Source organism: Sceloporus occidentalis, unplaced genomic scaffold (assembly GCF_023333645.1).
Source record: "Sceloporus occidentalis isolate IW3139 unplaced genomic scaffold, rSceOcc1.0.p SCAF_48, whole genome shotgun sequence".
Lineage (NCBI taxonomy): Eukaryota > Metazoa > Chordata > Lepidosauria > Squamata > Phrynosomatidae > Sceloporus > Sceloporus occidentalis.
Genome location: NW_028317028.1, coordinates 909,811 through 1,053,989, shown reverse-complemented (window position 1 = coordinate 1,053,989; position 144,179 = coordinate 909,811). Strand labels below are relative to the sequence as shown.

General features: G+C 38.3%; 1 protein-coding gene across 2 annotated transcripts; it reads left to right on the top strand.

Annotated features, from left to right (window-relative positions):
* Positions 1–32,882: 32,882 nt before the first annotated feature.
* Positions 32,883–109,581, top strand: LOC149289057 (sialate:O-sulfotransferase 2-like). Of its 2 annotated transcripts, XM_089491076.1 has the most exons (10): positions 32,883–33,265; positions 36,131–36,137; positions 46,632–46,641; positions 62,246–62,360; positions 63,989–64,173; positions 70,959–71,080; positions 82,529–82,703; positions 85,691–85,855; positions 88,738–88,938; positions 109,229–109,581. In XM_089491076.1, the coding sequence occupies exons 1-10, from the start codon at positions 32,883–32,885 to the stop codon at positions 109,579–109,581; spliced, it is 1,716 nt and encodes a 571-aa protein (XP_089347202.1). The 2 variants fall into 2 exon arrangements, with proteins under 2 accessions (XP_089347202.1, XP_089347203.1); XM_089491077.1 differs by lacking the exons at positions 36,131–36,137; positions 46,632–46,641 and having other exon boundaries at positions 32,883–33,261.
* The last annotated feature ends 34,598 nt before the right edge of the window (positions 109,582–144,179 follow it).

The window sequence follows — 144,179 nt, the reverse complement described above, 5'->3', positions numbered from 1 at the left end:
CCAATCTGAGTTCCTTCTATATCAAGCAATATCTGCCTACTCATTTTATGCATATATCCATCCTACTGTAATGCTCAGCGCCCTTGAGCAGAGATCGATGTTTGCCAAAGATGTCAGATACCCTTACAACCAAAGATAAGTTTTTCACCCTTAACAGGTTTATCCTCAGACTGAGCTCTTGGGTTTGAGCAACTGTGGGACTTATTGATCTTAACCTCAAGTGCCCCCCTTGATCTGGTATTTGGTAGAATAGTTAGTTAGTCTAAGCAAAAGGTCAGGTTAGGAGAATTCAGATAAATAAATGCCCAAGCCAAGTTCAGGATGCCAGAAATCAGGTAATCAAAAGCCAAAGCCAAGGTCAGGATGGCAGAAATTTAGGTAATCCAAAACCAAGGTCAGGATGGCAGAAATGTAGGTAATCCAAAGCCAAGGTCAGGATGCCAGAAATCAGGAGCTATGGAAAACAAGCAGGGTCACAGAAACTAAATCAACAACAATGCACTGGACACAGACATGACTGTCCAAGGGCAAAGGCTTACTGTGTGTACTGCTATTTTAAGGCTACTTAAAACAAAGAGTAGCTAATATTTGGATCCTTCACAAGTTTGAGGTCCCCATGCAGAGTACAGCATGAAGCCTCTTGTTCTGAAAAGAGTGCAAAACCAAAGTCTCTTGAGGCGAGTTAGAGTTCAACTTTGACTAGCAACCATGATGAAGCAGATAACTAGATGGCACACCTGGCCATGATTACCTTTTAAGATGAGACCAACTAGGAGTACAGTATTTCATCCCTGCTGGGTCATTGACCTGTTTTTGATTTGCATCCAATTTCACAACCTATGATTTTGTATATATAACACTTGAAAATAGATTGACATCTGCAAGCCAGTGAATTGCATATTCTGAGGATACAAAATGGCCCAAGTTAATTTTACAGCCTCTCCAAGGTTTGTACAGTATATGGTCTCTCACCTTGTATTGCCAGTGCATAAAAAAATGTGATTCTAATTTAAATATGTATTTATAATTTGTGCCATATGTTCCTCAAATATCTTCTAGTTAGACGTAGACAGATGGTTTAACATTAAAGGCCATTAAACTAATGGTGGCGATGCGTCCTTTTTTTCCAGCTTGAAATGAAAGAAATGGAACAGAGTTAATTTTCACATTCATTATGTTTCTAATGGCAGTTTTGAAGTACTGTACATTTCCACATGAGAACAGGAAAAGTACAGTGATTTTGTGGAGCTTAGCCCCTTCTAAGTACTGTGCTAACCCGCATTAACGAGCCTTTTCATACTTCATCCTAAGAATCCTTCATGAAATAGGAGGTTTTTGTTTGCATTCATATCAATGAGGTATGGTTTGAGGGCTGTTTGAAACACCAGGGATTCTGCTTCATAATAATTTAGTAGGGTAAATTACTAAAATTTTCTTTTCCCTGTTTGCACATGTTTGAGGTTGTTGGCTCCTCATCAGTCTGGTTGCAGCTTGCTGTCCAGGGGTTAAATGGGAGGAGGTTTAATTGCACCTCCCCCAACACATTAATCTGGTTTTGGTAGCAGTATAAACTGCTTTGTGTGCCCACTATGTAGGAGGTGAGAGTAGGTTCTCACCCTATTCAGAGTGTGCCTCGACGTGGTGGGTGAGCTTAATTATGCTTTGGCCAATTCATATAACCAAAACCTCTCATTTATATTATGTTTATATATTTGTTGCCAACTTTATTAGGGTAAGAAGCGCAGACAGTTTTTGTTTTTTGTATACATTGTACAGCCAATACACTGTTTTTGCAGCATGCTTACACCTGTTTGGTAGGCCTCGTATTATACATTTGTATTATTTGAGCCTGTGACTAGCTTAGCGCACCGCCATTTTTTCTTTTCTAAATTACTAAAAGGACATTTTTTACCAACATCAGATGATGATAAAAGATCATAAAAGAAATAAAAAAATAGAAAACATCTTTAATTCAATTTATTTGTATATGTTTAGGAACTCCCTGCTATTACCAGTGTAAACATTTTAATAGAAGTTTTGTGACACTCCAACACACTATTGCATAAAAAATAAGATCCTATGTAGCGTGAAAGAACTAAAGTTGTGTTCAAAATGACACTTATGTCTGTGGTTACCAAGAGTTGAGGGCATACTTGGGAACTTTCTGGGTTAGACATGGAGTCTCCAGGAGAAGTACTGCTTAAGTTTCTTTACTTTCCAGAGACAGGGGGTTTTTGGTCACACCCACTCCCCACCAAAGTTTCTGCCCGCTCCTCGTACACTTACTGTTTAACTGGGTATAGCTCTATCTCTACCAGTGGCTAACCTTCCCCTTGAAGGAAACCACATTCCAGAGTAGGAGGAGCTCTTGGTAGCCAACCATGGAAGGTTGTCAGATATAGTTGATGGACATGCAGAGAGAGATAGAGAGACATATATACAGGCATTCCAAGCAACAACAGACAGTTTATAGCTCAGTGCTATGATTATGGAATGTTCATATGGAGATTCCAAACTAATCTAATGATTATATGATAAATAATTTGTGGTGATATTCAAAGTCTTGAAAAAGGTTACCCAGTTTAATGCAGTTTAATCCTTACTTTTATATGACCAGCTAAAAGTTAGACACCTAGAAAAGGATTGTGTCATGTTCTTTTAAAAGTAACCCAGTTAAATGAGCCTTACTTGAAATTACCCGGCAAGGCAGACACTGGTTGTATATACAGATGGAGCATTTGGGGTTACCACAACATTCTGGAGGAGAGGAAATGTAATCAGATTGCTAAATGATGCCAAAAATCTAAAGATCTTTCTTTTCTGAGAAGGTGGTGGATCAATTAAACAGCTTTCCTCAGAAGTGGTAAAGGGTAACATATTGTGATAGGGTAGACATATGGCAATCCTGGATATAAGACAAGAACAAATACCAGCTAATGTTTGGTGGTTTACAACAAGGAGATGGGCAAAATAGATAGGTCATGCAACTCTTATGTTAACAAGTGTGTTTCTATGTTAGGTTTTTTTATTTGCATTTAGGTTTGCTTTTTTACAAAACAGATCAGAGCATCTCTGCTTTTATGTATGAAACATAATTTCCTAGATGCGTTTTGTGTCTCACTGGCTTTTGTTTGTAATTTAACTGATTCCCTATTGAGCTAGTTATAATTTAGTCAATAAACTAATGGTAGACATGTTATAAATTAACTAATTATTTAGATATAAGCAACCATTTCCTTTGTTAACTTGTATAGGGTATTTGAACAGGGTCAATTGACATCTCTAAAACAAAAGTCCAAAATACTTTGCATTTAGTAATAACTGTCACGACACAGCGTACAGAGGAGACACCGTAGTCAGGTAGGACTGGCAAGGATGGTCCAGAGAGCCGAGGTCAGGATGCCGGAGAGCAGGATAATCGAGGAACAAGCCGAGGTCAGGATACCGGAGATCAAGATAGTCGAGGAGCAAGCCGAGGTCAGGATACCAGAGATCAGGATAGTCAAGGAACAAGCCGAGGTCAATAACAAGAACAAGCAGGAAATAACGCGTACTGGGAAGGCACTACCGAGATAGGCCATCAGAAGGCAAAGTCTCAGAGTTCTGAAGTCTCTTAAATAGGCACAGGAAGTTAGGCACTAATTGGAGATTTCCCGCCATTATTCAAAGTGCCGTTGCGTCACTTCCTGCGCGGCCATCTTGTGGTTGGCGATTCCGTAATCTTCCCATATAGGTTGGGGTAGTACCTGCCGGCGCCACTAGGTGGCGCGCAGAAGAACGAGTCCGGACTCCAGAGGAGGACCCGTCTCCCGGTTGCAGCTGCTGCGAAGACCTCGTGCAGGTAGGCGGTCTCCCTCTTCCTCGCGGCGGCTGCGGCTGCTGTGTAGAAGCGGGGGGTCTCCCCCTTCTTCGCGGTGGCTGTGGCTGCTGAGTAGACGAGGGAGGTCTTCCCCTTCTGCGCGGTGGCTGTGGCTGGAGCTGCCGTGCGGAGGCAGGGGGTCTCCCCCTTCCTCGCGGCAGTTGTCCTGCGGCTGCCGGACCGAAGCGGGGGGTCTCCCCCTACCTCGCGGCTGCTGCGGTTGCTGACCGGGAGGTCTAACCGCTGGGGCCGTAACAGTACCCCTCCTCAAAGGGGGCGACCTCAGGGCGACCCCTGTTAGAGCAACTCCGCCCTCTAGCCAGGAATGCACGCACGAGATGGGGAGCACGAAATCGAGCCTCCGGTACCCAGGAACGATCCTCTGGGCCAAGTCCCCTCCAATGAACCAGATATTGGAGACTCCCTTGTTGCCTGCGAGACTTCAGGATAGCTTGAGGAGTACGTCCAGCAAAATCTGTGGCCGAAGTCTCCGAAACAGAGGATCTGGTCGAAAAACGGTTGCAAACCAGCGGCTTCAATAGGGAGACATGGAAAACTCGAGGAATACGGAGTGTCCTAGGCAGAGAGAGTTCATAGGCGACAGGGTTCACCCGGCGGACAATCGAGAAGGGACCGATAAAACGTGGTGCCAGCTTCATGCTGGGTACTCTGAGTCGCAGGTACCTCGTAGACAGCCATACTCTGTCCCCAGGAGAATAAGCAGGATTCCTAGAACGCCTTTTGTTGGCTTGGAGTTCCTGTCGCCCACCAGCCAACTCCAGAGCCCTCCGCACCGAAGCCCACGTAGACTGGATAGTCACCAACCGCTCCTCCAGTGCTGGATCAGTGGAAGTAGGAAAGGCGCCAGGAAAGGGTTATGGGTGAAGACCGTACACACAGTAGAAGGCGGACTCTCCAGTGGACTCTTGTACCGCATTATTGCGAGCAAATTCAGCCAATGGCAACAGGTCAACCCAATCGTCCTGATGATGGTTAATGAATATGCGCAGGTACTGTTCGAGGTGCTGGTTAGCCCTCTCTGCTGCGCCGTTGGACTGTGGGTGGTATGCGGAAGAAAAAGCCAGGGTGACACCCAAAGCTCTCGTGAACTCGCGCCAAAAACGTGCAATGAACTGGGTACCACGGTCGGAGACAATCTCAGTAGGGACTCCATGGAGGCGAACGATCTCCCGCATGAATAAGTCAGCCAACGCCGAAGCCGTGGGCAGTCTCCTCAAGGGTATCATATGCGCCATCTTAGAAAAGCGATCGACGATCATGAGGATGACAGTGTATACCTTGGAGTCGGGTAAGTCCACGATAAAGTCCATAGCAAGGTGAGTCCAAGGCCGTGAAGGACGAGGTAATGGGTGGAGCAGCCCAGCAGGGTGACTTCTAGAGGACTTGTTGGCAGCGCACTTGAGGCAGGAGCGGACAAACAGGGCAGTATCCCTACTCCATTCTGGCCACCAAAATGTCCTAGACACGAGGTCCTTGGTACGTGCTAGCCCAGGATGGCCTGCAGTTCTGGAGCCATGGGACAGACGAAGCACGCGGGTACGGAGGTTTGCAGGAACAAAAAGTTTCCCAACCGGCAACGAAGCTGGAGCTCGGGCTTGTAAACCAGTGATGCGGTCAAGTAATGGAGTCCGGCAACGAAGGTGTAGAGCAGCGAGGACCTTGGCATTAGGTATAATGGGCTCAGGCGCACGACCCTCCTCCTCGGGAAGCACATGTATCCGGGAGAGGGCGTCAGCCTTGACGTTTTTGGAACCTGGACGATAAGTCAATACAAATGAAAATCGGGAGAGAAACAAAGCCCATCTGGCCTGTCGAGGATTCAGGCACTTGGCATTCTCTATGTACTGTAGGTTCTTGTGGTCAGTTAGAATCAATGTAGGAATCTGAACACCCTCCAGAAGATGACCCACTCCTCCAGTGCAAGGATTACAGCCAGAAGCTCCTTGTTCCCCACATCATAGTTCCTCTCTGCCGGGGAGAATCTCCTGGAGAAGAATCCGCACGGATGGAGAGGACCACTGTAGGAGGCCCTCTGGGACAGGACAGCCCCGACTCCGGCTTCAGATGCATCGACCTCCAGAACAAACGGTAACCGAGGATCAGGATGACGTAACACAGGAGCGGTGGTAAATTTGGTCTTCAGCCGAGAAAAAGCGGAAATGGCCTCAGGAGACCATGCTAGGGTGTTAGCCCCTTTCTTAGTAAGGGACGTTAAAGGAGCCACAACCTTGGAGTAGTCACGGATGAAGCGTCTGTAATAGTTCGCAAACCCCAAAAAACGCTGCAGGGGTTTCAGACCCAGAGGTTGAGGCCAGTCTCTGATGGCTTGTACCTTGGATGGGTCCATCTCGAAACCAGAGGGCGTAATGACGTATCCTAGGAATGTCACTTTCTGGATCTCAAACGCACATTTCTCGAGTTTAGCATACAGTCCATGGAGCCGTAGTCGGGACAAAACGCGAGTAACATGGGTGCGGTGAGACTGCAAATCCGAAGAGTAAATCAGAATGTCATCCAGGTACACTACTACAAACTGTTGGAGAAAGTCCCGGAGGCAATCATTGATGAATTCTTGGAAGACCGCCGGGGCGTTGCACAGCCCAAACGGCATAACGGTATATTCGTAATGTCCCGAACGAGTATTGAAGGCAGTCTTCCATTCGTCGTCCGCACGGATCCGGACGAGATTGTACGCCCCCCGGAGATCCAGCTTGGTGTAAATAGTGGCCCCACGTAGCCTATCGAAGAGTTCAGAGATTAGGGGAATGGGGTAAGTGTTGCGCCTGGTGATCTTGTTTAGACCACGATAATCAATGCAAGGACGAAGCTCCCCGTTTTTCTTTTTCACGAAGAAGAAGCCTGCGCCAGCGGGCGATACAGACGGCGGATAAATCCTCGGCGAAGATTTTCCTCTATATACGATTCCATAGCTTGGGTCTCCGGTATGGAGAGTGGGTAAACCCGCCCCCGGGGTGGCATGGTCCCAGGAAGCAAGTCAATCGGGCAGTCATAAGGCCTGTGTGGAGGTAGCTTCTCAGCCTCCTTCTTATCGAATACGTCCGCGAAGTCCTGGTACTGTTCAGGCAGAGAAGAGATCTCCCTCGAAGAAGCTGTAACCGTGGCATGCTTAAGAGGGGTAAGGCAATGTGCCATACAGGACGCACTCCAGGCCGTGATCTGAGTCGTAGTCCAATCAATAGCAGGATTATGTACCTGTAACCACGGAAATCCCAATATAATGGGAATGGAGGGCGAGCGGATGACGAGTAGTTGTAATCGTTCCTTGTGTACGATCCCGACGGCAAGGTTGAGTGGAGTTGTAGAGCGAGAAATTTGATCAGGGCGAAGCGGTCTGCCATCAATAGCCTCGACAGCTAACGGTACGGGCAGGGATAGGGTGGGAATGCGTTGCTGCTCACAAAACACTGAATCAATAAAGTTGCCAGCAGCGCCGGAATCCAGGAAAGTCTCAGTGTCAACGAGTCCAGAATCCCAGACCAGACGGACTGGAACAGTCATGCGGGTAGTGAACAGGTTAGGGGAATAGTTCACCACACCTATGGTAGGTTCCCCTGGCCTACCAGGGACAGTGTCCGATGAAGTGACCCGAGAGTCCGCAGTAATAGCATAATCCCTCCCGTCTCCGCCTGTTCCTCTCTCGTTCGGAGACCCGAGTGGCTCCCAACTGCATGGGTTCCTCAGATGATTCGTTCGAGGGCTCGGCAGAAAAAAACTGTGGCGAGCAGCGTGTAGTAGGTCTCCCACCCTTGTCACACAACTTCAGACTCTCACGTTGGGCTTGCCTTTGGCGGAGACGCAGATCAATATGGGAAATATACGAAATCACGGAGTCTAGGTCCGTGGGCAAATCTCTGGCAGCAGTCTCGTCCTTGAGGGTCTCAGAAAGTCCATTCAGGAAGGCAGCCACTAATGCCTCATTAGTCCAGTTCACCTCTCCCATCAGGGTCCGGAACTCTATAGCGTACTCCAGAAGCGGACGGGAACCCTGACGGATGGTAAAGAGCGAATTGGAAGCAGTGGCCCTTCTACCCGGAGTATCAAACGCAGCACGTAGACTGGAAACAAATTCCGCATAGGAGCGCACCGTAGAGACGTTCCTCTCCCAAAGCGGTGAAGCCCATGCCAAGGCTTTACCCGTAAGGAGTGAAATGACGTATCCCACCTTGGCACGTTCAGTGGGAAAGGCATAAGGAGACAGTTCAAAGTGTATCTCACACTGATTCAAAAAACCCCGACAGGTTGCTGGATCACCATCGTAGCGTTGGGGTGGAGGCAGGTGAGCAGGAACCGTGGCTACTGGTAACGGCGGTGGAGTAGGAGCCGCCACAGGTTGAGGTGCTTGCTGTGTAGGATCAGTACGCTGAAGCAAGGTCTGAAGAGCTTGAGCAAATTGATCCAGACGATGATCCATCTCGTCAAGTCGAGCCTCAGTGGACCCTTCTCCTACCGAAGCGGGTCTCATGATGGCCTTCTGATTCTGTCACGACACAGCGTACAGAGGAGACACCGTAGTCAGGTAGGACTGGCAAGGATGGTCCAGAGAGCCGAGGTCAGGATGCCGGAGAGCAGGATAATCGAGGAACAAGCCGAGGTCAGGATACCGGAGATCAGGATAGTCGAGTAGCAAGCTTTATGAAACATAATTTCCTAGATGCGTTTTGTGTCTCACTGGCTTTTGTTTGTAATTTAACTGATTCCCTATTGAGCTAGTTATAATGTAGTCAATAAACTAATGGTAGACATGTTATAAATTAACTAATTATTTAGATATAAGCAACCATTTCCTTTGTTAACTTGTATAGGGTATTTGAACAGGGTCAATTGACATCTCTAAAACAAAAGTCCAAAATACTTTGCATTTAGTAATAACTGTCACGACACAGCGTACAGAGGAGACACCGTAGTCAGGTAGGACTGGCAAGGATGGTCCAGAGAGCCGAGGTCAGGATGCCGGAGAGCAGGATAATCGAGGAACAAGCCGAGGTCAGGATACCGGAGATCAGGATAGTCGAGGAGCAAGCCGAGGTCAGGATACCAGAGATCAGGATAGTCAAGCAACAAGCCGAGGTCAATAACAAGAACAAGCAGGAAATAACGCGTACTGGGAAGGCACTACCGAGATAGGCACGACCATCAGAAGGCAAAGTCTCAGAGTTCTGAAGTCTCTTAAATAGGCACAGGAAGTTAGGCACTAATTGGAGATTTCCCGCCAATATTCAAAGTGCCGTTGCGTCACTTCCTGTGCGGCCATCTTGTGGTTGGCGATTCCGTAATCTTCCCATATAGGTTGGGGTAGTACCTGCCGGCGCCACTAGGTGGCGCGCAGAAGAACGAGTCCGGACTCCAGAGGAGGACCCGTCTCCCGGTTGCAGCTGCTGCGAAGACCTCGTGCAGGTAGGCGGTCTCCCTCTTCCTCGCGGCGGCTGTGGCTGCTGAGTAGACGAGGGAGGTCTTCCCCTTCTGCGCGGTGGCTGTGGCTGGAGCTGCCGTGCGGAGGCAGGGGGTCTCCCCCTTCCTCGCGGCAGTTGCGGCTGGAGCTGCCGTGCGGAGGCGGGGGGTCTCCCCCTTCTTCGCGGCGGCTGCTGCTGCTGGTCCGAAGCGGGGGGTCTCCCCCTTCTTCGCGGCAGCTGCGGCTGCCGGACCGAAGCGTGGGGTCTCCCCCTACCTCGCGGCTGCTGCGGTTGCTGACCGGGAGGTCTAACCGCTGGGGCCGTAACAATAACAATATATTTTTGAACCATGGGCTGATACAATCCATACCAGAATGTTAACGTGATTAAAGAAAATCATTGGCCCGCATCTGCTGAAACATTTATTTCCTTATATATTGCTCTGACAAAGTAGCTTACACACACACACATACACACACATATACGTGTGTTACATGTTTTATTCTGTTGTAGCCTTTTCTATATCTGTTAGAATTTTACTATTTTCCACCAATAATATGTATTCCCTTTTGCAAACAATTTACTGACTAAAAATATTAATTTATCAGAAAAACACAAGTATAAACCACATGCTTAACTGATCATGCAGGCTGGTCTTGCATTGCCAAAATTACTAGAACTTGTTAAAGGAACAAGAAAAAAGAGGAACAGAAAATGGATCAATATTATTACATTGAGACATGTACTTGCCACATTCTGTGCATTATGTGCATCCTTATAGTGTGGAGAGGTTTTAGATGCTTCTTGTTTGTAGAATACAAAAAGTATATTCATTGCATCTCAAACCTGGGAGATCAAACAGCAGTGTGTTCTTGCGTTGGTGGAAGTTCTAAAGAAGCAGACGATATACATATCACATGGTATGACATGAAGAACACTTTGTATGTTGAAAATATGCAGCCTCAGAATGTCATTCTCAGACAATGTCATTCTCTCACATAGGAGACTATTTTCTTGCAGCTCCACAAAATGACAATACCAGTTTTGGTGGGTAACACTGTACAATTGGCATTTTCAGGAAGTGGTTTTAAAAACATAGTAACATAATTACAAAATTAAACAAGATTGTATAGGTCAAAGAAAGACACAAGCCTGTTAAGTTCAAAATCACTGTTTATCCAGAAGAAAGACTCTAATCAGTCCACCAGAGAAGGGAATTGTCTTCTATGCTGATGCAGGCAGGTACCAAGGCATACGATTTTACAGTGTTTCATTCAATTCATCAGTAACAGTGATATTAGGCTGTAATAGCATATTTACCTCTACTATTTAGGGGTACCTAATATTTTCCTAGTCTGCTGATTTAGGATATCACTATCATGCTGACTGTTGCTCTGGGTAAATACGTCTCTCGTTACCGTCATGAAGAAAATAAGCTGATGGTTTGATGAGCAATTCAGAAGTTGTATTTAACCAACTGGGCTATCAGCAACCTTTGTTTTAGACAGTGAACAGTTGGTGTGCTTGAATGACTCCGATTGTGTTTTCAGCTGCTTATTGAGGACCTCAGATATATTATTATTACACTTTATTTAGACAGCGCCGACAGATTCCGCAGTGCTGTACAAGATGAAAATTTTACAGATAATGACAGGTACAAGGGGTTAGAAACAGGAGGTGAGGACTGCGTGGTAGTGAGTGATGTTAATGCAGGGTGAGATAAGTGGGTGAGAGAGAAGTTTTGGTGTTTATGTCAGTGGTAGGCGTCCCTCAAGAGAAAAGTTTTTAGGGAGCTTTTGAAGGAGGGTAAAGTTGGTGAGAGTCGGACAGCACGGGGGAGGAGCAGGTCGTTGTTGGATCTTAGAGGGGCGGGCTGGAGTAAATTTGCTGATGAGGGAGGATAGGTAGAGGGGAGTGGCGTAAAATGGAGTTAGTATTTTGAATTTAATTCTGCTATGGATGGGGAGCCAGTGGAGGGACTCGCAGAGAGGTGCGGCAGATGCAGAACGTCGGGTGAGATAGATTAGTCTGGCAGAGGCATTGAGGACAGACTGGAGGGGGGATAGTTGGGAGAGAGGGAGGCCGGTAAGTAGGTTGTTGCAGTAGTCTAGACGGGAGATTACAAGGGAGTGGATTAGTTGTTTTGCAGTGTTGGCAGTCAGCAATGGACACATTTTAGAAATGTTGCGTAGTTGGTTATGGCAGGATTTAGAGAGTGATTTGATGTGAGGGATAAAAGATAGGTTTGAGTCTAGGGAACGGGATTGGTTTATTTTGAGTCTAGGGTCACTCCAAGGCAGCGGACTTGTGGTGATGGAGAGATAATGGTAATGTCGACAGTAATAGAAAGGTCAGAAAGGGGAATAGAGTTAGAGGGAGGGATTAGGAGGAGCTCAGTCTTAGACATATTTATCTTGAGGTGGTGAAAGGCCTTCTAGGAAGAGATGCCAGATGGGCCGCAGCTGATCTGAGAGAGGACAGATGCAGAGAGATTGGGGGTGGAGAGATAGATTTGTGTGTCGTCTGCATAGAGGTGGTATTTAAAGCCAAAGCTGTCGATAAATTTTTCAAGTGAGGAAGTATAGATGGAGAATAGTAGAGGACCCAGGACAGAACCCTGAGGTACTCCAACAGGCAGACGCATTGAAGAGGAGGAGTCTCCAGCAAAAGACACAGAGAAGGATCTGTTGGAAAGATACGAGTTATTCCAGGAGAGAGCAGTGTCACGAAGACCAAGAGAGCTAAGAGTCTGTAGGAGGAGGGGGTGATCGAATGTGTCGAAAGCAGCAGAGAGGTCAAGTAAGATTAGGATAGAGTAGTGGCCATTGTTTCTAGCAGATAGAAGGTAATTTGTGACTTTGGTGAGAGCAGTTGCAGTCGAGTGCTGTGGGTGGAAACCAGATTGCAGGTGGCATATTTAGAGCATATGTGGTGGGATCTGATGGCTTGGCTGTGAATAATACCATGAATAGAGTAGGATGGGTGAAAGCTGGAGCTGTGGTTGAAGCTGCTTTAGCTGCTCTATTAAGGACCTCAAAATAAAAGTACTGAAGGGGAACGTAACCACACAAGCCAGAAAAAACGTTGAAATAAAGATGATTTACCATTTCAACACTAAGGACACTGGATTAACCATGGACATAGGATTCCTGTGACATTACAAGAACATCAAGTGACATTTATGTGATTTTATTCTAATTGATGCATTCTCCTCATTTAACAGGCTTTACTTTATTTATTTAAGCATATTTGTATGAGGTTTTTTTTAACAACTCCATTATTATCCTCATTCCATCAAATTCTTCTCACATTGGCTAAACTAATTTATAGAAACAAAGAAACATAGAAACATAGAAAGTGACGGCAGATAAGAACCAGTAGGCCCATCCAGTCTGCCCAACCTCTGAGTACTTTCCTTTAGTACCGGCCCTTATCCTATATCTAGCTTGGCCTTATGCCTATCCCATGCTTGCTTAAATGCCTTTACTGTATTAACATCTACCACTTCTGCTGGAAGGCTATTATGACCACCTTAACGTGCTGTGACCTGTACCTTATCAGTCCATCATTTCTCCTTAACCCCTGTGTTTTGTGGTTAGCATTCCTTTTGACTTGACAAAGGAAGGTTTATACTATCGAAAGCTCATCCTTAAAATGGAATGTTAGTCCAATATAAAGGCATTATCCTATATTGCAGTACTTATTGTTTTCAATTATAATTTATACACTGCACTGATAAGCTAATAATTATTGGTGTTTTGGTTGGACATGTTTAATGTATTGTGTATGTTTAATGTCTTTCTATTATCTTTGCTAGTATTCAGTTTGAGATTGTTAAGTTTTATATTGGTTGTTGGAATATATATATCCTCCAAAATATGGTGGGCGACTGTAAATCGCTGCTCAGGCGCCATCTTCACATAGAGCTCATAAATGGTCACACTAAAACTAATCTTTTTGCTTTTGGGTCATTGCAAGTGCATTTGGTTCCAGCAGCTCTGCTTGTGTCTTTTGTCTTTAGCGAGTGTAATTGGATTAAGTATTTAGCTCCCAAGCACATGTCCAGTCTCCATATTAAAAAAACAACGCACCAGTTTGAACGGTCAGTGAACTTTAACACCGCTTGATAGGCTTACGTTCCTTCTCTTACTCTCTTTACACACTCCCACATTTAGCTTTAAGTTAAGCTTTTTTGAACATTATTTTTTGCCGGTTTGAGCTTGCCATTTTTTAAACACAGCAGTTATTGTGAAACTTGTTGCATCAATGCTTGCGCAAACAATTTATAATTCATCCAAAAACACAAGTTTCTCCACAACATGCATAGTTAAATCAGGGAGATAAAATTGAAAACCAGCTTGAGTTTCTTAAAGGGCAAACTTGATGGATTCATCCATCACAAAGCATAGTTAAGTTGGTAAGATACAATATTTCAAATTAACCAATAACCACAACTTAGAAACAGAATGAACTCTTTACAATTTACAACCCATGTTCCTCTACCAAGTGCCATTACCCAATCTGCATCTGTCCATTGAATACAATAATCCTGCCATATACACTAATAAAAAAAGGTTTTTAACAACATATGCATGCTGGAGAGAAACAACTTATACACATATATTCTCTATACTCTAATAGGTATTATTATACAGCACCATGAAGGACATATTTTGTTCAACTGTGGTTTCACCTATAAAAAATAATGGAAAACTACAAAGAGTTTCTTTGCAGTTCAGTCGAGTAGTACAGCATTTTCCTTTTCCTGTTATCTAAGTAATTTGTCTTTGATTTTTGTTTTTAAGAGGTAGAGAATGTTGGTTTATATCTATTCCAAAAAGTATCAGATGGGGTTAACACTTTTATTTCTTTCAATAAAACTATGTGAATGTTCTGCTACATTTTTAAAGCTCTGAGATTAAAGTCACCCTTGTTCAATTCTGCATAGGATAGAAATAGTAGCTGTTGAGGTGACTCAAGGCTAAGCGTTTACAGACGTGCTAGATTTAGGAGCTAACTTACAGAACCAAATGATTTTTGTAGAATTGTTTCTAGAGATTCCAAATAATTTATCAAGTCAGAATACGGTGATAAATGGGACGAATAAAGGATTTTCATGGCTGTTTTCCTCTTGGGGTTTTTGCTGTATAGAGCCACATTAATCAATCCACTCATCTTAAATACATATGGCAAGGGGTATGTAAAGGGGTATGTCATGAAACAGGTCACAATGGATATGTATGCTAGCAACATACATATACAGTGCAGTGAAAAAGTATGTGCCCCTTCCCAATTTCTTCTATTTTTGCTTATTTGTCTAATAATAAAAATTAGTTGGATGATCTAAAACACTTAAATGTGAAAGATAATGTGAGTAAACAAAACATACAGCTTTTACATGATCATTTCATTTAAGGTAAAGAGTTCATCAAAAGCTATATCATCCATATAAAAAAGTAATACCCCCCTACACCCAATAACTGGTTATGTGTCAGGGTCTGGCTACCCGTTGCGGTAACCGCCGGGGTCCGGCTACCCGTTGCGGTAACCGCCGGGGTCCGGCGACCCGATGCGGTACCCGCCGGGGTCCGGCTACCCGTTGCGGTACCCGCCGGGGTCCGGCGACCCGACGCGGTCTCTTACCTGGATGCCCGCTACCCGCGGGCATCGGATCCAGCAGGTGTCCTACCGGCCTCTCCACTCGACCGGCTTTTGCTAGGCGCGCGCGCGCGCGCCCTCTATTAACTTTATTGTTCCCCGAACAAGGTTCGCGGGAACTCGCCGCTGTAGCCTCCCACTCGGGGGCGGAGCTTCCCCCGAGCGGCAAGTTTAAAACCAAGCACTGAGCTTTGCTCAGTGCTCAGTTATTGTGCTTCCCTGCTACATCCTGAGTGCGCCTTCCTAGTGATTCTCCGTGTACCTACTTGGCTTTCCTTTGACCTCGCTCCTGCCTGACCCTTATCTACTAAACGGTTCGTGATTCCTGGCTCTCCTTTGACTACGGCTTTGCCTGACCCTTTTGTACCTCGTTGCCCGCTCGTGTACCGTACCTCGGCTTTTCCTGACAGCGTTGTTGGCCTTATCTGCTAAACGCCTCTGCCTGCATATTGAGCTCTGCTCCCTATTGAACTGGTCCTTCCTGATTCCTGCTCCTGACATAATGTCACCCTTGGCAGCAATAACTGTAGTCAAACTTTGCAATAACTGGCAATGAGTCTTAGATATAACTGTTGAGGAAATGTGTCCCACTCTTCTTAGCAAAATTGTTTTTTAAGATTGTGCCACAGCATCTCAACTGGATCCAAGTCAGGATGCCTAAACCTTCATTTTGTTTCTTTTGAGCCATTCAGAGGTGGACTTGCTTGTGTGCTCCAGATCATTGTCCTACTGCATAACCCAACTGTCAGAAGCCTCTGTACCATGTGCTCCTGGAGGCAGTGGCAACTCTAGAAACAATATATAGGGGGGGCACACAAAATACCACAGTCAAACTGGGGGGCATTAATAATTTCCACCATTAAATCATACCACTGAAAACACACACACACATATATATATATATATATATATATATATATTGCCAAAAGTAATGTGCTATGGAATGATACTTTTGTCATTGGACAATACAATACTTGATCATTCAACATGGGAAGCCTGAAGCCACAATTTAGTAAGACTAATCCTTGAAATCCTTTAAACAACACAATACCTTAACTTTTGCACTAAATGATTTCAGGGCCTAATATTAGATCCTGCTGCTGATATATATATATATATATATATATATATATATATATATATATATATATTAGCCCCTGCTGCCCAAATATATTAATATTAGCCCCAGTTGCCAATATATATATTAATATTAGTCCCTGCTGCCGATATATATATAAATATATATATAAATATTAGACCCTGGTGCCGATAGTAGGTGTAGATCAACACATTAACACACAAACCCAGCTTTGCATGTATAGATCAACTGAAATTCACTTGTGATCTCAGCACTGAATGTATATATCAAATAAACAGAATCAGACATACAAATCCTGTATTTGCAGGTATGGTTGAATTCAAGTCGCTATTCAAACTAAATGTCCATTGTAGTGGATCAGGAACATGCAGATTAAAAAACTTCTCAACGCGTTTCGCCGCTCACTGGGCTTCCTCAGGAGAAATAAATATCAATTGATGTCATCTGCTATGATAATCGTGGTGAGTAAAAATAGAATAAAAATTGATTGTAGCCGTCCGCTTTAAATGTCCTCCGGAATGCTTTTAGTCACAGTGCATGTTGGGAAAAAACGTCATCACTTCCTTGCGTCGTATCCTAGCAACGGATCAAGCTCCTCACAGTGTCACGATGCATGTTGGGAAAAACGTCATCACTTCCTTGCGTCGTATCCTAGCAACGGATCAAGCTCCTCACAGTGTCACGATGCATGTTGGGAAAAACGTCATCACTTCCTTGCGTCGTATCCTAGCAACGGATCAAGCTCCTCACAGTGTCACGGTGCATGTTGGGAGAAAACGTCATCACTTCCTTGCGTCGTATCCTAGCAACGAATCAAGCTCCTCGTTTCTTCTTCTCTGGATAGGCGTGGTTTACATTCAGATGTTGATGCGTCAATGATGGGCGTTTTTTCGGTCTTCTGTGTATAACGAGGTGTATCTAAGCAACGTATACGCTGAGGCAGTTCTCGGCTTGATCTCTTTTCAGGAGCTGGATATCGGAGCTTATGGAAAATGATTCTGTGAGCTATATTGAAGATCCAAGCTCATGGAGGTATAAAGGAGGTAAGGGGCGGGAAAAAATACATGATTATGTTCACAGTTCAAAAAAATAATAAATAAATGTGAGAGATATAGGTCATATAAGGTAAGTGTGTCAGTGTTAGACAGGTGTATGAGAGAGATAGATTATCCATGTATGGATAAAAAAAAAAAATAAAAAAAAAAATGGTTAAAATATGTTAAAAAACTGGAACCAAAAAGATATATATAAGGTACCAAAAAAATATATATATAAAAGAGAATATATATATATACATATATAAAAATATATCTAAGTGGAAGTATACAAAACATTAGTAAAAGGACAAAGTCGAAGCACAGGGATTGTTTCTTACTGATGATCCAGTTAGAAATATAGTGGAAATAAAATATAATGTGAAGCAAGGCTAGACTCATATAAAAGTAATGATATCCAGATCTGTATTAAGGCCATCTTTTTTGTATGTTTGGAAATTGAAAATCCATTGTGTTTCTTTTTTTGAGAGTGTAGAGATGATGTTGCCTCCTCTCCAGTTTTTTTTAACTTGCGCATATACTATTAAGGAAGATACTGCACCATATGGTTGTTTTCTTTATTTTATGCTCTTAGAGATTTTAAAGAATAAAGAACAGTCTTCATACCTCAGACGAGCCTGTTGTGCTGGCGCTGTTTGTGAGTGCATTTCACACCTTTTACATAGCTTCTTGTTCTTGACAATATTACACTATAAGATTATTTCTTTTTTCTATGTACACATGCGCCCCGAATTTTGCTGGTTACGTGTTTGAACGCCGAGAGGAGCGTTCTGGTTGGGCTGCGGCAGTGATACATTAGAGAAGTAATTTTTGGTTCCTATTCTTTTACCATCACCTTACACGTGTTTTTTGGGTGTTTTTAGTTTTTCGTTTTGCAGGTATACAATAATAATATATGAAATGTAGCATTGCAGGTATAGATCAAATAAATACATGGAAACAGCATTGCAGGTATTAATCAACTGAACAAGACATACAAACCCTGTATTTGCAGGTATACATAAATAATGTATGGAAACATAGCATAGCAGATATGGATCTACAGAATAACACAAAAACCCAGCTTTGCAGGTAAAGATCAATTGGAATTCACATACAAACTCGGCATTAAAGGTATATTTAAAACCCCCTAAATTACAGGGATAGATCACAGGTTGCACACCCAGATAACACACATAAGATTTGCCATCTTTGTCCCATATACACCCTGCCTGTGCCATCTTGGTCCCCAAGGCTCAAACATCCTGCTAGTGCCATCTTTGCCCTTCCACAATTATACATCTATGATACACACAATCACATTAACTCATGCTCTCCCTCATTCAGACAAATCATCCACATATTAACGCATGCTCTCCCTCATTCAGACAATTCATCCACATATTAACTCATGCTCTCCCTCATTCAGACAATTCATCCACATATTAACACATGCTCTCCCTCATTCAGACAATTCATCAATTTTAAGAAACTACACCCCTTGGAGCTTCAAATGAGGGGCTACATGTATTTCTAGGACAAAAGTTGAGTGCACAAATAATGATGGAATATGTCGCTTTGGCTTGAAAATATGTTTTTTCTAACCATAGCCACATGTTCATTTGTGTCTTGCGCACTCCAGGTTTGTACTAGAAACACATGCAGCCCCTCATTTGATGCGCCAAGGGATGCCGTTTTTGAAAATGTGTACTTTTTGTGCCATAATTTAACTTCCTACGTGAGCAGTAATGCCACGTCAAGGCTTCAACCCTAATTACTGACCATTCACACGTCTTTCATATCTCCATTCACTCGCAGAAGCACACACCATACTTTAAATACATTCACTCACAGAAGCACACACACCATTCTTTCCCCTTACAATCCCAAAGAAATGATGGTAAAGGGAGAAAAAAAAATCACTTTTACAGCAAAAATAAGTTTTGCAGTAAAAATGCAAGGCGCTCCAGGCATGAGATGGTTACTCACGTACCGCACAGGCTAAATGGCTGGTTTTAATAATAATTGCAGTTCATCAAGATTTCAAAAATTGCCTCCCTCTACCGTTGGCTAAATTGAACCCCATGATCAAAGGGATCATAGGATTAAAAATTAGTATCGGCCATTTTTTAAAAAGGGAATGTGACTTTTTATCGCTATATGATCGCTGTGGTAACCAGAGGCGGCCTTAGGCGTTGTGGCGCCCTGTGCGGACTACTCCTCTGACGCCCCCCCTCACTACCCGCCCTCTCTGCCCCTTCAAACTACCCCCCCATGCCCCTTCAAACTACCGCCCCTCAAACTACCCCTTCAAACTACCCCTCCCCTCTGCCCCTTCAAACTACCCCCCCTGCCCATTCAAACTACATCCCCCCTGTCCCTTCAAACTACACCCCCCCTCTGCCCCTTCAAACTACACCCCCCCCTCTGCCCCTTCAAACTACACCCCACCCTCTGCCCCTTCAAACTACACCCCCCCACAATTACCTTGTTGCCGGAGTCCTGCGGTGAGAGCGGGAGGCATCCGTCTTCTCGCTCTGCCGCGGTGCCGGCATTTCATGTTGAGAGCCGGAATAGTCCGGCGCTCAACATGAGATGCCGGCACAGCGACGGAGTCACGGAGAGTAAGGGGCGCCGAGCGGTTGCCGAGAACTTCACGAGCAACCGCTCGGCGCCCCTGACCGGGACTTAGATTTAAGCATCGTTTTTTTTTTTAAACTTTATTTAACGATGCTTTAATCTAAGTCCCGGTCAGGCGCCCCTACAACCATGGCGCCCTGTGCGGTCGCACAGGTCGCACACCCCTAAGGCCGGCCCTGGTGGTAACATTGGCTACCAAAGTGATCATTTAGCTAGAATACTTAAACTTTTTTTTTTTTTTTTAAAGTTAAATTACTTTATGTTTAAATAATTTAATTTGGGGGTCCCTAGGCAATTTTGATCTTTTTTTATCTGCCTTTAGAGACCCCCAAATCATTTTTTTTACATTTTTATTTTTTTAACTTAATATTGTTTATTATTTTTTACAATCTATATACCGTTGGCGAGACGTCACCGGGCAGATCGGGTGGCCCCGGTGATGCCCTTCAGTTTGAGGGGCAGATCGCCGGGGTAGGTGGTGATGGAGGTCCCCAGACCTCCATCAAGGTAAGGTAGTGCTAGTGACGGCATGGTGCCGTGGTTAGCACCTGACTGGGACTGCTAGCGATGGCACCATGCCGTTGTTAGCAGTCAAGGGGTTAAAGTCCCATTGCGGGACTCTCCTGGGTGGTTACAAATTCAGCGGTGGGGCAACAGGGGGGCAAGGAATAACATAGGGGGGGCAATTGCCCCCCCTTGCCCCCCTGTAGCGACGCCACTGCCTGGAGGGGACTGAGTGCCAGCCTCCTTCCTATAGACTATGGGGCCCTGGTGCAGAGTGCCATGTTTCCCCAAGTACAAGAGACTCTAAAGACTCTGGAGCTCGGACACAGATTTGTGGCACTTCGCATTTTGGGAGGGGGTTTCCATCGGGTCAGGACTTACAGGACAGGGACCTCCATGGTCAGTATGTGTACCTGGATCTGGCATCCAGCAAGTTTCAGCCAGAAGTCAGGGAAATGCCCGTGGTTACCATCCTCCCCACAGACTACAATAGCAACCCCCTACTGGGCTGAGGTGAGCTATTGTATGTAAATTACCCCTTGTACTATTTAAATACCCCTGTGTTTCCAAATAAACTGGGTCCTGTTTTCACATCAACATGAGTGTTGTCTGATGCTTGGGGTGGGCTGCTATGATCCTTTATTGTCCTTTACAGGACAATAGCCAAACTGTGTAGCTAAGCTTCGTCTTGCCACAGTGCCAATGCAGCTCCAGTGCAGCGACGTCCCCCCTTCTCTCTACAACGCTGGTTCTGTCTGGGGTTAATTGTTGGTGTCCTGGCAGGAGGAAGCAACATTTGGCGGGAGTACCCAGTCGGGGTAAAGGGCATGGACTTGCTTGTGTGCTCCAGATCATTGTCCTACTGCATAACCCAACTGCACTTAAGCTTTAGATTATGAACTGTAGACCAAACATTCCCCTTCAGGAATTTCTGGTAGGTAGCAGAATTTATGGTTTCATCATGTATTGCATGTTGCCCAGGTCCTAAGGCAAACCCAGACCAACACACTTCCACCACTGTGTTTGACTGTTTGTATGATGTTATGTGTTGTGTTGGCTTTATACTAGATGTAACAAGACCCACGTCTTCCGATAAGTTCCAGTTTTTACTCATCAGTCCACAGAATATATCTCAAAAGTCTTGGGTGTCATCAAGATGACTTGAAACCCATAGAAAATCTGTGGGATGAACTGAAGAGGAGAGTCCACCGGTGTTGACCTGACACTTTGAATGATCTGGATAGATCCTAAATGGAGGAATGGCCTCAGATCCTTTGCAATGTATTCTCCAACCTCATCAGGCATTATAGCAGAAGACGTAGAGCTGTTATCTTGGCAAAGGGAGGTAGCACAAAGTATTGACTAAGAGGGTGCCAAAAATTGTGGCACGCATATATTTAACTTTTTTTTTTTTTATAAACCTGTGTTGTGTTTGCCATTGTTTGATATCTGGGAGAGCAGATAATTTTTGTGTAGTGTAGAAAAGATCAATAGGGTTAAACAGTAAAGAAAATTTTTCACAGCCTTCTTTGCTCATTACCAAGGAGGACACTGTGTATGGATCATCATTTATCTTTATCTAATATTAAAATTATTCATGATCTGAAACAAATAAGTGTAACAAATATGCAAAAATAGAAGAAATATAGAAAGGGCAAATACTGTTTTTACAGCACTGTATGTAGACATTCATCCTGTATATCCAAGTTTGTTGCATTTATACTGGAACCAAATGTTTTAGAAGCCACTGGTCAAAGTTCAAGAAGAGTCATATCAGAATCTGTTGAAATAGTTGATTCCATCTCAGGAAAGGACTGGGGATAAAAATAAGCCTTGGAACTTTGAGGCCAGTGACCGAGCAATTGCATGGATACATGAAGCCACACTCCATCAAGCTTACATCACAGCGTTACAATAAAGAATTTGATCAGCTGCACAAATCAGACATCAGTCTACCTGACATTTGCACATTGTTCCCAAATGCCAACCTGGGCTTGTTTCACCTTCTTTTTTACATGTATTCTAGAAATGATAGAGAAAACAGTAGTAGGGCAATACTATTATTATTTTCTACAATGCGAACTTGCCATATAACTGGGTGGGCAGTGCGTCTGGTTCTTATTTCACTCTCTGGTTCATGTTCAACCACCTGTGTCTATAGTATATACAGTAGCACAAACAGAGGGCAAGCACATTCTATAGCAAGGTTTAGTAACTCCTCAAGGACTAGAATGTGGACATAGGGAGGGAAAAAATAAAGAACATAGCACAGCAATGAATAGTATAAAACAAAAAAATATATATTTATTCCAAATTTACTCACAAAGGTGAAAAAGCACTGAGACCCAGCTCGAGTGCAATTGCATATAACAACAAGCAGGTTACCCGTATGATGCTCATTCACTGGTAATGTTGTCCATTCCACCTCCTCTTGATTCCTCATACAAATCTGCAAGGGGGATACCGGCAATCGGACTCCAGAACCTGCACTTGTCTAGTATACATAAATAAAATCTGTATCGTTACAGCCTGCGTTTCGTCAGATATACCGACTTTCTCAGGGACTGTAATGCGAACTATGCACACAAATGAGCGTTCAACCACCTGTGCTTATACACCTTTGTAAAAAAAAACTTGAAACTGATTTGTATACATCAAACAACCTGCCTCTTGATACATTTAAGTGCCCAGATAAGCCTTATAGTAGAAGAATTGTTGTACTCCTTTGGTTGCCAAAGAGGTTGACAGAGAACCGCTACTTATAAGTATTTGAGTTGTACCCCAAGCTGGTAGAGGTCGAAGGTGAACTCATTTCAAATATGGGTGTCCTTTGTTGAGCAATAGCCATCAAAAGGTGCATCTTTTAAATACAGCAGTTACATTTAGTTATTTTTTTTGTTGAGGGAAAACATTTTATTTAAAGCTGACACTCCTCTTGGCAGCAGTCTCCCTTTAAATTTGTAAAAAGACTCTCCAGAGGTAAATCCAATTATATGGCTACAGAGTATTTATTCACAATGTACTCTCAAGGGAAAACAGTATCCTTTAACATTAATCTTTCTCACCAGATTGTTTCTATTTCTGTTAAGATATGTCTGACAAAATGCAAGCAGGTTTTTCCCTCCTTTCAATGTTGAAAATCATGGGTCCTGATAAAATAAGTTGTTTCTATCTCCTGGGCAGTTTATAATAAATTATCCATCTGCCACAAGAGAGGCTATCTTATTCAATACTGTTTGATTTATTGCTATATATTAGAAACCTATTTTCTTGTTTCATATCTTTTCTCTGCAATCAGTTGTTAACTTAGAAGCTGGAATTATCTACTTTTCATCAAACGATGTTTGAGCAGCACCTATGAACACACTCTAAAAAACATCATTACCAAAAATGATTGCATTGCCTTTCTGTGGGAATAGTTTGTAATGTCGACATAGAGCATCCCCAAATATACTGTATGTCAAAAACTGAACTGACAATGACAATGAAAACGTATGTGATAGACACTGCATTGGTTTATTTTTGATATATATATATATATTTACAATTATCAGCCCACAACTTTTTCTGTGAATGAATCCAACTTGCCCAGACATTTTAGCTGTCACATAACCACATGAAGGAACCTATTGATCACTTTCAACTACAGTCAAATTGTGACGTTAGAAATATATATTAAGAATGTGCAAAACCTGGCTATGTAATTGCTCCAATGAAAAACCAGTGATAGTTCTAGGAATTCCTGGAAACACGAATAATGTTTACCAGTGCTCTAGGCAACTGCCTTTGTAAGTACTTTAATATGCATTCTTCAACCTAAAAAAACATGCAATAAAATTACTTACCTTTAGAGAAGCTCTCCATCATCTCATTCTTGCCCCACTGATTGGCTGCCTGAAGTAGCCAGTTAGTTAAAGTGCATACGAACAGGGAGTCGTGTTAGACATTTTTTTGCTGTTTATAGACATTGTGCTTTAAGTGCAGTAGAACACCAATACCCAGCGAGCATTGTGAGCTCCTAGAAAACAGGGGCATCAAGGGAGGGACAGAGGGATTTGGATCTGAAAGGGGAACTGTCGTTTTTTAAAGTGAAAGTGTGTAATCAGAGGTGTATTCTGACCGATGCTATCTAGGCCCGCGTTGTGGAAGGCCCTTTGCCCCAAAACAGGGGACTCCCTGGTGTGCCCCTATTCCATTGCTCTGCTTGAAAAATCATTGATCTCTCTAGCGCCATAGAGGTCTGTGCATAGTTTTAGTGAATAATTAGATGATTATTGCAAAATTTAAATTATGCTTGCTAGATTAGGTTTGCCATTATTAAGATGGCGAAACCTTCTGCTTCGCAGATAAAAACTAGGAATTCATTCTAACTTCTAACGTACGTTTAGTTTGTGTATTTTTCCTCTTACCCATGTTAAAGTTAGTGTTTTTCTCTATAGTAGCCTATCATCAGGGCTTTATTGTAAAACTGACCAGATCATTTAATTGAAATCAAACCTTCAAATTTTAATGAATGTCTGAGTTTCTTTTCTAGTAGTAACGTGGAAATGACCAACCATCAAACCAATTAACAACTTTGCTAGCCATATTTAAAATTCTTATCACTTTTACCATAAGGTGTAGGCTAAATTAAGGTACAACCCCCCCCCCCAAGTGCTTACTACATCCACTGATTGCCTCCTAGACATTCCTCATGGCCCACAGCTCTCTCACTGTCTGCATGCCCAGAAATGCCAGGACTTCCTTCTGCAAAAGAGTGAAAGAGGATTACTGATGTTAACTTGGCCCTGGATATGGTGTAAATCACACCTGTTATTTCTTCATCATTACACTCTTGCATTGTGTCTGTTACAGTATTTCAGTATGAAAGACATTCTTCTATGTGTATTTTTATAATAATATAATTACCAAATAAGTTTTATGTCATAAAGGCAAAAGATTATAGTTTGAAATTTACTTTGCCTTTATACTCTATAGGGACACTTTCAGGGACAAATAATACTATCTCTAAAAAATAGGATATCTGGTTATCCTACCAGTACAAAAAGCAAAACTAAATAATATAGTTCTAGTAAATTAATACTTAAATATAGGATGCCTCTTCAATGCATTTCAATGGCTACGGTTGCATTTAAAACCTTATACAACAATTTTGTTGCAAAGAAAATTATCCATGTAACGCATTAATATATATATATATATATATATATATATATATATATATAAATATATATATATATAAATATATATATAAATATATATATATATATATATATATTGTGCAAGAAGAAACCTGCCGAAAATTAAAAGCTGTAATAGGTAAATTGTACATGAAATCAGACTTAATGCATTTTTTGTGCCAACCCCCCTGGGCAGTCCTTTCATAAGTTTCTAATAAACCAGCTTGATTGGAGAAGAAAATGTCTATCCAGAGGGTCTATCTTCATCAAAGTAAAAAGTTTGGTGCTTCATTTTCTGTCTGGCCAGCTTCAAAAGTCTATTTTATTATTATTATCTCTTGCAAAGTCATATTCGAGCACATTGCAACTCTTAGGAGAGAGCTTCATGAATAATAGAAATAAAAGACTATACAACTTCATGTTTTTATCTGGTGTAAGAATTATGTCTCAATAATGCGTTAGTCATAGTGATTAACTCCACTGTATACTAGTTCAAGAGATGGGGAGATGAAAGGGACATGAAGTTGATTGGTAAGGTAATTCTGGCACCTTTTGTCAGCTTTCATAAAATATAACACTTTTCAAATATTTGTAAACTAAATATCTCCGAAACTGAATAAAAAATAAAAAGTACAGCTCATAATTAAAGTTTAATTAATGAATTTAGTTAAGTGAAAAGCTGTAAAGGTGACATATCCTCCTGTTTTTATTACTATTTCATACAGTGTTTCCAATTCCAGGTATTATACACAGTTGACACTCACAGTATGCATACAGACATAAATGGTTGCGTTCCAAGCATGCACCCTACAACTTGACTACTGACAGCTTGCCAAATGAATTTAAAGAGATACATGGAGTGTGTCAAATAGTTTTAGGTGAATGATCGCCCCTAGGGCTTATACCATAAAAGCATACAGAGAGTTTTAGAGCACTGACAAACTGGTGGCAAAGATGACACAGACAAGCTGTTTAGGGGCACCGACAAGCTGGGGACAAAAGCTGGCATAGGCAAGCTGTTTGAGGGCACTGACAATCTAGTTGGGGACAAAGGTGGCACAGCCAAGCTGTTTCAGAGCTAAAATGGCATTGATAAGATGTTTGCTGGGCAAAGATGGAACAAGCTGTTTGGGGCAAAGATGGGACTGTGGGACATGTTGCTTGGTGGAGTTGGGGCGCCCTTGGCAATTTTGGCACTGGGACCCTGTGGTTACTAGCTACGCCCGGGCTTCAAGCTGTTCATAGTACTGTTAAGATGTAGCTGACACTACATAAATTGTAAAAAAAATGGTAAGTGCAAGTTTTTAACTTTAAATTCCTATGAGAGAATTCTAGCTTCACCATAACCACCTTTTCTTTTTTTTAAAAATAGTAGGAACCCGGGAGTCACTGGGCTGCAATCATTTTACTGGCAGATAAAGTCTATGTCCTGCTTACCAGCATATGTCTATACACCTATCAGCTATAACATTATGACCACCTGTATTATATTGTGTAGGTCTCCCTTTTGCGGCAAAAACAGCCCTGACCCATAGAGGCATGGACTCCCCTAGACCTGTGCTGTGGTATCTGGCTCCAAGACATAAGCAGCAGATCCTTTAAGTCCTGTAAATTGCGAGATAGGGCCCTCTATGGATCGGACTTTTTTGTCTAGCACATCCCACAGATGCTTGATTTGATTGAGATCTGGGTAATTTGGAGGTCAAGTCAAACCGTGTTCCTCAAACCATTCCCTAAACAATTTTTGCTTTGTGGAAGGGCACATTATCCTGCTGAAAGAGGCCAATACCATTAGGAAATACTGTGTCCATGAAAGGGTGTACATGGTCTGCAACAATGCTTAGGAAGGTGGTATGTGTAAAATTAACATCCACATGAATGGCAGGACCCTAGGTTTTCCAGTAGAGCATTGCCGAAAGCATCACACTGCCTCCACCGGCTTGCCTTTTTCCCATAGTGGCTTCTGGTGCCATATGTTCTCCAGGTAAGTGAAGCACATGCACCCAGCCATCCACATGATGCAAAAGAAAACGGGATTCATCAGAACAGGCCACCTTCTTCCATTGCTCTGTGGTCCAATTCTCATACTCACATGCTCATTAAAAGCACCTTCAGCAGTGGACAGGGGTCAGAATGGGTACCCTGACTGGTCTGCGGCTATGCAGCCCCATACGCAACAAACTGTGAAGCACAGTCTATTCTAACACCCTTCTATCAGGACCAGCAATTTGAGCTATAGTAGCTCATCAGTTGGATTTGACCACATGGGCCAGCTTTTGCCCCTACTTGCATCAATGAGCCTTGGCTGCCCATGACCCTGTCGCCGGCTCACCCCTTTTCCCTCCTTGGACCACTTTTGATAGGTACTAACCACTGCAGACACCCCACAAGTGCAGTTTTAGAGATCCCCTGACCCAGTCGTCTAGCCATCCCAATTTAGCCCTCGTCAAAGCCGCTCAGATCCTTATACCTGCCCATTTTTCCTGCTTCTAACACATCAACTTGCTGGCTAGTCCTTCCCACCCACTGACACTTGCCATGATAACAAGATTATTGTTATTCAGTGTAATTCACTTCACCTGTCAGTGGTCATAATGCTATGATTGATCGGTGTATACATACTGTAAGTAATGTTACTTACCATGGCCTTGATGTAGTGGCCATATGGTGTGATGGAATCCCCAATATTTATACCTTAAATATGTGTTTTTCTAATAGTATTCACTGGGTATGCGCTGAATTTTTTTCTTTGTTTTGTGTATTCATTGGTCATTACTATTCTAGCAGCAACCTGGGAATCTGAATGTGTATGGCTTTTATGCTTTTTAGGTTGTTTGCTCCCATTTCTGTATATTTTAGATGGTGGGAGTAGGCTGTGTGATCTTAAGACCATACTGAGGCATTTGACAGATCCTTCACCTTAAGAGCTAGTCTGTTCACTTTTTATCTTTAGAAATCATTTTATCAGATTTGAGAGAGGGGTCAAAAAGAAAAGATCGGGTTAAATATGTAATGCTCTAACATGGAAAACAGTTATCCTCAATATCTAATTAATTGAAAAATTTAATCTATTAATATATGTAAATGTAATAATTAATATGTCCCTTCTTGTAGGAGTATAAAACTGTAATCCTGCACTTCTTAACGATAACAGAATGTAACATTATTCTACAAAGCAATGTATAAAAATGCTTTTAACTTCCAAAAACCACCTCCTGAATTAACTGTTTAGTAAATAGATCCCATTTACTAAACAGACATAAACGAGGCAAAGAACATAACTAGATTCTGCTACAAGATTTGTTTATCACAGATCTTAAGATGAAATGGGGGGTAGACTTAACAGTTTTTCTGACTTGCTGCTCTTTTATTTGTACTGTTCAAGGTGATCTACTTGTTTGTAAAAAGAAAACTGCATTTAGAACTCTTGTTGGCTCAGTCAAAGCATCTGGATGGAAAAAAACAAACCCACAAGGAAAGAGAAGTCACTAATTAAAGACAAGCCAAGATGTGTGGAAGCCCTATAAAACATAATTGGAAGTCAAAGGAAATCTGCCGCATTACTGCCAAGGAGGCAATTATCAATCTTAATGGCTCAGTGAAAATCAATTATAGATAAATACAATGCACGTTCCAGAAACCACACAGAATTTTCATTTGTGCTATTTCATTATGTTACTTTATGTCAGTTTTTAGAAGTTCTGAACAAACAATGGCCTTGTTCATATTTGTTTAGCCATTGTTCTAAAAAGTTCGAACTTTCCCTGAAGGCCTGCAAGTAAAAACCCAAAGATGGAGACGGTTTTAAACTACTTCCTATTTTAGCATGGTACTAGTTTGCAATTTCCTATTTCCCTATCATCAGGCTTTACTTAGGGGAGGGCTGGCAAGGATGTCAAGGGCACAATTGCCTTTAGAGTTCACGTTATTTCAAGATTTAGAACCACTACGCACTCCTTTTTGTGTTTTAGTTACAGTTCCACATATAGCCATTGAGTTTTCTAATGCATTAAAGCTTTAGGCTGTAGTTGCATTACTGGATCCTTTTTTGTGTAATCTTCTTCTATGCATGTGAATGTGTGTTAGCCATGACAAGATAATATCCACTGAACATATTATCTGTTTCATGTCTTTATTAATGTAATAGTTTTGTCCTCCAAATGTGTTGTCCATTTTGCATAGGCTACAAGGCATGCACATTAGAACATGCATTCTTTAGTTATTTCTAATTTAACTCATCCCTTGGTTACCTTTACTGAAACCAGAAATGCTGTAGTATGTAAGCCTCTTGTACATACTTGGTGGCACCCCCTTCATCGAAGCAGCAGCTAGCAGACAAGTAATTGGCTCCTGCTATTCCCATTGTTATTGATCATGTGCCTAAAGCATATTGAGGTATGCTCCCTGCTTTCAGTAGACGCAGCCATAGGGATTGAAACGCAAAGTCAGAAAACACAGAATGTTTGTTCTGGATACAAATGTGTCAATAAACAAAATGCTCCTGGCTACATGCATAACAACAACCATTCTTGGCCAAAATTCACGTAAGCCAGAAATGACCATATCACTAGAGCATGTGTTGTAAGAACAGCAAAACCACTTAACCACCAATGAGATGAAAATAAAGATACAGAACGAGGTTGATGCACTCCATTCACACAGCAAATGCTGATTGCAGCAGCTGGCTAAACTCCCAGAAAATAGGCTGGGAATGGATCTAAATCAGATTAGAAACATGTGTCTTTTATGATTAGTGTTTATTGAAGTATACCGTATTTCCCGATTATAAGACAAGGTTTTTTCCAGAGCAAATGCTGTGAAAAATACCCCTCGTCTTATAATCGGGGTCGTCTTATAATCAGACTTCAAATAGGTCTGACTATGAGACTAAGATCCAGATCCCCCGCAGCGATGCAGGGGACCTGGATCTTCCTCCTGTGTTATCCCCCCCCCCCCCCCAATTTACCAGTGCTTCTCAGTCCCTGGTGCTTAGTGTGGGCAGCGTGTAGAGCTCAACGAAATTCGCGTAGAGCTCTACACGCTGCCCGGACTAAGCACCGGGGACTCAGATGCAGGGGACCTGGATCCTCCTGTGTTATGCCCCCCCCCCCAACTTACCGGTGCTTCTGAGTCCCCGGTGCTTAGTCCGGGCAGCATGTAGAGCTCTACACGCTGCCCGGACTAAGCACCGGGGACTCAGAAGCACCGGTAAGTTTGGAGGAGGGAGGGGGAGGGAGTGTTAAATGGGGGGGCGGGCATAAGGCATTTCTGGAGGCAGAGTGCTCTGTGAAATGCCTTTTAACCCCCTTAATGCCACTCTGCCTCCAGAAATGCCTTTTAACCCTCTATGCGCCACTCTGCCTCCTGAAATGCCTTATACCTCCCTATATGCCACTCTGCCCCATAATATGCCTTTTAACCCCCTAAATGCCAGAGTGGCATATAGGGGTATAAGGCAATTCTGGAGGCAGAGTGGCACATAGGGGGGTCAAAAGGCATATCATGGGGCACAGTGGCATATAGAGGGTTAAAAGGCGTATCATGGGGCACAGTGGCATTTAGAGGGTATAAGGCATTTCTGGGGGCAGATGTGCATAACTGGGGGGGCAGGTTGAAAAAAAGGAAAAACAAAAACAAAATATTTTTCTGAATCATAGCTTTTCTTAACAAATAATTGTTCACATAGTTTACATGAATTAACATTTACTGGTAAAACTTTTTTCCTGTAGGGTCGTCATATATTCAGGCTTTTTCTTTTTTTTCATAAATTAATATTCAGATTTTGGGGGGTCGTCTTATAATCGAGCAAATATGGTATTATTCACAGAATGTCAGTATTGAGAGGGTTAAAAGTATTTGCTGTGGTTTATATAAGCTTGACTGTGCACATGTAGTGTGCTTTATGGTTTCTGGTACGGTATCTGCATTTACTTAAGAAACGGGGCTTAATAGGGAGTCAATTGGGAACGAGAGAGGGGACTTTAGCATTTAGGAAGTTCGGAAGGCATGTCTAGAAGTGATCAAGAAAGACATTAACTGGACCAGGAGGGGGCTGTAATGCGCAATGATAGAGAGATTGCATGAACCACAAAGACGCATGATTTTGTAAACCATAATGTATAAGCCTAGCTGAGAAATATTAGAAATAAAATATAACTGCCCTCCAGTTAGGGTTCCCACCTTTTGCAGTGTCCATTTCCTGTACACTCTTTAAGAGATGGCTCATGGGCTCTTCAGATGAGAGACAAGAAAAGAGAAGGGGATGAGATGAAAGAGAGAAAGGATAAGGAGAGAAGAAAGTGACAAAATAAACAAAGAAAGAGAAAAACAAGATAAAGTAGAGAGATGAAGAAAACAAAATGCTGTCTCTCTCTCTCCCTCTTCCTCACAGTAAACATTGCCTCTTTACCTGTTCCAGGGCCCTTCTAAGTGTGGTATTTGGCTTTTGTCACCATAACTGGCATACACATAAGGTTACAGAATTCCCCTGGAAATAAAAACATAAATCCAGTACTTGGAACTTAGCTTTTTAGTCCAAGGCTGCTCAGGTGAAATCAGAATGGATAGTAACACCACTCAAGTACATTGTTTAAAGAAACCAAAAGGAAAATGTTATTTTTTTTATTTGAACTCAGTCTTTTATTAAGTATAGGACTTCTTCAGAGCTGTCCTTTTAAAAGAGTTGTTCCATTTAGATAAACATTCACTTGAGCTCTCTAGCATGCTGAGCACAGATCTGTTTTATTCTTCGCTCTGAAGGTTTAATCACATTAAAAACACGTTTTTTGTAAAGGTATGTATCTGCATATTTTAAAAAATATATATTTTCTTAACACAAATCATGAAATGCTACATGAAATGCTTCAAAGACTGTAAGAGCTGATAAGCTTGTGTTTTTCTTTTTGACTTATAGGTGCAGTATCTTCATCTTGGACCAAAGTGAATGACGGATTATTTAAAAAAAGGGTTCCTGTGAGTCTTTTGTACCTGGGGACCTCTCTGCTTTGCTGAAAAAGAGACTGTCATTTCCATTAAAGCAACGCAGCCACGAATCTGTGCTTAGGAGCTGAAAGCCAAGAGAATGAGAAAGAGCTGTGTCAGCTGATCAGTTTTTCAACCACCTTCAAACTCTCAATTTTCTTAAAATGATCTGTCCATCAATGGCATCTCTAGGGCTCCCCTTTGGAACATTTATAGACAAGAAATGAAATGAAAAGAAATGGAAGCCATAGCACAACGACTGAAAAGAAATCAATTTTTATTTTTCCAGCACACTTTTAGTGGAAAGATATTTTTTTTCTCAAAGATAATTTTTGTATTGCAAAATATTTTCGTATAATGCAAGTTTCTCTTTATTTTTATTTTTGTGTATGATGTTCAGAATATGCAAAGTGGTACTTTGCAGGTATGGAGATATAGTTTTCTCTTGTGGATAGTAAAATTATAACAAAGAAAAAAAAGAATAATGTACAAGATATGGCCAAAATAATTGTAAAGTTCCAGCGCTATTTTCGACGGAAGCCTGTACGCTTTTTCACATTCATTATTCTGTACCTGACTGCTGGAAGTGTGGTTTTTCTCCATGCTAATTTTGAAGGGGAACATATTGCATCTGACAATGATAGGCCTTTGGTAGATGGCACCAGTGCTGGAGCAGAACACCAGGATATCGGGGTTGCCCAATTAAGTAGAGTATTTAAAGAAGCTCCAGAGTCTCCAAGTCCACCACGGAGATATGGACCATGGTTAAAAAACCCAGCAAAAGGATTACCAGAGAGAAACAAACAAAATTTTGGAGGGACCTGGAACAGAGCTTTGAAAGGGAGAGTCATAAGAGAACAGGAGGAAGGAAGAGGTAAGTCAGCAATTACATTTATTGCAAGTATTAAAATATTCATTATGTATTTCACAATTACAGATAACAAGTCCAGCAATCTTGCATGTGGTCTTTAAGGTTGGATTAATTTAGTCAGTAATAAGTATATCACTAACTTCCAAATTGTTAGGCGGCTTGTTTAATTGTAAATGAGCTGAGTTAGAAAACACATCGACATCCAACAAGGTAAGATTGGAAAAGTGTAAACTTAACCTGCTCCTTGGCATTATTGGGTCATCCTGCGTAACCTCCACATCATATTCCATCCAAGTCATTTTAGAATCTATCCTTAGTGTTGGAGCCACAAAGTGAAGGGAAAACTGGGATGGGAGGGTGGTGGGTATAGCAGACTTAAGAATTTAAAACATACATGTAAACAACACATTAGTTTATGAAAAATGGTGAAACAAATCTGTACCCGAAAAATAAAGAGTTGTTACTTTCACATAAAAAATTATGATAGTTAAGAACAGTAACTGACATATACACTCTGCAGATTCTCTGTGCACAAAATGTAACAAAATCTACCAAGAGCTCCAAATTTTTGTTTGCATTTCATTGCTTTCATTACTCTCACACTCATGCTCTCTCATGCTCCCTCTCAATGTTTCCCTACCTTCTCCGTCAACCATTTCTGTGTCCCTATCTCCTTTTCCGGAGCCTTGCTTCTTCTCTTGCCTCTTCTTGGTCTTCTGTCTTCTTTCTTCTATCTTTTTTCTTTGTCCACTTCTCCGCCATTATTAGCTCCATTATCTAGGTACTTCTGCAAAAGGGCAGAGCCTCTACCCACACCCTTGTCCCTGAGAAACAGGGAGAAACTGTCTCTGTGGTACACCCTTTTCTGCAAGTACTCCAAAAGCTAGGATATTGCTGAGAGATGTAGAAACACTTGTGTGAGTGTGTGTCTGCGAGAGTGTGAGTGAAAACAAATTTAGTTTCCTGAATGGGAAAAACCCTTCCAAATTTTGTCTGAACTAAAAGGGAATGAAACTAAATCCGCTTTCCGAAAACAAATGAACCAAAAACAAAAAGCGTATCCGAATCGCTTTGGGTCCATTTGCACAAGTTCTGACTTGTTTCCTGGCAGTAATGTGAATTAGTGACAATATTCATCCATATTTAATATTGATCACCTAAAATCCCAGCTTTGAAAAGACCCTACAGAACGGTTAAAACTACAGGCATCTTATGCCTACTGATTAATCTGTTCCTCTGCAGTTTTTGCTATCAGCACATGCTGACACCATGATTGTCTGTGAGGCATCAGGCAGCGAAAAGTGTTCAAATCTCAGAAAATATCAAACTTTCCTCAAAAATTCAACAAGAGGTAAAAATAACTTTGGCTCATTTGTGTCTCAAAAACATCTTATATATTGAATACATTGCTGTGCTTTCAACTTTCATTGGTTCATTTATTTCCAGACAAAGTAGAATATAACTGTTCTGTTTCAAAATGATTGTATAATTGCTGCAAAAATCACAATATTGGTTTTCCCAAAAAACAGCAACCTTAAATCTTAAAACGCTGGAGACTTAGTGGCATTGATGAAGTGGACTGGTGGAAATTTGCATTGTAACACATTGCTACAGAACACTGCTCAAGTGACAATTGTGTAATGGGTTATTTTGATATTTAGTGAAATAGAATCAGCAATACCAGTAATATGAACACAAATGAAATATGAAACAAGATCACTAGAATGTACAATAACTGAATTTAGATTAAACCACCAATTCTTTGTTTATAATTGGTTTTCTGACCACAGTACCTATTATAGAGCAAAAATACCCACAAACATATTTTTATTGTATGTGGCTAAGAAGAAGTAAGGAATATTCAGCGTTGTTCAAAAATGATATTTTTGGGTTTGTTCTCCTGAAGGCAAGGACAGGAGGGGAGGCTGGGGAGCTCAGATTTAAAAGGCACCACTATTGCTGGCCCAGCCAACATTGGCCTAAACTCTTCCCAGCTCATGAGAAGGAGTATGATCCAGAGTCAGCTCAAAATCATTCTCTTAGTCAATTCCATTGCAGGTAAACCCAGCTTGGCTTGTGTATGTAAATTCAATTCAAAATTGTGGTATAATTAGTGAGGTCATTTCTGGAATAATTGCTATATATATATATATATATATATATATATATATATGGCATTTTTCAGGAATATAGTACAAAAATTAATTATACAGATAATTCTGGGTAATTCCAATAAGAGAGTGGCATATGTGCCAATATAAAAATCTGTGTATTTTTATGTGTTGAGTGCTTGAGCTGTACGTTGATACCTCTGTAATTTATTTCCTCTTAACAGCCTTAATTACCCTTTTCTACATGAAGAAAGAGTAAGAGAAAGGGATTGTGAGGGTAAAAGTGAGAGACCAGAGTGATAAAGTCTATATTGAAGAAGTAACTCATAACATCATGTGTTGCCATCTAAAATATCAACCCTTAGGGTTTGCTATTGGCACTCATTTTGTCAATATCATAATAGGTTAAAGGGACCTTATCAGCATACATGGGAACTTTGCTGGGCTGACTGTCCAGATCACTACCTCTCTTGGGGATGTGATCAGGGGCAGGAATAGTGCTATTTTTACTTTGGAGGGCGAGGAAGTAGGCATGAATGGGTACAATAAGAGCAGAGTAGGCATTACCACATATAGCTACCCAGCCTAGATATTAAAGATACTAACTTGAAGCTTTGGGCAAAACATTACTTCACCCAAAAACTTCTGGTTAAACCTGGCAAGGAATGCTTATCAGTTGAAAGTCCGTGTTGCCCAGCGACAGCCCCAAAACATCACTGCTCTAGAGGAGATCTGCATGGAGGAATGGTTCAAAATACCAGCAACAGTGTGTGAAAACCTTGTGAAGACTTAGAGAGAGTGTTTGACCTCTGTCATTGCCAACAAAGGGTATATAACAAAGTATTGATATGAACTTTTGTTATTGACCAAATACTTATTTTCCACCATAATTTGCAAATAAATTCTTTAAAAATCAGACAATGTGATTTCCTGTATTCTTTCCCCCAATTCTGTCTCTCATAGTTGAAGTGTACCTATGGTGAAAATTACAGGCCTCTCTCATCTTTGTAAGTGGGAGAACTTGCACAACGGACTTCCCAGTGCTTTATAAATAATGAACTCAGTAACATGACATGTATACTGTATATTTGCATAATGTAATGAGGTTGCAGTATGGCAATTCATACTTTTGTTATTTGCATATCCTGAGTCAGATTTAGCGAGTGCAAATGTCTCACACTATGTTAAGCACAAATAAAGGACCCCTTTTCTTTTTTTGGCCACTAGAAAACAGTTCCTGTTTAGGCCGTTTAGAGCATAATTCTCCTACTGTAGGTGTGGAACACAAATCATATTACACCAGAAGTTCTAAACAGATGCGGAATAATGCATAATTTAATGGGTTTGACGACTCCAAGAAATATGTAATTTATCTATGCATATATATTGCATGCATTATATTATACAAGCCTAGCCAAGCTCTTCTTGCAGTAGCAGGAGTTGGAATTTCATAATGTATAGTGAAGTCCAGAAGGTAAAACATAACTATCCTCTTAACTCTCCCCTTAGTGAATAAACCTCTGTGGTATTTTTTTTTACATATTTTATTTTTTCTTGAAGAGATGAAACTTCTTTTTCACATGGTTGACTGAAATGTAAATTCAACCCTTAAGACACCTTTATCAGCTGCATATTTGGAGTACCTGAAAAAGGTGTCTATATCTCAGGTACACACACATATATACTATTGTGCATTGTATAATTTGACAAATCCACACATCTAATTTTTAAGCCATGCAAAAATACTACAGATCTGCCACCCTTTCATGAATACATTTTGTTTTCAAATAAACAGTGTCTTTGATTGCCAAATCAAAGAATATGTGCTTATTCTTATTATTTTACAGTACCACAAAGTCTATGCAATGATGATAGCAATATAATGACAACATATGCCAGACTTAGCTGAACATACTCCTCTAGACAGGCGCAGTCTGTAAATCTTCAGTATTAGTCACAATCTCCTTAGTCTGCCTATAGTAATCATCTTCTTTTCTAGTGATGACAAAAATAGATCCTTCTTAAATGCCTATTATTGGTGTTTGAACATGTACAGCTTATTTTCCTGACAGTGTGGACAACGTACAAACAGAGGGAGAAGACAATAATTTCCTCCTGCATTCCCTGTCCCATTGTTAGCCAAATACTATGATTTTATTTATGGTCTTTCAGGAAAAAGAACACATCGCCTTTCTTTGTTCTATTGTGGAAGTCACTGCTGTCTGAAAATTTCTTTCACTGTGATTGTCAAGTATGATATCTGCATTGGGAACTCTGTCTTACATCAGAGTCGAAAGAGCCTAAACAAAAATCAAAGGAATTTAAAACCATTAAAATAATGTAGGGCCAAATTGTGAATTACTAGGTAGCCCTGGCACTTTAGTCAGGCCTGAAATCATGTGTAGTCTGTTCTGATTTCCATACCTGAGAACTTCTTAGCCTTGGCTACTGGGAGCCTTCCCTTGTGGGACGCGGCCAGGACTGCCCACTGACGTCAGCGGGCGGACCCGTTGACATCGGTGGGTGGTCCTGTTGACGTTGGTGGGCGGCCCAGTTGACGTTGGTGGGCAGATCCACTGATATTGGGGACGTTCCCGCTGATGTCAGCACTCGTTCCCGCGTTTAAAGAGGAAATGGGCGGGGAGCAGGGCGTGTCAAGACCCTGCTCCCGTGTCCTGGAGGATTCGGGGGTTGATTCTATTTTATCTTTAAAAACCACCAGCATCTTATTCTTCAGTACTACTGCCACATAGATATTATTCTAAAACTAATTAAAAAGAGGGCGAGGGCCATGCTCTTCAGAGCTCTTAACCTACATATTAGGAAATGTGTCAAGGTTTTAGGTTTGGCTGGAGGGAGAATTTTTAGATTTTTTTATTCATGGGAAATGTTTTAGAAAGACTTCCTGCATTTATCAAGAACTACACCTGGGCTGAGCACATTAGTTATATGTGATATGCCCAGATTGATTAGAAATTTGATGCCTACAGCAGTTTGCATGTCTACTTTAATCACTTCCAGTATTACTCTGACTATGACATAAATTAGCAGATGATTACGCCATGTCCAGTTTTCTATATCCAGGAGGGTCATTAGCACAAGCTGTTTCAAAGTGGTATTTGTGACTCTGAAGCAATACACAGGCACCATGGTTGTATATATGGCTGTATGTCTAATGATACTCAAGCTTGACATTGTCATTAATGAAGAAGAAATTTAGTTCAGACTGTATACATGTTCTCATTACAGATAAGGGTAAATTGGCAGAATCAGCTCTGGTCACCACACAATCTAAAAATCATGCTTCTATATCAAAGCCAGTGATGTCTTCTATCATAAAGTTATAATAATTTCATACAGCTTCTAATTGAATGGTTAGTATTTTTTAATAAAATTACCCCTCCATGCATAATTAATGCTGTTAATTTCTTATTATACCTTTGCGATGTGTTGTGTACTAATAGTAATAGTAAATCCTAGATTGAAATTTAAAGATGTTCACATATTTACGTAAATATTGTGCCAATTTATTTAAAACATAACTAATACACACCTAAGCTACATGGTTACCGACAACTGCCTTGCTAAACACAACCCTGTGTTATTCGTCTTTATCCAGTTCACGTTGTGCCAAAGCCTGATTTATACCGTGCTGTCAGAATATTTTCCACAATGAGTTTTCCATCACCAGGTGTCTTCTGGAAAAAAAACCAGGTGTATTTAGGTTGTTATTTGTGGAAATTAAGCTTACAGCTCAAATTAACGAGCAATGATTACATTTTGCTTGATTGGACTCAAATCCCTTTGGACAAGTATCTGCTGCTAATTTTTCCATATCTTTGGAAAATACTTCTGTATTTCCACTTTATTTAGCACAAAGTAATAATATTTTTAATTAAAATAGGCTGAATGTAATTGGGTACACATTCTCATTATTGACCGAGACATGTTTTATATAAGATAAATCATCTGTGTGTTAGCACACTAGATACAGTTGAAATATCCTTTTGGCATCATTAATATTTGCAATATTAGTATCTCCTTGTTATGTATTTTAGAAGCATATATTTTTCTCATTGATCTTAATTGTAGAAATTAAAAAATACTATCAATGGCTTTTTTCTTTGTTCACATGCTTAAATGCTGTGGTCTACTAGCTATCGGGGATTAGGGTTAGACATTAATACAGCATAATGGGATTCCATGTAAAGTCATATTAGCAATGATGGTTTTATTGCATTTAGTTACCGGTAATTAGACAGAAAGAAAAATATAAATGAATAGTGCTATGTACTGAACATGCAAGGATATAGCATACTTCACCTTGTAGAGATAAATAGCAAACCATATACATTTTTGTTGCTGTCAGATATCAAAAGTTGCCTGTTAAATTATAAGGTTATGACATTGAATGTTACATAATTTAATGATTTTACTAACATGGACCAATGGAGAAGACCTAAATAAAAACAATTAAAAAAAGGCATCCAACATGAACATAAAACGCTTCATATTTCATGTCTAGACATTGTACATCCAAATGTACAATAAAATGACAACTAGTATTAGGTCTTTATTCATAACACCCCCTCCCATGTTTCCCGACAGTCCTGTTTTTACATTGTCCTGCTGTACCAGGTAGCTTCCCCACTGCCTTTTTCTTGCAGGCAGTGGGGAGCATGAACCGGTTGAGGAGATCCTCTGATCTCCCCTCACTAGTTCAGGAGGGTGAAAAGTCAATAAAGGTTCCAAACTGCTCCATTGCAGTTCCAACATTGGATTTCAAAAAAGGTTGGTGGGTGGGTTTAAGTTGACCACTCCTCCTGCCCCACCCACTTCCGGAGCTGGTCCTTCCCCACCTCTTACCACACCCCCAACACAGGTGTGCCAGTTTGAACACCTGAAATGTTTGGAGATGTACTCTTGAGATAAGCCAGCCATTCATTTATGAGCATAGCTGGGTTCACTAAGAGGTGACTCTTTGTGTGCGTCATTCATATGTGTGATTTTGTATGGGGAAAAAAAATCAACTATAAAGAAGCTTTAGGGGGAAAGTAGATATAATTACAGATCAGCTCCTTTCTATTCAGTTTAGCAGCTGGGATATAATATATCATTACAAGTTCTTGAAATGTGGTCTCTTAAATGTCATTTTCCTGAGGTGTTAAAGGTCTGCTAGTGTTTTTCATTAAAGGATGGTAATATGGAAAATGTATTAAAAAAAGCAAATGCAAGCCACTTTTTACTAAATTTTATTCCATTTGAATACAGTATGTGTATGCAATTGTTGGATTATTACAATAAAGTCACCAAGGCAAATATGTTTTAAATTCTTTACCCTATTCCCAACCAGATGACCTGGAAAAGTTATATGCTGCATGGCCAATGCTGAGTAACATGAGAATTCATAGTGTTCTGCATACATTGAGCTGTTATTGAAAACATATAGACTCTGTAGTACAAGAAATATATAAAAGTGTTTCATCTTTTAATCACAGCAAAAAAAACAGGGCGTGATATCTTGTCTGTGAGCTGTGTAATGCATTTCTCCAGCAGGAGAAAGTTAATCAGGCACAACTGAGAGCAAGCAGTTCAACTGATTCTTAAGCTAAACTGGTACAATCCATTAGAGTGATTTGAATTGACATGTAAAGATTTAACAGATGGTTAGTGAGAATAAACTGTCAATCACGGCAGCTTGTCTGTTCCAAGCCATATGTAAAGTGCCCACAGCAATTAACCTCTGTTAAAACACTTTATAATTTATAATGATAAAAATGCAAATTGACTTGGTAAAAGTTACCTAGTTAGCAATATGGCAACTTATCTACTGGGTCATTTCTAAACAAAGCATAAAGACTTTTTCTAGTAAATGTTTTTGTTATGATACCCCCTGTTAAGTTAATTTCTCATTTAAATTGTATTGCAACATCCACAGTGTATAAATTCAGGGAGTAATCTTTTAATATCCCGTTGAAAAGATTCTGTTGTAGTGACTCACTAATTGTTGCAACAAAATGATTGTAATAATTGTCCTTAAATAAAAAAAAATAATGTAACTTCTGTTAAAGAGGCATAAGCTATTTTTTTACAAATGACTATCACTTTAACATTTTTATGTAAAATTATCTTGTATCGTCTTGCCTATATATTCTAGATGAAAATATGTTCTTTTAGGCTGTTATAACTCTTCTCTACGGTTTTCTAAGAGTTCAGTTTTATGAGGTCATATGGCTTAGTGCCTTTTCCCCACTTGTCCTTTTGTTGCTAATTTCACAATGTCTTTGGCTAAAGGCGATCTGAACTTGTTGACATCTCCAGCACTTAAACACTTCCCACCTAAGTGTTCTATGAGAAATGCATTCTGAAGGGTTATGTTACCCATCTACAGTTCCAACTCAACCTTGCAGTGCGTATGCTTCATAAACACTTCTCTTTCAAGTGTTTGAAAGCCGGAGTTGTCAGGCAGCAGAATCTTTAGTATACGGAAGCACAAAAACTGCTGGGTCAAAAAGCACTTATCCATTTACCCTATTATGAATCAAAAGACTGAAACACTTCAGCCAATGCTTCACAAGCCAGAGCTTGAGACAGGCAATGGTTCTTAATGAATATTTGGAACTTTCTTTCAGACGAGAACAGATTGAAATAAACTTTCCTATGTAAACTGCTACACCAGGGACTAATTCATTTATATGGAACAGCACAATGGCTCTGCGTCTACACATATTATTTTCCTAAAAGCACTCTGTATAGTTTTTCTGTTCCACAGAACTGTGCCATACACCCTTAAACATTAGTCATGTACTTATTTTAAATCAGGTGACTACCATGCCTGCAAACTCTCAAGGTTTTCATCCAGAGACTCCAGGTGAAGCACTCCTTCTCCGGGTCTCTAAGGGGAAACTTTGGGTCGCGTGAGTGGCACCCCCCCCCCACTCCGACATTAAAAATAGTGTGTGTCCCACGACATCCCAGAACTGCCCATTTGTCTCTTGTGCAACGGCAGCAAACATGAAGAAAATAGAGAGTGGATGATGTCAATTATCATATCTGGGAACATCCCAGCGTAGGCTACCCAAAGCTCACCCTCTTCTGGGTGAGTGACTTTGTGAGGGGTTGGTACTAGCCATTCATGCCGTTAGGGCTAGCACCAGGCAGTCTTAAGAAAGCACATACAATGCATATACACAGAGACAATGCATATACACAGGATGCAGGTCTATTTGGCACTGATTAGGACAGGTTATAGTTTTGAAATACAGAACTGTACTGTATATTTACATTTTAATGGGTATTTAGTTTTTATTTTGATGTTAGTTTTTGACCCTCCCTATCTATAGCCATGTCCCAATCAAGGTGCCCCAGTTTGGACACCTAGAATCTTGTTGCTCCAGTCTTATTAAAATGTTTGATTGCCTTCTGATATTAGCATAGCGATGAGGTTGGTTCAGTAATAAGGTTGGAACAAAGCTTTGGTATTTATATGGCTAACATGGTCAGAAAGTTTTAGTAACCCCATGTAACAGAGAGACTAATTAGGTTTTGAGGGTTGCATATTGCTGGATGGATACAAGAAATACTCTTTTTGGCATCATAAGAAATCAGATTACTGTAAATGATCTCAATCTGTTATATTATTCATACACTATTTGGGTACAAAATCTTAAAATAAGTTAACAAATACTGTACAAGGATGGATAGTTGCTATGGAAACAGAATATTTATGCATGGATTTTGTTTGAAAATATTTCAAAAATTATGTAGAGCAGAAGATTTAGTTAAATTGTATCATCTTCCAGTACGAGCTACCATTTATATTCTATATTTAACATATTTGCCTTATTTTATCTTATATATCAAAATATATGTATTCATTTTCATAAGTAAAATGTTGTTTGTACCCATTGACTAACACTCATGCTAATGCCATGCTGTAACAACACCATATAGGCTAGCACCACGCTCTTATACACATGCACACACACACACACTGGCTAAAACTATACATATATGCAAATACACACTGGACACAGTGGACACATACACACTGAATCTGGCAGTACAGTAGCTATACTGACTCTGGCACACTGGTACTATAGTATACACACACACATTGACTCCAGCACTATAGTATATACATACTCACATAAATTACTCACCTGCCACGTCGCTGCCTATCTTCTACCATTGTGAATCTAGCACTCTATGCTTTACTGCGGGTGCACAGTGAACCGTGTGACACAAGGCACCAGGCGGAGCTACGTAGCATGCATTATGTGATCCCACTGGGCGCCTCATGGCACCTGCTACACCTGATTCATGATGGCTCCCCTGCAAAACCCTGGGCACCAGAACATGGTTTCTAGTCGCCATGGCGACCAGGCACCCGGGGGTTTGTCGAGCCCTGAGTTGTATAACAGCAATGCAAAGGCACAAGATCACACTTATGTTTTTCTGGTGAATCACTATCTCTCAAAGAAATACCATTTCCACGATATGCCTTTCCATTCATCTTCTTTGTGAACTGGAGCAACACCAATACTTTTTTTTGCAACCCTATGGAGAGAAAAGAGGCTCGTTATTTCCTATAGCAGACACAAATATTAGATACAAGATAAAAAACATAAAAATGTTTTGACCATTAGTGCTTCTTAAGATATAAGGCCTTTTTTTGTTCTGTCTTCTTTTTTTCATCTGCTTCTCCCCTCATCTTTTTTCTTCTTCTGCTTGTCGGTGAAGCAGGCCTTCCGGAGCACTTTGATAAAAGAGCTTTTTAGGCACCACCTCCAGCCGGGCACTCTGAATGGCAGGGAAGCATCAGTTGACGAGGGCAGCATGAGGGGAGGGATCTGTGATTGGAGGAATGGGGGAGAGACTGTCCTTGTGGCTCCACCCTTTTGGAGAAGAACTCCAAGGAGCCAGAGTAAAGCAGACATATTTGCAGAGAAAGAGAGGTGCAGAAATGCTTCTCTTTCTCTATTATTCTGGCCTCACAATGTACTTCCGCAGGTGGCTAGAGCCAGGAGGACAGCCGTTCCCCTGTTCCTCTTGTCCCCACCCAATGCGCCCCTGCTGTTCAGAGTGATCGGGTGTGGTGTACCCTGTGCATCCACCTACGTGTGGAGTTGCAGTTACTGCTGCAGACCTCCATGTCGTGGGCCGCATGTTGGACGCGCCTGGGTTAGAGGATTAGTGCATGTTGCTTTACTATGGTCTGGAAGTTGATTCACTGACTACTTTGTAACAATTTAGCGCTGGCACTTTTAGTCAATAAATGGGATGGATCATTAAATATATATAAATATTTTCATTTTATTCTTAGTATTCTTATTTTAGGGGATTGGAGTCACCATTAGGAATGATTTTAGGGCCACTAGGAACGTAACTCATTTTCCCTCAGTAAGATATTCCTTATTAAGATATTCCTGAACAGTGAAATTAATTTATTATAGGTTAAATAATGTACAAGATATGTCAGTTATTTTGTGCTCAACCTGACTCAAGCTCTAGAAATCATATGACGATGAACCAAACTGATAATAGCTTGCTTTTTTAAATTGGCCTGTACTTAAACTTAAAATGCACTGGGAAATTGCTTCTTTTTGCCATATCAAATTTAATTTCGTTCAGTTATATGTACTACTCTAAAGCTACTCTAAAGCGACACTCCAGCCATCATGTGCACTTTAAATATATATATAGCTATATATGTAACATCTGAATGTATTTGGCAAAAGTACTTTAATATGCATTCTTCATTGTTGCTGCATTTGACTGCCACTAAATAAATTAATTTATTATAATTTAGTTTATTACTTAAGTGGTAAAATGAACAATATACCCTAGTATTTTTCAGTTCATCCATGAAGGTCGGCCTGGAAGCAAGGTTTTGATGTTTGTCTAATTAGCTCAGTTTGCTCAAATCATGATTGGAAATTCACTTGTAGTAGGTATGTGTTAATGTGGAAATACAACTTGTTGATTGCCCTTCACGCCTGAACTTGGAAAACTCTGGCTTCACATATTAAATATTTATATGAGAAGAAGAGGTTAAGTAGGGCAGGAAATATAATTGCGGATTCTGGCTCTTCAAAACAAAATGAAGATATTGTATGTAGGAAATATGAATGCTAAATAAAGCCTAGGCTAATTTATTTTCCTTTGTTGGAACTGGTGTCTGTAAAAGTGTTGATTTATGGCTGGGTAGGTATGATAAACTATAGTCAAGACATCAGATGTATTTTTTGCGTTCTATTTGCACTCTGTCTCGTTTTCTTTGCATTCACACATACCCTCTCTAATACCATAAGCTAATATCCACAGTTATTCTAACACCATACACTAACACACATACTCACTCTAACACCATACACTGATACCCACACAATCAAATAGGAAACATAAACACTAACATACTCTCTCTCACACTCTTACTGACACTCACAACCTCTTACCTTGCTCAAGGCCTATCTTCAGATGCAGATCACACCATACTGCTCCAAGGACACACTGTACCCACTTGTTTATATGCCAATTTCACTGTGGTGACTAGTTCTTATTGTTCTCTACCAAATCCCTTTTGTTTCCTCACTACCATCGAGATTGCCTCAATCCTGTATCACTTCACTTCTCTATTGCTTTCCCAACAATTAGCTATTAGAATGCTGGCAAGTCAGAAAGACACACATTCTATGTTACATAGGGAAGCAAAAATAGTGGGAAATGTTAGGTATAGGTAGCAATAGTAATTGAGGCTCACATTGGCAGTAGTGTCATGCAAGTAAGGCCTAGGTTCACTATGTGGTATAACTTTAAGGGTGGTTATGCCAACTGGATGATAGACAAATATTATTGGAATATCATTGTTGCATGTCACAATATGTCAAAGGCAATGTTGCATCTGGCACAGAACCCAAGCACTAGACAAGAGGACAGGGCAACATTGGCACACTTTGTATGTAAGCACTGTAACAAGTTTGGCATGCTGGAAACACTTTGTATCACAGTTCTCTGTCTATCTTCCCTACTCATGATCAGAGTGAGGCAGGAAACAGAGACAAAGGAAATGTTTACTAACATGCTTTTGTCATCTGACCTTCATGTATATGATTTTACAGCAATCGTATGCATGTACTTTACTTTTATCGTCTCTTGTGGGTCTGCCTGAAACCTGTTTACTGCAACTCCTGGGTTGTAAAACATATTACCCAGCAAACCTTAAGTACCCTGGCAAATTAAATTTTCCTGGAAATTATTAAGATACAGTGGGGTAGCTCTTTCATAATGCTATTTACTGGCCTGTTCTACGCTCACCAGCCTACGCTTACCCAGTAAGCTATACTGTAGTGTATCCTGTCCTGACACAGGCTACATACTGTATATCTAATGAACATTATATGTTGGCCTGTTCAGCTGTGCCATATACCAGGAGCTGAAAAAAACACACACACAAACCTCTACCACAAAGTTTGACAAGGGCTGGTAGTAGAATTAGTGCATGGAAAATACTATCATTTGAAATACCTTGGGGTGTCTAGTTTTCATATATGTTTGATGGGGGTAAATTGAACTGACCAGCTTCAAAGATGCCCAAAATAGGACATGGGGCAGAATGACCAATTTTAGAAAAAAAAAGGTTTTGAATTAGTAATATGCTACTTGTACTTATTGGCCTATAACGTGCAAAAAAGAGCAAAAACCCATTAAAATATTATATATTTCTAAACTCAGGAAAAATAGTAGAATATATTTAGTAGGTATGTTCATTTGCTTTTTTCATTTTTTTTTTACCATGTTTATATTTTTTTTTATGGTAAATTAGATGATAGGATGAAAATAATGAAATCTAAAGAAAGCCATTTAAACAAAACCCTCAGTACCTGATTTTAACATTGTGGTTTATAAAGTTATAGACATTACTATCTATAGTTATAAAAAGGTACTTAATGTAAATTTTGATTTTGTTCTGTCTGACAGATTACTTGCTCCTGGATCTTAACACTGCTTCCAGTCTGTGTGATATAGTCTTCATTATCAGACTTGTCATATACGTAATCATGTAATTTGATTGCATAGCACTAGACTCAAATCCATCAATTTCTCAGTACCAGTTCTGCATTGTTACACACTGTAGCAGCTCTTAATCTTGACTCAAAAGACTGTTTTATACACTTTCCATGTTATATTCTAGCACAAATCATCACTTAAACTTCTTAGAGATTGGGATTGTAATTCATTTATTTTGGGCCTTGCATATACAATTGTTTAGTATATTTAATGCTTAGTGTTTACCGTCAGCTAATGTTCATCACATGTTCACCAAAATTGACTACATTGGAATCCATATTAAGGACAGAGAAAGTATACAAGTGGTGCAAATGATGCCCAGACAAGCTGGTGGCTGAACAACTTGGTTTATGTGTAATTTATATAAACCACAGAAAAAAATCTGTTTATAGTGTGTCAAATTCTTCAACCAAAGCATCACATGGATATTTTACAATCAACCACTTTCAACTACATCACATTCTTTGAAAATACTAGCAAATAAAAAGTAGCATATTCACATTCCCTTTTTTTTCTTAAAATGTTTGGCATACTTTATAAGGTAACTCAACTTTTTAATTGCATTATATAAAGAGGTGAACAAAAATATAGACCAAGGTCTTTCAGTAGATGTGATTTATTTGGATTTTGCTTAAGCATTTGATACAGTTCCTTATAAAAAGGTTACTCTGCAAATTTAAAGGTAACATTTTTTGCACCTAGATTGAAGTGGAGAGTTGTTGTTAATGCAAAATTCTCCAAATGAACAAATGTAGTAAGTGGTGTACCACAGAGTCCTGCCCCAGGTCCATTTATTTAATGTCTTGATTAATGATCCTGCAATGAGCAGTGAAAGCCATGTGCCAGTGTTTGTAGATAACACACAATTTAGGGAAGGAAATGCAGTCTGAACTAGGCATTACTTCCCTGTAAGAAGATTTGTTCAAATAGGTGCACTAGGCAGCCAAATGGTAGTTGAATTTTAATGTTGACAAATGCAAAGTTATGCATTTTGGGAACATAAATAAATACATAAATTATACCTTAAATGGGGTTGTGTTAAATAATTAATTACATGAAAAGGACTTAAGAATACTTGTAGACAATACAGTTAGCAACAGTTTTCAATCTCAGACAGCTACTGCAAGTGCTAGTAAGGTAACTGAATGTATAAATAGGGAATATAATATTAGATAAAAAAATAGGGACGCTATCTGTTGTTCTCTGATGACCTGTTCATTAACCCCTTCGCGACCTTTGCCGGTTCAGGACCATCATAACAAGAAGGTCACTAAATGACCTTTGACGGTCCTGAACCGTCAAAAAATTAAATAAGCTTAGAAAGTGATCAAGGATCACTTTCTTCGCTTAAACGGCCTTGCTGCAATGCCTCGATGTCGAGGCATTCAGCAAGGCCGAGATCGGCATCGGGGGCCATGTCTGGCCCCTCCCCGGGCGTCAACAGCCGCCATACATTGTATGGCGGCGGACGCCCGTTTTAAAAGCGTTTAGGGGGCGATCAACGATCACCTCCTAAACTTAAATGGTGTCGCTGGAATGCCTCGATCAGGAGGCATCCAGCGACACCAAACACTTACCTCTGGGTGGGCTGTGACCGCTCCGGAGAGCGGTCACAGCCGCCGCTGCCGGTGATCTTCGCCATCAAGCAAGATGGCGGCGGCCCGGGAAATAAAACAATAAAGACGAAAAAGTTCGCTAGAGGGTCTCCAGACCCTCTAGAGAACTGGCTCCACTTGCTGGTTGAATACAGGTACTGCATTCAACCATGCAAGTCAATGGAGCCCAGCTTTCTAATCACTATGTGATTAGTAAAATATTCAAAAAAAAATAAAAATAAATAAAAAATGGAAAAAAAAATTAAAAAAAAATGTGCTAACATTTAAAAATAATTATGCAGTGATGTCACTAGATGAACCATCCAGTACCAGCAAAATGTGTAAAAAAAAATATAAAAAAAGTATTAAAAAAATAAAATTAAATTAAAAAATAAAGTTTATTATTTTGAGCAAGTGCTAAAAATTCTCAAAAATCTCAACAAAGAGTTAAAATAAAAGCACTTCAAATACCCAAGGGGTGTCTAATATATAAAAAAAATGGCTGATGGGGTAAATTGGAGTGGCCTAGCTCAAATATAGGGCATAGGTACAGACTGACCAAAATGGAGAAAAAAAGCGCACTTCCCAAATGTGGCATTTTAAATCTGAAACAACCCGACAAACCCATGCATGTCGGGTATCACTGCACTCAGGAGATGTTCCTGAACACACATTGGCATGTTGTTTGACAGTGGCATATACCAGGACCTGTATATCTATAACTAAAGTACAATTTGTGTGAAAAAATAAAATAAAAAATTACTATTACAAAGTTTGACAAAGTGTAGTTCTATAATTGGTGCATGGAAAGGGTTAAAATAACAGCATTTGGAATACCCTGGGGTGTCTAGTTTTCAAAAATATATGGTTTGAATGGGTTAAATTGAGTTAACCGGCTTCAAAGATATTCCAAAGAGGAGAGGGAGGCACAATGACCAAATGACCACCTGAATTACGCATGCCCCAAAAGTAGCCTTTTACCAGCCAAACAATCTGACAAACCCATGCATGTGGGGTATCGCTGTACTCAGGAGATGTTCCTGAACACACATTGGGGTGTTGTTTGACAGTGACATATACCAGCACCTGTATATCTATAACTAAAGTACAATTTGTGTGGAAAAAAAAATAAAAAAAATTACTATTACAAAGTTTGACAAAGTGTAGTTGTATAATTGGTGCATGGAAAGGGTTAAAATAACAGCATTTGGAATACCCTGGGGTGTCTAGTTTTCAAAAATATATGGTTTGAATGGGTTAAATTGAGTTAACCGGCTTCAAAGATGTTCCAAAGAGGAGATGGAGGCAGACTGACCAGATTTGTTAAAAAAGATTTGGAAATCATAAAACGCTGCTTGTACTTATTGCCCTATAACTTACAAAAAACAGCAAAAAAACATAAAAACATTGGGTATTTCTAAACTCAGGACAAGTAGTAGAATCTATTTAGCTAGTTTTTTTACTTGCTTTTTCAGGTGAGTAAAAGATTTTTCAAATAAAAGTCATAAAATGTGTTTTTTTTTCAATTTTTCACCATGTTTTTTTTATTTTTTTTATAGTAAATAAGATGATACGATCAAAATAATGGTATCTGAAGAAAGCCCATCTTGTCCTGAAAAAAACAATATATAACTTATGTGGGTACACTAAATGGGTGAGGAGAAAATTACAGCTGAACACAAGCACCACAAAAGTGTCAAAACAGCCTCGGTCCCACAGGGTACAAAACGAAAAATGAGCCCGGTCCTTAAGGGGTTAATAGAACTGTGCAAAGAAAAAGTGTTATCCATCCAGAATTGTCACTAAAAGCAGCGAAAACAGTTCTTTACATTAAGGACAATATGTGGAGTTCAACATAAATGTTCTGCTATCAAATTTGATAGATTCTTTAAATACAGACTTGGTTACTTTTAAGCAACGATAATATACAGGACTATACGGAAAGGATTAGCTATAGCTTGTTGATAAAATGATATATCAAATTGCTGTTTGGTGTCAAAAATTATTTTCCCCCTTTTGAGGCACAGTTATCTTTCCACTGTTGGACTTCACAAAGTTGTGTTTTATTAGCCTAAATTACTATGCTACTGTCTTTGTTTCTTTTTGCTCTTTTATTCCAAATAATCTCAACTAGGACCTGCTTTTTACCTATCTTATTGAATCACCCCCCAATCATCTCTCATTCCCTAATGCTTGGCAAATGATTAATATATTTTTTATATTTGCACTCATTACAGCCTAGAGGAGATTGGAAAATCTCCCTGAATCAGTTTTTACAGGCTTGTTTTATAGCACAGGGAGAGGTGCCTGTTTTAAACACACACTGCTTTGCACGTGTGATAAATTCTTTATGTGACATCTGAATTGGAACATCAGAGATTTGACACCATATACTGGTGTTCTTAACATACCTCCCAACACTTCAGTCTAAATCGGGACACCTGTGTTGAGAAGTTGGAAGGGATGGGACCAGTCCTGTGAGGTGGGTGTGACAATAGGCATGGCCACTCTTCTGCATAGCCAAATAGCCACTTCATTGTGGTAGTGGGGCAACGTAGCAGCTGTAATGAAGGTATATGCTGTAACAGTAACATGTTTCACCTTTCTGCGCCTCTCAGGAAATATAAAAGGATCTCTCCTACTAGTCTATAATCCACACCGCCTGCAAAACAGGGAGAGTGGGGCAACCAGGTCTATTGGAGGCAATTATATGGCCAACTATCAAGAAGCAAGAGAGAAAGGTGTGTGTTCAAACTTAATTTTTAACATAATTTATACATAAAAACTTAAATATCTGCCATGTAACTGCTTTTTGTAGGACACATGCATTCAACTTTTGATTAGTACATTCCTATTTAATGATACCTCATACATTATGTCTTTTTTTGTGAAAATTATATTTAGATCATTTTCAACATGGCTACTATATAATTTGTGTTTTTTCTTTTTGTGCAGGTTTTAGCAGAATGCTTTCTCAGCATTGGCATTTTGATATTATGACTTGTAACTGGAATAGAATACAAATGTGTTCCACTTCTGGTTTTGTGATATAAAAATGACTTTCAAGAGACTAGTATAGTCAAGGAAGACAAATAACTTCACAAAACCCTCTCTGTCTTGCTGTGGATTTACAGCATCATCCAAAACTAAGAACATAGTAAACGTATTAATAAATGGACGCTTAACTGATATGTTTAAGGATCATCAGGTTTGTGTTAGAAAGAATTAGAAATGAAAAATGCCGATCACAATAACGATCACTATAACCTTTGAAGTCTAATACATTTGTATGAGAATTTGATGAAAAGTTTTTGTCGAAAACAGGGTAAGCTGGCAAGCAGCTGAATTACTGGTATGATTCCTTTTTAGCCTTTGGCAGAGGATCATCCGAGATAATTCAGCAACAGCTTTAGAGCCATTTGGTTAAATTTGCTTTAAATTCTATTGGCATTTATGATTTCTGCGTTATATACATGCCTGGGAAGGATAGTTTTCTCCCTGTACTTCATGCAATGGTTTTAAAGGGCAGGACCAGAGTAGGCATTTAAATCAACCGTGGCTGAGAATGACATACTTTTGTCTGCCTCCTGAATACACGCAGCCTCACGCTGAGGTCTTAAACTTATGTGTGAATCCAGCCGACAGCCATCCTTAAGGATGGGATCTGTCGGGCATTATCGCAGCTTGTCTGGTGGCCTTATATACCCCTATATGCCCCCCATATGGCACTCTGTCCCATGATATGCCTTTTAACCCCCCATGTATGCCAGAGTGGCATATAGGGGTAGAAGGCATTTCTGGAGGCAGAGTGGCATATTTCGCAAGTGTGCATGAGAACGAGAAATCAGAGCACAGGACAGACAGAGATCATCAGATGAGCAGATAGAACAGGTTTGTAGTGTATTTTTAAAGCATTTGCTTGGCTATAAGCCCACTTTATCTTCTAATTACCGTATTTGCTCGATTATAAGACAAGGTTTTTTCCAGAGCAAACTAGGTCTGACTATGAGACTAAGATCCAGTTCCCCCGCAGCGATGCAGGGGACCTGGATCCTCCTGTGTTATGCCCCCTCCAACTTACTGGTGCTTCTGAGTCCCCAGTGCTTAGTCCGGGCAGCGTGTAGAGCTCTACGCGATTCGCGTACACAACTTACGCTGCAGCCGGAAGGAGGTGCGGTTAGCAGCGGGGGTTGTCTGCGTCCATCGCACAGACCTTCCCCGGCTGTCAGAGATCAGAGTTCCCTGTGATCTCTGAAGGCAGAGTGCTCTGTGAAATGCCTTTTAACCCCCTTAATCCCACTCTGCCTCCAGAAATGCCTTTTTAACCCTCTATACGCCACTCTGCCTCCTAAAATGACTTACACCTCCCTATATGCCACTGTGCCCCAAAAAATGCTCTTTAACCCCCTAAATGCCAGAGTGGCATATAGGAGTATAAGGCAATTCTGAAGGCAGAGTGGCACATAGGGGGTCAAAAGGCATATCATGGGGCACAGTGGCATTTAGAGGGTTAAAAGGCATATCATGGGGCACAGTGGCATATGGGGGGGTATAAGGCATTTCTGGGGCAGAGTGGCAAGCCAGGGGGCAGATGTGCATAACTGGGGAGGCAGGTTGAAAAAAAAAGGAAATAGAAACAAAATATTTTTCTCAACCATAGCTTTTATTTAAAAAAAAATGTTCACATAGTTTACATGAATTAACATTTACTGGTAAAACGTTTTTCCTATAGGGTTGTCTTATATTCAGGCTTTTTCTTTTTTTCATAAATTAATATTCAGATTTTGGGGGGTCGTCTTATAATCAGGGTCATCTTATCATCGAGCAAATACGGTAATTAATAACAGAACTAACACCATGCATCACAGGAATTGTACTATACATGCAATGATTCAGAATTTTAATTTCAAGTGTAAAAGTTCAGCCTCAAATACAAAAAAACTATTTATAGTCACACCAATGTGATATGCCATATAATATTTTAAGTGCATATTTAATGTGTAGCAAGCACATATGCTTACTTTATTGTATAAACTAGAGAAGCCTGTGAATTTAGAATTAGGACAAAATGTCCCCCCTAAATTTTTTTCTGGATTGCTATAGTCCACCACCTCTTGAGTGTCAATAATAGCTAGACAGAGATCTGCCTTAACAGATAAGATAGATATAAGGATGTAGAATGTTATGTTTATTGATGTAATTTCTATAACATCTGCTAATAAAAAAACAATACCACAATCGTGTCTGACACAAAAGAGAATAAAAGGGATTATACACAACACACAACACAGAAAATTGAATCTGTTCTTTATAAATTAGCCATGTGGCTCTTTATAGGTTACACAGATCTAGTTTTTTTCTGTGCAAACAGGGAATTTGATACTCCTACACATGCAGTAATCATTAATGAAGTACATTGTATTTCCAAATCTGGGTTAGGTCTCCATGTGAGAACTTCTCAAAGAAAGTTCCCCCTCCTGGGATTGTGGCTGCGACCATGGTGGTGGGGTGGTTAACCACAGTTATTCTTTAAAGGGACAGCAAATGGGCAGAGCACAGACAATATCGGGCAGAGATTGAAAAAGTAATCCAGCTCTTCAGTGAAACAGGAAACTAATAGCAGTGTTGCAGTTAACTTTTGGTGCAGCCCTAGGTAGTGCCAGCTGCTACCTCCTCCTTGCCACTGTCCCTGCTGCTGAACATTGGGATATGACATTGTATTGCGACACTCCACCTTTTAAGGATGCAGCGCCATGATAAAGTTAACTATTGGGGCTGCACTGACTCGGCACAGCCCATAGTGTTAGTGGGCTGGTTGGAGAGATCAATGATCTCCTTTATAACCAGTTCATTCTGAAGTGGTCCCACGAGGAGCCTGATTTTTCCAAAGAGACTATTGGCAACTGGAGTATTTGGCACCTGGGGCGGATCCTGTATGTGGCACCCCCTCACAAAAAAAAAGGGTTTGTAAGAATAATTATTTCACAAATTTGTAAACTGTATGTCAAGTGGAAAAAACTGGAAATCTGAGAAAAAAAATTATTAACTTATAAATAAATTAAATAAGTTTAAATAAATAACATTTACTGAACAGGTATGGTTCAGTATAACTCCCACTACTATATACTGAGCCAGACATTGACGGTAGTGCAGCATATCTATCACTATACGGTAAGTCAGACTTTGACGTGGTAGGCCTCTGCCCCTAAAACAGCCTCTCCATGCTACCGCTGCACCTAAAACAAACTGTCTGTGCCTCCACTGCCCCTAAAACAGGCTCCCCGTGCCACTGCTGCCTTTAAAACAGCCTGTCTGTGCCACCACTGCCCTAAAAACAACCTGCCTGTGCCACAGCTGCCCCCGAAGCAGCCTGGCTCTGCCACCGCTGCCCCCGAAGCAGCCTGGTTGTGCCACCGCTGTCCCTAAACAGCCTGTCTATGCCTGCTGCCCCTAAAACAGCCTGTCTGTGCCACCTCTGCCCCTAAAACAGCCTGTCTGTGCCATCTGTGCCCGTTTTAGGTGCCCCCCCTTTAGGTACGCTACTGTTGGCTTCTTATTATTAGGCAGAAAAGCCTAGGCCATAATTCTTCACTGACTACTGGGGAAAACTGAGAAGTCCCCAGGCATGTGCATCTGTGAACCCTTGACAAGCTTGTCCTGTGCAGTACACATATATCCAGCTTCAAAGAGAATCATAGAAAGAAACCAAATTGAGTTTATCATAAAAACATATAATTAATTAATTCTTCATTTTGATATTATTAAAAATACAAAAAAGTATATTCTATCCTGTGACGTTACTGAAAATGCAGACAGTTTCGTCTACAGAATCAAATCAGGATATATCAGTCAAGATACATAATCTGAAAAGAAGATAGTTTCCCCAATTTTTTAAATGGCACTTTTCAAGCTGGTTTTTGCTAACCTCTTGACATCATTGTTCAATTATCTTTTTCTATGAAATAAATCCCGGCGTTGAAAGATGAGCCGGCATATAGAAGAAAAAATAATAGAAACCATTCTACCCTATCAAACTATTACAGTTTTTATCAAAAGAATCTTTTTATGTAATGATTGACAACATCTATTTTTAAAATTGATTTCTAGATCAATTCTCCTGAATTGCATATTTTTTTTCTTGATAATTGATACCTTTTAATTGAATGATCAAATGAATATGCAAAATTATCTGTAACTTAATATTTTAACCAGTAGCAGAGCTTGTTTTGGTAGCTGCATAGCATCTGGGACCAGAAACGCTGTTTTTGTGGTACCCTCCATTACAAACACAAATACATTTACCCATTTACCTGCCTCTAAGCTGCATGCTGGGTTTGGCTGTATTGACACACTTAAGGTACCAACGCACGGACATCACAGTGCCCTCTGCAGCCCACGGGACAGGCATACCGCTTGGCCAGTAGGCCACACACCCTCCGTCCCAGCACAGAGGGAGTGAGCTGTTATATGTGACAAGTGTGAGAGAGTGATGTGTGATAGGTGTGTGGGACTGAGTTGTTATACATGATTGGTGTGAGGGAGTGATTTGTTATATGTGGTAGGTGTGAGGGAATTATGTGTGATATGTGATAGATGTGAGGGAGTCATATGTGCAGTGGTAGGTGTAATGTGTGATAATTGTGAGAGAGTGAGGTGTTAGAAACATAGAAACCATTCAGCCCATGTCATCTGCCCAATGTTTGAATACTTTCATTAGTCTCTGGCCTTATCTTATATCTAAGATAGCCTAATGCCTATCCCATGCATACTTAAACTCCTTCCCTGTATTAAACTCGACCGCCTCTGCTGGAAGGCTATTACGTTCTATTTCCTGCTGCTTTATTACATTGTCTTCCTACCAGAAAGTTATTTTGAAACAATTAAGCTGAAATGTGAGTGGGTCAAGTGTTATATGTGACAAGTGTGAGTCATGTGTAAGGGTTAGCACACATTGAGGAAATGTTTGTGTTTATGCTTTATGTTGTAAATAAAAGCAAGTGTCTTTACAGCAGCATTTGTCCGGTTGAGCTTGGCTTGTTCTGTGTTTTCTCTTTCTGCATATTGCTGTGGATTTGGAACAACTACAGCATTTGCCAATAGCAGAAAAGGACATTATACCTTGCACTATTCCAAGTACTGTAAGTACTCCAATTTATTTCTATTTGTGGAGTCATGTATGATGGAGTCATGTGTGATATGTGTGATGGGAGTGAAGGATGATAGAGTGAGAATGTTATGGTGAGCGTATATTAATTACTGGGGAAGGGACAAGGGGCCTCAGGTCAGAAGATGCCATCCCACCCCTGGTTAGTGTGTTAGTATGCGTGTGTATCTTAGTATATTTGCGTATTTTACTGTGTGTATTAGTATGTGTGTTGGAGTATGTTAGTGTGGTAAAGTATGTTAGTCTGTGTAAGTATTTTACTGTGTTTATATGTTATCTTAGTGCATGTGTAAGTATGTTACTGTGTGTCAGTGTGTGTAGGAGGAGCTTGGGGGCTTCATTTGTACTTCTCGAAGCAGGGCCCCTCATTTGTTTTTATGGGCCTGTGCCAACACAACCTGCTGGTTTCGAAGATTTAATACAGTCTATACAATATTTGCCGAGCTGGTCAGAGGATAACCCATGAATTATGAAAAAGTTATATCTCACCATTGTTTATAATTCCTTAGCTAGTCCTTCGAGAATATTTTTGATTCTGACTTAATTTAGATGTTGATGTTATAGATGTTCGTTTTCAAGTAATTGGAACATAGTGTTTTTCCAATAAACTTGAAAGATTCCTTCTTGTGATGTCACCTTGTGCTTTGCTGTGTTTAATTACCTGGAAATTAGAACGACTGTTCTGTCTTTTTCGACATGAACTATAGAGTATGGAACAAGATCTGTGATGCAGAAATTCAACGGGCCGATGCCCTTGATATATTGAGACATTCTGTCTAATTTTTTATGATTAAGTGACAGTGAAAGCATTTCTATCTTTGCTGTCTTAGGGACAAGTTGCGTTTTTGTTTTGCCTTGAAAAAATTAGAGGGAATCATACTTTTCTGTGCCATGATTGTGTACTTTCTCTTTGATAACTACTGTACAATCATATATTTAGGCCCAGTTGATAACACGTTAGTTAGCGTTATGACTTATTCTAATATTGAGACATGTCAACTAAAATTTGACAGCTTACAATCCATAATAATAATTATTGTAGGTCAGACAGCAGGGCATGTGTGCCTCTGACTCTTTGTTTTGACTATTGTTTCTTTACTGTGCATATTATGTGGGTTGAGTATGAGTACATGAGTATGAGTGTTGTCAAGATAGAGAATGGTCAGTAGAGTTAAGGGGTGACCTGACTGACCAGACTAAAGCTGCCTTCCACTACAAGATAATACTCTGAGACCAACTTGTGTATTCTCTAATATACTGGTTGCTTGCAAATAGACCCTAGAATTAAACATTGCATGTCTTCACCTAAACCATGTAAAATGTTTTTTAAAAGACAAAGTTCTGAAGAAAAAAAACTATAAATAAAGATGACAATCGCTGCCTCTTTCCCCATTCAATGTGCAGTGGGGTAAGGATTAAGAAAAACAAAACTACCTCTGGGAAACAGTACATCTCTGCCCTATTCACCCAACTATCAAATTTCCAATGACATAGGAGATTAGAGTATGATAAATTAACCTACTGGAGGAATCTGTGCATCCTCTCATGGTCATTGAATGGGGTGCTTAACCCTCAGGCCTTTGGAGAGACAAGTAGCTTACCTGTGTAAGCTTACCTGTGCTTCTCCTCTTTCATCAGCTTGATTAAGTAGAGCACACCAGAACTGTGCCCTTGCGCAGTAGCGCTACCTCCCAAGCTCCACCCCGCCAGCATCCCTATTCGCCAGGGGTAGAAGTAGGGAGGAATGCATTAATTATGTTTTGTATCACAGAAGTATAAAGGATAATATATCAGCCTCACCTTAATTGAGATGTTGTGGCTTGACCTGAACTGAGTTTTATAAAGGGTTGCAGGCCAAATTGTTTTAATGGCATTGGGGGAGATTAATCAATAACTACAAGAGAACGTTTTAGGTAGCAAGCTGAACAGCAGCCATGTTACCCTATCCACGAGAAAGTTGTGCACATTTAAAAGTATTTATGAGTCTTACATCAAAGAGGAAAGCCACTTCTGACAATATGAGAAAGATTTAGACCAGCCATAGACCAATGAGTAGCTTTGAAATAAAATTAAGGGCCCTTAGTTATAATAGTAAGTGGATAATACCAATAGGATTGGAGTTTTATTTTTTAAAAAGTGGATGCACTAAAGGTGGGAAAAGGTTGACATAGTTGAAAACAAATGGATTTTCTCACTAGCCTTTGTGTCTTTAGCATGATTATGGAATTGAACCCCTTCCTATTAGTGCCTACCCAGCATATTGTGTTCTATTACCTTCATGGGCTGTGTGTGCAATCTATTAGATAAACTTACTAAGGGGGTACTTTCTTTTAAGTTATTTAGTAAAAGTTACCTTTACTATTGGTTTGTAATTTATCAAGGAATAACGGGAGAAAATGTTGTTTTTTTTCTGGGATGCGTGTTTTACTCTAAACTAGGGATCTATAAGTGATGTTTTACCTGTCCTGTGACAATATAGGTTGCAATAGTTAAAGTCAAAGCTGTGCATGGGATTGCCACCTAAATGGTAACTGGTTCCTGGCAGGGAAATATGTGCTCTGACCCCTGGAGCTCAGGGGTTAATAAGTAAATTACATGAGTAGCAAAATTATGTATTCTTTCTTTACTTTTATCTAATAATAGATTTTGGTAGAATACCTCATATTCTTCATATTCTTTTCACAAACTTTATACTTTTTAGCTTTGTTGGTGTAACTTCTATTAGACACATACTAAGACCTTACCATACTCAATCATGTTAACAACAGAATGTCTCAGTCTTAATCACACAGGGGAGTCCTATGACCTCAGGGAAATGCCTCATTTAATAAGCGGGACTTTATTAATTCCTTCTCTACAGTTTGCATTTCAAGAAAGTAGGAACAATATTAAAACATGAAAAATGTTTAAAAAAGAGGGCTTGTCGCTTAGACTTCCATGGTACTTCACAACTGTCTGTATAATGTCAGCTGTAATTTGTGTACTGTATCGATGCATTGCACACTGCTTTAGAATATTCATAGTTTATAAAATAAACAAGTAATGGCTGAATTAAGCAGGTGGGAATGCAGAAAGTGCTGCCTTTCACGCCAGATGGAAACATGTGGTATGCAGATTAATTCTACATAAAATAGTGAAATGGATGGATTATTACTATGATCATAGCTACATAGTACCTGTATATAGTTAATTAGGATGAAAAAAAAATACATATAGTCCATCAAGATCAAACATTCCACAAATCCATGTAAGTTGATCCAGAAGAGGGCAAGATAACTAACACAGACAGTAATGTCATCTATCAACTATCTATAAAAACATCCAAACTTTTTTTAATGCCCTAACAGTGTTTAAAACAAAAGCACCTTTCTTCCAATCTTAAAGGATGCCTACATGTTGTCTGAAATGTTCAAATCTAGGGAATCTAAAAATTTAAAAAAAGAGATATGACATTTGTCTGCGGCATGGTTATTGACTTTAAAATAGGGTTTGTGAATATTAAAACTGATGCATTCAAAAGCCAGAAAAGTATTCTTTAAATTCTAAACTATAACTCTTGTTTGTGAGTTAACGAAGCAGTTGCAAATAAAGTTGTAATTCTAATTCAGTTCTGCAGTATTGTATATCATTGTTTGAATATGTGACAATCCTTATAGCGTGTTATTCTTGTGTTAAGTAAAGTTGTGCATTTTAAGTCAAGAATGTCTTAACTACTGGTGACCTAAGAATACTATGGTGCTCAGAAACTCACTGGCAATATTTTTTGTGTTAGCATAGGTGAAAGTATTTATATGTAAGTGTCTATCCCTTCTGGAAACCATTTGCTATATGTGTTGTCCTTCACATCTTCTATGTACATACAAGGTAGTAAGGGCTAAGAGCTTTTATTAGTCGTGAGATTTCTTAATAAAAATAGAGACATATGAGGATGGATCATAGAATTCATAAAGTTCTTGGCCAAGGTCCACTTAAAGGGTAGGCACCAATATTGCTGGGGTCTGTGGTGGACAATTTAATGATGTTTAATGGGCCGTCACCAACCTTGCCATGGACACTGGTGCTGGCTTGCACTTGTACTAATAAGGGTCTAAAGTAGAGGACTGCATGGGGAGTCAAAAAAGTAAAAAAAACTAACTTGTGGGTACAGGCATTTTTTCTGATGTTGCGGGCGGGAGCGGGCGGTCGGTCAGACAATGTACCTGCGGGTCCCAGTAACCCTGCGCACTCCCGCAAGGCTGTCTTCGCGTTGCTCGCAGACAGCGTCTCTTCTCTTGTTCCGCCCAGGAACCCAGCAGAGTAACGTGAATTTCCGTCACATGACTGTGCTCTGTTCCTGCTTCCCCTGGGCGGGACAAGAGAAGAGACACTGTGTGCGAACAACGTGAAGGCAGCCTTGCAAGAGTGCGCGGGAAATCTGCAGTTCAGATAAGGTGGAGTTTGTATGAACGAGTATGCCTGATTGAGGGAATGAATGAGTATCTGAATGATTAGTATCGGTGAATGAGGGAATGACTGAGTATCTGTGAATGAGGGAATGAATGAGTTAATGAATGTTTCTGAATGACTTCCGACGGAGCTTCTATGATGGGGCAGAGTGGCATATCAGGGGGCACAGTGGCATATAGGGGGTATAAAGCATATCTGGGGGGTATAAGGCATAAAGGCATATCATGGGGTATAAGGCATATCAGGGGCACAGTGTGCTGTGGCAGAATGTTTGCGGGACCAGGCGTGATTGGACACATATGTTGCATGAGCGTGCAGGATTGGATACATATGTTGCGGGAGCGGGCAGGAATGGTCAGAAATTCAGCGGGTGGGATCAAGAAAACAGTCCTGCGCAGGGCTCTATTAAGACTAGGCTAAAAATTCTGTAGAACAGCACATATAACTTGAAACAACAGAAGCACTCTGTGTTATACAAAAGCAATTTCCTCCTAAACTTGAAATCAATATTCAGCAGGGGAGGGTTTTCAACAGTATGATGCATGGTTTCCCCTCCTTGGATGTGTCTAACATGTTGCACTTTTTTTGTTGTTGTTTTGCAGCAAAATATATTGGCTGCTACATGGATGACACACGGCAGAGAGCCCTCCGTGGAGTGTCCTTTTTCGACTACAAAAAGATGACAGTTTTCCGTTGCCAGGACAACTGTGCTGAACGGTAGGGTGGTGATTGGTGAACGAAAAGGAGCTTTATTAGTATGTGCACATCAACAAATTATTTAGCTCCTGCCAAATCCCGAGCTTCATTACACAATTTCTCTTCTCTGTGTTGAATTATGAGCAATAAAGGCCACAACTACTAAGCAGGATTTGCCATAAGGCACCATCAGCAACTAGAAGACACCTTCTTAAATCTCTGCAAGGTGCACTATGGCAGAAAACTATTTATAGGGACTGGCTGGCAGCCTTTTGACAGGATTGAAAATTGCTTTTGCTTGCTCAGGTATCTGCAATCAGTAGCTCTCTCACTGTATATAAGCAGTATTGTCAAATCTAGTCTGCTCGACTAATATAGCTAAGTAAAACTGAAAGACCGGGATTACAGAATCACTTAATAGAATCTTAATGTAAGTTATTTTGCTAATTGCTCAATAAATGGTTTCTTTTTCATGGATTTTCTTTTTTTTTTTGTTTTATCTTTTTCACTGAAATCTTAGAAACCTCTCTTCTCAGGTTACTTTCAGATAAGAGACAAAGTCTTTAATTAAATACTGTAATAACATTCACCCCCAGTTTTTGTGATGTGTACATGCAAAAAGCTGCTTTCACCTGAATTTATCTATAATTTAGATAACTAGATATTAATTTATTACATGTAATATTTCACTCTAATTAGCTGTCATGTGATATATGTAAATTTATGTATATGTTTCTATGTAATGTGGTTGAAAAAATAATGTTCCTGTAACACACTGGCCTCTTGCTATTAAAAATGCACCAGATTTGTTTAGGTAGATATCTATTTTTTAAATGGCAACCTTCAAGGCAGTACATAGCTGCTTAGTCCGGGCATGGGTAATGGGTACAGGTTAACATATCCCCAAGTAGTTAAGCTCTATAGTAAACAGATGTAAATCTATACATTGCATACATCCCAACAGTCCTGACTCAACAGACAGTGATGATTTCCATGTAATGTTCCCGGTAGCTGCGCCAGTGTTTCTGCTTTAGCAAGGAGTTGGAATCACCTTTTCAGTCCATGCAAGAGGGATATCCCTTGCACTGTTGTTACCGATCTACTCAGAAACTTCAGGATTAAATTGTATCAAAACTTCTGACTATAAGAAAAAAACAATGTTCTTCAGATCTCAAGAGCAGCTAGTCCATAAATCTTTATTTCATCTAGGCGCCTTAATATTTATTACCTCTTGGAATAAAATCCCATTCTGAATTGAAATAGCAGAGATATATGGGATCATTTCATGAAAATATTCTGTGTTGTATAGATCCAGTATTTGCTGTACAAAATAAAGACACATGAAAACATCATATTTTATGTATACATCTAAAGGCCATGTTTGTGTGGGCAGGTTTTGGGTTTTTTTTAGAACTAAACAATATGTTTATTCTGTTGTAAGGATTTACTTTAGTTGAATAGATTACTTTAGCCGTTATAGATTTCTATATGTACTTGCCAACAGAGAGCAGTACATTGCAACCAACCTTAGTTTTAACATAGTTATGCAATAGTGCATCAGTCATATTTAAATATAATCCTGGTTATCTGTCTTGAACATTTTTTGTATCTTGGTTTAATTTTCCTTATTTTCACTAATTTCTGTCTAGGGGTTACATGTATGCTGGACTTGAATTTGGAGCAGAATGCTACTGTGGTCACAAAATCAAAGCCTTAAATGTCAGTGAGTCAGATTGTAACATGGAATGCAAAGGGGAGAAGAACAATTTTTGTGGTGGCGTCAACCGTCTCTCCATTTACCGACTTGAGCTCACTCAGGAGTCTGCAAGGAGGTGTGAGTACTGCATTCTGAAATCCTCTTTCAAAAATGCTTCCCTAGACAGCTCTCTTCTAGCTGCAAATATCTGATAACGAAAAGATTAAAAATGTCTTAATGATCTGTGGAGATCTTTTATGTTCTTGAAGTTCACAGGTAAACAACTTAATATACTAAACTGAACTAATTACTCTAGAGATGCCAAATTAACCACATATTCACTGAAAATAGCCAAATTATTGCAGAATAACCACACGGTTCCAATTTCAGAATCTCAAAACACTAAGTTAGTTCGGGCACAAATGTGTATATTGGTTGTCACAGTTGTCTCACAATAACATCATTTGTGATGGAATAAATAGTGGTCATATTTAAAATGGCTCATGATGTATCAATTGATTCTGATTTCTGATTTGTGTTATGTTATATCTATGTCAGGTTTAGTGGCTAAAACGAGAGTTGACAGAATAGTTTGCAGGAGAGTTGTTGTGTCCTTAAATTCACAATATATCATGGAAGGCAGCTCTTCTTATCTTGCATCTTTTTTGTTCTTATGCCTACTTTCTTCTGTCTTCCATCTTCTGTCTTGTTCCGCTGCACCAAAAAAGCCTTCGTTCTTTGTTTACTTGATCTTCCAGAGAACTTCCACAAAATGATGGAGCTTCTAGGTGTATGCTGTCTCCTGACTGGAATGGGGGAGGGTGTGTACAGGGTGTGTTAGGAGTCCTTCCTCCTTTTTTTGTGGATTTATATGAAATTAATTTGTGGTTGTGCATAACTGAAATAAGCCATCCAAATGAATTAAAAGTAGATCATGAAGTGCTACCAATCTCTGAACTAGTAAGGTTTTACACTGGTTTTTTTAAGGGACTAGTGCAGTTGCAGCGACTATTGACTTCCTTAAATTTACTTGCAAGAAATCATGCCCACATATAGCACAAAATGTACTGAAAATGTCAAGTTACAGATGAGGCACTGATTTTATCTGGCTTTGTCCATCGTCATTAATACCTGTGGGGATACAACCTACTCAGTGTCAGATTCCTCTGGCAGCTAAGGCGGTGAGGGCTTTCTTTGTTTACTGTGAAATGTCACAAGCTATTATAATGGCGTAGAATTTATTTAGTTAAATTCACCATTACAAAACTTTTAGTTTTAGTCCTGGATAGAAACCTAAATCTAGGGAACTTTTGTAAGTGCCATATATCCATGGATAGCATGGTTGGCTTAAGACAAGGCGTGCTCTAAGCAGTTCTTATGTGTAAAAAAATAGTCATACCACCACTGTAACCATGGCTGGCTTTACTGTTGGGCAAAAGAGGCAGCTGTCATTTGGCCCCCACAACAGCTGTCAGCTGCATGCTAGGGCTACAATGGAGGTGGACATCTGTGCAGCACTAGATGCCATCATATCCCTAGATGTGGTTTTTGATCATCAAGAAAAGTGGATTAAAATGTATCACTTTATGATGTGTTATCTGTCTACAAACCCCACTGAATCACTGAAGTGCTCATCTATCCATTAACTTTAATTATACCATTTTCTATAGCATTTTCTAGTTTCTGTGCTAAAGGATTTGATTGTAGCAGGTCAATGAATCGCTAACCATGCGTAATTCACCTCCGTTAAAACCAATCAAGGTTAAAACAGGTCAGTGAATGTAACCAAAGAAAACAGCTGAATGTATCCTATAAAGCTACAAAACTGGATAGCCAACCTTCAGCTTTTGTGGATTTGTGACTGTTGCCATCCAGTCTATGATGCTATATTCCCTGTTCATAGTGAGACACAAAACAAATCAGAGCTTTGTAGCATAATAATATTTCATGCACAAAAATCATATTGTTATAACTGCATCATGCTTAGCATAAATCATATACAAAAGTACAAAGGGTCAATTGGTACGTAGAGTGAACACTGTTGCTAATGTGTAAAGTAGCAGCTATCCCATTTCTTTATGAGTTTTAGTTTTTTTGTTCTACCTGTGTCTATACAGTTTTGAAAAAATTGTTATACCTGGAGTCTTTTGGATTTTGGATTTTGCAGTGGGGCTTTTTATTGCCTCAAGCAAGAATTGCCCTTCAAAAGGGAGACCTGTAGGAAGTAGAATTGATAGTATAACATCAGTTGGGGAAATTTATCTCACTCAAGTATAATAATAGATATTTAAGGATTTCATATTTAAGGACGCTTTTATAAAACCTTATCTGAATGTCCAATGAACGAGGTTTAATTCATCTGTGCAGCAATCACTAAACCCATTTTAAATCTCTTAGGTGCGTTAACTGTCACCTTCAATGTAAAAAGTCAAGGTGAAATAAGACTATAGTAGTATTACTGGGAAATGATACTGCAAGTTTTCAGAGGCATCCTTCCAATCACCTTCTACTGACTGATGGAATTTAAACATGCTTCAGGGTTAAAGCAGTGAGTTTATTATGGCATAGCTTGTTCATATCAGGATGGGGACAGCTCTCAAATCTACAAAAAAATGATTCTACATCACGACCAGCCAATAGTTTTTAGTGCCTTGGGTGAACAAACTAAACAAACTAAAGAGAGAGTGAGAAGGAGACTTACAGTTTCTACTCCATCACTTCACTACATGCTAAAATAGGCCAACAATTATTCGTGCAAAGGGATGAGCAGGCCTTGCATCAGTGGAGGGGTACAGAGCCAACCAAGTATTTCTAATGGCAAATGCTCAGTAGGGTAGAAATCTGAATGTCTCCAGGACCCCATTGTATGCAAGCGAGAACCTGGTGTTGATAGCCCCACTAACTCAGTGCCCTGGACCTGAACCTGCTCTATATTAACTTTAGATAAATTACACACAGTAGGTAGCAATAAGGGTTGGATTGTGAGCTCTCAATGCTGCCAATGTGTACAAGTCAGTCTGGTACTTGACAATATAGGCATTCACAATGCTTGGTGGCATGCATAGAATATCTGTGCCCACACTGGTATTCTAAATATATGAAATAGACATGGAATGTGCATTTCGGGGCAGCAAAGGGTTCTCCTTGCTTGAGGTGCTATTTGGTTGAAGACTAGCTGCAAAGATAATACTAATGCAACACTGCGTCAATTATATCATCATATGTAATGCCTATGTAAAGTCAGGGAAAAAACAGGTAATGGTAAAATAATGCTTTAAAATCTTATTTGAGATACAGCTGGATGAAACATATTTTACAACAAACAAAATAAGAGCCGATCATACACTAAATTCATGTCAAAAACTTTATAAACAAACATACAAACACATCAAAGACTAACATATAAAAATTATTGAAAAGGGATTGAATAATTTCACTGGCTGGAGTTTCAATATATACAGCATCCAGTGTAAGATTTTACAACTGTACCTGCTGATTTGTTGCATGCAGGTAAACACAATACTGTCAGAGGTTCATATGGTATCTACATGAATAGCCTTATTATTAAATTACTATTTAATTTGGGATAAAACACATTGGCACTGCATTATGTAAGATTTACGAGTTACAGATTTTAGATGTTTCTAGCATGTTTTTAATGAAACAAATGTTCCATCCTCTCATGTCACTTCTCTGATGGGGAAAAAGGATGATGCTGTATTCTGTTTGAGCTTGAAATGTAGTTATGAAGAAATGACATTTATTAACACCACTTCCATTTTTTGTCATGGCTGTGGGATTACTGTGAAATTGGTGCCAGTCTTCTACAAGACCTGTCAGTTTTTTGAGTTATGAGCAATCTTTGTGATATGATGTTTTATTCAAGTACACAATAATGTCCATGGCAAAATGTAATATCCCCTTGTAGTCAGTGGGCAGATATCATCAAACCAGCGCTGCTGGGATTGGGCAGCTCTGCAGATATAGACATGTTTCTCTGATAACTCAGCTACCTTGACTTGTACAGATAAAACTACTCAGCAGATTAACAGGTCTATAACGCGAGGGTTAATCAGCTTCACGGAACAATTGTTCATCAAAACTTGCTGTCAGAAGTTCACAGTCTTCGTTGGGTACTGCAGAGCAGCAACCATCTGAAAAATTATTCTTCTTGCTTTTGGGCCATGTCAGCATAATTTGACATAAAAAATATCTTGAACAAGGGCATTTCTCCCTTGATATATTATCATTTAGAAACTGGTAACTCGAGACGACAAGATGGAGATCTAATAGACCATTCATGGTGTGATGGTTCTATATATCTGTATAATGTGGTAATATAACAATGTTAACCTATAATAAATCAAGAATATAAGAGAATGTTTATACTCTCTATGAGATCACAAAATGCCTGCCTACTACTTGAGGAATGGGGAAAATGGCATGTTCCTATAGTTTAACAAAGTGGGTATTTTAAAAGAACACAATAATAGCTCTTTAGAGAAAACAGAGTATGGGTTTATACTAAAATTTAGACAAGGTAATCAAAAGCCATGGCAAAATGCTAGACGATGGTTGTTTTCACTGCAAGCTATTGCTACAAATCATATCTAGATTCAAAGATTCATCCTCACAAAATGTAACTTGTTTTCAACTAATTCCTACTCAAAGATTACTTACTTACTTACTCGAAGGTTAAGATAAATCAGGATAGAGTGATTGGGTTGTTTTTGTCAGAATGCTGTTCAAGTCAAATGTTTATTTTAATATAAAAATATTGTAAGAAGGTTTTTTTAAACTTTAAATACAGATACAATGACTTTTGTGATACTGTGGGTTTCCAAGCCTTTCTCTATCCTTGAATAAAAAAATGTGCACTATATATATATATATACATATATATATATATATATATATATATATATATATATATATATAAAATAGGTCTTAAAAAATCAGTATTCAAATAAATTTTAATGAACAGACAGTTTCTACACAAAGAAATTAATTTTACTGAATGTACTTTTGTGGCCTAGACACTTATAAATGATCCCACTAGGTTTAATAAGAGGACTCGAAACTTTTTTGCTGCTCATAAGTGGTTTAAGGCTAATTTAGTTTGCAAGCAATATCTTTTTAATATGCTAATCATGATTATTTTGTTTTTATTTGCCGTTATTTACTCTGTAAGATTAATATTAAGCTTAACCTTTTTGCTGCATTATGACCTATCTGGAATATCCATGTTCTTACTTTCCTTGTTTTTGTATGGCTACCCTTAAAGTTTATTGATCGCCTCGAGGTTATTTTCAATTGCAACATAATGTAGAAAGCCTCAGTACTTTGGAAGATAATGGCAAATTAAATGGAGGTTATAAGCCCTAATCATTTAATCATATCTCTAACCAAAGACTCAAAGCTGTCAACATATTTTTAATAAAGGTATATATTGGCAAATTAAACTACAATGTGACACCCATAACAAATTGCTACCTATCAATTATGGAAGATTTCTTAGGAGATATAAACCACAGTGTGCATATATGTTGATTATTTCTTATGAAATGTATTACAGACTGCCAAGGAAATGTCTTCTACCCATCAGGATGTGACAGAACTAAGTAACTTTGATACATAATTATGTTAGAATTAAAATCACATTCCGGGTAATGATAATGTACTTTTCACATTACGAATGAAAGGGGTGTAAGCACATTTGGTGACCAATCTACGAAATTAACCTTTATGTGACACAAGCGGCACCGTAATTCAAAAGGACTCTAATGATTTTGATGAATAAAAATGATTATTTATGTACCGTACCTGACATTCTACATCCTCTGTGAATTTGATCTCTCGTCATATATTCAAAGTAAGCAATCATTCTAATATTAAGCCTGCAGACATGCAAATTTCATTAGCACGTGTTTAAATTTTGAAAAAGAAACGTAAAAAATTTACATATCAAGATTATTAAGGTATTTGCAATGGGGATGAATGTAACGTGACTTGGATCAGATGGCTGAAATTGTCGGTCACAGAGCAGCTTTAACTATAATATACAGCATCAAGTCTACAGTGTGCTTAAATGGACTGGATCAGTGCATTTGGATAATGAAATTGTCAATCATTTAATAGCCTGCTCTAAAATTAATATGGAAAATGATGGATTCTCATATGTTTTTGTAACTCATTTAACTTTTTCTGTATATATCTATATATATCCTTCAGACTAAACTATTCCGTAGTTAACCACGTACTTTATACAATATTTTAAGTTGAATTAAAAAAATTATTTTTTAATTTCTAAGAATTCTGTTAATTCAGGGTTCCATTTTCTTATACAATGTTAACATCCAGTCTTAAAGCTGCATATACTGGGGAGGGCATAGCTGTGCTGTGGATTTTATGGATGCCCTTCTTTGCTTTCTTCCTTCCCATGACAACCTGTGATTAGAATCAGTCTGCCTATCTCAGCTGCTTAAATAATAAAATTCTATAGCCCCTAACATTGAAACTGGCCAAAGAGAGGAACTTTTACTTTTTTGGTGTGTTTAGAAACATGACAGGCAGGCACTTTTGTGGGGGGAGGGGGGCGGTGATGGATCTTTCCATACATGAGTAAGGTATTTAGAAGAACATTTTATTTATATTTTAATTTCTAAACCTATTTCCTTTTACAAATGTTATTGATAAATTAGGCCGGAACACTATAATACATGAATACACATGGCACAGACCAATTGCATCAGGGGATAGGGGGAATGGGACTTGGGTTCTTCTCCAAAAAATGAACACTTGTCCTGAATAGAATTATCATCATAAAACATTAAATCTGGCAATGCCATGTTGTCAGCTGGAAGATATGTCTGAATTGTTGGGTTAAATATAACTGACTATTGTTTATTTGTTTTTGTGTGCAGATGGCAGTGCAATCTTTCGAGGATGCTTCCGTAGACCAGACAATATATCTCTAGCTCTCCCTGCTAGCTGCACTATGCTGAATATGTCTGTCGACAAATGCGTAGATTTTTGCACTGAAAAGGTAATTCATTGTCCTCTGGTCTCGCTTTGCTGGGTTTTCATAAAATAAGGGTATTAGTCTTGTTTACAACATTTTTATAGCACAGCCTTCCGTAAACCCCCCAGATGTATTCAATTATTGATTTAACCCTGACCCTACAGCCTTTGACTTTGAGTAGTAAGAGGCCCTTTAATTTAGTTAAGCAACATGCACTATAGAATACATCTCTAATTGCACACTAGGGACCTGTTTAGTGTGTTTGTACGAATCTCCAAAAACAAGGCTGATCCCTGACAAAGCTACCAAAAGTGCCGAAATATCGTTAGGTTTGGTCCATTCATTGCCACGTGTAGCTGCCATTACAAGCCATTTTGGCGCTACTTGATGAGGTAGAGTGGGAAGAACTGTGTGTAGGAGGGTACATATCAATGGCTGATAGGTAGAAGTAGCCAAAAAATGAGGTGGTCTCATTGATGGTTATGGCTGTGATTGATGGGTCCATCAATCTGTGGGAGTTTTTCCTTACTTTTTCCACTCTGGTCAGTCAGCATTTACAAAGGAAAGGAACAAACATTAAATATACAGTGGATATAAAAAGTCTACACACCCCTGTTGGGGAGGGGGGCTCACAATATCCTGGTTGCATAAGTGTGCACAGCCTCTTATAACTGGGGCTGTGGCTGTGTTCAGAATTAACCAATCACATTCAAACTCATGTTAAATAGAAGTAACACCATCATTTAAAGTGACTCTGATTAATCACAAATAAAGTTCAGCTGTTCGAGTAGGATTAACCTGACATATACTTAGTTGCGTCTCAGAGCAGAAGCCACGGTTTGCAGAGAGCTTCCAAAGCATCAGAGGGATCTTATTGTTGAAAGATATAAAGTCAGGAGAAGGGTACAAAAGAATTTCCAAAGTTTTAGCTATACCATGGAACACAGTGAAGACAGTCATCATCAAGTGGAGAAAATATGGCACAACAGAGACATTACCAAGAACTGGACGTCCCTCCAAAATTGATGAAAAGACGAGTAGAAAACTGGTCAGGGAGGCTTACAAGAGGCCTACTGCAACATTAAAGGAACTGCAGGAATTTCTGGCAAGTACTGGCCGTATTCTTCATATGAATGGGCTATGGGGTAGGGTGGCAAGACGGAAGCCTTTTCAACAAAGAAAAACAAGCCTGGCTGAAGTTTGCAAAAACAAACATCAAGTCCCCCAAAAGTACGTGGGAACATTTATTATTTTTTTACTTTTTGGCCATAATTCCAAAAGGTATGTTTGGTGCAAAAACAACACTGCACATCACTCAAAGAACACCATTTCCACAGTGAAGCATGGTGGTGGCAGCATCATTTGGGGCTGTTTTTCTTCAGCTGGAACCAGGGCCTTAGTCAGGGTGGAGGGAATTATGAACAGTTGCAAATACCAGGCAATTTTGGCACAAAACCTTCAGGCGTCCGTTAAGAAGATGAAGACGAAGGTCACCTTTCAGCACGACAACGACCCAAAGCACGCATCCAAATCCACAAAAGCATGGCTTCACCAGAAGAAGATTAACGTTTTGGAATGGCCCAGCCAGAGCCCAGACCTGAATCCAATTGAACATCTGTGGGGTGATCTGAAGAGAGGGCTGTGCACAGGAGATGTCCTCGCAATCTGACAGATTTGGAGCGCTTTTGCAAAGAAGATGTGCCAGGCTAATAGACTCCTACCCAAAAAAGACTGATTGCTGTAATTAAATCAAAAGGTGCTTCAACAAAATATTAGTTTAAGGGTGTACACACTTATGCAACCATTGTTATTGTGAGGTTTTTAATTTTTTTCCCCTCAAAGATTTCAGCTTATTTTACAATTGAATTGTTCACGTTATAGGTCACATTAGAGGTGGAAAACATTCTGACATGATTTATCTTTGTCTCATTCTTTAACATCACAAGAACCTGGCATTTTAACCAGGGGTGTGTAGACTTTTTATATCCACTGTATAAGTGTGCTGACGGCATTTTAACTTGTCAGTAGCAATTACAGACTGAAGAGAGTTGGAGTATGAGACAGTCAGAGTTAGCGTAGCAGTGGCTGAGTTTAATGCTAATTGCTCAACTACGATACTGCAAGTTAATTAATAAAGTAATAATAGTTTGTTTTAGTGCAGAAAATGTACAGCTGTGGAGTGGATTGGAGAAGCTGTAGTGTATGTATTTAATGTATATACTACTTATATACTGCATCAGACATTTTTACCAATTTATTTTAGGGCAAAACACTAAATATTTAGTATTATCTTTCTATCTTATATATTTATAAATATTGGTAGCAAAACTAGGCTTTCTACTGGCCTTGCACACTTGCAGTCTAGCCTTTTTTGGCTGGCCTACCAGTCTTTTTCATTTTTAAACGTCATGCTTCCCCTGTCTTAGTTACACATGATGAGGGTAATACTACACAGATAAATATGTTGTGTTGCCGATGCTTTATATGTTAAAGATGAACAAACAAATCAAGTATGCTTTAACTATTCACATAATATTGCTGGGAAGGTTCTGAAATGGTGTAATTAATAATAACAGATGTACCACCATCATTTCTAACTTCTTGGCTAATGCAGATATGTCTTCCGAAAGCTCATACACCCACTTCACAGCTGACTGGTGATTAATGGCATTCTCAATAAAAGATGAATCAGCTAACTCCTCTGCCAGAAAAAAATTTGATTCTTCATTTCCGAACAGTTTACGGTGCAGTAACAATTAAAACAAAATTTAATCAAAGACTGTCTAAAAGCATTGTTGTTGTTTTTTGTCTGGGCTGGAGGCAGGCAGCCAACCTGATCAGAAACTTTCCATTAGCTAAGAACTGCTTCATCCAGCACTCTCAAGGTTTGACTAGCAGAGATATGAACACGCCGCCCAACAGTCCCATCTTTCATGAGGCAGTCTTGCACTTCTGGCACTTACTGCTGTCCCAGGTAGCTGCACCACTGTCAGTGGGGTTCAAGAGCCATTTGAGGAGATCCACTGGTCTCCCCTGACTGGCCCATGAAGCAATAAAATCAATGGAGTTCTCTGCTGCAGTTCCAACGTGGTTAGCAGGAGATTCTCTATTGCTGACGGGTACCAGGTAGCTCCTTGTATAAGGTGGAGAGATGGCTACTCTGTCTGGCCCTATACACTTCTGGTTTCTGTCTGCCCACTTCCAGCAAAGTTTTGCATCTCCCTGCCTGTTGCCATATTGTACAATATAGATGTCCTAGTTTAGACGCCTGAAAATCCTTCAGGTTTGTAATAAGAAAAACCTTAACTACATGTCACAGCTTGGTGCGCCAATAATAAAAAGTATTACAACTACCTGTTTTATACATTTTTGCATTCACTCGGTAATACTTCATGCCTTTATAGCCTCTGTTGTAGAGTGATGGTTTGTATATATGTTTAGTGGTAAACTTCCTGTTTATTGACTGTTGATAGACTGGCTACAAATGGCAATGGAGATGCATCATTATGGATTTCTCATCATCAGGCAGAGCTGATGGAACGTTCCATTCATAGAATGCATGGCAATTCTGTTTCCTCTGTTAAGCTGTCAACATTTGTCCATTATAAGTGCCAGATTTATGTGAAACACTCAGTAAATGGAATTTGAATATTTGATCTTTCTGCAGGTTACTCAAGGGGGAAATGATTTTAAAAATACATAATATTTAAATTTCATTAACACTTACATTTTTTTAAGATGAATTATACATGTATAAGGATCCATTAGGTGTAAATAGGTACATTGTAGACAAGTTTCTACTGTAAAAAGTACAGCCCACCCTTGCATTTAGAGTTGCATGAAACAGTTGTGGGAATGGGCAGTTTGTGGAGAACTGATCCCTTGGCTGTCATATTAAATACATTTTGGGCTGCTACCAGTACAGAGAAATGGTGTAGAAATATTGTATCAGATATTTTGTGTTTAAAAATAATAAAGGTAGATTGTCAGACTACAAAGAGTTATTATGTGTTGATCTACTAGGACCCTCTGCCTATTATACAGGAAATCTATTGTATTTCTTTACCTATAAAAAGCTGTACAATGTGTGTCCTGTGATTATATATATCCAATAACCACTAAGACAATATGCTGCTTTAGCTACTCTATTATATCACATGTGTTGCATACAAGTAGCCTTACCTTTGGGAAAAGCGGATTTAAACACATCCAGAATTAGCATAACTATTGCACTGTTGGTCAAAATATAATGAAAGAGTATTGAATTCTTTGAATTGTGTTAGGGCAATCATTTTTTCAGAGGCATTCCATTACTTTAAAATAACAACATTTGAAAGATGTTAGATAACACAACAATAAATACATTGTTTCATAAGTAATATCCATAAACATATTATAATAATAAAATTAATAATAATGTATTTAAATATGCATTCATTTGTTAGATATAGCATGGTTTAGGTAAAAAGTAGGCTTTGGAAGATTTAGACAATTTTAAAGTATATTATAAACATTAAACTGATAGAAAAGCTGTTGCTTATCTAATATTTGATCACAGGATGGCCATTTATTTGTATTCTACTCACACCCACAGCCATCTTTAAGGATAATCAGGTCCTGTTCACGTCTTTTCTTTTGGACACCCCTAAAACTTCCCTTTTACCAATTGTGGGGCCTCACATCACAATTACCATCTAAATACCTCTTCATCTCAAATGTTCCTCTTCTCTTCTCTGCATCATTTCTCCATATCTCAACCCCTTTGTATTCCCCAAGGCTAGTACATTTGAGCTCCTGTATCCTATACAGATGCCACATTTGCTCTTGTCCTGAATACACATAAAACAGCATACTGTTTATATTGACTTATACGGTATACTCTTTATTATTTGACTGCCAGATGAGTGATAACTGAAGAAATTATGTAAGGACCATAAAAAAACTGCTGACAATGTTCTGTGGCATACTGCAAAACAGAACACTTTAGGGATTCTTTATTATATTGGTCATACTACTCTAACACTTAACTGTGAATCAATGTTTGACTATAAAACTGAGATTGCTAACATGCGTAAAACTCAGGAATTCAAGAAAATATTCACACGTAATGTACAAGTACAAAAGTTAAAGATTAAGACAATCATAAAGTTAGAAATAAAAACCCATGTTTCTAAAACTGTCCCTGATAACCCCCTATTTTATACCTAGCAATTTCTTAAATTATATTTCAGTACAATATAGTTTTGTACAGTGGCAGAATTAAAAACCTTCTTGGTTAATATTTTATCACTATACAAAATAAGCTCAACATTAAGAAGTACATTTATTAAAGCAGAATTGATTACACTAATGGAGTTATGTGTGGTATTGTACATTTCTTCTGTATGTGTTCAAGTGCAGTAATTATTCTTGCTACTTCTCCAGAATTAATTATTGATCAGTTGCCTCCAATAACAGTATATAAAAATCTAACCATGTTAAAATGACCATTGATATTGATAAGTAAAAGAAGATGTGATGGACTTAGATAGAATCATAGCTAAATATATTTCTTGAAGATTCAATATGTTCATCCAGACATAGATACATAAGAAAATAACTTGCTTCATTGCTTGGTACTCAACCTGTAGATTGAAACATATTAATTTGCCAGTGTATATTCTGTTAAACAAAATATAAAAACAATGATCATGTAACTATATTGGGGTTAGGTGGTAAAAAGTGATTCTTTCATAATGATTCTTAGCACCATAGCACTGGTTGTATTGGTTCAGTTAGCAGGATTATTATCTTTAAATGCTATGGTAATAAAACCATATTGCACCAGGATCACTTCTTCTTCCATAACACTCATATTTCAAAACACTAAGCTGCATTATTTTATTATTTAAACAGAATAGGAATTTCACTATAAATGTTTTACCTGGCCTTACGGGTTTCTGAAAAAAATGTGTATATATATATATATATATATATATATATATATATATATATATATATATATATATGTATATATAAGTATATTATATAAGCTATGTCAAATGTAATGCTTTAGTTACCTTGCAAATTAGTACAAAAATAGAGGAGGGCACAACCAAAAAAGTATAAAAGGCATTACAATTCAGATTCCCTGGTTGCTGCTAGAGTGATAACCAAAAGTACCTGTGTGGCAGGTGGGGCTGTCACACAGGTGTCTTATTAATCACGTCCAGAAAAGGCTTAAATCACTTGAGAGTCTAATTACTGGATTGATGTAAAATAAAAATACATTTATTCACATTAGTAAATAAGTTATAAGCTTTGGCTCACTGTATGTGATGTAATTCAAATATTGTAAAGAATAGAACTGAGGATAAAATGATGGAGTAGGATAGGAATGTATTCTTCCAGAGTGGACTATTTAAACAGAACAGTGGATCTTTCTAAACATGGAAGTCATGAAAAAAACCATTATGTTATTATTATTTGATGATGTGCATATCACATGAAATTTTGTCTGAAATATGTGGGTCCACATGAAGTCACACTCTCTCACACTCTCATTCTTTCTCTCTCTCAAGTCAAGCCTACATTCTCTGCCGACCACTTCCACTTCTGCCGACCACTTCAGCTTCCGCATCTTCTTCCGAATATTTTTCTGCATCTTCTTCATCTTCTATTGTGGAGATGCAGACAAAGAAAGAAGATACCATATTAAGGATTGAAGATTGAAGATAGAATTGAAAAGGAAGAAGATAAGACGAAGAAGATGCGGAAGAAGATGTGAAAGCAAAAGTGGATGGCAGAGAAGGTAGGGAAACATTTAGAGAGTGTGAGAGAGAGTGAGTGACAGTGTGAGAGAGTGAATGTGGGCACCGGCTAAACTGAATGGTCAGGGAACGAAATTCATTGCTCAAAAATGAATGGGCCAAAGCCGAACCAAAAGCTTTGTCCAAATTTTTGTCCTTTTTGCATATGTCTAATATATATTATATGGACAAAAGTATTGGGACGTCTGACCACTAAACCAACAGGGAATTTTATGACATTGCATTCTAAACACATAGACATTACTATATAGTTGGTTCTCCCCTTTGCGGCTGTCACAGCTTTCATACTTCTGGGAAGGCTTTCCACTAGATTTTGGAGTGTTTCTCTGGAAATTCACCCAGTAGAGCATTTGTGAGTTTCTGGTTTCTTGCATCAGTATGGCAATGTATACCTGAAACATTGACTCTTTATGCATTGATGGTAATGCATTTGGTATATACCCACTGATACCCATAACCCTTTCGTTGGTCTAAACAGCATCAATAAAGTTGGGTCTGACCTTTGTGGGTTCTTTGTTTTGGGTTTAAAATGGACTTCCCTCTTATAGCTGAGAATTGGATTCACACTTCTTGGATGTTCCCTTGAGTTCTTGTAAAGGTGTAAATAAAAATCTGTACACTAAACCTTTTAGTTAACCCCAGCCTGCTCCAGAGCACAGTGTTAAATTACCTGTCAGCTTTAGAAATTCTCCCTCATAACTCTGCACTTTCAAATGAAAATGAGAGTGCAGAAGATGCAGTCTGGGGGCCTTTTAGTAACCTTTGTAAGTGACAAATTCACAAATAACTAGTGTGGCATCAAAGCACATTATTTTTCTGGAAACCTCTTAGATTTATTAACCTGCTTTTCATCTATCACTTATAACTTGCCATCAATGAACAGATAAACACAGTAGAATCTGACCTCTGGACCATTTTCAGAGCAATAGCACTTTTGATCATTTTGTCATTTTATTTCACTTTTGCCTTCTTATTTTAATAATTTCTCGATTACAAATAAAATGCATTATGCATTCTTTCCTTGGGAAATAACTTTACATATGTGCAAGTAAGGGGAGTTTGCCTCCTAAAGCATCACCATACCTGGGAACTATCCAGGTTTTGCCTGGGGAAATTCTAGGTCATAGGAGCATTGTTGGGGCTCGCTTCACTCCCCACCCAATTCCCCATTAAAAATAGTGTGTGTTGGTGGGACGGCCCGCTGACATTGGCAGGACCACCCACTAAGGATGGTGGGACCACCTACCCACGTCCAGCAAGGGGAGGCTTCTGGTAGCCAGAGACATAAAGTTACCAGGTATGATCAGAACTACTTAATGCGATAAAATGTACTCAGTTCATACAGGTGTATTAAAGACCTGTATGTGTAATGCACATATTATTATTATCTTTTATTTATATAACACCAACAATTTACATAGAGCGTCTTACCGCACAAACATTCAAAGGGTATGACCTAACTAGAATTGACAGACTAAACAAACCCATACATTAGGTAAAGAGAGCCCTGCTTGAAAGCTTACACTCTAGAGAAATACAGAAAGGATATAATCACCAGCCTATAGTTAAAATCCAGAAAGTTATGGGCATATCATTCCTACTAATTGGTGGGAGACTCTGTTTCTGATGATCTTAGAATATTGCATTTTGCATTGGTTCCCAAAGTCACATTTGAAAATATATATTGTATTGGATATCCACCAGAATATCTATTTTAGGGTTTTTATATCTATATTCCTGCACTATGTAATATGGTTTCCATAGATTCAAATACCGTATTTGCTCGATTATAAGATGACCCCCCAAAATCGAAATATTAATTTAGGAAAAAAAATAAAAAGCCTGAATATAAGACTACCCTATAGGAAAAAAAGTTTTACTAGTAAATATTAATTCATGTAAACAATTTTTTGATATTTAATAAAAGCTATGATTGAGAAAAATATATATTTTTTTATTTGCCTACCTGCCCCCCCAGTTATGCACATCTGCCCCCAGGGTTGCCACTCTGCCCCCAGAAATGCCTTATACCCCCTATTTGCCACTCTGCCCAATGATGTGCCTTTTAACCCTCTATATGCCACTCTGCCCCATGATATGCCTTTTAACCCCCTATATGCCAGAGTGGCAGCCAGTACATGCTTGAACCTGGGGATGATAGGAGTGTGAGTACAGCCTCCCTATGCCATGCTACTACCACCACCACCCTTACACATCCATGCTATCACACACTCATTCACAAACATTTAAATACTCATTCATTCCATTAATCACACATACTTGCTCAAAAACCCTCCCCCACCCCCTTACCTGAACTGCAGATCTCTCACTCGAGGACTTCTGCAAGGGCCCGGCTGTGCGAGCAACTTCTCTGGCCCCGCCACCAGAGGAAGGAAGGGAAGGCAGAGTTATGTGACACTCTTCTAGCTTCCTGTTCTCCTGCTGCTCGCGACCAAAGCACCGGTAAGCAGCCTGGCCCCGGCAGACATTTTTTTGAGGTCTGATTAGAAGACAACCTCGATTATAAGACGAGGGGTATTTTTAAGAGCATTTGCTCTGAAAAAAACCTCGTCTTATAATCGAGCAAATACGGTAATTTTGATGTTCAACATTTGATGTAAGTGTTGCACATGCACGCTTTAAAAAGATCTTTTATGCACCTCAGATTGCATGCATGCCAGACATACACTTTTGCAAAGTTTAATGTTTCTCTATTTCCTTTGACAGCATTCAAAATAATACTTAAACAGAAAGGTATTAACAAGAATACTATAATTAAAGCAAATTGAGTTCTTTATTTAATCTTATTGAATGTTTGCTGTGGTACAAAGTACAGCTATGTGCATGTGTTTATTTGCATGCCCTTGTATGGTAACACTTACGAAATGAGATTCACTAATGTCCTCCCTTCTAACTCACAAAATAACCCCTCCTCTCCAGACAACTCCCACCTTTAGTTAATAAACCTAGATGTCTGTGTACGAATACAGAGCTGTACCTGGCTCAGTATATAGTGATGAGCGTTATTCTGCACCACCGTCAATGTGTGGCTCAGTATATAGTGATGGGAGTTATGCTGTACCATCGTCTGTTTCTGGTATAATAAATAGCCATAGGAGTTATGCTGTACCATCGTCAATGTCTAGCTTAGTACATACAGTATCTCACAAAAGTGAGTACACCCCTCACATTTTTGTAAATATTTTATTATATCTTTTCATGTGACAACACTGAAGAAATGACACTCTGCTACAATGTAAAGTAGTGAGTGTACAGCCTTATAACATTATAAAATTATTCAACACACAGCCATTAATGTCTAAACTTTGGCGACCAAAGTCAATATTTTGTGTGGCTACCATTATTTTCCAGCACTGCCTTAACCTTCTTGGGCATAGAGTTCATCAGAGCTTCACAGGTTGCCACTGGAGTCCTCTTCCACTCCTCCATGACAACATCACGGAGCTGGTGGATGTTAGAAACCTTGCGCTCCCCCACCTTCTGTTCCCGTGGCTTAATATTTTAAATGGCCCCTCTGCGGCCTATTAAACAGGCTTCCTAGAGTCTCTGGTGCACAGGGAAACTGAAACTTCAATGCACACACGTGTGCACTCTTATGCAGCATGCACGCTCTTATCTTCACAAGTAGGTAATTGTTGTAGGCCAACACATTAGCTGGGCCAATCTACTGCTTCTTTCCTGTAAATTTCAGGGTAAACGTTCATGTTTATAATAGTTTGTAAACATTTCTATTTGAGAAGACCTATTCTGTGTTAAAATCTTATTATTTTTTTTAATGAGCCTTTTTTGAGTTATCTTTTTTGTTACTAAAAATACTGAAAAATTAGATATGTGGTTGTGCAACCACAAGGGAGGGGCTTAACAAGGACGTGGTTGGTCTCAGTCCGCCCCTGTACACATATGATATACTCTTACAAAATAAGCTTATTGTATGATTGTCAAAGTAAGAAACAGTGTGATCTGCCTAGCTTTGGAACAATGCAAATTTGTAAATATTTATCAACTATGATGTCAAAAGAGGAAAAAAATAAAGTAGCATCCACTGACTACAATGCACTCCATTCCAATTACCAACACTTCCATAATACCTGTAAAAGACCTGCAAGAACTTTCTATCATGGCTGTGAGAAAAAATGAAATACAGGAAGAGTGGAAAACTTCAGCCTAACTCTGATATTATCCTAACTTATTAAAAATCTTCAATAATTACATAAAAATAATTTATTGCAAAATAGTATGAAATTTCTATTTACTGGAGGCAATATTTAACTTAAGGAATGGCATTTTTATTAGAAATGTCACAAATATGTTTTATAGGTAGCATGACCTGTAGATTCTGTGCACGACGTGTTCATCCTGATATAAAATCTGGATGACTGCTTCATTACCTTGCTTGGTTAATACACACTCTAATATATGAAAATGTGAGGGGGCCAGTCAGCTCTGCAGAGTATTTCACATACAAATATTCAACAAGATACGGTCATGCTGGGAGAATTTAATATAATGAAAAGGCACAATTAAGTTCCTAATTGCGCCAATGAACAAATCACAAAATTATTCATAAAATAACAGCTCTGACATACAAGGTGTTTGTGACTGCGCTATAGATTAAGCCAGCTTTCTATCTTTCATCCCGCAGGAGTATCCATTGGCAGTCCTTGCAGGGACAGCTTGTTACTGTGCTTTTCCCACAACTTATTTCACACTTCATGAGCGGGAGGATGAACAGCTGTGTGCTCAGAAATGCAGTGGAGAAGAATTTGAGAGCTGTGGCACATTGGATTACTTCATAGTTTATCAAACACAAGTACAAGGTAGGTTTACAGACTTAGTAAATATTTTCTACTGTATCAGAAGTATTATTAAACACTCATCTACAGACACCAGACAAGCCAGAAGGCTTGTTTTTCCCTCAGAAATCTTGTAATGGTACTACTGTATCAGAGTAATGGAATACATTTTGGGAGTTTAAACAACTTGTAATTGAGAACTTTATTTGCTATGATTTGTGCTAATTTACGAAATTACATCTTGTATGAAGGACTATTCTAAGATTCCCCTTGGCACTTTCAATAGTAAAATGCATTTATAAAAACAGTCCATCTTCCAGATCCCATATTCTATATCAATGGAATTTGCAGTAAAACAAAAATTATTCCCAATTTATATATGGCTTCTCTCTTATTCTCGGTATTCTATTAAAGGAACACTTCAGCCATCATAGACACTTTAATTCATGTGGTATCCGAGAGGTCCTTTTATATTTATGAGGTGTCCGTCTTGAAAATTAATGGGGGATTCTCAACATAAAAGATATAATCACAAATACACATGTCCATTTTCCTTTAATACTATATGCAACCTCTCATATTTATTATGTACATCTTAACTCCATAAGATAAAACTTTATCTTTTTTCACACCAGTACATGTCTTCTGTTTTTATCTCAGCAACAAGCAATTAGTTGTCTCGTTTACTTATTTTTTTCAGGGTATTGATACAACTCTGAGAGGTATTTTGTGCTTTTTAATTTTATGGGGAATAAGTTACCTGTCACAGTGCAGTGTCTTCATCGCACTTAAAGACTTAAAACTGTAGATTAAAAAATGTATAGGACAAGTTTACTATATGCAACCTTATATCATGATGGACAACATATGTTGGGATATAGCACAATTTCAATAATAGGAATCACAGAAAAATGATCATAAAAAGGTAATCCTATACCCTGTGTGTATTGAATGTAAGAGTCATCTCTAGACATTGGGCACTGACCACATGTTAAATTATCGAGTCATCCACAATTATGACTTCAGTCCTTGAGGGATACAAGCAGGCCACCATTTTTGGCTATGCCAGTTTTGAGCACAGACATTTCAATTTAACAAATAATTGAACTACTGGAGTTGAGAAGCCTTGCACTAAACCAGGATGAATTCCTTATCTGTCTATACCAGGGGCATCCAACCTGCGGCCCTCCAGCTGCTGCAGGACTACATCTCCCATAATGCTCTTTCAGCTAAGGGGCTGGCTGAGGAGGATGTAGTAAAAGCATTTTATACATTGGGCAGTAAAAACAATGGACAGCGGACCCATGTTATATACTGGAATTGGATGTATTCATTACATTACCAAAACATGTATAGTCTGTGAAAACTGTGCTACTCAATGAATGTCTGCCCACATAATCTCCTTGTGGTTCCACCACAACCTGATGTGTTCTGGAAAGATTTTCTTTGGTGCACAGTTGGAACATACTTCTATCCACCTGAGAATCGTACACCCTGTTCTAAGGAGAATCGTGTTTCAGTTTACTGGCTTTACTATACTTCATGAAGGGATAATCCTAGGAGACATCTGATGTAGGGAGACTTGTCTGGTTGTGAGTAGTGAGATTTCTTCAGTCTCCTCACTCACTGAATTAAACATTATACATAGGCATCTCAGACTTGTTGGAGAAACTTACCAGTGTTGGGCCTTCATAATGAATAGTTACATGAGACAGTTAAAGGCACAACTTTCCTGCAGACTCTGCTGAAAAATCTCTCGGAGTAGAATGTATTGGTTTGGCTTCACATTATATCATTTTTGTTTTGCAAAGCATGGCTTGAGTGCTGAAACTAGAAAGAAAATGTTATTCCATTTACATTACAATATAGAATTATTAACTTATTGTTGGAAATAAGCCCACATATATTTTATTTAGAAAAGAAAATGTCGGACACTCCATTAGCTTTTAAAGATGCATTAGTGCCTCTTATGCTTACTTATTTGCAAAGGCAGAGGAGTAATCTCTTATAGTACTTGCATTTCAGAACCTTTTAGTGCAAATGTATATATATATATATATATATATATATATATATATAGCTTACTGTTCAAGGCAAGTGCTATAAAGACATGCCAAAATAATTACAAATTACAAATGAATTATAGTAAAGCCAATGCTACAGTGCACAAGTCTTCCAGTCAGTAGGTCCAATGTTTATAATATCTAAATATCTATATTAAAGCCTTGGCTATGTTACACTAAACTGTACATCTTATGTAAAACAAATAAAAAAAATTAAAAAGACTGGGGGTTCAATATTTCATAATATGTCTTCATATGCTCTAAGTGGGAACGTTGTAGGACAGGATTTGCACAGAAGCCTCAAGGGCATACACAACAGATTCCCCCCACGATAGGCTGAAATTACAGAAATTGTCAGAAAGGCATATAGAGAAATATGCAGAGTAGGAACAGTGAACGGACCTGACTCTTAACTACACTCTTTGACTGATACAGTCACATAGGATTGTTACCAGTCAGTTGTATTTAAGAAAGGTACTGATCTGTAACAACTTTTGCAAAAACCCAGAACATCACACAAAATTCACCCATGAATGACACAATAAGTACATGGTGTAATAAGTTGAAAAAGATTCATAATATTTATGATTATGCAAGGCTTGTTGCTCTTCAATTATTGAGAAAAAAAGTCTTAAAGTGTCCCAGTCCATATTTCAAAAGGTAATAGAAGCATACATGAAGTCTACAAGATCACTGAAACAAATACTGAACTTATAATCATGTAAACTTAAAATTTAAATACTCAAAATACAAAAAAGTGAAGCGCAATATTCTAATTAAATATAAGTAGTACACCTTCTGGTGAAGTGGTGCTGCAGACACTTGTGTGGTTTTGATTGTATTAAAATTTAAATAATTAACGTTTATTAAAACTATTTATTGTTACGTATGTCTAGGTTTGTGATCAGATAGAAATAAATCTAACAATGTATTTATTCTATCTTTTAGACAACCGATGCATGGACAGAAGGTTTTTACCAACTCGTTCTAAACAGCTCATAGCCTTGGCAAGCTTTCCTGGTGCAGGAAACACCTGGGCCAGACATCTAATTGAACTGGCTACTGGCTTCTATACTGGTAGCTATTACTTTGATGGATCATTGTATAATAAAGGTGAGTTGAAACACAAGCAGTATATAACTACCCATGGCTACTCTTCCAAAGGACACCAATACATGTGTTGCTTGTCACTGGAGGCATTGCAATGGAGGGAAGAGATGTCTACCTTGTTTGAAGCACTTTATTAGGAAAAGTCCAGAGTTGGGAACATCAGTATCTCCATTATACATCTGATAATAATTAGTAGATGTGTGTGTATCTGTATGCATAGGATGTGCAGTGTGTAGGAGATGTGAATTAAGTAAATTTATGGTTTGTATAATAGCGAGTACTTGGTTTCACATCAAGTTAGTATATTTACCACAAAAAGTACACTTCTTTTAAAAGCAGAGTTTTGCTAGGGACAGGATCATGCTACCTAGCAAATAATATGTTAACACAATTCTAATTTACTTGTTTCCTCTAATTATTAATATTAAAATGAAACATGAGTGGGAAAAAGATTTCAGATATGTCTTTAATTTTGTAGCATAATAAGAACATCGAATATAACCTTGATTTCCTTTTATGGTTTGGTGCTCTGGAAAATGACATTTCCTACAGTATGTCTTCAGCTAAAAAGCAGGGACAGTGGACATAATGCTTACTTTATTATCTATATTGCAATATGTCATAGAACACAGATGATATGTAAAGAATGCAAGGGAAAATAAAATATATATATAAAAAGATACTCTAGAGGCATATTGTTGTCTTAGAATAGGTCACAGTTATGATTCATAGGCAAAGCTTTAGACTTGAAATTAGTCTTCGGTTCATTAGTGATATTTTATTGCTCACAGGAAAATAGCCCAGTGTGCTATGTCTTTTGCATAATAGTTGTTGCAGAATGTTCAACATATCTATGCAGTTTGCTTGTATATCTTTAGAACTGTAAGACTGAACTGATATATTGTATTTCTACTACTAAGATCAGGTTAGCATGATAGGGCATGAGTAGAAAGCGGTTGGGTCATGTATGTGGGGGCTCAAGATCACATAACAGCAGGGGGGTACATAACACCGCTCTGTAATACATGTTTATGGATTAGTTCAACATAAAAATGGACATTTCTCAGCCTCCTTTTGCATCCTTCAGAGGGTTTCTGTGGGAAAGCTAAACCTTCTTGTTTCACTAATCTTGATGAAACTTTGTTGGACCATCACTAGGTTCAATACCAAACCCAGATTCAATGGGGGAATTCATTCAGAGCCCACAAATCTCAGTGTTTGTGCTTGGATAGTCCATTGCTAGTTTATTAGTCTAGTGTAGGATTGCATCTGTCAGGAAAGTAAATTATCAGTAAAAGGACAGGGATATGCCAGTGGTGCAATATTATAGGAAAACACAAAGCATCAAATTTACCATCACCTCCATGAAATATTTTAAGGAAAATATGGGGAATCTGATTCAGCATCTTAATGTAGATTTTGTTGCCATTTTGTGTTGTCATACTTACTGTATTATCCCTACTGGCCAATTAAAGTATCTGGTTGCCAAAGAGTTAATTTAGCTTTTTGCCTCTGCAGTCAATCCAAATAAGAGTATCGGAAACATGAAGAACATTCCCCCAGAAGATTCCTGTAATTCTTGATTCCATGAATTCATTAGACGTCTAACTATATTCTTTATTCTGTGAAATGAGTTTATAATTTGCAATATATTTTGTATTTTAGAAATGTCAAGTAGTATTTAATGTTTACTCTGGTCTTTTTGCTCATTTGAAGTAGCAACAATGTATCCAGGCAACTATTAGATCAGCCACCATTCTACTCTATTGCCTGGCATAACTCTGAAAAACAGATTACACATCCATAATTGATGTAATACAGCTACTTACATCTTATGTTTCCCCTGGCTAGAATCATTTGACTAAAGATGGTTTGTTTATTTGGACATAGAGCTTGTCTTTCTGTCTCAATAAGAACTTTGGGTCATTGATATAGAATTGGAATCTGTCAGCACAGACAATTTCATTTGGAGAGTAAATGGATATGTAGAAAATGAGTTTGAAAAGGGAGAAAAAAAAGAATAAATGTAATTACTTTTTCGTCTAAGAACAACATGCTGTATAGAGCATACTGAACAGAAATGTAGTGCACTTTGGCTTTGCTGAAAATTTATTTTTATTTAATGCTACAAAAAAAATCTTATTAATTTTAACTGTACATAAGCTATCTCACAGTGGTCACAGTATTCAAAATAGGCCGTGATCTAAACTGCAGTATATGTAGAGGAGTCTTAATATAAATGCGTATTTCTTTTGTCTCAAGAATGAGTGAAGCAAATGCATGATTCGTTTATGGATTCTTTTAACTTGCAGTTTATACAATACATACACTCTTTACTGTGCTCTATCATCATCCCACTGATTCTCTGTCCACAAATTCTTTAATTGTGTATTTCTTTTTTAATGCAACCTAGATGTACAAAGTATTTTTGAATAGAATAGCCTGGGACATAAACATGGACAAGAGTTTGCGTATGAGTAGAGATAAAGTAGACATCAGATAATATAGGGTTTTGAACTCTCACATAGACATATAAAATTTAACAGGTATATAAGAACTGTCTGGGCCATCTAGTGTTTGCCATTTTTTTTTTCTGCAGTAGGTCATATAGCTAGTCATATGCTTAAAAAAAAATAAAAAATAAATAAAATATATATATATATATATATATATATATATATTATACTGTGTATATTAAAGACTTTTTATTACCTGCCCTCATTTTACATACATAGGACTCATCATTTCCATAACAAATGTCATTGTGTAAACACAAAATGAAATACTGCCAAATTAAAGTGTAGACATATCACAAAATCCAAATGGCCTTGTAAATATGCTTCTCATCATCCTTACTACAAACTATTTTTATTCTTTGCTCCTAGGCTTTAAAGGGGAGAGAGACCATTGGCGAAATGGGCGGACAGTTTGCATTAAGACCCATGAAAGTGGAAGGAAGGAGATCGAAGCCTTTGACTCAGCTATCCTTCTCATCCGTAATCCTTACAAAGCCCTGATGGCAGAGTTTAACCGAAAGTATGGGGGGCATGTTGGTTTTGCATCCCAAGCTCATTGGAAGGGAAAAGGTATTTTTAAATATTCTTAAAAATAGTTGTCTCATGAGACCCATGCTAGAACATATAAAGAGTGGTTTATAAGCATGTTTTGTATATGAATGTTACATTATATTTAGTGACAATATGATTACTGTATATATAATGTAATATTTTGGTCCTTCCTTGCTTTTGCTATGTTTCAACATTGATCAATATTGGTCACATGATCCCAAATAGTCTGAATATTGTACAGTGTTTTGGTAAACAATACAATAAAGTGTCTAACTAGTGCTTATCTTGTAGGCTGACATAACTTAGATACAGCTTTAAACGCAAATAAATGATGCTGTCAAAACACTGTATTTCACAATATATTCAACACGGTTAACTGATGGGTACTGAGGCTCTGACACCTTAAATATCTGTATGAAGATGATAACAAAAACAATATTAATAATATGAACATCAAAAGAACTAATTCAATTCCACACTGACATCCATTGACTATTTTAGATATTTCTCATTAGCTATAACCACTGCAGTCTTTACCATAACACCATTTCCATTCCTTTATGTAAGTAAAAGGTCTAATTTTAGATTTGCTTTTATCACATCCAGATGGGGAATGTTAGATTTCTAATAAGAACACTTACTGCTCTTTCTTTGTCTGTAAAATGTATATGAGATCATTTTCTGCTATATTCGGCTGTTCGCTATGCAGTAGTTTTCGAATTATCAGGCTTATGAAACAGAACATTCTCTGCACTGAAGCAGAAATAAAAATCAATAGCATTTTATCCAGATTAATAGGAGAATGGAAAAGCATCGGCAGGCTTACTTATTACAAATAGTTTTATATATATTTAGTTTTAATGGCTCGTGTTTAAGGAGAAATGTATTATTAAAACATGCAAAACAGTAAATTAAATGTGAATTGACAAGACTTTCATTGTATATACTGTGTATATATATATATATATATATATATATATATATATATATATATATATATATATATACACACTACCATTCAAAAGTTTGGGGTCACTTTTCTGTTTTCAGCAGCACAATTAGCTTTTTAAATCTATACTTGGATTAGCTAGCACAACGTGTCATTGGAACACAGGAGTGATGGGAGTGATAAAGGGCCTCTGTACGCCTATAACGATATTCCAATAAAATCAGCCAGCTATAATAGTCATTTACAACATTAACAATGTCTGTACTATATTACTGATCCATTTCATGTATATACGGTAATTACTATAATACAATAATAATAATGTATGGGAAGCAGAAGGTATATAGATTCTGGATGTAGGGGATGTTGACTTTATTTTCAGCTTGGGACACCCTACGTCCAGATATATTGCATTTTTGCATTGAGAACCAACAAATTATGATAAATAGTAACATTAAAAATTAGAATATACAAAATTAACAGTAAGGTAAACACATGTAATAAAATACCTGTACAGAAGGAGAAAAGGGCCCACCTTACAGTCTATTTGAATAAAAATAAAAAATGTCAACATCCATACTTTTAACGAACATTATTGTTCCCTAGAGCTATTTTCGGTTGCCACCTTGTAGTTGCAAACACCTGTGTAGCAGTAATGCCACTGTCCAGAGTTGGACTGTTTACCTTTTCTCTTTAAGATCAAGCTAAATACATGGGAGTCTATCCCATGTGTAGCGCTGCAGCTATTGTTTAGCATACAACACCTTTACCAGCCCCCAAAAAACTAGCCATGGTAGATGTAGACTACATATTGGCAACAACTGAGCTAACTCTCTTCATTTTACCATATGTTACTTAAAAGAAGCAAATGTTTACTAATGTTACATTACTAATGTTTGCCAGAGATAGTAGTTACCAAGTCTTTTCAACTTGTGGTAGCAAATCTCATGGGATCCCAGGTTTTGGCTGTATAAAGCCTCCAACACAAGAACAGTAAATGTACCTTATTGTGGCTTAAAAATGAAAAGGTAAATTTGTTACACAGTTTGAAATCTGGTCTTATCAATACCGAACCCAATGGTAGCTACCTGCTAATTGCATCATTCCAGTGGAATAAGACTACTTCTCCCCCCTTTGTAGTTCACTTAACTTCCAGAAGTCCTGCAGTGGGTATGCGAGGCCTCTGTATGACATATTCTGCTGCTTAGCATGACATGCCCGCACCGCGACCGAGCCAGAGGCCTTGCGGAGGAGACTGAGGGACTGAGGGGCGCCGAGCAGTTGCTGAAAAACTTCATGAGCGACCGTTCGGCACCCCTCTCTCCTCGTCAAAAAAAAAAAAAAAAAGCCGATGTTTCATTTTCGGGACCCGGGGCTTAAAGTCCCATTGCGGGACTGTCCAGGGCAATCCGGGACATGTGGTCACCCCAATGCCCATCATATTATTTTCTATCCTGTCTCAAACTGATGCCTTTCTTACCTTGCACTTACTCTTCTCCATCTAACTGAAACCAGTTATCTTTCCTCTATGCCATCATTGGTCAGTAATCACCATTGTCCTTGCTCCTTTTGCTTTTGTTAATGCCTAAAAATGTATTCCACCTTCTGCCCTTCTCACTACGCTCCTCTGAACCTGCCCTTTCTCTTATTATTTCTCTTATCAAATACCATGTAATTTATATTACATGTAATGTATATTACTGTCAGTTTATGATAATGAAAATTCAAAGGATTGTTTGTTTATTGTTTTGCTTTGTGAAGAAACTGAATCCAGTCACTATCATATTTACATATATTAGATTGGCCAGTTTCATTTATATAGCCCAGCTGTAACATGTGTCCATATAATGCTTTGCTACTGTTCCCTAGCTAGAACACATTTAATTTCTTAATGTCATCAAGTTTTTAGTATTTTTACGTGAATGCGTTAAAACTAGCTACTGTCTTTGTTCTTAGACACAATACATTAAGGGAATTTAAACATGCATGGCATATGCAAATGGCTAACTGGAATCTAAGATGAGACCAATGGTTAATCAAAGCCTGAGTCTTTACAGCAGGAAAAGGGGCAGACTAGAAGAGCTGCATGATTTTTATCTGACATCAAATTCTATGTTTCTTCATCGAAGCTGATTTATGTGTCAAAAAGTGGCAGCTCAAGATTTTTAATTAATTCCCCCCTTCAACTGACCACATTCTTTGTGGAATTCCTTATGTAAAGGCATGCTTCCTTCCTTATGTTTCTAAAATACAGTATATGTATGTATACGCATATATCATGAAACATATGTATTAAAATAATTAGAAATATTTAATACAGTCAAGCAGTTTGTACTGTTCTTTTACATTAAACCGTTCAAAGATTAATTAAGAACTAAGCCAAAGCTGATAAGTGGAGCTGAGGTTAATAAAGAATGTACATGCTTCTGTACATAAGAAATTCATTTTAATTTAAAGATCATGCAACATTTAGGAACTTGGTGTACTTAGATCAGGCTATCTCATGTTAGCTGATCATGTCTAATACATAAACTTTTTCAATAGATGTTGAAGCGGACATGCATGCTGTCTTCTGGGAACGCATATGTGTGTTTCAGTTGTGCTTTGGCAGTGATCCAAACTTAATATCCATTTAGCTCAATGAAGCAAAGTCTTTCAGAACAACAGTTTCCCCACTGACACCAGACCTTCCACTTAGAAGGCACACGGGCATCCGAGCTGCAATGATATAGCATGAATCATATGTCAATATGTCACAAACTATCAAGCCATTAGATTTTACTGGGAAAAAATCATCTCTCTATCCACACATCAGTAATAGTTCTTACTCTACAACTCAGCCCCTAGCTTTTCATCCAATTTACTTGGATTTTACAAGAATAGAGGTTGAAAGGTTGGTGATTGGTAGTGTAAGAGTAACCTTGGATGAAATATTCATGAACCTGGTTAAGGCAAAGGCCATTTAAGAAGAACATTTTTTTACCAGATTAAGTGACTACTGACTATTCTTCCTTAGGAAACATACCCAAACTCTCCATAGTTAGAAATATGGCAGGGGTGTTTTTTTAAGGGTCCTAATGATGTCAGGTATGTTCAGGATTTAGTAACATAGGAATTTGGTTTGGAAAAAAGACCATCAAGTTCAATCTTTCTACCTATTCTTCCTGCTTTTGATCCAAAAGCAGGCAAAAATATTTACTCTGCCCTGTATGTATTTTGAAGGCATTAGTTGTATTTTATAGAACAACCTCTGTTGGCAGTGAAATCCATACCTATATTGCCAAGCAATATTTTGTATAAATAAGCAGTATTTTAAGCATTATTTAGAAAGTATAACAGGAGCTATGTATCTAGACCATGTCTAGTGCAGGCTGGCAAAACTGACAAGGTGTCCATGAAAACTAATAGAATATTCTTACTAAAGAATAATTATATAAATATACCGTATATGAAACTCCCAGTATGTCTTTGGCTCTTAGGGACTTGAGTCCAATGGTCTTGGTGCATGGTTAAGCCAACAATCTAATCCATTAATGCACAACAGCAATATGTTGATTAATAAGTATCAAATATATCTTTCTAATGCCAAGACTGCTGGATATTAGAGTATGAAGAAAAGTATTCTGCTTGCAAATCAGGAGAGTTGGCAGCTATGTCTTGGATTATCAAGCAATGAGCTCCAACACAACAGCACTACACTAGTGATGCAGCTAAATTGGAAAATGCACATTATGATCCCACAAGAATGTAATATATGGGACCTAATATTACAGAGTTATAGTTCTGTCAATAGCTATGAAAGTCTGCCGTGAAGAAAGACTGCTTTCATTGCAAATGGCATTCAGGTGTGGTCTATTAATCTCTTTTAGTGATTACTGCAGTAGGAAAAGAAAAAAAAAGAGTAGAACATAAAATGAAATAGGGGTTTTGAATATAATTTATTTGAATCCACAAGTGCATGGTAGGATTGCATTGCACACCCAGGCTCCATGTTTTAGGATGATAATAATAATACTAATAATAGTAGAATTAGTATTGCCTACACACTGAGTATACCATTCCATTATGATATATCTGTGTTTAGGATCATGGGAGTTGTACAGGTAGGCTGTGGTAGCCATCTGCATAATCACTGTCAGTTAAAGTGCTATTGTCCTTATTATGAAAGAGGTTCGCAGAGAATTACTTTAAAATATGGGTCTGTCACAATGGCAGGACTAGCATAAATTATTAATGTTGTGCTATAAAATATCATAATTAATCAGCTTTGTCCAGAGAATAAGTGAAGTATAAACTATACTATGCAATAATAAATAAATGGCAGGCATTGGTTTGTATCCGCCTGCAGTAATCAAACTTCAAAATGACAAAATGGAAAAGATTGACTGTAATGGCATATGCAATTACAGTTAGCACACCAAGCACAAAATTATCACATGTGCTATAGCCTATATGGGGCATACAACAAGGTTTATTACTGGATACATTATAAGGAACAGTCACCCGTGACATTAAATTTGCAGTACTATAAAGTGACTAGATAACAATATCACGTATTGTTCATGCATAAAAAAACCCGCATACAGTCCAGGAATATACTGCCGGATTCAAATATATCACCCATGTTAACGTTGTCAGGTATGGATGTATTTGTGCAACAAACGAATCAAACAAAAGTAATTGAAGTACCACAGAACTGCGACACTCAAAACAAGTTTTTTTAATCGTTAAACTTCAGTTTCAACATTAACCTTTTGCTTGCCAAAAACACATTTTGACACAGCTTTATTAACATTCCTTTCACAGTCAACACCAAAAACAATAACAATTATAACCAATTAAGTTACTGGCTGATATGGGCATATCCACCTGTTGGAACTGCCGGAGTCCCCTAGCGCGGCAGCCATAACTATACGAATCACAAGGGCAAGTGCCCCTGGAGTGTCCTGCACTTACACATCTGTGCACCAGCCTGTGGAGTCGCCTTCGAGATCCACATGCTTAACAACAATCCCGCCCAGAAAGGCCACAAAGTGGGAAATAGTCTTGTTGACCTACTTACAAGCCTGCTCATCCCCTTTGTAAGAGTTGGCCCCCCCGCCATCTCAAACGCCTAACGATCTCGGACTAGACAAACACTGTGCCTGGATACGCCGCCCAAAGCTATTGCAAATCCGCCTTAATATTAGCGATCAGGACCCTGATAGGGACTGTCCACAAATCATTGCCACCGACATGAATTGGTCAGGCGAACATAATGGTGAAGGGCAACCACCCCGTTCGTGGCCAACGATAGGCGCATAGAAAAAACCCGCCCCATAGGCATAATCTTAGATGCAAAGTTAAACTTTCCCAACAAAGACTGTAACAGACGCAATGTAACTCTGCGCAACCTGTAAATCATCTCCTCAGAATTACCCAAAAAACACAACAAACTACACGGGCCCTCAGTCTTGTCCAGCGCCAATGGGACACCGAAACAGCCAGTCACTTGTTGCACCATGGCCAGCAACACGGCACACTTAGGAGACCCAGCCGGACCAACACATAGAAAATCGTCCAAGTAATGTATAATGGACGGTAAAATTTCACCTCATACCTAGTCTCTTTTGTGAGGATATACTACCTGAAATGCAGCGTGTCTTTGAAGAGAAGAAGGTACTCATCCATGTAGATATTCTGTTGGGGGTGTATCTTTCGGAAAATGTATTAGAAACAAAAAATCATATTGGGCCTAGGATTATATAAACGGTCAAAACGTGGATCCCCTTAAGTGGGATGTTGGCTTTATCACTAAAGTGGAAATATTTGGGGTGCCAGGCTTGATGTGGCAGCATGAATGTTGGGTCAAACTGCCAAAAGTTCAAAAAAAGAATTGTGAGAAAAACAAGATTGAAAAAAATTAAGTGGCTCAGTGGCATCAATAATGGATGTGATGCCAGGTGCCAGGGTAAACGGGGTATTTCTGGGACCACTATATTGGGGGTACCCAACAATGCTCTCTTATCCAGTTTATAGATTTATACAATCTATTGTGGGTGTTGAGGGAAACCATTTTACAGTATTTCACTTGATTTTGTGACATGCAGAAGAAATGTGTGCACTTGAATGCTAATAAAAAATAATAATACTACAAAGTAACATAATACTTGTTAGAATATTCTTTGTCTTGAATATCTAAACTTCTCCAGTGATCAAACAGCAATCGAGACCACAGCTTCTATGTCTTATTAATCAGGTTTATGCGATAACAAATTATCAATTCATACAGTACCGATGCTGGAACAAATGGTAATAAAAGGTACTGTAGGCTCAATATTCTTGGTGAGATGAAGGTGAGAGCGTAGAAAGAGCGTAGAAAGAGACCTTGTCCTTGTAACCATGCCTATTTATACCCCTTTACATTTGGTTAGGGTATACGTAAAGGAATCCTATTGGAACAGTCATATGATACATTCGACAGAAGACCCTCTAAGCTACGTCACTTAATTGATACCATATGTTCCTAGCACTCAGGTTGCAGTCAGGCCTAAAATGTGCAGAACAAAATAAAAGTATAAAACTGATTTCTTACAATACTTATGATCACATGTTTGTGATTGAAAAGATATAACCATTAGTCATTTAAATGTATGAGGAACCTGAACTTCCACCCCCTGAATTCCTTGGAGAGGCTCCTTAGACCAGTGGGGGCTTTAAGCAGCTGCTTAACCATCTTATATGGTAGCACCAGACCTGCATGCAAGATCACATGTTTCAGTGTTAAGAATAATTAACTAACCCATACCAACATGATGGAGCCATGAGGTAATTTCTGCAGCAACATTTTCAGGAGCATACTGCATAGATAAAACATAAAAAGAATGGACAAAGAAGCAAATCCTGACAGGGTTTTATGACCACTTTAATGTGAAAATAAATAAAGCTCAAAATACTGTAAAAAGTCAGTATCATAAAAACACTAAATCGATATTCACATCATTAATATGAGAAATAAATTGCAAAAAATATATGCCTGGGTCCCAAGTAATAGTATGCACTTTGTAGCAAACAGCATGACAGAATGTTTGGTTATGATTCTAAATAAGGTGCCTATTCTACATGGATAGAGCCAGCTTGACAGAAGGAATTAACAGACACACATTATTTATGAGATATTGCAGTATGTAGTATTAACTGATATGTATATAAATCTCAAAGTCTGACTGTGTAAAATCAGGTGCAGCGTAGGTGCAGAAGAACTTACAATGGTGTCCAGGTTTGGCCACCTGAAATGTTAGAGGTATTAATTATGACAATCCTTTATTTTCTGAATTCATAAACAGGTTGGATCATAGAGCCAGTAAAGAGGCGCTGGTGCTGAGTGATAGTGGTAGGGATCACTTATCATAAGGGAACACTTATGATTTTTGGCCACTGTCATGCTGTGTTGACCCACAGTTCCGTGGATCATGGTGGATGTTGTGATGATTATGAAGAAATGGGGATGGATTATTCATCAAGGAAGGGAAGGACATAGTGACAAAAAAGAGAGAAGGAGGCGAAAGAGGAGAAAGGAATGGAGGAGAAGACATACAAGGAAGATAGAGAGAACAAATGGAGGAGAGATAATAGAGAGAAAGAGCAGGGAAAGAGAGAAAGGACACGTCATTTCAATGATGGTCACATACACTAGTTTTCTAATAATTATATATTGACCTGTGCAATAACATGTTCCCCCCAAACTTGCCCTTACAATTTGTGTCCCAATTATAAAATGAGGTGTGCTGATACCAAGCAAATATACATAATGTCAGGATGAGATTGGTCAATGGTACATGAAGCAGATAGCGAAAAGGGACAATTGTGTGCTTTAGTGATTAGTACTGTATTTGCTTGATTATAAGACAAGTCTTATTTTCAAGGTCCTCTTATAATCAGACCTCAAATAGACTAAAATCCAGATCCCCCGCAGCGCTGCATGGGACCTGGATCCTCCTCCCTGACAGCCGGTGGACGTCTGCACGATGCGCGCAGACAACCTCCGCTACTGCCGGCACTTCTGCCCGGGCTTCTACGATGGAGCACCGGCGCCACATGACCTTCCGGTGCTCCTCCATAGAAGACCCGGCGGAAGTACCGGCCAGCAGCTGCAGAGGTTGTCTACCCGCATCGCGCAGACGTTCACCAGCTGCCAGAAAGGAGGAACCCTCTGCAGCCGGTGGACAGCTGCACGATGCGCGCAGACAACCTCCACTGCTACCTGACACTTCCCCGGGGGTTCTATGACGGAGCACCGGCGTGATGTGACCTTCCGGTGCTCAGTCATAGAAGCCCCAGCGGAAGTACCAGGTAGCAGTGGAGGTTGTCTGCGCTCATCGTACAGACATCCACCAGCTGTCCCCACTTGACACCTGTGAGTCTGGAGCATGGGGGACAAGTCTAGGGATGCATCGGTAAGTCAAGGGGGCATATAGGGAGGAATAAGGTATATCTGGGAGTCAGAGTGGCAAATAGGGGGGTATAAAGCATATCTGAGGGCAGAGTGGCATATAGGGAGGGCAAAGTGGCATATCAGGGAGGCAGAGTGGCATATAGGGGGTATAAGGCATATCAGGGGGCAGAGTGGCATATAGGGAGGTATAAGGCATATTTGGGGGGGAAATTGGCATATCAGGCAGGCAGAGTGGCATATCAGGGAGGCAGAGTGGCATAAAGGGTGGTATAAGGCATATCTGGGGGCAGAGAAGCAAGCCATAGGGCAGATGTGCATAACTGGGGGGCAGGTTGGCAAATAAAAGGAAATAAAAAATGCATTTTTCTCATAGTTTTTATTAAAAATTAAAAAATAGTTTATATGTGAATTCATATTTACTAATAAGAAACTAATTTTTCTTATAGGATTGTCTTATATTCAGGCTTTATTTTTTTTTCTAAATTAATATTCAAATTTTGGGGGTCGTCTTATAACCGAGCAGACACGGTATATTGTTTATTTATGCAACAAGTCCACATTAATCATAAAAAAGATTTTTTTTACGGCACCACCGAATTGGCATCATTTTTAGACTGTGTTTGACATCTGTCTGTCATAAGCTGTGAGCTGACTCAACCATAGTGATCCTTTGTTAATCAATAACTCTCTGGAGTATTACTGGCCTATCCATTATTAATCCTTTCCTGCATTGCTGTGCTAAAATGCTGGTTGTCCATCTTTCCAGTGTTGAAGAACAGTGTTGAATGGTTGCACTTACTAATCTTTGCTAAAGGCTATTTAAAAATCAGTATTTTGTTCCATGGCATTAATTTTATGATTTGCCTGGAGTTGTTCCAAAGCAAAGTTTTATGTGGTGTGATTATGCAAGGTGAATAGTCCTGTAAGTGTTAAATGAAACAGATACTGTGTTTAATGAATCTTTGGGGAATTAAATGGACTTACACTATTAATCAGGCATTGGTCCTTTAAGAAACATACATTTATATTCAGAGGCTTTTGTACCTTATAATGGAATCTCAGAAGTCAGATTTTTAGAACAATTTTATACCACATCCTTAGTCTCATTGCATGATTTTATTGTCAAGAACAATTAACAAGAAACCCTAGGTTTAATTAACTCTTACACTGTTAAATATTTGGTGCAGTGTCTTTATTACAATGTACAAGGGCATAACCCAGGCACAGTGATCTGATTAGATTAATCCATCATACTACACCATAGCATTAAATTTCGGAAATTACAGACACATCAGCGCCTGGCATGTGAAGCTGTTGAGTTATGAACTCCTCTGGTGTAATTTGTTTAAAATCCACATCTAAAGGATTCTAACATTCTAATCTCATTATTTTCCTTCCAACAAAGGCAGTAAGGTTTTTTAAACAGACTTCAGGATGAACTGAACTGAACTATGATGTTGAGAATGTTACTGTACCTCCTGAGTGCTTGCTGCACTCATATTCTTTTGCCCTTTTTTATACCGTGATGCCCCTTATACACTGGCGTAACTACAGGGGTTGACCCCGTCTGTGACCCCTTGTCTCCTCGTACCGGTTCAAGATAGTTTAGAAAGGTCCCTCCCGACCTGAACAGCTCCGTTCCATTTATTATTTTGAACTGGCATGCGGAGACAGGAGCGTATTGGGGTCATGTGACCCTGCAGTGAAACAAAAGCTGTAGGAGATAAAGCTGCTGGAGCGGTTAGAGGTAAGCAGGGGCGGGATGTATGTATATGTGTAAATGTGTTTGTATATATATATATATATATTTATATATGTATGAGCATGGGTGTATAATTGTGTGTGTGAGCATTGATATGTAATTGTGTATGTGAGCATGGATGTGTAATTGTGTGTATGAGCATGAATGTGTAATTGTGTGTGTCAGAATTGATGTGTAATTGTGTGTGAGAATTGGTGTGGAATTGTGTGTATGAGCATGGATGTGTAGGTGTGTGAGCATGTACGTGTAGATGGGTGAAATGGATTGTGTGTTAGACTGAATGAATGTGTACGTGTGTGTGTTAGTAAGTATGAGTAAGTGTGTGTAATTTGTATAAGTGTGTTTACATATGTGTGCCAGAGTGTATGATGGAAGGGGGGAAAAGAAGATACCGACAAGTTGTGAAGTTGGGGGCCCCAGGGCAATTTTCACATCAGGGCCATGTGGTTGTTAGCAGCAGATCTTTTAAGTCCTGTAAATCGCGAGTTGGGGCCTCCATAGATGCATCCTGGTGCCTTTTGTTATCCAGGTAGGCGATGCACATGTACCCGGCCATCCACGTGATGTAAAAGAAAATGTGATTGATCAGACCAGGCCATCTTTTTCCATTGCTCCGTGGTCCAGTTGTTATGCTCATGTGCCCATTGCAGGCACATTTGGCAGTGGACCGAGGTCAGCATGGTCTGTGACTAAGCAGCCCCATATGACAACAAACAAACTGTGATGCACTGTTTGTTCTGACACCTTTCTGTCAGAACCAGCATTAACTTTTTCAGCAATTTGAGCTACAGTAGCTCGTCTGTTGAATTTGACCAGATGTGCCATCCTTCACCCGACCCTGTCGCCAGTTCAATGCTTTTTCTTCCTTGGACGACTTTTGGTAGGTACTGACCACTGCAGACCAAGGACACCCCACAAGAGCTGTAGTTTTAGAGATGCTCTGACCAAGTCTCCTAGCCATCACAATTTGGCCTTTGTCAAAGTCACTCAGATCCTTACTCCTGTCTATTTTACCTGGTTCTAACACATCAACTTTGAGGACAATACGTTCACTTGCTTCTGAGATATCCCACCCACTGACAGGTGCCATGAGAACAAGACTATCAGTTATTCACCTCACCTGTCAGTAGTCATAATGTTATGGCTGACCAGGTACTTTTTGTACCCTTCCTGACCATAGCTGTTCTTTCTTGCTTCTTTCTCATTTACTGTACCCACACAAATTATATATTCCTTTTATCAAGAAGTGCTTTGAACCCAGACAATTCAATTTATCTTCATCAAACCATATATTTTTTAAACACTAGAAACCCCAGGGTATTTTAAATAGTGGTATGTTAACACTTACCATGCACTAATTCTACCACTAGCTTTTGCCAAAGTTTGTGGTAGTAATGTTTTGGTGTTTTTTCCACATATATTGAAATTCAGGTATAAACTTACAGCTTCTGGTATATTTAAGAGCCAAACACCACCACAATACTTGTTCAGCAACAATGAGTACAATGATACCACCCATGCATAGATTTGTCTGTTTTTAGCAGGCTAAAAGGCTACATTTGGGAGGTGTGCACTTTCCAAGTGGGAAATTTGACATCTGGTCATTCTGCGACCATGTCCTATTTGGGCCATTTTTTAAGCTAGGTAATTCAATTTATCATCAACCCTATATATTTTTAAAAACTAGCCAGGGTATTTCAGATGGTGGCATTTTAACACTTTTCATGCACTAACCAATATTTTTATGTGTTTTGCAAATTATAGAGCAATAAAATATTGGTAAATTATAGGGCAATAAAAAGAAGTTGTTAGAAAAGATATTAGCAAGGCCAGGGGAATGGTATACAACAGTAAAGTGTATCAAGATGGGACTGAATAGCAGCATAGCATAAACCGCAGATGAAAAAAAATTATGGAGCAGAGGGAATAGGTTGAAAAGTGCAAGTTGCGGAAAAGTAGGAAGCCTACAGCCGGAGAAGCAGTTTTACATTTACCCAGTTTTCAGTTAGAGCAAGAAGGTGTAGGGAACTAGAGGTGGAGTGGCCATGTATGGCCGTTAGTTTGTTACACACAGAAGATGTGTTCTAGATGGCAAAGTTAAAAGCAGGGCAGGAGGAGTGGCAGGATATGTAGATAAGATTATTGAAGTTTCAAGAACCTTGAGTGGCAAAGGAAAGGGAAGAGCACAATAATAGAGGCCCAGGATATGGAAAGCTATAATGAACTGCTAGAAGTAGAAGAAGAGAAAGTGAGTGAAGCTGGGAATGGGAGTTGGAAAGTTATGAGAACACATTAAAAATATAGTGAGGTGGAAAGATAATAGAGTTGTTTGAGAATACAAAAAGATGATTGTGGACATAGTGATGGGAGTAGGAGAGAAATGTAAACATGAACCTTAAAAAATATGATAATTTGCTCACAAATATTATTGTATGCTTGTTCCATTATAAGACTTGCTGTGATTATCTTGCTATACAGAGTATTAATCACATGTGATGGGTATTCAACCTTTGTAGATGATCACGCAGAAAGAGCTGCCACAGGAAAATTGTTTCTGCAGGCTCTAGACGTAAGTCAAACAGTTGGACTTAATGCATGACACGCAGTAGCCGAGATAGGGTGCATGGATGATTGAGATTGGATACAGAGTTTTTAGAGCACTCAGAGAACATCATTCTTAAAAAGTCAGCAATTCAATAAAAGCCTGTAACATATCCACAAATCCTTGAAATAGCTGTTTTATAGAGCACTAAAGAAAAGCAAAATAAAAGTAGTTTGTGATTAGGAGAGATAGACTCATAGTAAGTATGTCAGTATTTCTCAAACTTGTCTGCCAAGAAACCCTCTTAGGAAATGATTAAAGCTAAGGCTAAGTGTAATGTAAAAAAAACTAGAGGTAATGACACCCCCATTGTTACACACGCAGGAATATTCTTAAAGGGTAATTACAGTACACCTATAATGCATGAAATGTGAGTATATGTTTTAAAGTCCTCTGCTACACATGTTGCCAGATTGCTTGCTCAAAATACAAGGATATACAAAGTATCTGTGATGTTTTGTGAGAATGTATAGATATACAGTCGTGTGAAAAAGAAAGTACACCCTCTTTGATTTCTATGGTTTCACATATCAAAACATAACACATGATAATTTAAACAGTATCATCATTTGTTTAACAAAAAGAAAGACAAAATGGAGAGGCCATGTGGGGAAAACTAAGTACACATTATGATTCAATAGCTTGCAGAAACACCTTTAGATGCAATAACTTGAAGTAATCGCTTTCAAGTATGACTTTATCAGTTTCTCACAGCACTGATATGCTGTGTGTGGTTTTCGCCAAACGTGGCACATGTATTTTGGCCAAACATCTCTACTTTGGTCTTGTCTGTTCAAAAGACATTGTTCCAGAAGTCTTGTGGTTTGTTTGCATTTTTGCAAACCTAAGCCGTGCTGCTATGTTCTTCTTAGAGAGAAGAGACTTTGGCAACCTTTTTCCAAACAAACCATATGTCTTCAGTCTTTTTCTATTTGTACTGTCATAAACATTTAACATGCTAACTGAGGTCTGTAGAGTCTGAGATGTAACTCTTGGGCTTTCACTTGCTGCTCTTAAGTTTCCTTGCCTGACCACTACGCCTACGGTACTCAACATTTTCTTCTGCTTCTCCAAAAGAGTTTGGATAGAAAATCTGGAAACCTCTATCCTCCTTGACATTTTAGTCTTGGAAAGGCCTTGTTGATGCAGTATAACTACCTTGCGTCTCATTGCTGTGTTCAGTCTTGCCATGGTGTATGACTTTTGACATTAAATTCACTTCAGCAAACTCACCTTGTTTATTTCACCTACACAGCTGTTTTTAGTTAATTATTGTTTTAACCTACATATTAAATGGATGACCATTAGCACCTATAATTGTCTAATCATACACCCTAGTTTAAGCCTTCAAAATCCCTGACTTTCTGCAAGTGTACCTAGAAGAATTAAGGCTGTTTTGAAGGTAAATGGTTGCCATACCAAATATTGATTTGAAATAAACTTTACAGCATTTTTTCCACACCTGCCTAAACTATTGCGCAGTGCGACCATGTGAGAGAAAGGAGTGGAGGATTGGGAGAGCATGTCACCGCAAGCGCTGTAATATTGCCCTCAGCAGGAGCTTTCTCTGATGTCCTCTTCCTTGATTGGAGGATCGGTATGAGAACGCCATTCCAAGTGCCACCATTTTATTATCTGCAAACATGTTGAGTTTAAACTCTGTTTATCTCCTTTTTTCCAGATAGTGAATGAACCCCATTAATATCATATATATTTTGATCTCTGTAAATTTTAGTTCTAAGCCTACTAGAGTGACAACAGGGGGGACAATTTACCCTGTTCTATTAGTAATATCTAAGAAATTTCATAGAAAACTACCACTGCTCGAGAACCAACATAAAGCCCCATAATTGCTGAAATAAAGCTAAAATGAAACCTTCGTAAAAATTCTCCTATGAAATGCTAATTCCGCCAGTCAAATGCTGTTTGGTGACCAATTCTAATAAAAAGATAAAGGGCCATCTCTATCGTAGCCGGATGAACATTGCTGAAAACTAGGCCTGCCTACCTCTGACAAAGCCCACTTAATTGTTTTTGATTAAAGTATCAATCCATTGCTTTTTATTTTAGCAAACAGCCTTATATTTAAGGATGAAATCAGGCTGTTGATCACACATTATTCTTACGATTTACAGGACTCATAATGTGAGTCTATAACATTTCTGATGGTAATCATTCTCGTTTGAAAGAATTGGTTAAAAAGACTAAGCAAATAGTGTTTCAGCATTTCCTTATGGCTTATAATACCATTTTGTAACACCGTCAAGATCTGGGACTTTATGCCTTTTATCTTCTTTCCAAACTAGGCCTACTTCTACGTCTGAGATAGGTTTGCTTAAAATTTGTGGGTAGGCAAACCTAAGAAATTATAAATACCAGCAAAAGTTTATTATGTGTCAGGGTATTGCCTTAAATTATAATAATTATCTAATTCATCTTTCAATAATTAATCTCAGATTAATTTGGGATTGCAGATTTGGAAGCCTGTGTGTGGTTTAGAATGAGGTATTTTTAGTTTAGCAGCAGCTTGTTGCAGCGTATTTGCTAGGAGGGAGTCAGCTTTGTTGCTATAGTATAATAGAGTTGTTTTAGCCTACGCATGTTCTGTTTTTTTGTCTCTGAAATATATCTTTTATTTTCCTTAATCATCAAGGTCAACTAGTTTTAATTCTAGAGAATAATTTTTTTCAATTTGGAGTCTCCTCATCTTACTTACATACTGGATAAAATACCAACTAAAAACTGCTTTATGTACAAGCAAGGTTCTACCAATGGGATTGATTGCTTCCATAGGCCTGCAGTAATTCTGGGTAATGAGTTGTTGTGTAGCAAATTGTGTCATTATATGCTTAAGCATGGAATGAGGATGAGGGTAAAAAAACCTCAGCGCATGTGACGGGGAAATATGAACACCCCCAGTTAATAGTTACTGTCACGTCCTACCCAGGATGTGGAGCTGCATATCTCGCTCTTGCTTCAGTTTCCCTGTCTTGCTTTAATCCATTCCTGGATTTCCGTGTGTTCTGATCTTCCATCCCTTGATTCCAGTCTTGCTCTTTGCTTCAGCTCTGTTTCCTTTATAAGGTGTGCCCCACCCGTGTGTTCTGTTTGTCTCAGTCTGTAGTCTAAAGGTATGTCTCAGTGCTATGTGTTTGGGTTTCATGTTTGGTTTGTTTAGTACCTCTGTAGGCAGGAATTTAGCGTTAGGACCCACTGTCATTGGAGTACTTTGGTGTAGTGGTGGGCTAAGCATACTATGGCCATAAGATGTGACGGAATCTCCAATAGTTATCATATAGTCCTAGGCTAGTTGCTGTATGTATGTGTGTCAGTCTGTGATGTCATGTATCCCCGGTAGAGGGGTGTCCTGTCTTGTAACCCGGTAGAGGGGTGTCCTGTCTTGTAACCCCGGTAGAGGGGTGTCTTGTCTTGTAACCCCTGTAGAGGGGTGTCTTGTCTTGTAAACCCGGTAGAGGGGTGTTCTGTCCTGTTCATGTCTGATCTTGGGTAGTTCCCTGTTGTGCCCTGTATTATGTATGTCTTGTCTGGTTATATTTCTTGCTTGGTCTCCCTATCCCTTGCTTGCTTATGTTTCTGCTATATACTCTGCTTAGCTTCCCTACTTCCAGCCTGCAGTATCCTACACATGATTCCAGTGCTATGTCTCATGCCTGCTCCAGGGTGCCTGCAGGATATCTCCAAGTTCTGCTCTGTTCTGCCATCATCCGCTGCTATGTCGGAGTGCTGGTATGTGGCTGCACAACCCTAGATGCCCACCGTGAGAGTGCTGTCGCCCTGCACCAGGCCCTGTCCGACTCCACTACTGCACCGTAACTCCTGCACACAATTTTTGGAGCGCTCTGGGTCTTTACAGTCGTCTGCATGGACCCAGTTCCTGACAGTTGCTCCTGGGAACACCTGTTGCATTTTTAAATCCTTTCTTTCTCACCTTGCAAACCTCTGTGGTCAATAAATATGTGAGTTACTTGCTTTTTCAACTCAGTCCCCCCAAATGCGTTAGCTTTGGTCAGCTTGTGAGTTGCACTTCTATTCCACATGTAAAGTTGCTGTTACATTGTTATCCAACATGCATGTGAATAGTAAATAGACCTCCATTGTGTTAGTAAATCTTGTTTGTTTTTTCCGTTGCTTCTTATTTTCTTATGTGTCCTGGGATTCTTTAGTATGATTCAATAGCATGTGATTTAAAAAAGAAAATTACACATCAGCAAGTAATCTGCTGAGCATTTGGGCTCTATAGCCCTGGCCCCCGGGAGGTATATGTGTGTCATGGGGACACCAGCAATTAAGATGTAAGTAGCATTTAATTAACTGTGAGTGAACTTCCCTTGAACTCTCAGTGATCAATGACGTGATACATCTTTGAAATAATACAATACAGTACAATAACTTGTAAGTGTGGATTATAATGTGGGGGGATCAAAGCACATTCTTGCTGATGATGATTTTGTATTGCTAAGTGCTCTGATCACAAGCTGCACAAATGCACATGAATAAAAGAAGCTGTAAAAGTCACATTTCTGAACTAGCTTTAAATAAAATGTAGATGATGTCTAAAATTATATTTCCAATTCAAGGCTGTGTCTTGGAGAAATATAGTTGCCGTTTGCCTTGTGTGAAAGCTGAGAATGGTTTACTGGTCAGTGAAGCTGAAACAGCTACCATATGTGCCCTTGAAGGAAATTGATTTATTTAACAAACTATTAAAGAAAGCAAAGAGATTATGTATATGAGACCTACGGAAAGAAGAGGACAACACCCTGTATATTGATTGATGAATACCTGTACTGAGTGCAACAGGCAGAGATAAATAGCACTCGAAAGCTAAAAAGGGAATCAAACTTAATAATAATTCCTACTACAATGCAAACACATATTTCTGTAGGTACATTGCCCCATCTAGTAAAAATGCAATTAATTGGCTGCATATTAACTTCAATTTTAATGTCTGAGAAATACTGAATCTTATTTAAATGAATAGGATTAATTTCTGAAGCGCAGAGGTTCGCTTCCCACCATTCTGTCTAATGACCCTTATGAATGAGCATGCTTCAAACTTCCATTTGGCTAAATCTACCAATTGACTTATTCAGTGCAGAGAACAGAAACATTAATCAGGCATTTCAAAAATTATAGACGCTGACTCACATTGTCTGCTCCTAATGTCCTCTAAGCCTTTTCAAACATAAATGCACAAGGCTGTACTCCTAACATTAAGTGCCGCAGTGCTGAAATGACTTCGCTTCCAGTGCAGTTGTCTTCAGATCCATATAGCTTGTATATTGAGAAAGCAAAGGTACTGTAATGAGCAAAAACAATTATATAAACATGCTTTGTTCTCATTAAGCTGATAAATATTGCTCTAGTGGGTTTCTCTAGTATTTTCTTCTGTAATTATGAAAACCTCAAACCCAATGTGGCAGATATCACTGAATCTCTGTTGTGGTCATTGCAAAAAGCATTGTCTTGTGTAGAAGCCATATCTCAGACCCTGCTAATATTCACTTTATTATTATTATTATTTTTTAAAAAGCTCATAAACTTTATTCAAAAAAGCAGTTCGTCCAAGAGACAGGACATAAACATTAACCAACATAAATGTTTCAGTATATAACTTAATAGTAAGGATAAGGTACCTTCCATCGGGGGCCTTAGTTACAGACTCAACCACAAAAGGTAGTTTCTTGGAAAACCCCTCTAGACTTTTTGACATATATGGAGGAATAGCACTCACTGAGCCAGGGTGCCCACTTTATTTTTATAATGATACATTAAGTACTATATAATATAATACAGGCTGTTATATTACAGGAGAAGAACTAGTGGTAGTTTCTGAAAATGCTGCAATGGAGTAGCTTCGAAGGTATTTGCCAAGCAGTGCTTTATATATACAGTAAGAAGTCCTTGTGAAGCTTGCATAAAAATAAGTCACACAAAATTAAAGTCTGGTTATTTGTTTAGATTAACCTCTTCCTCAAAACAATGGTTTTTTAAGAATATGAAGATTGCTAGAATGTACTGTGTTCTAGTAATCACTACTCACTACCAAGGAAAATCACAGCTGGACACTTTAGCCCGGTAACACTGATACCACCTGAATGTAAGTTGGGGCATTCATTTCCAGTGGTGTCACAATAGACAGCATTGAACAGTATAATGAAGATCCTGCTGCATCGGTACAGCGCCCCCCCCCCCCGATGACACAAGGTGTGATTTGCTTAAACAACCCAGCAACTGTAAAATGTAATGCTTATTTTTGCTGCAAATAATTAAATATATCACAACAAATAGCTGCGTATAAATCAGCTGTTTAGTATTTATGTGTACAACTGAGTCATATGAGTGAGTGGGAATTCAGCATTAAAGAAAATGAAGCATTGGACATTTCAGTGAAATAGGACAGAGGTATAAAGAAAACAAAATGCTGTCCCTAGAGACTTGAAAACAGAGTGTTGTTGTGTGTTTACATATATATGGCATATAATTCATCTACTTTATTATAATTTGTTTAACATGGCCATCTCTATGTATTGTTTTCAGAATGGCCTGAATTCGTAAACAACTATGCACCTTGGTGGGCCACACATACACTGGACTGGCTGAAGTATGGAAGAAATGTGTTGCTTGTGCATTTTGAAGACCTTAAACAAGATCTTTTTGTTGAGCTAAAGCGGATGATCAACTTGTTGGGTCTCCCTGTCTTGGCAGATAGACTACTGTGTGTTGAAGGACAGAAAGATGGTAATTTTAAACGTTCTGGCCTGAGGAAACTTGAATATGACCCATACACAACAGACATGAGAAAGATGATCAACAACTACATTAGAACAGTAGATAAAGCTTTGAAGCTCAAAAACCTTACAGGAGTTCCAGAAGACTATTATCCAAGATGATGACACTAGTTGACGATTTCTCTGGGATACAAATTCCAGCTGATAATTACTTCCACCCAGTGGGTGGTTTTTCATTATTTTTTTTTCTGCTGCTACCAACGATTAAAGAATTATGTGCATGAAACAATTAGCGCCAATCAATGCTTGAAAAGGACATTTTGATGCACTTATTTTTTTCTCTCTACGCAGAAATCCCAGTACAATTTTTGCAAAAATTACAAATATTGCATTAATGCAAGGCTTGAAGCAAAGAAGATATTTTAGTGGCATTCTGATATTTTCTGTTAAGAATTGAAAAAAATGGTCAATTATATCATCAAGATATTTGATGTCAGTTTTTTTTTGTGAGATAAGGTGGGTCTTTTTATGTCATTTTCTGATTAATTAATATGTGTTGAGTCTGAGTTTCATGTCTGTGTCTATGACTGGAGTTCCCGCTTGAATCACTAGTTTTTGGTGCACCAATGAATAATGAAGAGTGGCATAATTAAGCTATCTCAACACCCATACAGTATATACACATAAAAACACATGCATCCACAACTCTCAAGCATAGTAACATAGTAATAACATAGTAATTTTGGTTGAAAAAAACCCATCAGTTTCAACTATTTTGCATATCCTTACTGCTTTTGATCCTTAAAGAAGGCAAAAAATCCCAATCTAAGCTATTTTATGAATTTTACTAATTAGGGGGAAATGCATTTCTTGACTCCAAAAGGCAATCCAAAAGGCCCTGTATGTTCAGCTTTTCTAAAAAAAAAAAAATAATAATAATACCCAGACCCCTTTTGAAGGCATCCATTGTATTTGATAGGATCTTGGCAGTGGATTCCATACTTTTATTGCCCTTACTTTAAAGAATCCCTTCCTTTGTTGAAATCTTTGCTCTTCCTGTCTGAGAGGATGGCCTCCGGGTTCAGAGTCTCTGGAGCACTTCTTTATATTGGCCATGCACATATTTATACTATGTTATAAATTAATGTATTCTTTCCTACATCAACACAATAAGAGACACTTACATAATGTAACCTTGCTGAGCACCCACCTTACAGTAGCCTGTACAGTGCAGCAACTACTATTCAGCCAATGGTAGTTTCTACGTATGCGTATTATGTCTAATGGTTAGTACACCACTGCATCCTGTCCTAAACTGTGAACTTTGATGTGTTTTCTTCTTGCAGGGCTACAGGACTGTCCATATAATTCAAATTCAATATTAGTTTACAAGCAGGAGACACATATCACAATACTTAGAAACACACTAATCAAACACTAGACTCCCATATTGCATAACAATGCTTCAATGTTGTAGTTGAAAACTATTACATCATGCTAAGATTCAACAAGTTTCAAGCTATTTAGTAAGATTTCATTTCTTTTATAATAATATTTAAATTGTGTTCTATTTAAATGTATTTGATGTTTATTTGATAATTTATTTTATTTTTTTCCCCTCCTGTTTTAGCATGAGATAATGCTGGGGTAAACAGCCTATCTAGATAGCACCAAAGTGATGTTTAATTGTTTAATGTTTGGGTCCCTTATGTTGGAACTTGATACTAACACACATTAATCTTTCTGTAAAGATAGTTTGTAAATATGGAATGTAAGTAAAAGAAATATCTGAATCATATAACTTAATTTTACTGTACTTGTACTACAAGTTGAGGTGTGACTAGAGGAAGCATTTGCACTAAAATATTCAGCTTTTGATGTTAATTAGCTAAATTAACTAAATAATTCTTTTTTTGATGAAATATGTTTTAGGAATGACAGATATATTTGTGAGATAGAGTTTTTTTATAGTGACTTTTACATTTTTTATTACATTTGCACCAATGTGTGAAAGAAAGATTTAACATTAGTTTATAGAGGGGAGACTTACTAAGGAACTCCCATTAAACCAAATGTATGAGATACTGAGAGCTGTAGTTGATACAGGACTTCACTTGCAGGCAGGTTTAGAAACACAGAAGAAACGCCTTAAAGAGCTTTTTATTGAATACATTTAGCGTTTTCAAACATACCACATGTTAATTCCCCTACCGCGACACGAGTTATTAAAACTTTTTTTCATATACACTTCATGTTTTAACTTGGTGTATTCATCATTCCTTGTTATTTCATAGGATGTTGTGACGTGGTTGTTTTTAATGTTTGGTTGGAATTATCAGATAAGGTGTTTCCTTTCAGATACACCTTGTTTAGTATAGTTGCATGATTAACAGTCAAAGAGCAGAGATAGAAGCCCAACAATCAGTCTTTTCGCACTGCTCCTACAGAAATATGCTCTGGATGAGATCTAGTTAAGATCTGCAGCTGGATCACTGCCCGGAAGCAGCTTGCAACATCTGAATAACAAGCTGCTTTCTCAAATGTCCAAGGGTAGTGCAAAAAATACTTGGCCTGCTTCAACTAGTGGAACTCAATGTGACTAAGTTTCAGCAAGTTTCCCCAAAATGAAGCAGCCTGGTAGAACTGCTTCTCTTGAAATCTACTGAAGTTGCCAAAAAAAACATCTTTGCCCAGGGCTGAGCAAGTACTTTAAAATACTCAAAGTGAATACTCAAAGATGTATCTTGTGGGTGTTCTTGGCTGTGAATAGACCTTTTTTTGGGGAAAAGTGATGAGTTATAAATTAAAGGAACATGCCCTTTGCAGATCTTTTGAAGCAATATATATATATATATATATATATATAATAGTCTATTCATAAACTCATTGCAAATGCCCTCATTTGACTAAAAGGTAAAGAGAAGCTTTCTGTTAAAAGATGTATATGCTGTAGTGACTAAGTGTTCCAGTTACAGAGACAGTTCCCATTTGGCACCAGTTTATATTTGTTTCTAGGTGTCCCCTGAAACATTCCTAAGTCAAATCAACATTTTATTTTATGCTTTAAATATATTTATTTTTTAATATAGCCAATGGCCTTCTATCCAATTTATTTTACTGAATGCTAGCCTTAAAAATAATGTCAGCAATATCGAATGTGATAAAAAATGTTTGTTTTAAATCTAAGACAAAACTAATTTTATTTCTGATTTTACAAATTTTAGTATGTATACATTTATTTTTCATTCCACTAAATGCAGATTTTATTTCCTCCTTCATTACTATGTCTGAATCATATGTGATTAAAGCACTAATGTCCTCAAATTTAAAAAACTATTGGTCAACTTATTATATGGAACAAAAGATATGCATGGTACAAAACAGAGGCAAACAAAATACACACATAAATAGAAATGGACAGATATACACTAATAGGTACTATAAATCTGCTTGATTTCAGCAGAGCATCTTTATGATAATCAAGGCACAGAAATTCACTCAATGTTTAACCCCTTAATGACAACGCCAGTACATATACGGGCTCAAAATGCATTGTTTTTAATGGGTTTAGGGACCGCTTGTTGTCCTTAAGGGGTTAAAGAGACATATTCTATTGAATATCCACTGATGGCTAAGGAAGTCAAATGATCTTGTTTTAAACTATACTACATAGCTGAAGGACTTTCTGACCTAAGACGGTTTACCAGTGACCAGTGGTACTCTAGAGGAACATGCCGTTTAAAGGTTTCATGAAATCATCCACCCCTGACAATGCCCTATGTACAGAGTGTCTAAACTACTCTTTTGATGTTGACACTCTAGCCCACATCCCAACATTTCAAGTTTCCAGATCGGGACACCAAAAGACTGGAGGAAGGGATTTGTAGGACTAGAGGTGCAAGGGGGAGTGGTCCTGTCCATTGCCTTACACGAAAAGAGGCACCTTGTTATCATTATCAGAGTCACAAAGCGGCCACGTGGGAGCTGTGATGGAGATCTGTGCCACAACAAACTTCCATTGATCTTACAGCTCCATAGACTGGTCAGGGAAAATCAAATGATTTCCCTAACCAGCCTATGATCCCCCTTGTTTAATAAGTGTACTCACTGTACAGTATTTCAGGATCCACTACTAAACAACTAGGCAGGGTAAGATGCTCTATAAAAATCTATAAGTTCATTAAAGTAATGCTCAGTCCTGACAGAAGAGGACAGTAAAGCCAGAAAAAAAGCTTTTGGCTTTGGATACATGTTCTTGAGATTCATCTAAATTAGATCATTTAACTTGTACACATCCTCTGACATGCAAAGATTTTTATTCTAGTTTTAAATCTAGCATGTTGATGTCTTTTTATTTTCTTTTGAGGGTAATTGAAACATAGCTGCATTATGTCATTTTTTTAAATAAACTTTATATAAAACAAAATCCTTAATACTAAATTATTGTAATCCTACCAATTACACACATAGCTATAGCACCCATGTACTGTTTCCAATTAATGGCCTCTAAAACAGACAAAAACTACTACAAATGTTAATAGTATTTATTTAATTTTAGTCAAATGTACTCGCACCTTATTTCCTCTAGTTTATTTTTTATAAAATCTCCACCATTAGTATCCTGCTCTAATAAGATAAAAATAATTCAGTAGGGTAGTTATTAGAAGATTTTAGTTTCTGTGGACAAATGCTGCTCTATGTAACATTTACACATTTTTTTTTGCTTCTAAGCTTTCTTGAGACATTCTGATTAACGAATAAAGGCTTTTTGTAATAGAAGCAATACACATTATGTTGAGTTGTCTAACTTTTCCACCAGTATTCAGAGTAATTTTCTAAACTTTTTCATACAAGCTGCAAATATCTTTGGAACAGTTTCCAAACCTTGAATTATGATATTGATTCATTTCCACTTGATCAGTCCTTGGCTACAGTCAGTGCAATCAACAGAAGGCTGCAAATTCTCAAGACGTAGACGGTAAAGCCATAAATTGTAAGCATCCTATTTTATCTAGTGATTTTATCTAGGCTTTTAATGCTTGATGGAATGATTGCACACAACTCTAATATATTCAAGAGAAAGCAAGAAAAGTGTAAACTAGATTAAAAGACGTCAAATGGTATATTTTTCTAAGTTTAAAAAAATCTTAAGATTAAGAGAAAACGAAATTGGCAAAACTGAATGTAACATAAATATATATTATTAATATAATTTGATATTTCTCTTTAATTCTGTACTTTGAGTAACTCATGTTAACTGCTGGAGCAGAAATTGATGTATTTTTTAAGAAACACTTTTAATGCTTTTCAGACATTTATCTTGATGTTTTTTCTAACTTGTGTTGAATTTATGTTTCCAACTTAAATGTCAAGAAGTTGAAATAAAGTTTAAGAGCAATCATACCTTGTGTGATGTTAATGATGCTTGTGTTTAGGAATTGCACAGGTTTTTTTGTTTTATGTGTGATTATAAGTCAAAGATGCTGTAGCAAAGTTAAGTTTAAACAGAAATATACATATGTATGTAAAAAAAGTGCTAACTCATCTGACAATGTACAGAATTTAAATAAATTGTCAATTGTGAGCCCCAGCTTTGGAGCGTATGAAATATTTAATTTAATAGTGACATGACAGAGGTAAAATCTCCATCAGCATATTATACTTGACCCCCAACAAGAGCAGTCCAAAATGCAAACCTCTTTTCTGAATGAGGGAACCAACAACTCTTATACATCCTTCATGCAGGTCCTTTTTTAATATTAGGGAGAACCCCTAGAGATTTCCAAAGGCAAGTAATGGAGACATTGGTAAACACAAACACAGAAGATTTGTTTTTTCCAGATAAATACTGTAGTGCAAGGCATTCTGGCAAGGTATATGCAAATCAGTTTAATAACACGTCTTTTGCCGCTATCCACTTTTTATGGAACTTTTTTTTATGAATTTGGAACTCTTCAGCTATGGAATCATCAGAGTGTTGGCAACTTTTACTTACCATGCGCCTCAGCACTTGGAGACCCCCCCACTGTGACTTATGTGGCCTTCTGCTTCATGGAGTTGCTGCTGTTCCTAAACGCTTCTACTTTCAAATATTACCACTTATATTTGACCATGGAATATCTAGTGAGGATTAAATTTCATGAACTGACTTATTGCAAAGGTGGCATCCTATCACAGGTGTGTCCTAATACATTTGTCCAAATAGTGTGTGTATATACAGGGCACATATAAATATAAATATATATATATATATATATATATATATATATATTTACTCACAGAGTCCATTGCACACCATTCCAAATATTCCAAGCCCGGTGCTAGTAACCAGCAGTTTCCATGTAAAACACTTTCAAAAATAAGGTCAGCACTCCAGGTCTTTAAATAGACAATTTCATTTTATTCAAAGTCAAGTCGACGTTTCAGTCATTACTGACTTTCATCAGGACAGGGTATGTCCTGATGAAAGTCAGTAATGACTGAAACGTCGACTTGACTTTGAATAAAATGAAATTGTCTATTTAAAGACCTGGAGTGCTGACCTTATTTTTGAAAGTGTTTTATATATATATATATATATATATATATATATATATATATACAAACTAGTATATAATCCCATCATAAAAATGACAGGCATTTTGTTCTTCTCTCCTGTTCTTCTCTCTCTGCTTCCCACTTTCTGCTTTTTTCCCTCTTTACTCTTTTCTTTAATTTATCCTTTTTTATTTGTTTTGACTCCCTCTTGCTTCTACCTTTTCTTTCATCAATCTCATTATTTTACCCCCCCTCTCTTTCTCACAAAGCTTGGGGAAGAAATTGGAACATGAATGATTGTCCCTTGATTCAATAAATACCTTTGTGTCTGCTAAGTAGAAGTAGAAAGGACAAGGACAAGTTTGTGACTAACCCTGAATTGTGTGAAGAATACAGGCATTTGTTGTAATTGTTATCCATTAATGGAAACAATTAGGGAAGTGAGTCTGCCATCCACTTGCTTGGGAAAAAAGAAAAAAGTTTGTTACCTCAAGAACATCTGGATTTCAGATATCCCTTGCCTCCTAGAGCTCTGCACAAATTCACTTGAGACTGCTGATAACAAGACACCGAAGAAGGCTGTAAATAGATAAATTGATCCTTTGATGATAAGAACCTGGGGGGATGATAAGAACCTGTCAGGTTAGATAAACAGAGACGGAGATAATATAAGTTTGAAGTTTGTTTTGTTAATACAAATATTAAATATAATACTATTAAGGATCATAGATAGGGGAATCCTCAGTGTAGTTAGAGTTGAATAAGAAAAGATAAAGCTTAAGAGATGGGCTTTACCCATCTTTACCCCCTTTATCAAGCTGTTTTCGTTACCGAGACTGTTTCAACATTTCTCCAGGGCTCATGTTTAGCTGTAATATTATTCTCTCTCATTTAGTGAATCCACACAAATGGTATAATTTTTTTCAGAACAAAAAGGGCTTTCTTTAAATACCATTATTTTGATCGTATCATATAATTTCTTGCAAAAAAAAAAAATATGGTGAAAATTTGAAAAAAACACCTTTTTTCTCATTTTTATTAGAAAAATCTTTTAGGGCAATAAGTACAAGCATTTTGATATTTCAAAACCATGTTTTCAAATCTGGCAATCCTGTCCCCATGTCCTATTTGGGATATCTTTAAAGCCGGCCAGTTCAATTTTTCCCATCAAACCATATATTTTGAAAAACTCTGAGGTATTTATAATGCTGGTATTTTAACACTTTCCATGCACCAATTTTACTACTAGCCTCTTTTAAACTTTGTGATAGTAATTTATTTTGGGGGGGTTACACAAATTGCACTTAAGGTAAAAATGTACAGCTCAATTCAATTTTCCTGATCAAACCATATAATTTTGAAAACTAGTCACCCTAGACATTTTTGGGAAGTTACAGCGCTAGTTGTAGTTTCTTTTTTTTGATACAGTGATGGAAAAAAATATTTGATCCCCTGCTGTTTTTGTACTTTTGCCCACTGACAAAGACATGATCAGTCTATAATTTTAATTGTAAGTTTATTTAAACAGTGAGAGACAGAAAACCTAAAAGAAATCCAGAAAAATGCATTTCAAATAAGTCATACATTCATTTGCATGTATAACTTATTTGCAGTGAAATAAGTATTTGATGCCCTATCAATCAGCAAGATGTCTGGCTCCCAGGTGTCTTTTATACAGGTAACGTGCTTAGGAGCACTCTCTTAAAGCGATTGCTCCTAATCTAAGCTTGTTACCTGTATAAAAGACACCTGTCCACAGAGGCAATCAATCAATCAGATTCCAAACTCACCACCATGGCCAAGACCAAAGAGCTGTCCAAGAATGTCAGGGACAAGATTGGAATGGGCTACAAACACCATCGACAAGCAGCTTGGCGAAAAGGTGACAACTGTTGGTGCGATTGTTCGCAAATGGAGTTTCAATGATCATGAGAATGGTGAGGAATCACTGCATAATTATTTTTAAATGTTATCGCATTTTTTTGTAACCATTTTTTTTTTTTTTTTAAATAATCACATTGTGAAAGCTGGGCTCCATGATTCCAATAGGATCAAATGTGTTTTCCTGAACTGGAGTATATCTTGTCCTAAAAGGTTGTCATCTTGAGACAATGTGTCTGGAATATTATCAGCATTAAAATGATCAATGACGAATGATTAGTATGAAGAACCGCAAAATGAATCAACCTTTATCCTAGGTCCCTTGACCTTATGTCCTCCTTTTGAGAGGGTTTTGTGTGTGATTTTGCAGGGGATATCCTGTCCTCTGATGAGGCACAGACGCTGTGATCTCTATGCAAGTCTGTGTGGACTTGCATAGAGATCAGAGTGTGATCGGTGCGGGGGGATCGCGAGGAGGAGAGTGAGAAACCATGTTTGTCACCCTCCTCCCATGCTGAAAAGTATGGAAAAAATCTATATAAATTTGGCATTTCTGAAATCAGGACACCTGAATTGATAAACTTGGAGGGGATTTTCCATCACTTTAACTAATTTTGTCAGGATTCAGAGGGAAAATGTAAAAAAAAAGGGGTTTTTTTTATAATTTTCGCTAATCATCCAACTATGGTATCAAAAGAAAGCTCTATCTCTCCTTGAAAAACAATATATAGTTTACATGGGTACACTATTCACAGGAAAAGAGAATAATCGCTGAACCGACATAGCGCAAAAATGGTAAAATTGCTCCGCGACTTGAGGTACCAAAAACCCCCGGGATTGAAGGGGTTAATCCCATTCTGGCCGTAAGGGATTTTCAAAACACTATGTAGCAATATGTTGTCAGTTCCTCAACTCTTGAAAGGTTAACCTTTTTGTTATTAGAGATAGCTCAGTCTTTAAAATACTTCAAACACTCAGATTTGTATTATTCTTCTGTTGAGACATTTTAACCTTCAGTAAAAATGTAGGTTATATAAATTGGGGGAGGGGTCCTATAAATAAGGCACAGTGGAGCCTTTCAACTTTCTTCCTACTGCGCCAAAGAGAGAGAGAGAGCTTGCGAGAAAATGAGAACAGTGTTACTGTCTGTCAAATAACACAGTTACATTTAAAGAAAACAAATCATTGCAAGGGTTTGGAAGAATTTTGCCTGCAATTAAAGTACTTCAATTAAATTTCTTACAGCCATCGCAATGTTTTTTTACTGAGCAAAAGGTTATTTTGCTCATTAAAATATATATATATATATATTCATTTAGAGTGAGAAACATAATAATGAGGAAGATTCCGGATCAATAAGAAATCCTAGATGTGCAGTGAATTATTTTATGGTTTCTCCTGATGTTTAAAATGTATTTATTTTATATGTATAAGAATCCACACAGAACATTATTATAGAATGTTTTTAGCGAAACTTTTTTGCTTAAAAAATTTAATGCCCACCTTAATTGTTTTTTAATGAGGTGATTTGAATTGTTTGTGATTCAATGACCTGTGTTAACCTGTGTGAAATGAAGGGTACAAAGTAGACCACCATTTAAAAAATACTACAATTAAACTAAGGGAAGTTTCTGCATCTAAGCATTTCAATGCGGTCTGTAGAAAAGTAGCACATGTTAAAACATTTCCAATCAAAAAGCACACCTGGAAATCTGTAGACAGGTCTTTACACTATGAATGCACCTTTAAAGCATACAACTAAAAATCAACCAAAAAACTAGGAACTCTACCTATAAACCTTGACATTTATTAATGTACCCTAAAATCAGACCCAAGCAAGTGAAGATATAGAATGCTCATATAGAATACTAGTGGGGTTTCCTATGGAATTTGGTATATAGGGGATTCAGTGTCTGCATGATTAAAACAAAAATCAGCATATGCACAGATAAGTGTAAATACACATTGCCTGATTTCAAATACATTATACATTGGTGTAGTTTAGTGCATATGTATATGCTTTAATTAAGTAATAGACTTGTGCATTCATATTCAGGAGAACATAAATACTCGTCAAACCGAGTACCGAATAAACAAATATGGCGGCGGGTACATGAAGACGAAGAAGCTCAAAACGAAGAATCTTCCTGTTCGTCTTCGTTAATATCTCCTACCTAATCTCCCTGGTCCCTTGCCCCCATGCAGGTCACTGTCTCTAGCCTACCTTGTCTATGTAGAATCGCAGGGGTTAATGAGAACGGGAATCTGTTGGATCGCACCAGGAGTTAAAGGTCCCTGCCAGTGAGCAATAAAGTTGCTTGTACGGACCTTTAACTCCTTAAACCACCAAAGCCAAATTTCGGCGTCAGAAGTTAAAGGTCTATTGGTCGCCTCTGGCATCTGGAAAAAACTAACACAAAGAACGTACACAAATATTCGCCCAAAAGGCACATGAGAATGGGCGAATATTTGTGGAATACTAAGATTTTTTTTCCGAAGACAAACACGAAGACTTGGCCGGCGCCAAAGTCTAGTAATTATTAATGATAAGTAGACTTGTGCATTTGTATTTGGGTGAACATCAAAACGAACACGAAGGGTGCATTTTCATTGTTCAACCCGAATACCGAAGAAACGAACATGGCGGCAGCAAAACGCATACGAAGACGCACAACACGAAGAATCTTCATGTTCGTCTTCGAGCATCTGCACAAGCGACTATTATTATCATTATTGCATTGATATTTGCTTGGATTGGATATATTTTAGAAAGTAAAAAGAGCAAAGGAGTATTTCGCTTATTGTCTATAAGGTTTTATTGCTGCAGAATTGTGTTAATCTTTATTAGGGAAATCATCTCCTGTTTAACTTTCTAACATTGTTGCAAGTTGAGAAGTTGAGTCATTTCATGTTGGTTTCATCATTAAATAATTAGACAAGTCTGCTGTCTTGAAGCTATACGATCTAAAAGATGAGACCTCTTGACTATTTTACCAACTATGCTTTCTGGATTACATTCTGGCGCACTGCTCAGACTGTTACAAACCAAGATCTTTGATTACAAGATCAAGATCTCTGCCATCTGCTTGTGCTACAGACCCTCTTGCCATCTGCTTGTGCTTCATACCCCCTTGCCATAGCTGCGAGCCTGTTTTAGACTCCCTTTGTTTTCCAGTTGTGTCTACAGATGGCATCAAAAGAGAAAGTCTAAGGCTACAATAGACAGCCATCTGAAACCCAACATAGCACCACCCCTCTGTCTCCAGCCAAGTTCAAAGCAAGATCCTGCCCCTGCACAGGGACTCCAAACTGATCTGGCACCCGGGCCCTTCCCACAAGGCTATCGTTCTATGAAACTGATTCTAACTCAACCTTTAAGACCAGGTAGTTTCCTGCCAAATGGTACAGTTATATGTTTTCTGTCAATGCTTCACTCTGACTGATGCCATTGCATCTCTCATTTTAAGGAAGCTTAGGTTTTGTGGAGCTGTTGGTTTTAGTCTAAATCATCTTACTGGCATTATGCCTTCAGATGTCTTACCGGTCAAAACCATGTTTTACTCTAACCAAACCCCCATCTTCTGTAGATCTGTAGGAAGCCAGGTAATTTTGGTTTTACATATATAACTCATTAAAATCTTTGTTTCAGAAAGATAGCTTGATGTATAGCAAGCTCTAGCTATCAGTATGCTTTCCGTTTTCTTTCAGCAGTGACTGATATTCTGTTTGTTTACATCTTTTTGTCTGTTAGAAGAACACAATACTATTTGAGGTACCAGTACCATAAAGGGTGAGAATTAAAAAATGTTGGCTAAGCACCTGCAGACCTGGGAATATAATAGGAAAATCAGGTGTAAATCTAGTGATTTTACCAAAGTTGAATTATTCTTTTATTTATTCTTCTAAATCCAACATTATTTTTTGTTTAACCCCTCACCTGTTATATGTACTATGTCTGACTGAGACTACTCTTTTTGTCTACTTGCTATTCTCAGCAGTCTCTACCAGCCACTGTATTTTCTTATCTAATATGCGGTATTATTTTAATTTAATAGAACTAGATTTCTCCAATACATTATTAGTGTCCAGTTTATTTGGGGACACATAAAGTGTCAACTCTAGTATAACACTAAGCTTTATCCAATCTTAACAGTAATAATAGATATTTTAATAAAAATGTTTTATATCTATAAGTACTCCTAATATAAGTGATTCCTATAGAGAGAAGAATTCTTGAAATTATGTTACATATGATTTACTGTAGAGTGAAAGTTATCAATAACATCAAAACTGATCACATACTAAAATAACAGTAAAATGTACGCATGTTAAAGCATATTGGTACAAAGGGGAAAGAAGGCACTGCTCTTGTGAATTTATAATTTTTTAGATTGCATTGATTAAACTTATATCAAACATATCTCATGATATCACTGGAACTACCTCATGAAGTGATTACACCATTAACATTATAAACACACAGCACTTTCCTGCATCTGATTGGCTGCGTTGCCAAACAGTGAAAATCAATTGATTTTTTTTTTTACATTTTAAAGAATGCATATTAATTTACAAAAAGTACTTAAATATGCATTCAGTAATGCTGACTGGGACAGTAAATTTTCCTTTTAGATACATTTTACTTCTTTGTGTGTTGTACGTGTTCACATGGGATTTGGCTATTGGGAAAACTCTGCAGTATTCACAAGGTCCCCTATAATTTCAGGATTAATATGTGAGTACACATAATTAATATTTTTTTAAATTAAATAATTAAATGTATGCATGAAATAAGAATACAAAGGCATGTATAAATGATTTGCGCTCTTAACTCTACAGAGAAAATGGATGGCAGGTGGGGCAGGAAGGTTCCAAGCTCCACTCAGGTCCTATTTCAGTCTTCTTGGTCCACTGCTATCAGTAGACATGTCACATCTTGTCAATGAACAAAATATGATAAAGTATAATCAACCAAAGTGAGTAATGACAACTGTAGGGGTTTTAATTCAATACCAGCTATAAAAAATGAAAAAAGCAACTAAATATTAAAAATAATAGCTGGCTTCATTTGCAAAACACACAAATACTGAATATTGGCCATCCCTTCATGTGCTTTATACACGTTTCAGGACTCGACTTACTGTTGAAACTGTTCGCTTTCACTTGTCCAAAAGCTTCATAGTCCATCAACTACAGCATAAAGATTAAGATGGTTACTGGTTCAGCATTCGGACTGACATGGCCACCAACTCAGCATTTTCAAGAAAATAGGGTGGTAAATCTGGGACTTGGATTCAAATGAAAACTGGTCAGGTGGCAACCCTAAAACCTAGCAGACCCCTGGTTCAGCACTGCTGATTATGGCTACTGTAAGGAGGCAGTTGACCGTAACCAAGCAGGATTTCTGTGATAATATGTATTAATGAACAGTGAAACAAACAAAGCAGCAAAAAAGGCAACCACTGATCAATTCCTTGACAACTCAGTGTGTCATATTGTGTTTATCACAAAGCTTATTCAACTGCAAATGATATGAAATACAACCAGCTTCATTCATTAACAAATGTAATGTCAAGACCCATAGCCATAAAAATATATAGGCTTTATCTGGATTCTCTCTGATACAGAAGCCTTACAGTTAGTGCTGCTTTAAGATTGACAGCTAAACAATATTTTAGATAAGCATATCCTTTATAAGAGAAGACTGTCTTCCAGGGAACATGTCATTGTTATTAAATAAAAAAAGATTCACAGACAAAGATCATCTCAAAAATGTACTTTTAAGGCCCTGAAATCTTATGTGACTGTGTTCCAGTTTTCAGGGATTATACTGAAATATTTTGGTTGCCATGAGAAAAGTATTTGTAAATTAAGCAATTTACATGCACTATCACAGCTCAATTGTTCTCTCACACAGCTATCATCATTAAAATATTATTACAGCCAATGCCAGAAACAGCAAATGAGTGCCACTGCAAATACAAATATTACAAGATTTACAGTCAAAGGGACACTCCAGCCATCCTGTGGACGAGGGGGACGAGGGGGTATATATCTTTGTATGTATGTGAGTGGCAATGTCTACGTATAAGTGTATGTGTGCATGGATATCTAAGTTTATGTGAGCATAGATGTCTATGTATAAATGTGTGAGAGCATGGATATGTATGTATAAGTGTGTGAGTATGGATGTGGATGTGTATGCGTAAGTGTGTGTGTGTGAGCATAGATGTGTACTGTATGTTTAAGTGTTTGTGTGTAAGCAAATTGTTTGGGGAAAAAGATAGCACAGATAAGCAGTTTGGGGACGCTGACAAGCTGGAGCAAAAATGGCACAGGCAGGCTGTTTGAGGGTACTGATAAGCAGACTGGGGCAAAGGTAGCACTCACAAGCTATTTGGGGGCAAATTAGATATTCACAAGCAAAAGTGGGACTGTGGGACATGTTGCTTGGTGGCAATTTTTGCACCGGCCCTGTAGTTTCTAGTTACGCCCCTGCTTGAAGTAGATGTGTTCGGGCCAGACATATCTACTGCTGCCTGTGACAAGTGCTTTCTCAGCAGTGCTTCTATTTATTTCAGCGCTCCTACCACTGATTGGCCTCAAAAAGGGGACAATGGAGTAGGCATTGTGTTGCTCTGGAAACAGTAGCTTCTCCTAAAGGTGAGTGCTTTTATTTTTTAACAGGATGAAGAATACTTTAATATACATTCCTCATTGGTGAGGCTGCATGGGAGTGAGAGCACAGTGCTGTGAAAAAGTATTTGCCCCTTCACCATTTCTTCTATTTTTGCATATTTGCACAATTAAATGTTTCAGATCATCAAAATAATTTTAATATTAGACAAATATAACCAAACACAAAACATAGTTTTTAAATCATGGTGTTGTGTATAGAAAGTAAAAAAGCTATTCAAATCTACCTGGGCCTTTGTGAAAAAGTAATTACTCACTTAGTTACTAAATCAACCAATTATTTATCAAATGTAATTGATAATTGGGTTTCACTAGAAAAAATAAAGCATGATTACCGGCAGTTATGGTCAGTGTTCATGATGTCACAATAAGAAAGAGACTCTGCAAAAATGACATCCATGGCAAAATTGCAAAGCAAAAACCACTGCTGACCAAAAAGAACTGAAAGGCTCATGTCACATTTCCCAAAACAAAATCTTGATGCCCCCTCAAAAAAGTAAAACTTTTTGGAAGACATTACTCCAGTTAAATCCAGTGTAAAGCTAACACAGCATTAAAACATCATACTGTCATACAGTCATCATACAGTCAAAATGGTGGTCATAGTCTGGGGCAACTATGCTCCTTTAGGACCTGGGTGCCTTGCCATAATTGATGGAACCATGAATTCTGTTCTGTACCAAATAATCTACCAGAATTCTGATCTCTAACAGAAAATCCTGAGGGAGAATGTTCGGCCATCAGTTTATGACCTAAAGCTCTTTTGCCGTTGTGTTATACATCCAAAGCACACAAGCAAATCCAGCTCTAAATGGCTCAAGATAAACAAAATGTTTGGAGTGGCCTAGTCAAAGTCCTGACTAGAGTCCCATTGAGATGCTGTGACCCTCCAATGTGGCTAAATTGTGGCTCCCAACCATCCAATGTGGCTGAAAACAATTCTTACTCCCTCCCACCCCTATTCAAATATTAAGTTGTTAGGACTAAACCCCACCCGCAATGTCACTGGTTCCGTCCACTTACATTGCCAACATTGATGTCAGCCCCGCCAACTGATGCAGCCAGCCTACCCAAAGAGTGAGGGCTCCAAGGAGACAGAGCCTGGAATTTCTTATATGATATATGATGCCACATCATATTGGTTATGTAAGGTCTTTCCCTATGTTGACTTGTGTGTCTCAGGGTTTTGCTGAAGGAAGGCTGTTTGGGGTTGTAAAATCAGAACATGTCCTCCACACCCTTTCTGCTGCTACAGTTTTATACAAATCATGGAGCACAGCTAAGGCTCTATTTACAGAGGCACTAGGATCTACAGAGCCCTAGTTTCTAAAGAACAGACTACATTGAAGAAAAGCAGTATTAATTAAACCAATCTCATATAAATATTTATTAACTAGATTTAACCCCTTAATGACAAAGCCTGTACATGTATGGGCTCAAAATGCATTGTTTCCAATGGGTTTAGGGACCGCCCATTGTCCTTAAGGGGTTAAAAATCATAAACTCACTTCATAAAACATATCAGCATAAGCAAACCATAGGCAGTTACTAATGTGTTTCTTGCATATGACTTACTTAATCATGGGGTACAGATCACAATAGTAGATACACATTATAAAGGCTAATGAAGCCATCTGTAAACAAAAGTTCATCATATTAAAGACACACTTTATTCAATAAGATTAAACACATTAGAAAACTAGGTAAACACCTAATAAATGGTCAACATAAAAAATATATTTAAACTTGCTAATTAAAAATCTACATAATAGAATCTATGGCACTGCAACTATTAAGTTAATTATTGTCATGATAGGAACTCATGATTAAAAGAACTGCAATGTGAACAAACTCTAGAACTCTAGGCAAACTATGTCATGCACTTGCATAAAGAAAGCATTTCACACTGCATTTAATTTGTATGCATGGAACTTAATGTAATAAATATAATCTCATAAAAAATATCTCCCATGCTTTCATTCTGCTATTTTTTCAGTGAATTGACAGAGAGAACACATGGATTGTGAAATTTTTGATAACTGAGAGTGAAGCCGAGCTGCCACTCAGGTCAGGCAGCAGTCAGTCTCAAAGAACTGGACGTTTGACAAGAAGTGCCTTGTGGGCACTAAGGCCATGGTTTGGATGCAGTGTCAATAACAACCAGTCAGGAAATGCTTAAACTTTTCAGAGCCGTGGGATAGACAAGGCATGGCAAACCTATGCAAGACTTTGTCTTCTCATAAAGCATAGTTACCAACGCAGATTTGGAAATATCCTGGATATGTAGCACCTACACAGGTCTGTAAGCATGTGACTGTAGTAGAAGAGTCTTGGATCCATAGTTCCTTTAAGACGTGAGTAACCCTTGGGCAGACCTCAAGCATTCATAACCTTCCATAACACAAATCTGGATTAAATCTAAAAGGTTCCTTTGCTTTCTGCAAACAGATGGTCAAAATGTAAAGCTGTTTTTTATGTGATCAACACTTCTCTGACTGTAAGGAACAATGATATGCAGACAGACAAGGCTAGAAATCCCCCAAACATAATATCTGGGTAGATCACTATAAGAAATTATTTTGCAAGATGCATTGCATGTGGATAGGTTGTATGTGACCCTGCAATCCCTTACATGACATCACAGGGTCTACTTCTCTGTTTTTGATCACTTTTTGTAAATACGTTGTAAACTGATACATAATTGATACGAGGATTGGCCTACAGAAGTACAGATCTCGAACCTTTTTACACCTTGGCAAATGTAAACCCTGTTGTACCCATAAATACAACTATACTAATACCCTATTTTGCCTTCCCTACTTTCCTGATATTATGCTAGATGGTTAGAAGAATGCTTATTAAAAGCAACATCTAGGTCTGACAATGTGCTTGAGCAATGTAAAGCGTATGCGGAATAGTGGGTTTTCTAGTAACTCTCAAGAGAATACACCATATGTTTAAATTCTGGATCCATCTGTCACATTAGCTTCACAGGAGAGATCCCTTCTGACAGTGTGTTTTGCAGGCTGGTACATTACGCTACCTGCTGAAATTCGCATTACAGCCTGTGACAATAGCAGTAAAATGAATGTGTGCATGGGCTAATTTACAGTGATCCAAAGAAGTGCACCATTAAATTAAGGTGAATTTAATTTCCTACTTTGGTGCTTGGTATTATGTATTAACTTTTGTGAGTTTCATTCACACAATTAAAAAAAATAATAATATTTTTGTAAATGTTTATGTTTAATAGGCGGGGTTATAGATAGGTAGAAATAGATATATAGAGATGTAAAGTTCTACTCGGCATCTGTAAAAGCATACTGAGATATGCTCCTTGCTTTCAGTACAGGCAGCCGGGGGAGTCATTTTTTAACTTTTCTAACCAAAGTATGCCTGCACTAGATTGTAAACTCATTTGAGCAAGGTCCTCCTCACCAGTTATATACTACTTGTTATGTCCTGTTTTTACTAGAAGGAAACCAAGATAGTCTTCAGAAGTTAGCAGAAGGCATAGCAGTTGGAAGACACGTTTGAGTTTCATCCACTGTTCAACGCATTTCTAGCATGTCCTAGCTAGAGACATATTGTTGCAGAAGCCTGATCAGGGAGCAGATGTCAATCATATTATATTGACAAGTAAGCAGAAATTAAGAAAAGGAAAACATTTTTTTTTCAATTCTCTGCAATATATACTTAATGTACAAATAAACCTTTATTTTCTATGTACATTTCCCTGCATCATATAAACAGAGAGAAATGTTTTCCCCTAGTGTATTATCCATAACATTTGACATGCTATTTTTTTACATTGTCCTCGACAGTCAGGTGAATTGGTGCTAACAATTTCGAGAACATGAAGAGGCTCAGCCTCTGACAATTAAGTTGATACTACTCCAGGGCACCTTCAGGCAATCCATCATTTAACCCACACACTGTCTAAAGTAGTGTATTTAAACGGGCAATCCCATTAGTTTGTTTCCAAAGAGAGTTGACATCCATTAGAAAGAGATGTACTAATTTACTAACAATGTGCTGTAAAGAATAATCTTTTTTTTTCATTAATAAAATATTGAAGTTTTCACATTGCAACATTGATTTGTGGTGCTCATCTTTACTGGTGCTGGTTCTCAATCTGCTGCTCCAGTGACACTAACAGCATGATCCTCACTGGGTTTACCGCTGAACAAGGGGTGGTGTTAGGGGCTGCTGGAAAGTATGGTATTTGTACAACTTTTCCTTGTGAAATGCTGCTTGGGTTGCTATTATGCAGAGACTGTGAAGCTAACTCAATTTAGACTGAGAATACATACATATACACATAAACTAATACATATAGGCATGAATAGAAGGTCATTTAATATATTAATTATGGGTGCAATATTTTTATTTTACCGCTGCAACAATTTTCCCGTTAACTAAAATAGTACATTTTTATTACAATATAGAGGCCAAAAGTATAATAGTATAAAAATGCAGAAACAAATTCAAGATGACAGAATGAAAGTAACAAAAAGCAAAGACAAATATATGCAAACCGTATTTATTCTAATTAGCAGGATTACTGTTTCCCAGCAGCTGGTGGATGATATCATGTAGGTCTCTTGGAGAAGCATCTATTGATGTCTGAATTTAAACCATAATGCTTTCAAAGGGACAGATTGTGACCATTGCTAAGCATGTAGCTTCAAATTGTCAAACTCTTTATATCATACAATACACTGGCAATGAAGAGAAAAGCCAGATATTTGAATAATAAAAACAAAACCTTAATGGTAAAAGTGATTTTAACATCATCTAGTCCAACTCCAAACAAGGCTAGATACAATTATATAAACCATAAGAAATGTATAATTTAGCCCTTTTTAAAGGACGGTTAAAGACAGTTTATAATAATTTTATTCTTGCCTCCACTCTCCTGCAATTGGCTGTTTAGTGTTTTTGCGGCATAAGCTTACAACACTGGTTATTAAAGTGTCATACATACACAAGTAATATACAAATAGGTTAGAATTAATATGTCCAATTAACATTCTCTGTGGAAAAAAATAATAATAAAAAAATTGAATAGAATTTTAGCTATAGACTTGTAAAGAGTTAATTTTTGAAAAAGTTAAATAGATCGACAAGAGCTTTTTTCCAATATGAAAACTGTGTAATAATATAAAATCTCAGCATATACCGTATTTCTCCATGTATAAGGCGCACCTTTTTTCGAAAAAATACGGGGTCTAAAAACTGGGTGCGTCTTATACAGTGGTTGTAGATTGCAGTTACTACGGTACTTCCCAGTAACTCCCTGCAGTCACACTGCCGATTGGCCCCACCCCTTTCTGACTCACTGCCAATTGGCCCCGCCCATTTGCTTATAGCATGCACATTGCTCAGACAGAAACTCATCTAACAGTAAGTATAAAAATAATATTTGGGCTGCTGAAAGTTAGGGGAGGTGGGGGTTAATTTAGGGGCAGTTATGGTTGATGGGTCTTTAGGGTTAATTTAGGGGCAGTTATGGTTGATGGGTCTTTAGGGTTAATTTAGGAGTAGTTATGGTTGATGGGTCTTTAGGGTTAATTTAGGAGTAGTTATGGTTGATGGGGTCTTTAGGGTTAATTTAGGGGCAGTTATAGTTGATGGGGTCTTTAGGGGTTTTTTAGGGGCAGTTAATGGATGGGAGTGATGAGGATGAATATGAATGTTATGATAATACATTTTTTTCAAATATCGGGCCCCAAAATGAGGTGTGTCTTATACATGGGAGTGTCTTATACATGGGGAAATACGGTAAATTTTATGAAAATGATTTTATGAAAATATGTTGGCCCATGAAACGTTGTTACAAATTTTATGGGCTCTGTGTTCTCTGGGACTTACATTGGAATAGCATTCATACAAAATGAAAATAAGTTTGTGGGCAAGAAGTAACTACTTTAATATTATATTAATTCCATTCCCTAGCCTGTTAAACTAAACTGTAACATTGTTCTTTCCTCTGAAAAAACTATTTCCAATGTTTTTTCAGCTTCAATGACAACAACCTAGCACTACCTGTTTTTGTGTCTATATGACCATAACTGGGAATTCTCCGAATTTGGCCCAGAGAACTCCAGGAGAAGCGTCACTTCTCCAGTTCTCCAGGTTAATAGCCAAATTCTCTGGGTCGCAAGAGCAGGGTCCTGACACATCCCAAGGGTAGGCTCTGGATAGCCAGAGCCCACTAGTTTCATGTATTATTTCTGGAAATGTTTTAAGAATTCAGCAGTACTAGGAATTTTATTCCTAATACTTGCCTAAACAATTGTGAATTCGGTACAGTAGATGGAACAGCACCTTTAACACTGATGCACTCATTGGTGCTTTTCCAGCTACAGTGTCAAATAATTACAAATTAGCTCATTGTCTCAAAACAACATATAAATTTTAGCAACCAAAAACTGCTTAAAGCAAAGTTTTTTGTGACAATTTTACCTTATTGATGTACATTTTGCACATTAAAGTTTAACTTATATCTGATCCCCAAGGAGAGAACTATAATTAAATGCAGTTATATACATACGTGCAGATGGTTAATGTATAAAGAACAGTTGTTTTGTACAATAAACTATGAAATCCTTACTAACTCCTTAATGAGCCGTTTTTATTTTTTGTACCCTTCATGACAATGGCTGTTTTTAACATTTTTTGTGGTGTTTATGTAATTTTCTTCTTTCTCATTTAGTGTACCCACACAAATTATATATTTTTTTATACTTTCTTTAGATAACATTTTTTGACCATTCCCTATAAAAACATTAAAAAAATGGTGAACAATTGAACAGCACGTAATATTTGTCCTGAGTTTAGAAATACCCAATTGAATGGTTTTTCACTGTTTTTGCAAGTTAAATGGCAAGTAAAAGTAGCATATTGCGATTTAAAAACTATTTTTGTTTCAGATCTGTTCATTCTGCCCCATGTCCTATTTGAACCTGGTCAATTCAGTTTACCCCTTTAAGCAATATATTTTTGAAAACTAGACAAATCCTAGTATCTTAACCTTTTCCATACTAATTCTACCACCCGCTTTTGTCAAAATTTGTGAGAGTCACTTTTTGTGGTTTTTTTTCCACACACATTGTCATTCAGAATTTACAGCCCCTGGTATATGCCACATCCCAATATCTATTCAGCAACATCTCCTCAGTACAGTGATACCACCCATGAATAGCTTTTTTGGGTTGTTAGGGGTTATATATTTGGGATCTGCAATTGAATTTCTCAACTTTGAATGTTGACATCTGTGTTTTTAAAGTTTCCCAATTCTGTTTACCCCCCCCAAAAAAATAGTTTTTGAAAACTAGACAACCCAGGGTATTTCACATTTTTGTTAGTTGAAAACCTTTTATGCACTAATTCTACTAACAGCCTTTGTCAGTTTTGACCACACATAAACTTTACGTATGAATTTATAGTGCCTGGAATGCGTCACTGCCAAACAACACCACAATATGTATTTTTCAACATCTCTGTCAGATTGTTTGGAAGCTAAAAGGCTACCTGTGTGATGCGCATTTTTATTTGGGGGGGGGTTCACATCTGGTAAGTCTTGTCCATGTCCTATTTTGGACTGGTCAATTCATATATGTTGGTTTTCTGGCTTATCAGAAAGTATTTTTTACATTTTTTGGGATTTCTTAATATACATATTGGGTGTCTATATGTAATGTATGTGTGTATACACTGTATATAATGTGTATATTATATTACAAGAAAGTTGACACAGATTTTGGTTGTCAAGCAAAAATCTATGTTTTTAACATTGAAAAAAAGTTTTTCTTGGCCTGGGCCCTCCCCAAAATGCCACATTAGCCTGCTGAGCACAGACAAGTGAACATAGAAAAGAACCTACAGCTGCTACCTACTCCCCTAAAACTAAAGTGTCCTGTGCAATGGCAAGTCCCAGGGTGCAATGGCAAGTCAGTTTGTTAATTTGGTGATATATATCCATAATTATGTGGTAAATTTTCAAGTGATAAATTTTCTTCAGATGTTGGCAACTATGTAGCTGATCATACAGATCATGTACTTAGTGATACACAAAATAACCAATGTTTCTTAGTGAATACCACAATAGCAATACCATTTTTTTCTGGCAACAAAGATCATCTTGCACATTAATGCTTGTGTCTCTAATGTCCTTAAGAAGATTCTTGATGACCCTGTACATTTTGTAAAGATCAAAGATCATGTTCCGTTCTTTCTCTTTAAAGTATTATTACCTGTCATTTGGTGTTATTGCCAAGTAAGGGCCAAGTGAGGTCAGAAAAGCTTGCAGCAGAGAGTTCAATTTTCCAACAATACCAGTTCTAAAATGTAAAAGCTGCTACAGCACACAAACAGGTTTATGGTGCAAGATAGAAAACAGACATATATACAGAAAATATATATGTTACAGACAGTGGCGACTCTAGAAACAATATATAGGGGGGGCACACAAGATACCACAGTCAAACTGGGGGGGCATTAATAATTTCCACCATTAAATCATACCACTGAAAAAACACACACACACACACACATATATATATATATATATATATATATATATATATTCCCAAAAGTAATGTGCTATGGAATGATACTTTTGTTATTGGACAATACAATACTTGATCATTCAACATGGGAAGCCTGAAGCCACAATTTAGTACGACTAATCCTTGAAATCCTTTAAACAACACACCATTCTTTCCCCTTACAATCCCAAAGAAATGATGGTAAAGGGAGAAAAAAAAATCACTTTTACAGCAAAAATAAGTTTTGCCGTAAAAATGCAAGGCGCTCCAGGAATGAGATGGTTACTCACGTACCGCACAGGCTAAATGGCTGATTTTAATAATATTTGCAGTTCATCAGGATTTCAAAAATTGCCTCCCTCTACCGTTGGCTAAATTTAACCCCATGATCAAAGGGATCATAGGATTAAAAATTAGTATCGGCCATTTTTAAAAAGGGAATGTGACTTTTTATAGCTATATGATTGCTGTGGTAACATTGGCTACCACAGTGATCATTTAGCTAGAATACTTAAACTTTTTTTTTTTTTAAGTTAAAGTACTTTATGTTTAAATAATTTAATTTGGGGGTCTCTAGGCAATTTTGATCTTTTTTTATCTGCCTTAAGAGACCCCCAAATCATTTTTTTTACATTTTTATTTTTTTTAACTTAATATTTTTTATTCTTTTTTTACAATCTATATACCGTTGGAAAGGTGGGGGTATGTAGCTGCTTAGATGCCTGAGATACAGGCATCTAAGCAGCATGCCCCCATACCTCTTTAACTGACAATTGTCAGTTGTTAATAAAGTTGCGCAGTGACGTCATCACGTCATTGCGCGAGACGTCACCGGGCGGATCGGGTGGCCCCGGTGATGCCCTTCAGTGTGAGGGGCAGATCGCCGGGGTAGGTGGTGATGGAGGTCCACAGACCTCCATCAAGGTAAGATAGTGCTAGTGACGGCATGGTGCCGTCGTTAGCACCTGACTGGGACTGCTAGCGACGGCACCATGCCGTCGTTAGCAGTCAAGGACTGTCCTGGGTGGTTACAAATTCGGCGGGGGGGCAAGGAATAACCAATTGCCCCCCCTTGCCCCCCTGTAGCGACGCCACTGGTTACAGACAATGGTCCAGATAGTTTCTACCCTTAAATCTACATATGAAGGGTGTGGGTTTTTGGGGGGTTTTTTATTATGGATTTTGTATAATCAGTTTACATTTCAGTTGCCTGTAGGTTATCTATTCTTGGTTGTCTATGAAGCTAAAATGAAGTAGAATAGGTCACAAAATATGTCTGTTCTCTATTAGATTAAAAAATACAGGTAGAGAACTCCTACCATGTTTTATTACTAGCATAAAATTTAAAAAATATGCATTTTTTTACTACCTATTCTTGTATGTGCTCTAGCGCTGGAGTGGTGCTTATATGGCATATCTTTTATTTTGGTAGCTTTATTAGGTGTTTGAAATATGTTACTTGCAGGAATGGTGACTGCTGACTGCTGTACCATTTATTACCTGAATGCAGTCATCAGGGTTTGAGGATGGCATGACAAACACTGGCTCCTGCAATAGTAGGTGTCCCTAGGTTTTTTTTAGTGTAAATGTACAGGTAAAAATTGCTTGATTTAAACTGCTGGAGTTTGTGGTTTTAGTTTAGATGTTTTCTGCATGGGCTTCATTGTAACAATGAAACAGTCTAGATGCAGGCCCCTTGGGAGCACAGTGGGGGGTCACATAATATCACATGGAGTAGCAGCAAGCAAAACAGGCTCCAGGCAAGTATGTGAGTGAGTGAGTGAGTGAGTATAAGAGACAGTGTGTGTGTAAATGTGTATTTGCAACAGTACTTTGGCTTCACATTCAAATAAAAAACTTTTTAGCCCATATTTATGGGTACCCTACTAACAATATAAATATGCCACATATATAAATAAACAAAAATGCTTGGAGTTTCTACATACTGTGACAGAATAGTCACCCGGTGGATTATATATGTATATATATTATATTATTGTGGACATCCCTGTTGATAAGTGAGTTTATGTGTTTTAGCTACAGGTTTATAAAATCAAGCTCATGGGCAGACATCTATAAAGACAATCATTGGTAGTAGAATAGGTCATATTTACGTGATCAGTGACTGTAAACATGGCACTGACATACCACCTTGCCACAAGACAGTTTATTAAATGTCTGCTAGATCAGCCCCAGTTCACTGTATGTGCTAATATTGTGAAGTGGAATTGTTGAGGAGTGACAACAGCTCAGCCACAAAGTGGTAGACAACACACACAGAGCAGGTGAAGGAAGGATAATGGTCTGAGACTGTTTCTCAAGGTTTTGACTGGGCCCCTGCACAGAGCCCTGATTTTTACTCCATTGAACCTCTTTGGGATTAATTGGAACACTTATTGTGAGCCAGACTCTGTCCAACATCACTGTCTGGCCTCATAAATGCTCTTTTGGCTGAATGGGTCCTACAGACACACATCAAAATCTTGTGGAAAGTCTTGTGAAAGCTGTTATATCTGCTAATGGGGGATCAACTCCATATTAAGGTCCATGGTTTTGGAGTTTGATGTCTAACAAACGTATATAGTTGTGATGGTCAGTTGCCCACATACTTTTGGTCATATAGTGCACAAATAAACCTACTATAAATAAAACTAAATGTCTTTTTGTTTTCCATGTAGCCAAATATTTTTCTTAGAATTTTTAGGGAGGAAGGACATCCCAGATCCTTTGGAATGGCTATATGCATTGCCCACCTACCAATTAACATGGTAACTTTAAATCTCCATACCTGCTGTGATTTTTGGGCTTGTTGGCCCTGGTGGAATCTGTTTTCTGTTCTCTTACCTGTCTTTGCATAATGGTGACATGTTTTTTACATGTTTAATGTATTTTTAAAAATGCTGTCTGATACATTGACTGTCCCAGGCAAAGTGGGACACATTACCAGAATGAATCACAAAGGTAGAGGCAGAGAACATGTGAAAATGTCCAACCATACAAAGTACATATTCAATGTCTTTCCAAAATAATTTTAATACCAATTAATGCAGCCTCCACAAGTTAAAGGCACTTCCAGTAGAAAGAACAAAAACTTCAACCTTGTGTAGTTTTACTATGCACCTTTATTAAACCAATTCAAGTTCTGCTTGTTTGGATATAGTACTTGTCACTTCTAAGAAAGGCCAATGTATATGAATGCAATTATGTCTAGATCTTGATACTTTCTTATTATAACAAGCACTTCCATACCAATGATTTTCAACCATACATTATAATTGAAATGCACAGGGTTTTTTTCCGATCAGGTGCATGAAACAATCACAAGTATTATTCTAGTAACATATACCAAAGCAGACAATGGATGCATATATTTCCAGTTATTTTAAAAACCATACTGTACATATATTTATTTACACTTATATAACCTAGCAATAGGACTAGTAATATTTTGAAATGTTTTTGAAGTGTTCTCAGCTGTTTACACTGACATAGAGCTAAGCCAATTATTTATCTATTGTCAGTTTCCAGCGTTGTTTAAATTGAGGAAATGAAACCGAAATTCTATTGTTTTTCTTCTAAGCCACAACCAGTGCCAGCTGTTATTTGTTTTGAAGCAAACAAAGCCGGCACAATAAAGTCTATGAAACAGAAGTGTTTAATGTGCTTATCTTTGCAAAGTTCAAGTTATGCCATATTTGGAAAAGCTCAGGGCCATTCTAATATTCTTTGTCTTTGTTACAGAACAGTCCTAATATTATTTGTGTCTGTTTGTTGGACTACTTGTTGTCATCGGGTTGTTATCTCGGCTGTGCCTTGCTGTAGAAGTCACGCTGAAGGCTGAGTTCCATTATTATAATCCATTGGTTCCAACCTTCATGAAATGTTCTGCAGTATCACTCCTTACCAGATGAGGCACTGAAGCATGCAATAGCTGGTCTATCCAATGATTAAAGGTTCTGCTTATATAAAGCTCTTTATTATATTAAGCAAATAAACCATAGTGGATTTTGTCAATTTACTTTCCTCTGTTTTCTTTCCACCCTAATTGTCCCATTTAATTTACCAATACAAATCATATATTGGTTTTTTTTCAGGTTTGAAACTACATTGATGTATATACAACACAATATTTATTAGGAACACAGTATTACAAAATAGTGTGAAAGTTGAAAAAAACTGTTTTCTACTTTGCTTAATATTTCTTAAACAGAATAGGCACAACTGCTAAAAGGAAACCCAATGTATGTTTTACAATACCTACCAAATAGATAAAAACTTCAGATGCATAGGTTTTTTAGTAGTAGTTTTGCATGCATGTGCAGCAAAGGTTTTTTAATTGTTTTTAGGGTTTTTATCCCTTTTTAGGGTTTTTTAACAAAAATATTAGTTTATTTAGTTTATTTATTACTTTTTCTCATTCTCTTTTTTTAGCACTGTTATCACGGAGCTGTGTAACATGACCAGATATCCCCTTCAGGACCGTCATCAAGAAAAATTGAGCATGCGTTATTCTATAAATAATTTCATAAGCATGTTTTAATAAATATTCAGGTCTTAGAACAAACTGAATGGTCCTATTGATTAGTTGCTAAGGTAATAAGGTACACTTCAAGCTTTGCACTACAATAAATGTTTTATACATAACCCCCCATAGTACTGTTAATAATGTGGAGAAATTATAGTGCATAAAGTTTGTGGTATGGTTTAGGTTACTAATTTTTAACAAAACATTGGATTGGAAAAAAAAATTGCTGTTATGATGACTTTATGGGTAAAATGTTTTTTTTCTTCAGATTACTCGGTAAGAGCACACAGTGCTAATGAGTTGGAAGAAGCTAGAATAACACTGGCACAGTGAACCTTCAGGAACAATTAGAAATTTTATTCTACCAGAGAATATGTTTGGGTAGAGATATCATCCTTATTATTGCTTCAATATTTTTTTCCCATTGTTACACAAAAAAACTATAAAAATTTGAGAACTGACAAACAGTCCTCAATGGCATTAAATTGTAGATTCAATTTGAATATTTTATTTTAAAATGTGTAATATGAGAGAATAGAAAATCTAGCAAGATATATGGCAAACTCCAACACACTATCCTCTTCCACAGTTAAGTTTTTTTCTTCTGCTCCTTGATGTAGGAGCTAAATGGAGTTGTGATGCTAGCTGGTGAAAAGGCAAACCAGTTGGGGGTACTGTATTACCAAACTGTTCAGCAATGCTTGTCTGTTGGCATAAAAGTTGCCTGTTTGTTCGTGTACCTTCCTATTTCTATAACATCATTAAGTAGATGTCATCAGGTACATTACTTTATCTGTGCTCTTTTATTATGACTTCTCGGATTCTTGTTATACTAGTTAAATCCTGTTGAAACTTGAGTGGTTGCTATTTTTTACACCTAACAAGTACACTTATCACTTCATTTACAGCCTAGATCCATTTTTCAACTTTCCGAAAGCAGCAGGGAGAATGTCATTTAAAATGTACTTTTTTGCTGCAAAAGGATTTAGCAACAGGATGTATCAATTCTTCGATTATGGCTACGGTGGTTAGCTATTTGGGCTCAGTAACACAAATCTATTTAGAAGCAGACAGATATCAGAGGATGTAGCCGCTACAAATAGAGTGTCTGACAAGAGGTATTGGGTTCATTTCCTAAATACATAAAATGATGTATAGATCAACTAAACACTTCCCATTAAATTCTTAGAAACTGAAATGCTTTTAAAGACAAATGGCAATAGTCTTTATACTGTTCAGATGTTACACCATTTCTATTAGATATCAAAGTTAACTTTTTCCTTTAATACTTGTTTTGTTCTCACTTTAGCCAGACAAGTATTTTTGGTGAATTTATGCTAATTTTTATGTTTATGGTCTATTTTGAAATGTCTTCTTTTTGTTATCCTCATCATTTTTTTACATTCAAGACAAAGTAAGAGTTTCTGAGACTCATGGGAAACTCATGAGTTGAGTCAACTAGGTTTTGTCAGGATAACATGTGGACTTCTTGGGTTGGGGATTAGGGGATGCAAAGGTCTCTTCTCTACATATTAGAAGGATAGGGCTTTTTGTATGTATTCACAGCCTATAATGGGACAAGTTTTGTGAGAGTCAACCCATCCACTAGTTTGGTCTAGCATGTCGACAAGGTTTAAATCTCTTGAAAGCAGTTTTTGGATAGAAGACATAAAGAAAAGAGGTCCATAATAGCAGTGAGCTAGACTATGCTAATTTATGTCTAAAATATGTATTCCAGATAGTTAACAAATATAAACAACAAACAGACCTCAGTAAAGCAGACATTTTTACTTGTGATTTAACAACTGAATTATGCAATTCCATTAAAATGAAATATTTATGTTTTAAGTATGTATTCTTGGTATTTAACAATAATATGTAGAATAAGTAGGGACAAAGGTAAAAGCAGAACATTTCACTTGTGATTCAAAAACTGAATTACACATAACTACGCAATTTGTTAAACATTAAATATTTATGTTTAAAATATGTATTGCCAATATTTAACAATAAGATGTAGAATTAGTAACCATGTAGGCAAAATAGAGCATTTCACTTGTGATTCAACCACTGTACTACACATTAATTTAACACATTTATCTGCTGTTTTAACGCAATGAGTCACCATGAATAAATATTATAAAACCTTTAGGATGAATGAGGATTTGCTAGTATCTTGAAGAAAACAAAACAAAACAGTAATTTACTTTTGAAATAATTTGGTTCCTTGCATAGACCTGAGATGTGACTTGCCACAGAATCTGCTGTCAAATTTTTCACAGGTAATTACATCAATATTTACTATTGTTTGCGATATGTATTTGTTATTGAAAAAAAAGTATATAAAGTAAGAGGAAAGTATATATAAGGTAAGCTAACACTGTGCATTGTTTTACAAAGAAAATAACTTGGCTTCAGGCCATGCCACTAAGTAAAAATTAGAGCCACAACAATCTTCTTTTTCAATTAAATGGTAAAGAACCTCCACTGATTTGTACAACTAGTATTAATTTAAAAATGTGTTTTCAAAAAAATAAAAAACTTCAGATTTTTGCATCATATTCAGATAGCAGCATATTCATAATATGTATAGGTCTGTTTTATTACCCCAATCTACCAGACCCTGGCTCTTTATTGTGCTACTTTGTGATAAACAAAAGAATGGCCCAGTCCTAATCACAAAGACACCGACACTCTGACTAACGAATCTCTGCGGAAAGTAGAGAAGACTTCTTTAGTGTTTACATAAACAGCTCAGTATGTGGTTTGAGCAGGAAAAGTCTCCTAAAATATCACATAACTGACAGCAGCAGTCCCGAGGTCTTCAGATAAAGGAAGTTTATTGGAACTAAATGAATAAAAAAAACACCAAGTGTTCTTCAATACTAATTGACCTTGGTTTATACAACACTGTATTTTATGCTCAAAGAAACATTTTTTTCTAATGTGTTTCTCATTTATGTGTATTCCGTAGACCACAAAGTTATCCATATTCTTGTACCGCCCCCCCAAAAAAACCCAAACAAAAAAAATATATAACCAGGTGAAATAGATAATCAAACCCAAGGTTAATTTTAAGGAAATGGGACTACAATTAAGGAGACGTGACTAGGAAATGTCCTACAATAAATAACCATTTTGAACCATTTAGAAGTCCTGATGGTCCTATAGGTTACTCGAATGTGCTTGTGTGTGTATACAGGTATAAGGTTGCAACTTGAAATAAAAATAGTATTAAATGAAGCCACAAACTGAATACTATAAATAACGAACTGTGCTCGTCTTGGTTTTTGTGACACTAAAGAATAATCTCATTGTTTAGCAGTGGCAACTCTAGAAACAATATATAGGGGGGGCACACAAGATACCACAGTCAAACTGGGGGGCAGTCATAATTCCCAAAAGTAATGTGCTATGGAATTATACTTTTGTTATTGGGCTAAAATAATACTTGATCATTCAACATGGGAAGCCTGAAGCCACAATTGAGTGTGACTAATCCTTGAAATAAATATTATAACACAATAAACAACTTTTCCACTAAATGATTTCAGGGCCTTGAACGTTTTGTCCCCTGAAGTCACTACAACTTCAGGAAGGCATTTTATCTCTGGATAAATATAAATTAAATAATTCCTACTGTAAGTTAAGATGACCAAACACACACACCAACACAGGCTCTGTCACACCGACACCCAGACACACACACCAGGACAGGCTCTGCCACACCGACAACCAAACACACACACACCAGGACAGGCTCTGCCACGCAAACACCCACACACATCAGGACAGGCTCTGCCATACCCACATCCAAACACACACACACACACCAGGACAGGCTCTGACACACTGACACCCAAACACACACCCTAGGACAGGCTCTGCCACACTGACAACATAACACACACACCAGGACAGGCTCTGCCACACCAACACCCAAACACACACCAGGACAGGCTCTGCAACACCAACACCTATACACACACACCTGAGGACAGGCTCTGCTACACTGATAACCAAAAACACACAAACAGCAGGACATAATCTACGTCACAGACGTCTACATCAGGATGGACTTTTCACACTGCATTGTCGTTTATACCCCCCGTAGTGTTTTTGTCCCTTGTGTATTGATGCCCCTGCTGCCCATATATATTTATATTAGCCCCAGTTGCCGATAGCAGGTATAGATCAACACATTAACACACAAACCAAGCTTTGCATGTTTAGATCAACTGAAATTCACTTGTGATCTCAGCACTGAAGGTATATATCAAATAAACAGAATCAGACATACAAATCCTGTATTTGCAGGTATACAATAGTATATGAAACGTAGCACTGCAGGTATAGATCAAAAAAATACATGGAAACAGCATTGCAGGTATTAATCAACTGAATAAGACATACAAACACTGTATTTGCAGGTATACATAAATAATGTATGGAAATATATAGATATGGATCTACAGAATAACGCAAAAACCCAGCTTTGCAGGTATAGATCAATTGGAATTCACATAAAAACACGTCATTAAAAGGTATATTTAAAACCCCCTAAATTACAGGCATAGATCTCAGGTTGCACACCCCAAAGCCAGCCCTGGCGTCCACACTGCCCACATAGCATTCACACTCCTATCATACCCAGGCAACCAGTAAATGCTGGTACCTAGGCGTGATGGGACTGTGCTTGCTGTGATTGCTGTTAGCAATCACACTCCTATCATGCCAGGTCAGCCAGGTACATGCTGGTACAGGGTGGCTGTAAGTGATGTGTAGACCCCATACTGCTGGCAGCATCAATACACAAGGGGGGCAGCTAGCTAGGTTTCAGCATGTACTGGCTGACTTGGCATGATAGCAGTGTGATTGCTAACAGCAATCAAAGTCCCATCATGCCTAGGTTCCAGCACTTACACATCCAACCAGTAAATGCTGGAACCTAGGCATGATGGGACTGTGATTGCTGTTAGCAATCAGGCTCATATCATGCCAAGTCAGCCAGTACATGCTGGTACATGCTGGTACAGGGTGGCTGTAAGTGATGTGCAGACCCCATACTGCTGGCAGCATCAATACACAAGGGGGGCAGCTAGCTAGGTTTCAGCATGTACTGGCTGACTTGGCATTATAGGCGTGTGATTGCTAGCAGCAATCACAGTCCCATCATGCCTAGGTTCCAGCACTTACACATCCATGCTATCACACACACACTCATTCATATACTCATTCATTCACAGATTAATTCCCTCAATCACGCATACTCATTCAAACACCCTCCCCACCCCTTTACCTGCACTGCAGCTCCTCGATGCCGCTCACAGTCTTTAGCAGAGGGCGTGGCTTCCCTCTGCGTTCTCTGGTACTGCACAGAGGAAGCAGGACTGGAGCAGAGTCATGTGATGTCACGTGAACTCTGCTAGGTTCCGCTTCCTCTATGCAGTACAGAAGACCCTCCCACAGGTAAGTAGCACGGCTCGAGGTGCGGCCCGCATAAGATCGGTTGCCCTGGCTGCCAAATTCGGCAGGGGGGGCAACAGGAAGGGCAAGGATTAACCTAGGGGGGGCAATTGCCCCCCTGTAGCGACGCCACTGTTGTTTAGTGTCCTCATTCTAAGGTCAAAACGTTGTTTTTGTCTTCCTCTAATAAATCTGCCTGAGCTGGAACCCTTGAGTGCCTGGAGCCTTTATTTATTTTGATCTACTGGGGAGCTGGCCCTTCCTGGCACAGTTAAGCACCTGAGTTCTTTGGAGTGTGCAGATTCCTCATTCTGGTTACTCACTAAAGAATAACCTGTGATTTTAGATTCTTTTTAGTTCTGTGGTTTTATCCTATGATACTTGAAACCTTTTAACTTTATCACTCCTCTTCTAAATGTGCTACCAATTTCCTATCACAATGCATATATATTTTATAATCGTTCTTTCCAACACTCTCAGCCATCATCAGGCCCGGACTGGGACAAAAAATAGGCCCGGGCATTTAAGACTGAGCAGCCCATTTTTATTTATTTATTTATTGTTAAAGCCCACTCTTCATGTACCATCTTTGCATTTCCCCAAATCACTTAAACATTCATGATAGACACAAACACTTACTCACTCATTCACACAAATCATTAACACAAATTCATTAATGCAGTCTCACAAATCATTCAAGCAATTCATCCACACATGAATTCATTAATTCTCATATGCATTCACACAATTCATCCACACATTTATTCATTCATTCTTGTACGCATTCACACTACCCCCTCTCCCCATCCCCTTCTTATCTGCCCCTTCTAACTATGTTCCCCCTTATCACTATGTAACCCCTCTCACTATCTATCCCCTCTACCCCTTTCTATCTAACCCCTCTCCCCCCTCTGCCCCTTCTCACTGCACTCCCTCCCTTACCCTAAATACCTTGTTGCCGGAGTAAGCAGCAACTGCGACCGGGTCCGCCACTGTAGGGGGCCGGGCAGCCCCCGCCAGGGCCGGCCTTAGGGGTGTGCGGCCGCACAGGGCATAAATTAAAACATCGGGCTTTTTTTGTTGTTTTTTTTTATTTATTTATT

Excerpts from the sequence above, each read along its gene's own strand:
- LOC149289057 (XM_089491076.1), top strand. The coding sequence starts at position 32,883 with ATGGCCAAAATAATTGTAAAGTTCCAGCGCTATTTTCGACGGAAGCCT. Across the intron at positions 71,081-82,528 it reads TAGATTTTTGCACTGAAAAG|GAGTATCCATTGGCAGTCCT; the intron begins GTAATTCATTGT and ends TTCATCCCGCAG. Across the intron at positions 88,939-109,228 it reads AGCTCATTGGAAGGGAAAAG|AATGGCCTGAATTCGTAAAC; the intron begins GTATTTTTAAAT and ends TATTGTTTTCAG.